Source organism: Haemaphysalis longicornis, unplaced genomic scaffold (assembly GCF_048455015.1).
Source record: "Haemaphysalis longicornis isolate Haplotype H1 unplaced genomic scaffold, Haemaphysalis longicornis Haplotype H1 scaffold_5, whole genome shotgun sequence".
Classification (NCBI taxonomy): Eukaryota; Metazoa; Arthropoda; class Arachnida; order Ixodida; family Ixodidae; genus Haemaphysalis; species Haemaphysalis longicornis.
Genome location: NW_027526385.1, coordinates 1,850,048 through 1,952,090, shown reverse-complemented (window position 1 = coordinate 1,952,090; position 102,043 = coordinate 1,850,048). Strand labels below are relative to the sequence as shown.

Genomic DNA, 102,043 nt, shown 5'->3' with positions numbered 1-102,043 from the left:
AGTCCAGGGCACCATTGGAGCAACCCGCCGTCTTCGCTCGTTCGATCAGCTGCAGCTGTCTGCTGGGTCAAGAGCTTGCGAGTGCTCTCTCCCACTGCTCTCGGGAGGGGTTTGGGATGTGGTCGATGTGGGGGTTAATTTGACATTCCCATACCATGTGGTACAGCGTGGCAGGGACGCCGCAGTGTCTGCACAGGGGATCGTAGAGAGTGGGGTGTATAGCGTGCAACCTCGTAGGGTGGGGGTACGTGTTCGTCTGGAGTTGACGAAGAGCAGTCGGTTGGGGCCTGGTTACTTGCTCAGAAACTGGAAGGCATCGCATTCGGCCAAGCCGGTAAAGCGGTGTGATGTCCTTGTACGTGAGGAGGGGAAATAACTGTCCTTTTCTCTTCTTCTAACTGTGCTTGGCTGACCAAATCTCGAGCGAAGGCGTGCGCCGCCTGGTTTCCGCAGAGAGAAAATAGTGGGCTAGGATCCAGATTATTCTTATGTTTCTCCGAGGTGGGTGTTGAAGGATGATGCCAAGATCAATCGTGGAAATTCTTCCTGCCGCATAATTTCTGTATGCCGACTGGCAGTCCGCGATGATGTTGGATGCTCGGGTTCGGGCGATTGCGAGGGCGATTGCCGTCTCTTCTGCGTGCAGCGTCGTTGCCTTCCGTAATGTTAAGCTAGTGGGGAGGGAGTGGGGTGTGGCGGTTACCGCATTTTTTTACTTTATGCCGGACATAGTCCGCGGCGTCAGTGTATACAACTTCCTCGGATTTTCCGTACTGACATTGAAGAGCTTCTGCACTAGCCGCTCCAACCAATATTGGTTGGAGCATAATTAAACCTCAGTTAAGATAGAAATTTAGTCTTGGAATTCTGCAGCGCAGCTCGGTGTAGGTCACTTCGCATTGCCGAGAACCACCAAAATGAACATTCCACCCGAAATTAAATGTTGATACTCTTGAAAGGATAGGAGTGCGTCTGAACGAGTAGCGTCTCAATTCCAATGACGTCGTAATCTCGAAGATGCAAAAAGAGTCAGATTAGGTATGCCGAATTGAATGGGAGCTATAACAGCGAGATTAGCTAAATGATCCGCTAGCTCGTTCCCCCTGATGTCCGTATGGCCAGGGACCCAAGCCAAACGTACCTCCTTCACGTGCCTTGGAACAAAGAACAGTAATGTGCGGCACAAGGGAGAGTCGGAAGAGGAAGTTAATGCCGATATAACTGACATCGAATCGGATAGTATGATGATGACTTCTGATACATGGTGCGGTACTTTACATAGAGCGAGAGCTACGGCTAAAAATTCTGCCGTAAAAGTAGGTGTGTAGCTCGGGATTCGTAGCGAATAACTCCAATCAAGAGATTGTGAAAAAATACCTATTCCAGCTTTCTCCTCTCCCTTTTGAGATGCATCAGTGTAAATCACAGAAGAAGCAGGATACTCGGATAGATACTCATTTAAAAGGGCGGTTAATAGATAGAGTGGGAGAAGTTCTGCAGCCGAAGGGACTTTTATTTCAATAAAACCTGCAGTGGGCTGGAGTCTGTTACGACCCCCCCCCCCCCCCTCGACGTGGCCCCCCGTCGCATCTTCTCTGCGGCCCTACTAAGCGCTAGCCCCTTTGCGGAGCCCGTGACTTTCGATCGCAATCAAGACCTGGCTGGATGGCCCATGCTTGATCAGTCTTGTTGGTTGACTCGATGGCTGTTTGGAGTTCCGCCAGGTATTCTTCGAAACTTGCGCCGTCTGGGTCGGAGGCACAATCCCGCATGACGTGCCACAGGTTGGCCGGCCCTTTCTTACACACGCTGCATTGAGCAGTGGGGTATTCGTCCGGACACATGTGGTGTAGCGCTGCCAGTGACGTGACCGACGCCGTCTGTAGCCTACTGAGATACGTTGCCTCTTCGCGACCCAGCGCCCGGTGGGGCGGCGGATACGCTCTTCTCATCAGCCGCATGTTCTTGAGTGCTTCGCCGCTTTAGTCTCCACCCACCATGCCCACTCGGGACGACTCCCCACACTGCATGGGGGCGCGGTGTGTTATTGCGCGCGCCTCCCTGTGGGCCGTCTCGTTGTGGTTCGGTGTGTACGGTGAGCATTCGCCCGCGTGCGCCGGGATCCGTTTCATTTCTACTCTTCTTTCTTCTGGACACCCATTTTCTCGATGGTATTGGCTGCCTGTTGCGGACGGCCTCTTGCGAGTCGCTCAGGATCGTGTCGCAAGTGGCTTCGGACATCGCCAGGGCTATGGCGATCTCTTCTGCCTCGGTGGCGTTCTCGCACTTTGCGCTCGCTAACTTGGCCACCCATCCCGTTCTTGCGTTCATGGTTACCGTCGCGTACCTGCCTTGGTCATAGTCTGCCACATCGACGTACCGTGTTCGCGGGTCGCTACTGTACTGCTCGATTATGTATTTTGCCCTAGTGGGTCTTCATTCTTGATTGCGTTCTGGCTGCATGTTCTACGGAGTGGGACTCACCCACACGTTCTCCCGCACCTTTTCGTCTAGGTCTTGGAGTTGTCTCCCCGTAATCTGGTAGCCGTAGCCCAGGGTATCGAGGATGACTCCACCCGTCTTGGTCGCTGCCAGTCGTTCTCGTTGTGGTTCTAGTTGGACCTCGATGCGCTCATCCACCGTGTTGTGGACGCCCAGTTGCAGCAGTCGTTCGGTGTTCGTCGATCCGTTCAGACCTAGTGCCCGTTTATACACTCTTCGGATCATAATGTCTATCTTGGCCTTGTCGGTCTGCGTCCACTTGTGGTACGCCGCCGTGTATACGCCACGTGGCTGATCGCGAAAGACTGCACCTGTCTCGCGAGCCCCTCTTAGCGCATGCCCGTCTTTTTGGTCGATACGCGCTGGAGCAGCCGCAGGGTACTTGCCGTTTTGGTCGCCAGTTTCTCCATCAGGTTCTCCTTGTTACCGTTGCCGTTGATCAGCATGCCCAGCACACTGATCTCCGGCAGCTCGGGGATTCGCTGGCCTCTTTGTGATCAGCTCCAGGCGATCGCACTCCCTTGGGGGCAGCGGCTGCCGACCCACCTTGCGAGGCGAGTATACCAGGAGCTCTGACTTGGACGGCGAATACTGCAGACCCGTTCCGTCCAAGAGGTCTTCGATGGCAGAGATCGCCTTCTGCAGCCTTCTCTCGATAACTGCGTCTGAGCCGCCGGCCGTCCATAGGGTGACGTCGTCTGCATAAATGGTGTGTTGAACGCCTTCGACGCTCGACACCGCTTCGGCGACTCGGATCATGACAATATTAAAGAGCAGCGGTGAGATCACCGACCCTTGAGGCGTGCCCACTCTGCCTATACGTCTCGCTCTGGTAAATCGATCTCTCCCGCGTGCAGCTAGATTTTGCGGCCCGACAGGAAGTCCTTGATGTATTTGTAACTCCGCTCTCCCATGTTGAGCATTGACACTTGAGCCGAAGGGAAGGGGTTTTGAAAGAAAAACTTAGCTTCTCGCTCAATTGTAGATACTGGGATAACTCCATATAACTTAACCGAAATGCAATCAAGGCATGTTTGAACGAATTGCACTTATTTGGGGCAAATATGTTTCGGCCACAGAGAAGTAAAAAATAAACTCTGATCACAAATAAATACAGGCTTAGCAGCTCCAGAAAGGGCTTCGTACATGCGGAGGTAAGTTTGAACTTAAGTAGAATGCAAACTTGGGCTAGTTGGTACATTTAAACTGTATTGTGTGAAGACGTGATTTTTTCATAGACATGAGGAACAATCAGTAAAGAATTATGTCGCATTCTATTGTATCTGCTGGTAACAGGTATTGCAGAAAAAAACTTTTATGTATATTGTATAACCTGGGATTTTCATTATTGGAAATGTGCGATTTTTTGTATTTTTCCTAATTTACTTATTTTTCCCCTCTGTATTGCTGGATCTTATTGCTAAGCACGCACATTGATTTGAACATGTCCTCTGCTGTGAACTCCTCTGTTGTGAACTCCAGAGGGTCAGGAGCCCTCGTCAGGCACTCAATGCCTTTAGCTCCTGCCCATTCAGCAGGAATTGTAACAACATCTGCTGAAAAATGAAGTCTTCTTCTTAAAAAATTACGAATACGAAAAAGCTACGCGTAACCATGTGGATGTGGATCTGCTGAGTTCGCAGCGCGACATAGACTCATTCATCACGCACATATCACACGTGGACAATCAACAACTGAATTGAGCAAGAAAACCAACGGGGTACGCGAGGAGAGCGAGTATTACTTAGTTACCTTATGCTCTTCTTGCTTTTATAGCTAGCAGCGGAATGTCCCCTGAGAGAGTCGGTGGACTTGTCGTAAAAACCAAATATTGAAGCGATAATTTTAGAATTATGCATTTTAATGTGAGCATACAGCGTGTGTATTTGCAAAAACCTTTTTAATCATGATTTGGAGTGGAAAAAGAGTTGTAGTTATTATGTTCAATAATTCATAGAATTTGTTACTTCAGTGAATGTTAGTATCAAACCAGCAGCAGTTACTAAGTGCACGATCTACACTAGTAACGGTTCAACACTTAGTGGTAGGACCTATACTCGGTGACAACTTAAAGGGACCCCGAAAAGCTTTGTGAAGGTGGCAATCAAATGCATTCAGGTGGTAGAACACATAACGGAGGATTTTTGAGCCAAGTGTGAGCCCCATACTTTGTACAGATAATTTGTAAACAATTTTTCAAGATCGCCTTTTTCAGCCGATGAGCGCGACGCCGCAGCGAGCCGACCGCGGGTGACGCAACGGCGACCGCGGGTGACGCAACGGCGATCGCTGCTGACGCAACGGCGAAGGCCCCCCCTGATTCGCCCAATCGCCAGCATGGTCGGCCGCCGGCGGCGTCACTGCCATTGGCTTCCGGCTGCTCTTCCTCCTTCCTGCGCGATCCCGAGGCAAAGGCGGCAAAGGCGGGTCCGCAGTGATTGACGCGAGCCTAGGCGCAGGAATGTAGCTAGCTGCTTTGAAGGAGGCAGAGAGGGAGGAGGAGTCGATCGGCAAGTGGGGAGAGGTGCATTTAATTGCTTCTGGCGCAGCTAATACTGAATGTAGACCAATAATTCCAACGGCATTGCATCGCTATATTGGTGCTACGTGAGAATACAGGCCTTTTGTAACTTTTACGGAAGGCTTTTCTGGGTCCCTTTAAGAACGGCACCGGAAGTTGCCGCTGCGCCTCATCACCGTAGCCGGATGTTTCTCCGCGCGGCGCAAGTAGGGCGTTACTGGGAATATCTTGAACATGGCGTGAACCGTTCCCGTGATTTTTTGGACTTCATATGCTTATAAACGACTCCAGTGACGACAAACAAACTGCGTGAGACAAGGCAGAGGGTATCACGCATTCATAGCAAACACCTTTCAAAACGCGCGCGCACTGACGTCACGGGTCCGGCGCTTTGGCGGAGTGATACACTACATGAGGTGGTGCCGTTCTTGAGTTGTAACCGAGTATACCTACCGTTCTGGGGGGTAGTAAAGTTCGTAAGGAGTTAGTAAATACAGCCGTTACTACCTTTTTACGAGCTTTTTTGTTAAGAGTGAGGTATGCAGGTAGGTTTATGCGGGCCACTATGCTCGACACTGTCATAAGCTTTAGCTGCATCTAAGGTTACTAATGCCGACACCATTTTTCCTCTTTGTGCTAAGCGAATTCTCTCCTCCAAGTCCACGTGAGCGTTCCAAATAGAACATCCCCGCCTGAAGCCGATCTGAGCAGGACTAAGTACTTGCCTGTCCTGCATGAAAGAAGCTACCCGCTTAAAAACTATTCGCTTTATTAATTTTATCATGTTAGAAGTGAGAGCAATCGGCCTTACGTTGTCTAAATCGAAACCCTGACCTGGCTTTTTTTGGAGCAAAATTATCTTGGACGCTTTCCAGTTTTGTGGAATCCAAAAGAACTTTAGGGATGAATTTATTACATTCAATAGAACCGGAATTCCTCTGCCAAAAATTTAATATCCCCAACTGTCAAGCCGTCAAGCCCCGGTGCCGCAGATCGTATGACGGACCAGATCAAAAGATGAGACTGGCGCAAAATCACCAGTTTCTGTATAGGATTGCTTAGGCGATAGTTACTCATTCGGTTGTGTTTTAAGAGGTATTACAAAAGTCGAAAGGGGCAACTGATTCTAATAAATAACGATTATAAATGTTCTCTCAGCTTTCTCGCAATTTTCAAACATAGTTTAAACCGATTATGGATTGGATTGGGAAAACTTCGTTGTGGCCTGCGAATAAAGTCCTATAGGGACCGGGCGGCCGTTGTACGGCACCACCGTCGTTTCAGCGAACAGCGCCGCCCGTGGCGAACCGCTCGTCAGTGGAATGCCGGTGGCGGTCAGCGCAGCGTAGTTGTTTGTGCATGACTTTCTGTCGTTTTTCTGCGGTGCGGCTTGCAAAGCGAACGTAACCCCACGTGCATTTTTCAGATCGGTAAATCTTGAGTGTGGATGTGACGTTTACATGGTATGCCATGTGTGTTATTTACGCCCATACTCAGTATTTGCAGATAGCAGACGACGCTCAATGCGCCAAGCTCGAAGTGAAAGTTCGTTGCTTCATGCAATTTTTTCATGTCGGTATGCAGTTTTGCGAATCGAGGAGTATATTCCCGCTAAATGCTCCCACAAAGCCGGTGTGTGCAACCGATCTAGGAATGCTGCGGCGAAGGCCTTTGGCAGTTGATGACGAAACGGCGCCGACGTCGTGCACAAGCGAAAGACAGTGTCTTCGAAGATTTACCTCAAAACAGAAATTGTGATGGATGACGCTTCCGTATCTTCATTACCTACGGCTGAAACGTGTTTAATTTCACAGAAATGCTCTTACTACAGTCATCGGGAATCCTTGATAGTATAAATACCGCATGATAGTACGCATGATAGTAAAATGTTATTGCTTGTCGTGGAGGATTGCTTTACAAGAATTGCAATGGTTTCTGGCTAGTTGGTACATGGTTTTTCAAAAACCAATTCTTGCGTGACTGAAGGACGCAAGATAGGAGGGTGCCCGAAACCTGTACTCAGCTTCACAACTGAATGCTGCGGTCGGTTTACAAGCTGCCACCTACGCTTGAAAAATCGTGCACACCTCCGTTTAACGACGATGATGGTTTATCGCAAAGCTCTATCGTATGGGTTTCCTTGGTTGCCTTCTGGATTTAAACTTTGACTAGTTAAGCGTCGAATTTGACCAGCACGCAGTTTGGTCTTTTGGTCGCAGCGTCTTTGACTTTGACCATTTCCCATTCGATTTCGCACGAAGAAAGCTTTGTGTTCAACCATCATAATCATTAGATGATTTTGCTATTTAATTTTGAACTTCCATGCCCCTCTCCAAATCTAAACTTTTTCCAGTGGGTCGGAAATGTGTCTGTGGTGGAGTACTCGGGCTGATGCACCCATATTTGAGGCAACTAATCGCGCGTTTTTGGTGTCTTCACCAGGCATTAAACGATTTTTTAGGTACTCTGTAAAGAATAATTAAGCATTAAAAAACACCGGCTGACGTTAACACTGCCACATTTTTTAACTATCGGTGCCAGCCTTTATGCTACGCAGGGGGTAAAACGGGAAGGGGAGGAGGGATGGTTTTTAGCTTGAGCTGTTGAGTTGGGGAATAACTTTGGCTCTTAATAAAATGACCACCAGAAACGTGGGTTTTCAACTTCGGCTTTCAGGCTCCCATGCTGTCACAGTGTCGCTCACCAAAACCGAAGGTACAAAGCTTACGATTACAGAAAGTGTAAACTATCGCAACATTTATGCGGCTACACGGTAATCCATCTCGTATGCAGGTGCCTTTCTATTTAAAGCACACGTATCGAGGTATCCCAGCGCTAAGGCTGGCGTGGAAACCGTAGTCACTGAAACCAGTGAAGATAATTTAAAGTGGTAGAAATGAGTTCTAATATTGCTAATAGTTTGATTCCTACTCAGATCGCGCGGAGCCAGGCGCAGAGCGCTGCAAAAGCGCTCGTGTCAATGTAGCCCTTCCCCAACCTTACAAGCATCCAATAAGTTTGCGTAGCCGTGAGTGCATTTAAGAAGAAAATAATACTAATAATAGTAGTTTTATTCGTAGTCAGAACGGGTGGAGCCAAGCGCAGATCGCTGCAGAAAGTGCTTATGCCATTGCAGCCGATACCCAACTTTAGACGCGTCCGACAAGTTTACGTAATCATTACTGAATCTAAGAACCCAACACATCTGTTTAGACTTCATTTAATCTCACATGTCTGCTCACAACGCCACCAAAACATACAAAGCACCGAAGCAAACATGACAAAAACAACGGGAGGCTGTGTAGTCCAATGCACCGGCTCATTCCACTGACGAGGGGAGCGCCGAGTGGTGGCGCCACCCGTCCAGCTGCCCGGTCCCTATAGGTCTTCATGACTTGGCCGGAGTCGTCACCGCAGATGTAGCCACCCGGCTAGGTTCCCCCGCTCCCCGTCACCGGGGTCCCCTTGCCTGCCAGCGCCGCGATGACTCGCTGGACAGCCTGGAGTTGTAGACTTTGATCTTCAGTTCGCACAAGGCAGGCGGCGTCCTTGTGTCTGCGATTCGTCCGGGTATGCGAGACAATCCCAGACGATGTGCTCAAGTCTTGCTGGGGCTTTGTGGCACACCCGACAGGTGGCATCTGGGTATGTCTCCGGGTGCATCTTGTGCTTCAGGTAGGGGCTCGTGACCGTCTTCGTTTGAAGTTGCCTATAGACGACTGCCTGCTCCCTACCCAACCCTTTGCAGGGCGGCGGGAGCGTGCGTCTGGCAAGTCGATAGGCCTGAGTTGTATGTAGTCATCCCATCTCGCGTGCTGCGCCACAAATACTACATGAACAGCACCAGACCATATGGGGAATGGGCCAAGGAGCAAATCGAGCTGGTAGCGAAATATACCCAGAAAATTGCGACCACACTACAGACACCCTTTGTGGACGCAAGGCTTGCCCACTTCTGGGAAGCTCGACACAGCCTCACCAGACGCTGGAAGAAACAACGACACAACAGGAAACTTCGCAGACGCATCCATGAGCTCAACAAGCAAGCTGCTGAATACGCGACCCAGCTGTGCAAAGAGAACTGGCTGAGCGTGTGTGACGGACTACAGGGCACCCTGTCTACCAGGAAGACGTGGTCTCTCCTCCGTCACCTGATCGACCCTCTCAGCAGCAAAAGCGCCACTAATCGAAGCCTCATACGCACCCTCAACAACTATACTGGCGGTGTCGATGAACTCATCAACGACCTGAAGGCCAAGTACCTGAAAACTGAGAAGGGAGACATCGCACCTCAGGACTATGCAGGACCTACCAACGAAGCAATAGACAAACCATTCACCGACACCGAGTTGGTCGCGGCAATCTCCGAGAGCAATAAGGCCAGCGCGCCAGGACCCGATACCATTACCTACAAGTTACTCAACAACCTCGGGGACAAGGCCCGCAGAGAGCTGCTCCAGTACACTAACCAAGTCTGGGAGACTGGCAAACTCCCACCGGAATGGAAAGAGGCAGAAGTCCGCTTCATACCCAAGCCTGGGAAGACACCTCACATTGACAACATGCGACCGATATCCCTCACGTCCTGCGTGGGGAAGATCATGGAACGTATGGTACTCAAGAGGTTGCAGCGACATCTGGATGCCACCGACCAGATGCCGGAGACAATGTATGGCTTCAGGCAACACCTAGGCACCCAAGATGTTCTCATACAACTTAACGAGCTAGTAATCAAGCGGGCAACGAAACAGGCGCCCCGAGCGATACTAGCGCTCGATCTCAAAGGTGCCTTTGACAACGTCACGCATGATAGTGTCCTCCGCAACCTACGCAACACGGGTTGCGGAGTGAGAGCGTACAACTATATCCGAGACTTTCTTAGCAACCGAACGGCCATGATCAGAATAGGAGAGAAGACATCCCAACCGATCTTACTGGGGGATAGAGGAACACCGCAAGGTTCAGTTCTCTCCCCACTCCTGTTCAACATTGCTCTCCTGCCGTTGCCCAAGCTTCTCGAGTCCATTGATGGCCTGGGACATGCATTGTATGCCGACGACATCACCCTCTGGACTGCGAGAGCAGGATCGGATGGATGGATCGAAGACACGCTCCAAAAAGCAGCTGAGACGGTTAACAGCTATGTGAAGGCCTGTGGCCTTTGCTGTTCGCCTCAAAAGTCGGAGCTGACCATTGTTAGACCACGTACATCAGGGAAACGATCAGAAACCATTGGAATCACTCTAGAAGGGATCCGCATCCTTCCGGTACCTCAACTCAGGATCCTAGGCCTCTTGATCCAGGCAGACGGCAAGGCAACGGCTATGATCAGAAAAATCAAGCTCGCGTCAGACCAGATCTTGAGCATGATCAGGCGAGTGGCCAACAGGCGGAGGGGTCTGAAAGAATCAGACACATTGCGCCTCGTTCAGGCCTTTGTTACCTCAAGAATTATCTACGCAGCGCCGTATATGCAACTCCTGAAAAATGATGTAATACAACTTGACACAATAATCAGGAAAGCCACAAAGCAGGCCCTGGGTATTCCCACAAACTCGTCCACAACAAAATTACTACAAATGGCAGTCCACAACACAGTAGCCGAGCTTATAGAAGCCCACCTGTCCAATCAAAGGGTCCGCCTTAGCCATACCAAGGCGGGCAGAAGCGTCCTCCGCAAGATCGGATGGCAGCAATCCCACTATACCTGTCATGGCCAATTACCCGAAGAGTGGACTGAGAAGATGGAAAGCAAACCATTACCGCGCAACATGAACCCCACAAGGCACGCCGGACGGCGCGACGCCCGGGCCAGAGCCCTCTCCAGGACCCTGGAGGAAGACGACACGGTCCTCTACACAGACGCCTCCCTGCCCAAACACTCCACAAGGGCAACGGTCGCGGTCACCGGGTTGGACAAGCTGGTCACCTGCGCATCGATCAACACTCCATCTTCAGAGGAAGCAGAAGAAGTGGCGATAGCCCTCGCACTCCTGCAACCTAACGTCACCAAGATCGTTACGGACTCACAAGCTGCGTACAAGAACTACAGATCTGGCTGGGTGTCCCTTGCGGCTCTAAAACTCCTCGAAAAAGCTAGGCCTCCTAAACAAAAGATCGAATTAGTTTGGGTCCCGGCCCACTCCTCTGTTGAGGGCAACGAATATGCTCATCAACAGGCCCGAGCGCTGAACTCCCGGGCCACCGAGGAGGAGGGTTCGAAGGGGATGGCAACCCATCACCAGCTACACAGATATAGTCAAATATTACAGGGACGGTAGGAAGACATTCCCACACCCCCACCACTCAAGCAATATACAGGCAAATACAGGCAGGCTCCTTTCCTCACCCCTGCCTCCAGAATAAAATGTACCCTGAAATCTACAAGAACAGATGCCCTCACTGCAATCTACTAGGCACTCTCCAGCACGTCATAGGAGAGTGCAATTTCTCCAAAGACCGCCCCCCACCTATACCCATAAGTAATTCGCCTACTATCCTCACCGTTGACGAGCGATGGGAGATCTTGCTATCCAGCCCCGCCCTGGAAGACCAGCTCCGACTGATCCACAGGGGCCAGGCGGCCCTGGAAGCATATGGAACCCGTGAAGAGGGAGCCACCCCATCGGGCGCTTAACGCGCTCTGTCTGACAATAAAAGTTGTTTCCTCCTCCTCCTCTCCGACACTTTGCTCGGCGCGGTTTAGTGAGTTCGCGCGCACGAGCGTGTGCGCTTTCATTGTGGTTCTCAGCACGTTCAGACACCGCCCCTGCATGTGCCGGAAACCACTTGATTGTGCAGCCGGGATCTTTGATGGCCAGCGCGATCGCCACCTCCTCTGCTTCCTCGGGTCTGCCGCTCGGAATGCTGGCCGTCGCTCGGAGGTTACCCTCGGCGTCGACCACGGCCACCACGAAGCCCCGCTCGTTGTAGTATTCTCCTGCATCGACGTAGCGGGCTCCAGCGTCTCCGGCGTGTATACCTCCGCCAGCGCCTTGGCCCGTGCTCGCCGCCTGCCCTCGTTGTACTCCGGGTGCATGCTACGGGGGACTGCATCCACCTGGATTTTGTCCCTGGTGTCGCCAAGTAGCTGCGTCTTGGTGCCCTGTTGTTCGTGGTAGTTGTAGCCCAGCTTGTTCAGGAATGGGAATCACTAAGCTCACATGCCGAATTGCTTCGGTGTCTGCGCGCTTGTGTCGCGCGGTGGTGTAGCCCGAGCTAGCACATCAGGATGGCTAGGTTCCGCTGTATCTCCCTTCGAAAGACGCTCCTCTTCGTTTTCTTTCTGCCGACGCACGGCAGGGCTACAGCGGAGGCGTCCGCAGTTCCTGCCCGGCCGTAGCCGACGCTGTGTATTCGGGGCGCAACCCCGGGGAAGGTAACGGCTGGCAGAATCTCTGGTTTCACTCTTTGTAGAGCCACGTGTGTGAATTCAAGTGACGTCGCATGGGCGTCATTTTGGGTGTCGTTTAAAGCGTTGCTTTCCAATCATCTTCACAGCGTGGATTGGAGCCATTTTTTTTAGTACGCGCTATGAATCCCGCCAGCGCGAGACGTAAACGGGTGTCCCGATCTTTTTTTATCAAGCTTTACGTTCTAGCGCGAGGTGTAAACGACTTTCCCGATGTTTTAGTACCTTGACTACATGATACGACGATAACGACAGGAGACGCCAACAACCCCAGCCCCTAAAAAGACGGACTCCCACTGCTTTGTCCGAGGCTTTCACAGCGGCTATTCGTGTTTGTATAGGCCAATAGTGCACGCAGCTGCAAGAAGATAACGGAACTGGAGAAAAGGCTTAAATCTTGCGAAATAAACTGTGCCACCACACTGAAGTGTAATCTGTTTCATCTCACTCACTGTATGCACATAACCGAGTATTAAAATCAAATTGGCGCAGCTTGAATTAATGGCGCAAGGCTGGAGAAACAGCAGAACTGGCGGCCCCTCTCCCTTCGTCGGATAACCCGGCTGTTGCAACATTTATTTCCGAAGTCGCCGCCGCTGAAAGTTCTCCTTGACTGGTGGGCCCGGATCGTCTTGCCCTCAGGCTTTCGCACCTCTCACAAGGTGGACCACGTTACCACGCTCTAGAACCCGCGGCAACAGGATTCGCGAACTCGGCGTCTCTGCGCACTTCAGGCGCGAGCGTGCTCGAACTGCACGGGGAACAGCACGCCATAGACCCCGCCACAAACGCTGGGCAGAGTATCCTCGAAGGTCGAGCTGGCCGACTTTGGGTGCTCCTCACGAGGCGCACACGTGCGCTCACAATTTTTTAACACGAAAGCGTTGTATTCCCGGTTACACCGAGATTTCGATGTCGTCATATCCGTCACGGAAATGATGTCAGGACAACGAACACAGGAGAAACGCCAGAAAAAGTTTCATTGACGCGGATGGTGCTGCCTTCTAGGAGAGGTGAGGCGTAGTGCATCATGGCGCTAACCAGCGCCGACAGTTGGCGTAAGCTGCGTCGTAGCGACGCTAACGGGCGAATGGAGCGAACGTAGACTGATTTGATGCGAAGAGAAACGCCAGCGGGAAGCGGAACGCGTTCACGGTTCAAGCTACAAATTCTTCCTCTGGCGTTCCACAAGTTGGGCTCGCCGCAAAGCAACCGTCGGCCGTACACGCCACAGAGCAGGACCGAAGTGGCCTTTTCCTGGAGCGACCAGCTAGCTTGCACGTCGCTCGCCAAGCCCACCGACAAGACAGCCGCCATCCCGCAAATCATGCTCCAGATTTCGCTGCAAATTTCACTTTCGTGCCTTACCGATTCCTATGACAGAGTAATCAACCAGTTTTTTTTTCTAATTTTTGCCTTTTTAATCACACTAAATTTTTTTACACCTTTTTGGGCCTAAAAGGGTGTAAAAATCTTATCCCATGGCTAACACCCTTAAAAGGTGTTTTGGCAAAAAAAGGGTGTATGGATGAAAAAAGGGTGTTGAGCTCAACACCCTAAAAAAAGGGTATTGAGCATCCTCTGGCATGCGCGTGGCAACGTGAATCGGCGGAGCGCGTAGCATTCAACACAAACAGTCAATACGCAACAGTAGCATTCACAAAAACAGCCCATACGAAGTTATAGCTGGAACACAAATAAATTCAGCAAGAAAACCAACGGGATGCAAGCGGCAGAGGGAGTGCGTACTTACTTGTGCTGTTCTTGCTTTTATATCCAGAAGAGGAAAGCCCACCGATCGAGTCGGTGGGCTTGCCGCAAAAAAACAGATATTTTGGCGCTAATTTTGGAAGTATGAATTTTACTATGAGAGTATACAAATCAACACGCGGATTTCAAAAACTTTTTAATCTCGAGGTAGTTTTTGTGTTCCATAACTTATAGAATTTTATTAAATACCAAGCAAATCTTCCCCGCCACCTCAACATCCTTCAAAAAGGGTGTTTATTATTTCAACACCCTTTTTCCCAGAAGGGTGTAAAGCTACAAATTGGGGTGTTCGAAACTAAGAAAAAGGGCGTGAAGAAAAAGGGTGTAAGAAAAGACCGCCAACTAAGAAAAAAGGTGAAGAGACCTCCAACTGTGGAGGCATTTTGTACCTGTTTACACGGGTGGACTATTTTCTACAATCGGGGGGTGTTTTGTACCTCACGGTTTTTAAAACAATATGAATTGGCATAATTTATTACCAGTGAAGCTCTTTAAGCTTGAGCTAGTTTCGGTGGCGTTAGCAAAAAAAATACAAAGAAAAAGAACTGCGGCGCCTGTAAAATGTGCACCACCGCAGATAGGGTATTATAACAGTGAAGTCGGCTTCGAGCTTGTGTGAGCACAAGGGGCATATGCGTATGCGCACCTCTAACTATGCCATTTCAAAAGTACTAGTCTTTTTTTTGGATTCTAAAAGGCAAAAAATTTGGCCCAGCCTGGAATAGTGATTCAAGGCTGGAGAAACAGCATAGCTGGGGGCCCACCTAGCTTGTTTCCCCCTTGGATCCCGTGGCATGGGGGGGCGATACACTGGAACAGCCTTGTAAAATCCTGTTAAAGTTGGTCTCACCCCTCAGCGGTCACCCTAGCTTAGCAAGAATATTGCAAAGCTTAGCAAACAACAAAACTTAGCAACACCGGAAGAAACTAGGTCGACCCCCAGCTCCACTGTTCTTTTTTTTGCAACTGAATACCTCTTTCACACCGTTTCAACAACCTACGGAAAGCCAAGCGTGTTGCAGTCCGTAAACACCCTTTTAGCCACATGACTATAGTCTTTTTTTAATTTTGAAGGTTCAAATGAGTGTTTCACGTGCCAAAGCTAAACTTGGGGCATGAGGTGCACCGCATATGGAAACGAGCGATCTTTGCATACGAGCAATTACTTTTTTTTTGCGCTTGAAAATTTCTTGCGAGTAGAGGAGTACATGAGGGGATGTCTTCTTCTTTACAGTGCTATTTTGCATCCAAGCATGGCCTTATTCAATGAACAGCTGAACACCTTTTCCACACCCTTTCAACACCCTAAGAAAAACCAAGGCTGTTGAAGTTGATCAACACCCTTTTTTTCAAACAAACGGTGTAGAGCTAGGAAAAGGGCGTTGAGATTCAAGAAAAAGGGTGTAAAGGCCTCCCAACACCCCTTTTCCACTTATGCTACACCCTTTTTGGCTAAAAGGGTGTAAAAAGTTTCTCCTCACGTGGTGCAGGCCCACGCGCAAGCCTGGCCGACGCCGGGCGCTCCTCACGAAACGCACGCTCACGTGCGCTCAGAATTCTCATATTTTTTCTGGCAACGCTGAGCGGCGCAACAAAAAGATCAAACATCTCTGCTGTTGAAAGTGAAGCTCTGTCATTAGATATATAACGTTAAAGTGAAATATTATTCGTGATTTTTATTAGTAATTAACAGGAGGAAACATACAGTTAAACTCCCGTCTAACGGTGTCATCAGGAACCACAACTTATTTCGTTAAACCAGGAACTTCGTAAAATCGGGAATGTCTATTTACTAGCAGTTGATTCCATAAATTCGATGTCTAAGAGGAGGCTCATTCCAGCAGCTACCAAGACATCGTAATTGCGGCGGCCGCGGTGCTTGAATTACATATATAATTACAATCAAACGCGATGGAAACGAATTCATTTTCTGGCAAACAAAGCCTGTTATTTTCGCCTGCGTGCACTTCGTATAGCACTGGGCATACAGACGTTTCGTAGCACACAAGCGCGTTCAACGCGTCATCGGCTCCTACGTGAGCCCCACTAAAGCGCCTGAGTAAGTCAATATCGTCCATCACCTGGCACCGGGTCGTCAGCGTCCTTTGACTAACCGGAAGCCGGAAACTAACTGTACAGGTCCTTGAAAATCTCCATCGTGACGGCGTCTGCGTCCGCGCTCAGATAGCCACGCGTATAAGCTCAGATCCGGCGAAGCTGTTCGCAGGAACTGGGCGGGATTTCTTGCATTGCTCGTGTTGAGGGCTTGCGGAACTCCAAAAACCTCGTTATTTTGAAAGCACCTCTGAATTTTTAAGAAGAGCAAAGTAAAGGCTCCAGATTAATGTATTGGCAAGAAGCAATTAAAGTGTCTCGTATTTGTGTGCTATGCGGCGGGTCTGTCGAGGGGGAAGGGTGAGTGCGGTCAACGTGCTTATCTGGGCACATCCGCAGTGCAATACCCCAGCTAATAAACTGGCCACTATTAAACGCTGCAATACGAGGAATGTTTTTTTTTCAGAATCTCGAGGCTCTGCATGCGCTTCGTAGAGAATGGCAGTTCATGCTGAACACCAGCTTCTGTCAGTTCGTGAAATCATCGTCATCCTCGTGCGTCATGCGGTATGTGGCGAGTCGAGGAGAACACAGGTAACAGTCCATGCGACATTCAGAACCGTCCGTGCACGACATAAATCTCGAGGTGAATCAGAATCACGGATAACGTAACCAGAAGTGCCTGCAACCACCACGGCTCATCACATCGAGGCCTGCATCTCCCGTGCTCGAGCTGCATCAGCGGTAAGTAAAGCAGAAGTGGCATTTAGCCGTTTGCAATCTTGCTTAGCCTCTGAATGCCCTTGAAAATAGGAGGACAACGCGAGAAGATCGCAGTTCTTGGCGAGACGCTTGGTTTCACTGCGCCAGGGCACCTACTGATGATGATCGATAGTGGTAACCACTTTGTAGCGGGGTGATGACGTGTCATCTTCCGAAAAAAAAAAAAAGCTCCAATTCATGCTGTGAAAATAGTTGGAAAGCCAAGCTTTAAACGACACCCACAACTGCCCATACGACGTCAATTGAATCCACACACGTGGCTCTACAAAGAGTCAAACCAGAGATTCTGCCAGCCGTTACCTGGGATTCGCGGGGGCGGCGTCCCGAACAGAGCAGCGTCGGCCACGGCCGGGCTCGAGCGGCGGACGCGGCCGCTCTAGCCCGCCCGTGCGTCGGCAGAAAGAAAACGGGAAGGAGCATCTTTCAAAGGGTGAGACAGCAGAACCTATAGCCATCCTGATGTGCTAGCTTAGGGCTACATCACCGCGCGACAAAAGCGCAGTCACCGAAACAATTCGTCAAGTGAGCTTAGTGATTCCCATTTGTGCGCCTAAGGACTCGGATAGATTTGTGCCCTAAGTTGTGCCGCTTGTGAGCGCTACGGGGAGCGGAGCAACACACATACGCAGCTGCGGCAATAACTCCGCGTGTGCCCCGAACATTCTGCGCATGCTTCTACGAATTTTGCTTCAAATATTCAAGATAATCTTGCCTCAAAAAATTAGTTCATAATTTATTACGACTGTATTGTCTGTATGAGCCCAGGCGCCCATGGTTAATGCTAACGATAACGGACTACTTATGGACACGCGGAAGCCGACACTTCCACGAGCGTGCTATGTTCCATTTTGCCGCCAAAAAAGCGAAGCCACGCCTAAAGTCCCTTCATCAGCTTTGGGGACTTTAGCCACGCCAAGCGCTGTGAATGCGTGCCCGAGCTCTCATTCTGCACATGAGCAGGGCGCTTGCTTTATGTTGTATTCCCGGCCCACGGCCGCTGGATGGATTATTCTATATAGCGGCCGTGCCTGTAAGTGCCCTGTGTCTTGTCTTACGAATGGCGTGATTGACGAGCTGACCGTTATTAGTGCGACCCTTGCCAACACCGCGCAAGTGACGACTCAGGCGAGCAGCACGTACGGTCATCACCTTTTATCAGCCTACACATCTCTACACACGGCAGCTTGCTATCTCCCGCTCTCGTTTGTATACCGGCAAAATTTACGGGATCGGAACAAGCGGTACCTTCCATTTGGCGCTTCGTGACTGATATACACGAACCTACGGGTTTTGAATCTTGGTCAAAACAAGGCTGAACCGCATGGACCGTTCCTTCACGCGATTCGCGTGCATCGGCGCTGCGCGTGCGTTTTTTCAACACCCGCGTCGACGATTCCGCGCCCGCGGCAGCATCTGCGTTGAATGGGGAGGCGCGCGCCTCATGGCGGCGGTTTCGAAGCGCTCGTGACAGCCGGCTCCACCGGGGATGTTTAAATGGTTTAGGCTTACCACCCCGGCAGATATTGAATGAGCACTTTCACTAGCGGCGCGGATGATGTTTTATAGCACCGTTTTTGCCCACATTTTTGCCCACATGGCAGTTCCTCGGGAAAGTCCGGAATATCCAGCAAGCCCGAATTTTTGGAGTCCGAGGTTTTTGAAATACTTGTTATTTTGGCAACCGACAGGGAAGTAAGAAACGTAGAATACAAGACCCAGTTTGGACTCTGCATCAGAACAAATAATTCTGCCTGAGCATGCAGCTCAGCTTCGTCCAGAACAAATAATTCTGCCTGAGCATGCAGCTCAGCTTCGTCCCCTTGCTTCAATGCCATATTATACAAACCTGCTGCAAGCACAGTTGAGCGGTACGTCTCTCTCTCCCCCTTCTTTATATGCAATGCTTCACTTTCACGCAATTAAGCAACTCGTTCAAGCGAAGCAGGTGGAACACCAGCATTGGCAGACCTTTCCTGCCAATCTGTTACCGTCGGAGTACGTAAGAGGCAGCCAAGTCTCTGTTTGATCACAATGAGTGTAGAGCTTAGAAAGGGTGGCAAGTTGGTTTGGTCGTGGGAAGAGAAGAGTGCGAAATATTGGTTTTCATGGTTCCGAAATGAACAGCTAGGCCCCTGGCACACTGGGATGGTCGATGCTCACGCGATAACCTTCAAACAGCGCTTGACTGTACCTCACAGCTGGATAAAAAACAGTGTGCAAAAATCCCTGCTGGCCTACCCCCACCCCAATCTTTTGGTTGAGTGTACTTCGCCCCCTCCCCCTACCCCCACCAAAAAAATTCCTGGCTATGCCACTGGCTGGCACTAGCAGAGGACGCCAAAAGCGCTGCTGTACGCAGGTGTAGAGTGAAATCAAAAGTTACAGGAACCTCCTCCAGCAGTTACGGATTGTCACTAGGCGTTTGCACGCTGTACAGGGCTGGGCTTTGAGGTCTGTGCTGTTCTGTGGTGGGTGCATTTGCCAGACGAGACGGAGGCAGGCCGGTGCAACAGCACAGCGTGTATACTCTGTGGTATCAAAAATAGAGCAGGACTGTACAGGCGGCCGCTGGGGGCTACTCCGGGGTGGACATGACTGCGGCGACCAGACGCACAAGGGCCGGCAGCTGGGCCAGGTCTTCGTGGTGCCTGCAGCAGAGTGCACAGAGACAGAGACGGCGGCAAGGCTCCGCAAAGCCAGTACGCTGCTGCTGCTGCTGATGGAACTGCAAGTGAAGCTCCACTCAAGTGAGTAAGACTGTTTAGCAAAAAAGAAAAAAACAAAAGCTGAGATAACTGTAATGAATCTGGCTGTTAAGCAAAAATTTAATGGCTAATGTCACCAAATACATAGCAATGAAGTTTTGCAGTCTGTCCTTGAAGCTATGCAAGTTATTTGAATCTTGGATACAATCTTTGCTAAATCCCAGCATTAGATGCGGTAGCAGTTTTGGGGCAAGCATTCTGTCTAAGAATGTCCACCCAAAAGTGCAGTGTGTGGGGGCCTAGCTTTGGTGTCTGCTGAACCTTGAGGTGATAAAACCCCCGGTAGCTGCAAATTATTTCATTAAATTTGGAACTTGATTAAATCGAGAAAGCTTGAAGCCTATGGGCAACGGTGGAGGGAATCCAAATTTGCCACTAATTTGTAAAGTTGGGTTTCTTAAAGCCAAGGTTCAGTTGTATCCGAACACAGTGGAGAACACACGAGGTAAAGTTGCGCTGTCAACGTGAAAGCGTGGGCAAAGCAGCGGTGTTCTCAGCGCATGTTTTAGACGACCAAAGCTGTGCAGATGCAAAAACCCTTTTTGCAGGTTAGGGCATGTCGTACTGGTTTGCCTAGGTGAAAGCTATCAGCAGTGCAGTTAATAAAATGCAGGAAGAGTGGGATTTCAATTAATTGGCCAGACAGAAGTCTCTTGACAAAAAAGCTTGGCTGCTGAAAAATATTCTAACCACTGCAACAGCTTGAATACCGTATTTACTCGCGTAATCCTCGCACCCCTAATGTGAGCCACCAAAATTTGAATTTTGTGGTTCCTCGCATAATCCTTGCACCCCCAACTTTGCAGCGGCGAAAGTTGCCTGCTCGCGAAACCCGCATGGTGCACGTGCTCTCCAATGCGCGCCCTCCCCCGCTACCTCTCCGTTCGGCGGAGAGCGCTGTGTATCCAAGGCCATCCAGGCGCCCCAACAACCTGCATGGCCATCTTCCTCCATGTGCATGGCTACTCCCTAACAGGCGCCCTAACACACGCTACTCACACTGTCCTTGAGCCGGTTTCGCGCATGTTTTGCGCGCGCGCAACTAGACGGTGTTCGCGCAGCCCGCTGTCGTGTCGTGTCGCCGTCGTGGTCCCGCCGTTGAGCGGCAGCAGCCAGTGAGTCACTCGCGTCAGTGGTGGATAGCTCGCTGCCGTTTTGAGAACTTTTTGATCTAATTGTTTTGTGCTTGGTGCCGCTTCACCATGGGGAGGAACGCCAGCTACACTGCCGCTTTCAAATTGAAAGTGAAAAAGTACGCGATCGAACGCGGCAACCATGCCGCAGGCGAGCACTTCGGCGTCACCGACTTCAACGTGCGTTACTGGAGCAGGACACGTACGTACGACGACGAGATAGGGCGCGCGCCAGAAAGCAAAGGCGGCAATTTCATGATCGCTGATCGACGGGAGACTGTTTACGTTGTAAATAATAAAATAAAAAGAAATAGCTGCTGTTGGAAACAATGAGCTTACCTATACAAAAAACGACCGCTACATTTAGCGGGACTGGCATAAGGCAAATTGACAACACTGTGCACCAGATTTTTTTTTCCCCCGTATAATTCTCGCACCCCTAACTTTGCATTGACTTTTCCGAAAAAAAAGTGCGAGGATTATGCGAGTAAATACGGTAATACTAAGTATTTCAACCATGACTTTCAACCTGCAAAACCAACAAACAAACAGGCATACAATGTGCACAGGGAAAACCCTCGCAAACAAAAGAGCAAGAGTGTCTGGAAAAATGTAGACACGTTGGAACTCATTTTGAACCCATGCACAGGTGCATTATGGCCATAGCGAGGAGCACGCACAGTTTTAGCCGTGGTTCCAGACAAGTAGAGGCTGCCTCAAAACAAGACCCCCTTGTGCGTGCATGCACACAAAGAGAGAGGGAGAGGGAGGCCCGTACGAAGAGTGCACGTGTGTACACATGCAAGCTGAGTGCTGCCAACGGTTCCCGCAAACCCTGCAGCTTCCCAGAGCCAGCGAAGGAACACGGGGGCAGCAGTGGCTCACCTCTTGAGCTCTTCTTCCCTGGGAGGGGTGAGTATGGCTGAAGCGGCCCTGCATGTACAGAGCACACATGTGGGAGCGTGCCTTCCCAACGTCACAGTCCAAGCACACACACACGCACACGGGGCCCTGGGCGCCGTGGCAGCGTTGCAAGCTGAGCGCAGAGACGTCCCCCGCAGGGGCGCAGCACCCACCCTGAGCGCTTGATGATGGCGGTGAGCTCGTGCACGCGGCGTTCCAGCACGGCCTGTGGCACCAGGGCGGCCCCAGTGCCGCTGCCCTGCCCGGGGGGCGGCTGGCTGCTGCACAGCTGGCCCGTCTTGGCCAGGCACAGCAGGGCACGCGCCACCAGGTCCTGGGACCGCACCGCCAGCTGGGGGAAGGAGGGGCACCGGGCCGCTCACTCTCACTGAGGGCTGCACAACGCTCATCCGCCCAAAGCGGCTGTCATCACAAACCACGCGGCATCAGTGCACACAGACCGTTGGACATCCGAAGAGTGAGCATGAAAGCACAGGCACCAAACCGCTCTTACGCACTGTAATTCTCTCGCGCTAGCTTTCTCGCCAACTCAGGGGTGCACTGAAGCGAACTGGTCAAACTTCCACCATGGTGGGACTGTGTGGTCAGCTCGAGCTGGCACCCATTTCACCATTCATTTCACTCCCAGAAGGAATCAGCAGGCACCCTTTGTAGCTGCCCCGAAAATGGCACCCTGCTGATTGGCAATGTGGGTTGATGCTGCCGAAATCTTCACAAATTTTACTTTCGGCCAGTTCCTGTTAACACTTGACCCTGCCAGCTCAGGGGCTATTTGTATCGGACGAGTGTGCCTGCAAGCAGGGTGTCAAACCGGAACCGGAATTGAACCAAAAACCGGAACCGAACCCGAACTTTTGCCCAAAACTGGAAACGAACCAAACCCACATTTTTCCCACCTTTTTGGAACTGAACCCAAACTGGAATGAATCGAAGGAACCATTCCTAACTGGTTTCAGTGCTTCAAAGCTGTAATTTCTAGTTTTTTATTCTGATGCTCTTTACCACTGGCCTGACAGCACCACCAATTATTATGCATAGTCTGTAGTTCCACAACCCATCAGTTTCTCTTACTATTATCATTGCCCTCAATTTATTGTAAAATTGTACATATATACTATCAGTTTGCATTATATACTGCCATATCCCCCAGTTTTCTTTTGCATTCGAAATAGTTAAGTTAAATGCATATTCTGAGGCAACATATCATGGCTTATTCTTCATGGTTCCTACGTACGTGGTGTTTAATATTGTGTAAAGTTTTCAGTCTGTTCGTAAATTTAATGCACCTGTGCCCCCTTGTGAAGGTTCTCAGGTACATCATCAACAATAAATCCATGTCTTCCACTTATTCTCATTCGAATAGGCAATTATATACAAACAGCAGCGAGACACAAACACTGGAAGTCCTCTACATCACCGGGACTTCTTGCACAGGGACACTGCATCCCTTGTTCACTGCTCTAAGAGAGTGACTTCAAAAATCTTGAAATTGCTCAACCTTAAAATTAAAGGGTGCATGGATTAGGACGATTAATGCGGATCAGCCGGTATCTGTGGTCGATTAGCGAGATGATTGGGATTGTGAATTAGTGGGATTGGTGTATTCAATAATTTCGATTAGACGAATTAGCGGGCCGGTTTTAAGGTGGATTAGTGGGTCACACAGACCTGGATATTTTTGGGGTCCTTCGCATTTGCAAATTTCGCAGCGCTCCCCCTCTTGAGCAATCCGGAAATTTTGGTGCGCAAAAATAATGACCATCGCCTGAATGCCATAGAATATTTTTTCGTTCCGCAGGCATTGCACTGTCCTGTCGATTCTAACATAAGGTTGACATGTGGCATTGAAGTTAATAAATATTTGCCTAATGTACATTTTCAAAACACGTGTACAGTGAAAACCCTGCTAATTTGGCCCCCGGGTGATTTCAGATAACGAACGAGCATAGGGTGCCTGGTCGACTTCTTTAATTTGCTTGAAATTTATTTATATAATTCCCTGATTATTCTAATGCTCAGATTCGCCACAATTTTCCCTGGGAAAAATTTTCTCTTACAGTAAAAAAAATTGAAACTCCACACGGTGAACCTCCATCGCTACCTGCCAATGTGCCTCAGTCAACTTTAGCGACGTCTGTCTGCGAAAATATTCATGAGGGGCAATTCGTATATTTATGCTGCATTCAAGCCTGGCGTAAACTTCTCCAAAAGAGTTTTGTTACTGACAAGAATATAAATTTTTCACAGTAAAATGTCAAATTCGACTCGGAGCCCAATTTTAAAGTGAATGTTTCGTGCCCCACTGCTGCCACTGTACGCCAATACGTCGTGCAAGAAAGCCAACTTTTGCCCTCTTTTTAAAAGTTTTGCCGTCTTTTACCGAATCTGTACACAATGAATTGGATGCAGATTGGTTGATATGGTGCCAAAGTGGAAATTAAAAATTCCATTTTTATTGTTTCATTCTCAGTTATTGTATCCGTGGAGGGATCATTGCCTTTTATAAAGAAAAACATACACAATTTATACAAATCTGAGGGAAGCCAATATCCCTACAGTACGTCGTGGAGAGCCGGGCAAATGGGGCTCCTCTTTCGCACTGTACGCACTCCAGAAACAAAATGATGCAACGTGTTTGTGACGATAATGAAATAGCATGTAAAGGCCTACATCTGTGGAGAATTTCAGAATAACCGAAGCTGCTGTGTTTTTTTTTTATATTAGCGTCTGAACTTTGTGTTTTTCAAACTGTTCTTAAAACTTTCACGCCTGTTGCATCTTACCCGAGTTTTATGCTTACAACATCCAGTGTGTTTGTTTACAAAGGTGAGCAGCACAAGCGAATGAAATTCGTAGGTTGTGACTTAAGCACTTTTTCTACAATTGAGGCTCAGAAATTAGAAAAAGGTTGGGCTCTTGGATGAATTTGACATTTCATTGCAAAAAATATATATTTTTTCCAGCAACAAACATTTTCGGGGAAGTGTGCACCAGGCGTAAATTGAGCACAAAGTTTACGAATTGCCTGTTATGAATATTTTCGTAGATTAACAGTGCAAAATTTGTCCGAGGAGCATGGGCAGCTTGTCGCATTCCAAATTTTTTTGTTGTAAGACACAATTTCTCATTCGGAAATATCGAATGAAATCGGAAAATCTGAATATCGGAAAATCTGAACATAACATCGGAAAATCTGAACATAACAATAACCAGGGAATGCAAATTGAAGAGGTCGAACAGCCACACCTTGTTCGACCCCCCCCCCATCCCGATAATTCGGAATTTCGGGTGATTCGGACGGGCCGTCTGGTCCCGTCCAAATTCTGCGTTGTTCTACAGCTGAAAACTCATTAATTTGGACAGATTCGGCCGCAATTCGGTTAGTATGGACTGCCCATCGAGTTCAGGTGAGGAAAGAGCAGGGCATCCTTCCGCGGCCGCGTTCAGCTAATTTGGATTCGCAGCAGAAATCAAAGGCGCATCTAAAAAACTTTGAGATCGGAACGGGATATGAACGAGCTTGTGTACATCTCAGAGGCACACACAAAAAAACACATGGCACTGGCTGACAACCAAGTGAAAGGCAGAGTGCCCATCGCTGTGGCCATCATATAGCCGACAAACCAGGCAGCCATTACACTGTCTTTTTTTCTTCTGTCTATTGTGTCGAACACTTTTGTGGTGTCAGCAAATGACAGTGACTTAATTTCAAAAAAAAAAAAAATAAATAAAAAGATAAAGGTTTGATGACATTGAGAGCATTATTTAGGTGTTAAGACCGTACTTGCAATAATTATGACGCTCGGTTAATTCGGACAATCTCTTCGGTCCCGTGAAATCCGAAGTAACGGGGTTTCACTGCATATACGAGGTCACTCTGTAGGAAGTGAGAAAACTGAAAGAAAAAGATCTCCAGAAATTCAGATTTTGCTACTAATGCATAGCATTCTTATGCCACTTGGGTGGACTGCGAGTTCTTTGCAGCCAAATATGGCTATTGGCAGAGAAAAACATTGGAATATTTTATTTGTTAAGTTTCCTTTTGTTTCTTGCCACCAATGATGTAAACATATATACCAGTATAGTGATCATAATCATCATCATCATTTCTACATGCCTACAAACAGCCAATGACCTAAGCGGTGGTGCAGAGGATGGAAAAGAAAAAAAAAACTAGATTTAAAGCAAACACAAAGAATTAAAATATGTAGCCTGAAACGAGGAAAAATAAATAAAGGAGAAAGATACAAAAATGCGCTCAGTACCTTTGAGCCAAAGGAAACACGTCACACAACGTTTACACTTATCTCCAACGTGCCTTCCAATGAACAATAAGAAAGAAGCCCCAGTATGCCGCTTTGGGCTAGACGGCTGCCAGACGCTGAAGGCTGAATAGTGCGCATTTCTTGACAAGGACGAAGCAGAGAGAGGTACGCCACATAGGTGCTTGTGTTGCGTACTTCTCTGCTTCTTGCAAAACGCGTAGTGCATGCAGCACAAACAAAGAACACCACACAGGGCTTTGTGGTATCTGCTCTCTCCTCTGTCCATGTTGTATGCGATGTGAATTCTTCAATATTGCCGCACCGATTGCCCAAGTGTCTGCACTCTTGAATTCTATTCCTCTGCTTCATCCTTGTCAGAAAATGAGTGCTTCTCAGTCCCCAGAAATCTGCCTGGTCTGCCGTCCGAGACCTTCAGCAGGGGGCTTTTGGTGATGAAAGCTGTGGGCAAACAGCTCACTGGTTGGCTGCAGCGCCTTCTCAGAATACTGGCCCTCCATGCTCCTGAAACATTGTTCTAAAAAATAAGTGGTTGTTACGATAGCTTTTCCTGACACTATCATTTTCTTGCACTTTTAAAACTGTAAATAGTACTGTGCACGCCTCTGACCACCTGCTCACCGCAGAGTGCAGACGATTAGAGTTAAAAGCAGCGTGCAAGCAGACGATGCTAGTTATTCACTTTCAAAGTCATAGAAAAAGATATTTCGGCATGAAAAAGTATGCGAATAAATAACTTTACAGTAAACAATTATTAGAAGAACAAACTCTTAAGAATGCTTCAATGGCAAACGCGCTGAGTGCACTGCGCTTTTCCGGTGTGCTGTTTCTTGCAAATTTTCTGCACTGCGGCGTAACACCACTGTGCCGCACAACTGGCCCAGATAGATGGCAGACTGGCCGCATCCCTGGGGGCTAGCTACACCATGCGGCGCGATGCCCCCCACCCACCTTGGAGAGGCTGGTGATGACGATGCAGAGGAGGCGGGTGCGGCGCTCGCTGAGCGGGGCGCCCGCGTGGTGGCCGCTGCTGAGCAGCTCGAAGGCCTGGCACTCGAGCACCTCGAAGAAGGCGCCCACGGCCTGCGGGGAGCACAGGGGGCTCTCGCTGGGCGACGCGTACTCCCCCACCGCCCACACCTGCACAGGAGGAGGCCGCTGCTGGACTGGGCTGGGAGCGCTCCAGGGAAAGGCAAGAAGGCCCGCTCCCAGGGCAACCGCACAACAAGCACTCACTGCACGGTGCACGTGCAGCTAGCTCCTGTAGCGTAGCACTACAACAAAGTGAAAAGGCCATAAAGACAAAATTTTGGTCCATTAACAAGACTGCCTTGTCCCAATAACAATGATACCAATTATATATCACGGACTTCAAACAAATACCCCATTTTACTCACATAATCCTCGCCTCTTTTTTCCGGAAAAATCAGTGTGAGTCAGAGGGTGCAATAATTATGCAGGGAAGAAAATTTTGAGGAGTAAAAACAAGCTTAAATGAGATTTGAATCGGCATTATACATAATTAAGCCATTTCCAAGCAGGACTTACCGTCGTAATAAAAGTACAGGGTCGACATAGGCACGAAGCACAAAACTTTATTCATTGCGGCAAGCCACCGCCCACCTTCACCATCCCGCATTTGGGAGTTGGGCACCCAAATGGGAACCGTCCTAGTCCAAGTCAGTGCGGCTAACATCGCTGGCCGTTGCCTCGTCGTCACCTCCAGATTCCACGTCACCTTCAGAGGCCCTGTCTTCATCCCACACCGAGTGGTCTTCAGTCGCATCCAGGGCAATCAATGCACCCATCTTCCTGAAGCTCTTGACGATGACGTGTGTGGCAATCATTCCCCACGATTCCGATAGCCAGCTGCACAGCATCTCCACCGACGGTCTCCTTATCTCACCGGCCGGCGCCAGAGCGTGCTTGCAATCCACTCTGCGTACACCCTTCGAACGTTGTCTTTGCATCCAAGGCTGGAACATGCAAGTTAGGCCACCTGCAATGGCAGCCAGCTTAGCGCACAGCTCCTTTAACTTTGCGCTTCTTGTTGATCGCCTTCAGTTCCTCGTGCGGCCATCTCCAGTAGCGCATGCTGAACTTGTAGACACCGAAGGGCCTACTTGCAGCGCAGTTGGCACACTCTATAGCATATTCGATAGCTTTCAGCTTGAAAGTGGCTGAATAATGCCTCCCCATGGCGAAGTGGCACCGAAACCAGCACAGAACAAGGCGACGAAAAACTTCTCGAAATGGCGGAAAGCGAGCTCTCGACCTCCAATGAAGGGACGACCAGACGCTGCACGAACATCACCTAGTAGAGTGCACCCGAAACTGGCCCAATGACAGTGTGAGCGGCATTTGAGAGATGGCACTAGGCTGCCATGTGCCTGGTGCGCCTGGATACACCATGCGGTCTGCCAAATGGAGTGGTGCCAGCGTATGCATCATGCGGGTTTTGTGAGCCAACAACTCTTGCCATTGCAATTTTGGGGGTGCAAGGATAATGTGAGGAAACAAAAAAATCCAAGTTTTGGCAGCTCACATTAGGGGCGCGAGCATTACACGAGTAAATACGGTAGTGGAGATACAGCCAAACCTTGATGGAACGAAGTCGATAAAATTCGTAATTTACTTCGTTACATTGAAATTTTGCTACACTGAAATTCGCAGTTAAAAATGAAGTGTTAACCGTGTGAAGTGGTTCCTGCAAATGAAAACTGGGCGTGCGTACACGGCTGGTGCACTGTTTGTGGCGGAGCTTAATCACCTGCGTGGGCATCAGTGTGAACCGCATGGGGCATTTTCTGCACGCAAAAACGCACCTTGCAAGCCACAGGCCCACTGACACAGCCGCGGAGACCACCCGCACGGTGCGAGTAGCTCCAGCAACTGCTTCTAACCGCTTGCTGAAATGCAACACGAGGGGCAAACGAAGTTGTTCATGCAGGAAAAATGCTGATAATGTGGGCAAAATTTGCACTCTAAAATATCCTACGCATTGTTTAAAGGAGCCATGAAAGACAGAATACAAGTTTGTTTTATTTGAAAGATTTCGCGTTTTATAGTGCCCCCAGCGCTTGTCGGACAGCAAATGACGCCGTATTCAGTGAGAAACTGCTCAATTTAGGTTAAAATTTTGATTCCCCCGCCAAATCGTGGGTTTCGTAAAGTCAGCAATGACGTCAGAAGCGCATGTATTCAACCGAACTTCCACTGCGTCATTCGGGTTTGTGGCCTCGCTGTCTGTCAGCCCTCCCAGATGGCGCTGCTATAGTCATCCATGAACCGTTGTCTGCCGTTGCTTTGTTTTTGAGTGTATTTGCGCCTGGCTTGTCTTTCTTACTGTAACAAGGGATCATCTCGTGAAGCCTGGGGTATCCTCGACAAACAGGGTCACGTAAGACAACGCCGCTTACGCCAATCGGCCAGTGACCTGTAAAACAACTTCAAAGCGGCGGTGCGCTATGAAGCTAAAACAAGCACAGTGCGCCCAGTACCAACAGCAGCGCGCATCGGTACTTCTATGCTTACGTGCGTTTTCGTAACTTTCACTGTTTACCACACCATTATTACTGCTGTAAAATGAATATGCGTTACACTTAAGCGCAAATAGTTCGTTCCAAAAGCCTTAGGTCGTGCCTAATTTGCTTTGCTTTTTCCGTCCTAAGCCAATCGCACAGCTAAGCTCATGTGACATCATAGGTTCTGTTGCGGGAAATGAGCTAGTGGGTCGCATGGCCATTCCATTTTTCCTAGTTATGTAGCTTATTTGAGCGAAGTGTGGATTAACAGTGGTGTCAGCATGATTCTATCGAGGCAATCTTTCGAATGAACCGAGCTTGTGTTTTTTCCTCATGGCTCCTTTAACCATTTGAGGGTCATGGCTGTACACATACGGCATTGCTTGTATCTTTAAAAAGTGTGCCTTTTTAGCCAACTTCTCTTGCTTGGCATGCGCTGCAACACTTCGGAAACACGTCAAATTTTTTTCTTGCGCCGATGGCTCTTTTTTAAATTTTTTTATGATTTACTTCAGCGGCTCGCCGGCTGTCACTTGCGCATCCGCTAACGAGGGAGCGCGCTGGGTATCGCCCACCGGGCGCCTCTCGCTTCTTGCGCCTGCCACAGACCAAGGGCGCCTGCGAAACTGATGAGGCTCTTTTCTCCTTTTTTTGTATTTTATGAGTGGTGCGCCGTCTATCGCTCGCAGCGGCTGGTTTCAGTATCATCCTCCGGGCGCTTCCCGCTTTTTGCGCGTGCGAAACTGATGTCTATCTGATTTTGATTCACTCAAAAGGTGCCGGCTGGTTACTCTCTTGTTTTTATTTAGAATTTTTCTTGTGTTACTCATGAATAAACCACATGTATGTAACAACAAAAACGATTTTTTTTGTCACTTTATGGTCACCCTAAAAAAATTACGATAATTTTTTCTCCAAATAGATTCACCCGAAGAATTTAAATCAGCAATAAAAAAAATCGACCCCGGGGGGGTCGCATTTGGTGAAAAAATTCGACCCCCAAAGGGTTAAAAGACACCCATCAAATATCCCCCCCAATGCTAAGCCTAACCGTCTCTGGTGGGGCCAGCCGGCATCCCTGAGCGCTTTGAAGCTCCCGCCATAGGGTACGTGCCTCCCCAATGGTGAAAGTTGTCAGCATCCTCCCACTGCAGCGTGTGGCGCAAGCCGCTTTCTAACCAAGGCAGAAGCCGCCGCCAGTGTGCAATTGCGGGTGTGGGCATGAAAAAAATGCGCGCGCAAGGCTTATAAAGAGCCACAACTGCTTTGCCGAGCACTTACTGGAACGATGGAACCCATCAAGCATGAGCGAACTCAAACGAAGAGCAAAGCGGTGGTGGCACCATACCCAGCTTGTAGGCAAGGAGCTCGCTAGCAGACTCCTTGGCTTGCTGCATCTGTGGAACTGGCCAGCCCGAGTTGCCGTTTGCGTTTTATGGAGACCCCGTTTTGGTGCTTGCATCTACCAAAATCTACTTCTACAACCAAAATTTCATGCCTAGTTGCTTATTAAACTTCGTCACATTGAAATTTTGGCAAACAGGACTTCGCTACACAGAGGGTGAAAATAGATGGTGTGCATATACTTGAAGTTAAAAAAAATTACGTGGTTCGTTACATCGGGGGTTTTGTTACATTGAAGTTCGTTACATTGACGTTTGACTGTATAAAAGAAGACAGATGAAGGTGTGGTGACCCACCAACCACTTCCTGATGACTTTTCAAATGACATCACAGAATTTTGTTTGTGTGATCGGCGGCCTCCAACCTAATTGCACCGCCAAGAAACATGACTGGGCGATTGCACTGGGACCACTGGTTCCGTATGATCGCATCACTTGACTGGGAATGTGCAGTTAAAGAAGCCATGAAGAGAAAATGCCATTCCGTTTAATTTGAAAGAACTAGGATTCAGTATCTCACTCAGCTCCATTACAGCCACGAAAGATGTTTTTTAACGAAAAAAAATGCAAGAAGTATTTAAAAACTTTCAAATTTTGCGCCACAGTGACGTGTTATGAGCAAGAATGACGTCATACGGGCCAACAATAAAACATAATTTTTAGTGCATTAACTGCACGTTAGCATTCAAGTGATGTGGTCAAATGAAGCTAGAGACCCCATTACAGACGTCCAGTCATGTGTCGTCGCGACATGTGAGTTAGGTGGCCACCAATTGCACAAACAAGGTTCCGCGACATCATAGAAAAATTGCGGGAAATTGGCTAGGGGGCCGCGACTGCTTCACACGTTTTCTTTAATATCCGTCATTTGTTCGAAGATTGCGATGATATTGGTATCATTGTTATCGGGACTAAGTAGTCTTTCTAATAAACCCAACTTGTATTTTGTCTTCATGGCTCCTTTAAAGACTGATAAAAATGCTTCTAGTGGTGGCCGGTGGTACGTCACTCGTGCCCGTATCACATCACTGGGGCGCAAAATGTCAAAGTTTTCAACATCTCTGGCAGTTTTACGGCTAGAAAATGTCTTTGGTGGCTGGAGTGGTGCTGAGTGGATTACCAAAGACTAGTTCCTTTAAACTGAACAAAGATGCATTTTGTTTACATGGCCCCTTTAATGCGAGACATCGTCTGCTTCCTCTCACCTATAGCCTGTTTGCCATCGCTGCAGATAAGCAGGTTAAAGCCGAAGAGATTACAAGGGCGACTGATGCCTCGCTGAAAATGCTACCAGTTACAACGCACCCTCTGCGCCGTGCAAAGGAACAGCCAGCTGTGGGGGTGAGGCACAGGGGCAACTTCCCTTGTCCTTCCCGAGTTGTACGCGAGTGTAGCTGTCAAGCTGTCGGGAGCAGCCCCTCACTAGACCACTCTGTCCACTCAAAGGGTGATGGCAACAGTGGGAGGCACACAGTACCAGAGAAGGAGAACAGAGCAGGCCTGCAGAGAGCACCAAACCTGAGAAATGCTCATGAGAAAACAAATGCAGGAACTGAACGCAACAAAAATTAGGCCAGCCTACTGGCCAGTGAACAATAAGTACGAAAAAAAAAAACCTTACCTTAAAATTAATCATTAAGGGAATTCTCCAAGGAGGAGCAAGATGCTGCAGAGGGGAAATTTTGGCATCCCCACAAAGTGCAGCTAGTGGCAACAGAGGAAAGCCAATCGAAATAAAATACAGCTGTACTTCAGATGGATGTCAAAATCAGCTAACTCAGTTGGTAGGGCAAATGCCCTAGTTAGGTGGTGGTCACGGGTTCAAATCCTGGCCCACGACAAATTTTTCTTCGACTGTGAAGTTCCTGAAAGAGCTGTACAGCTTCTCCTTCTGGCCGTTTGGCTGTACTTCAGGTGGACATCACAATTTTACCTTCGCACTCTTACTGAACTTGTGCAAAGCAGGACTGATGAGCTCAGGGTTATGCGTGAGCTGGCAACTTTAATTTAGGCTGCACACCTCGTCTACCGTTTGCGCATGATCTTCTCAGCCTACGGGTCTCCACCGGCAGAGCAGTTTTCAGGGCTCACCAGGTTGGCGAAGAAGTCGGGCGCCACGTCGTAGGAGCTGGTGTGGCTGAGGAACTCCACCAGCTCGGACGTCAGCAGGAAGGGGACGTCGGGGAACCTGCCAAACAGCTGCGGCAGCACTCCGGCCAGCACCCTGCAGGAAGCACACTGCTTGGCACAATGCCGTCGGCCAAGCAAACACTCACTCTGCTAGAGTGCATTTGTGAAGCAAACCCAGTGCAAGATGCATGAACTCATCGAGTGCTTCTTGAACCTCCCACTTAGGGAATGTTTACAGGGCATTGATACCCGCACTCAATGATAGATTTTTGGTTACGGCCATGTTTTAAAATTTTAATTTGTTTTCATTAGAATTCATTTTATGGTTTCTAAATTTGACATAAAGAAGAAACTTTCACAGTAAATGTCCCCAATGCACAATGAAGAATTTTAGATACAAGTTCTGCGAAGAGCATTTCATGCCTAACGCATATGTACAAAAAGAGTTGACGTGTAAACAAGCCTCCTAGGTGGACAAATTATCTTCGCATGTGCCACGGTGTCAACACCTTCTAGCCAAAAAAGCTGCATCTCAATGTGTAGGAGCATGAAACGAGTGCTAACACAAAATTTTCGTGCTCTAAATGAAATATTCTTTTTGCTGCTATGGGTGCCTACCAGCCTAGTAATCACAGAATGGCGCATTTAAATGCTTGTTCGCACCGTACATAATGACCACAGTGCAGGAAAGAGCGAGCGTGCGTGTCCACACCGGTTGCCGTCTCAGGCACCCGGACAGCACCGCATCACAGTTTTGCGGTTTTGCGCACCATCAGTCGCAAAGCTGTGACACGGTGCACAAGGCGGAGCAGTGGATGCCAGCAGCCCCAAGCACCGTGGCTACATCGTGGGAGCCCTGACATCGGCAGTTTGGGGTGAGGTGTCTACGCATCATGCTGATACCCATGTCGAAAGGGTATCTCTTCTCAGCTTTATCATGTGTGCAAAGATTAGCATTGATTTACGGCAAAATATGCTATATTGAACGGTCATGGTTGAAACTTCCATGGAGGCATCCCTACACATAAAGGAAGCTTTTTAGATAGTTAACTCAGCTTAAAAATTTTGTGAAGCTAACTAGGTTCATTGTTTTTCCTATGGGCTCTATTGAAAAAAAAAAGGGGGGGGAACATTAGGCTTAAAAAATACCCAATTTTAATATCATCTGATAAGGCAACTGGTGACTCGGGGACCCCATCAGTGCACAGCAGGCTTGCTCATCCAGTGAGTGACGACCGGGGCAGCTTGGGGGCAACCACACCATCAGGCTGCCAAAAGGGAAGCACGAGAGTGGCTGGGGCACCCGCCAAGGAGACGAGAGGCGCTCCACAGGTGCCCTGGTCTCGCCCTTTAGCTGCATGTCACCGGTGCATTGCGGGAAAGCCTGTTGTCGCTAGCAGGGCAAAGTGTGACGCATATTAGCAATGTTGTGAAATAAGTAGCTCTGCCTCTCTCGTGCCCAATTACAGTGAAAGCTCATCAACTCAACCCACGCTAATTCAGAAAATCGGTTAATTCCACCTGCGCGGTCGGTCCCTACAATTATATACAGGAGTCTATGGAGCGGAACTCTCGTTGATTCGGCAAAATTTTAGTGCGCATCGGTTAGTTCAACCCAGCGTCACAGCCTGTGAGCTCACCCAGTCAATGCCTAAAGATGAAAAAATAAAACAAATAAAAAAAAAACATTACAAGAGCAACGCTACTGTGCAGCTTGGGGGGGGGGGGGGGGGGGAGAGAGAGAGAGAGAGAGAGAGAGAGAGAGAGAGAGAGAGAGAGAGAGAGAGAGAGAGAGAGAGAGAGAGAGAGAGAGAGAGAGAGAGAGAGAGAGAGAGAGAGAGAGAGAGAGAGAGAGAGAGAGAGACGGTCATCAGCACCATTCAAAACGAGTAGATGTATAGGCTAGGTGGCACAAGCTGCTGTCCGATACAAAGGGTTAGGCCACTACCAGCCATCCATCCATCCACGAGGAAAGCGAGGTTGCTGGCGGCTGCAGCTGTCAAAGCCTGTGTGCTTTGTTGCCTTTAACACCTTTGTGCGGTCGTGTCGCAGACATCCCCATCTTCAGCAAGTCTCGTTTTGACGTGTATCGTCGCTTTTGCACGTTCCTTGCATGCTTCGCCAGGCAAGCACATGTGCCACGGGGCATCTGGCAGCTATTAGAGCTACTGCCGCCGCTCAAGTTTGCCTGAAAAAACAAGACGAAGATTACAAACTTCCTTGGCAAATAAAGGTACATCATGCTGGGGAAAATTTTGCCTTCTTGTTGTTCATTCGATATTTTGGCCATCGGATAATTCGACAATTTTTCGCGATCCCACCAGTGTGGAATTCAAGAACCTTTACTGTAACATCATCATGAGTTCATTCCATTCAGGACATCATCAGTCAGGACATCACCTGCACCTCATCCCTTTCTCTACATAATTTGGTGCCGTGAAACCCGAGACAAGGGACCCCCCAGAAGTGAGCCACACCGAGCAGATTTCGCTTCTCTTTGACCGCTGGCGAACATAAATGAAGCTGCAGATTAAGGGAGCATCGGAGCAGCCTAAGAAGAAGGTGGAAGAAGCCCATCCTTAGCACATATCTGGCCAACACAGCACAAGATGTCCCTGAGTGGAGACAGTATTGACGTGAAGACGATGCCATCTTCTGCCTTCTGAGCCAGGTCGCCAGCTCTTACAAGATATTTGCGATACTCGACTCGAGGCCTCCTTGAAAGGCAGCGCATGCATCGCCCAACTAGATAACACATCAATCATTGGCAAAGTTGAAGACCTCCTCCCAATCACACAACCAACAATTAGTGAGTTGACTGGGCTAGTTAATGAGTTGACAAAACATGGTGACGCACTAAGCAAGATTAACCAAGAAGTGGAAGATACCGTAGACATTGATAATTTGGAGGCCAAGGTTGAAGATTCATTCAACTTCGATGCCCTAGCTTGTGTGGCAAAACCCTAAGCTGAAGTTAAAATGTTTGAAACAAAGAGCTCGAGAGCTCTTCCCTGACTTGCTGGTGATGATAGTGGCGGCAATATAATGCCACCGGAGGCCAATTATCTTGTGTGTTCTCCTGAAGAGATTAAGCGCGAAGTGACCACTGCGCATAAATTCTTGACACGAAGGGCAACTATTTCTACCACAATTGGACCAGTGCAGACAAAGGAAACCACCAAAAACGTAGCCATCAATGGCCTGACACCAAATATAGCCAAGGAAATGTCTTATTGTAGTCATGATGTTTTATTGTCATTGCGATGTCATTCAATGATGTCTTATTGAGGTGTTGCAACAGTGCTTCAAGTGACCAATCGTGGCGAGCGCAAAAGTATGGATACCGAGATGTTTGGCTCTGAATTACTCTGCTGAAGACAAAAAGATACATTTGTCACGATCTGACGTACTTCACCTTACAGTGTTCAAACATAAGCCGCAAAAGAGAACAGTGCATGCGAAGGAAAGCAGAAACTGCAAAGAAAAACCGTTGCAGAACAGAGGTCCTCGAAGATGGCCAGCTCATGATTCACCACAGATGAAAAAGAATCCCCAGTGGCAGCTGGAGGGTGGGAAATGCATGGACACCTTCACCTTTTTACAGGAAGGAGTGCAGTGCACCCGACTCAAGGCACAGAGCTGGGAGAGCACCGAGCTTCAGAAACTGATCCGCGTCCTTTGAGAAGCGCTGCAACACGAATGCGCCCCACGTGCATCCCGCAGCTACAAAGAAAAAAAGATGATGGCAAGGAATGCCTGCAGCCAAGACAGGAAAAAGGAATCCAACTAGTACTCTCAAAAGACTGTATCGAGGGGTCGCAGCAGCTTGGCTCATGGGTCCACCAAAGCCAGGACATCGTTACTGAGGGTGTGTGAATGCCGAATAGTAACGCTTGAATTGAATATCAGATTGAATTCGGAAAAAAAGCCAAATATCAAATTGAATACCGAATTCAAATTTTTTTTACAGGCCTCAATTTTTCATAGGTTTTTGTGCAAAAGCAGAAGCTACTTTGCATGTTTGGGAGACAAGAAGTTCTTTTTTAACCCAGAGAGTGCAGTTTTCAACTCGCATCGGTGGTACTCCAGGAATCCAAAGCAGGCACGATACGCACTTGGAACGACAACAACAAAAAAATTGCGCTGGAGTTGCTGTTCTGCAATTATAGGCAACGATCATACAGCGAGCACTTTGCAGGCATGAAAAACAGGACGCAAAAACACGGCACAATGGACCACGATGAGGCACTTCTTCGGAAGCACACGGGCAGCGCAAGGTGTGCATGTACATAGCAGAAGGAAAGCTCGCACAACAGTCGCCGTGGAAAAGCCTGCACCATCTACTGTGGTCTAGAAATTAAGTAAACACGCAGTAACCATACGTCAACTGCATTAAAAACAGCCAGAACCGCTTTTGGTTTTAAATTAACAGATGTGCTGTCAAAACAGCAGCGCTCTTTATTGAAAGCAGCCCTAACATGTAAACATGTGATCGCAGAATTGAAAATGACGGCCAGAGTCGACGACGACGGCTCGAAAAAAGATCTTACCGACACTACCACAGATTACTGCGTGCAGCGAGATAAAATTTACGGCCTCTGCAAGGCGCACTTGTCTAAAGCGGGATTTGGATGAAACTTGCTGAGAAGACAGTGTAGCACCAGTGCATTAGCATGCGCATACGTCTCTCGCTTTTACAGGGGTGAGACAGCTGAATCAGATTTGGGAGCAGTTTTTGGAGCAGCGAAATATCGATTTTGGAGCAGAAGAACCTTGATTTGGAGCAGAAGAACAACATTTATTGCGTCACCTTAGGAGCCTAAAAAATAAAATTTTTTGGCAACTCACGGGTGAAAAGTGCACTTTTTAATCGGTTTTGAACGTACATAACACTGAAACAGCCCTTCAATAAAGTTTTTTCTACCAGAGTATCACAAGGTACGAACTGCACTACCTTTTTACTAGCCATTTTTGAATTCTGAGGCTCTATGCATAGATAGCGTGGAGTTCCATTGATAATATCGAATTGAAAACTAAGCAATCATAAGGCATTTTTGTTATCATGTGAATGCCGAAATTGTTATTTTTGTAATCCCAGACTCGTCTGTACGCACAAGTGTATGCCACGGCCAAATCTGCGCAAAGCAAGGTCACACTCGTCACACCCCACCAGCCCTCCCATTTTAATCCCCAAGGTGCACGTTCACTACGATCGTAATCTGAGTAACGTTGGTATGTTTATCCACCTCCCTTCTTTTGGCAATAAATTTCACTTCAGATAAATGAACCATTATTACTAAACTAAGAAAAGTGATCAGGCCACTGCCTCAATGATCACTTGAGGGAGCATGCCAACAATGTAAGGACGTCATCAAGTACCACCTTGGCAACTCATTGCGCTTCCTGCGGCTGCGCCCCCCTCTTCAATGACTGCGTGATTCTCGCGCGGTATCCTGGACGAAGAGAGCAGGAAATCTTTGAAGCGTTCAAGATCAAAAAGAAAGGAGGTGCTTGTATTAGTGAGGCATCAGTTTCCCTTCTGGAAAAGGAAATGCTGTTCCTATCTTGAACTTTAGACTTTGTATCGGCACGTGGCGGTTCATGTTTACGAGATATCGTGTTTTTTCCCGATGTGATATCTCCTAGGTCATTATCGGTCCTTCTGTTGTTTTCCTTTTTCTATATATATATATATGTTTTCTGCTGCAATAAAGCGCTCAGTTGTTCGTCAGCGCCTGTGTTTAGTCTTACCTTTCTTCGTCCCGTCGTTTGCGCTGTTTTTCTTAGTTTAACAATGTACCAACTGGGCCATCAGCATACCCTTCTGGCATTATTACTAGCATGCAATAATAGCCCGTCCCACTACCGAACACTGCTTGAACATTTCGCGGCGATGTAGCCTGCGCCGCCACTTCCGCAGCGTCGATCGTCCCATTTCCGTAGCCCGCAAGTCCGCTGGGAAAGACAGCAATAACTCTGCGTTTTACTATAACACCGCAATGAGTCCGAAATTTCACTTCAAGCATGTACCGGCCTCACACTCAAGGCCGAAACACGGCGAATTCGCGGGCACCATGTTGTTTTTGATGAGCTCCCATCTTTTGAGTTGCGCCCCTTCCAGCAACCGATCAAACGACTAAATGTAAACCCAGCCACCCCCTTAACTAAAACCAAGGTAGAAATCGGCGAAGAGCGCTCTGCCTGAACCACAAGGAACTGTTTCGCCCAGCAGCCATGTTTTCATATCTTCACCACACCAAGGTGGCGGTGCCCAGTAATGTCGTTCCGGAGATATGGCGCTCCGAAAATTGCCGTTTTTTCATCAACTTGCACAAGCAGTTTGACGCCTCAGTACACATAAGCATTTTTTCTACAGGACTTTGCAATGGTCTTTGATAAGAAAATTTTAAAAACGCACAGAATATAACATGTGCAACCCGACATTGTGACTTTTGAAAAAACTACCTCGAGGACAATTTTATGCAGATTTGTTATGGAATGATCAGTCAATTAAACCTTTAAAAACAGCATCACCTTGGGGGTGCTGGAAGATTATGCCGTCAGTAAGCATTTTTCCGCACTGGAACTGACGGGAACGTTAAAATCGTTGGCTCTCAGACTGTTTTAAAGCAGTTTGGCGCAATTTTTGCCATTTTCAAGCTTTTGGAGCAGCCTGGTGCAGGAAAACAAATTTGTATCAAATCTGTGCAATATGCGCAGCTGTCTCACCCCTGCTTTTACAAAGCCAGGAGACATTTGGAAACTCCACTCGACTAATCAAAAGATCGAATGGTAGACATCTGATTCGCAAATCGAATTATTCGTGGAGGTACTATTCGATTCGTATTCGAATATTCAAGTATTTGCACACCCCTAATTGTTACCATCAATAGAGGTGAAAGCCGCCAAGTGTTGAACGCTTCTGGCTGACGTGGACTACTCTCATGGACTGCACAATGTATTGGCCACAGACCATGCTCATTCATTGTAGCATGGGGGAGATGTTGTGAAATAAGTAGGTCTGCCTACTTCATGCCCCAATGACATCATCATGAGTTCGCTCCATTAATTACATCATTGGGAGGGGTCCCGTGGCTCGTCCCTTTCTCAACAAGCGGTGGTTGATCGTAAGCTCTCAAAGTCCAGCTGGAGCTAACTTGGTAGGGAGGATGTATTTTGCACTCTCTTAGTGGGCATTCCTCCTTTTTAACAAGGAATGACTTCATATTCACTGAAACAAGTGTCCATTTGTGTTTTTGACCTTTAAAGTACTCCGAAAATAATTGAAGTTTGCGAATACACTAGTGTCGCATGATTCAAAGTTGAATTGAATATTGGATTATTCCCTCTGATATCTGACAGTTTTGAATACTCAACACCCATGACGTGCACACACAACCGTTTCCATCCACTGCACTGTGGCTTTGTCACTGGAGCTGCTCTCTCATCCCACCGTCACTTCAGCGCCCTTGCAGCCAGTGTGCTGTGATGAAAATCCCAGTGTCACATTGCACGGCAGCCCTCACCTTCTCTGCTATTCATTTGGGGGCCAAGTTGCAACTGAGACTGAAGCTGCTTGAAGCTCCAGTTGAGCACTCCAAGCAGGGCTACGCAGTTCCCGTTAGTGTGCCACCTTCAAGAACCTTATTCAACTTACACAAACATAACAGTGTGGAAAAACATTAAAAAAAAAAGAAGAAAAACCAGACCATCAGGGCCCTGTGACTAGCAGCTCTGAGCATCGAGGTCTTGAAGGGTGCTCACTTGCGCAGCCGGTCGCAGTAGCCCCGTGCCCCGAAGCAGACCGAGAGCCTCTCCATGACGGCGGGGAGCAGTCGGGCTGCAAGCTCGCAGTCGCCGTACTGCACAAAGGTCTTCAGGAAGCACCTGCAGGCAAGAGGGCCGCGGGGAGCTCCTGGCAGCACCGACCCACACTGATCCTATTCAATTATGGGGCTTAATGTGCTCAAGCTCAAGCTACGCCTGGGCTACCAAGTGCACTGAAGTGGAGGGCTCTGGATTATCTTCGACTTCCTGGGGACTTTTAAAGTGCCAGCTGAACTTAGTACCCCTAGATTTTGAATGAAATTTCTGGCAGTATGCAACGTGTAATGCCGACCCTTCCACAATCCCTCTGCAAGGACTTTCCGGTCTTACAGGACTGTGTGTGGCCAAGATCAGCCATTTCTCTGCCTCACCTTAGAAAAAAACACCCCTTCCGAGGCAGCAGTGTTCACAACTCAATTCAGGTCACAGCTGAAGTTTTACCATTCAAAGTGTTAAATTTTCTCAAATATCCGCAAATTACTTATCATGAAGGAGTAAAAGTTGGCTCCACCATATGACACATGCATATGCATACATCATGACTGTATATTGTAATGCACATATTTATTGAGAATCAATATCCTCCCCTTCAGCAGTTGTAAAGCCTTAAACTATCAATAATTATGTAGACTTACTCATAATTATGAGCACATTAATGGTGTCACTAATGGCTATCATCACCAATTATAATTGCACTTGGTTTTCAACGCACAATAACCTGATATTACCTCGGGCGACAACTAATTACAGTGTGTTTAATACTTTTTTTTCTGGCATAAAAGTGTGGTATTTTAATGTATTGTAATGCCTTGCAGGATTAAAAGCACAAATTTCGTTCGCATATTACAAAATGCATTATTCAATTAATCACTGTGTGAATGACCTACTATCTTTGCCATCATCATGCTTTTTATTTGTAAGTACTCTAGCATTAACTTCTTGCTTTATTGTTCCATCTACCACCCCATTTCGAAAAGCTGATTGATTGATTGTGCGGTTTAACGCGCCGACGCAACGCAGGCGATGAGGCGCGCCGTAGTGGAGGGCTCCGGATTAATTTTGACCACCTGGGGATCTTTATCGTGCGCCGAAATCTCGTACACACGGGTGTTTTCGCTTTCGCCTCCATCAGAAAAGCGGCCGCCGCGGCCGGGAATCGAACCCGCGACCTCGTGCTCAGCAGCGCAACGCCTTAAGGGGTATTCACACGAGAGAGAAATCCGCCGTTTCGCTCCTAGGAGTGCGCGCCACGTGACCCCTACGTCACGGTTTCTCTCCGGCGCTTCTGCTCACCGGAGATCGGAGCTTCTGCTCGCGAGCTACAAACCCTCCGACGCTCCGCGACGGAGGCGGCGGGATTTCGTCTGCTCGTCGGGCAGCTGGCCGCGACTGAAGTTCTAGAGCGGTTGCAGGCACTTTATTTTTATCACTTCTTAATACATTGGACGCGAAAATGCGTGGCGCACATGACAGGCGCACTGAGGGAGCCGCGTATACCACCAGCACGGGCGCTTGGCGAGTGGCGGCCGCGGCTGCGAAGTGGCGCAGGCCGGCGCCGGTAGCTCGAGCGACAGCTTGTTATTGCTCCCCAAGGCGCAAACAAAGCTGCGTATACGAGAAATGGGGTAATGATGTGATGGAAAGTTGCTTTAAAAATCGTCACCTGAGCCACTTGCCAGAGCGGCGATCGAATATTCGCCGCAGTGTTAAGCCTAACATCAGTATGCGGGCCTGTAGGTGGGCCGGCCGGCTGCTACTACGTCGCGTGCCGTTCTCTCCGCGCGGCAGCACCTGCATCGCGTCGACGACCAATTTTTGGTCGGTTGACAAGATCAGTACGTATGCGCTTAACAGAAATTGCCGCCGTCGCGGAATCGGCGGTGCTACGGCAGCTATGCTTTCGAGATAGGCGGCTGCAAACAGTGATGTCCGCCCGAAAGTCGCATCCTCCGTGTGAGCGAAGGAGCTAGCCGAGCGGAGGTCCGCCTGCGGTGACGTCACGACCTCCCTCGGATTTCTCCGCTGAAACGCTCCGTCGTGTGAATACCCCTTTAGCCACTGAGCCACCGCGGCGGGTCATTTCAAAAAGCTACTGGTATATTCTGTACACTGCTATGTTAAAGTAATAGCCCCTACAGTGTATCAGTATGGTGAGCGTATTCTTTGCATTTATGCTGCACCTGCTACTTCTGAAATTGAGATCTCCTCATTGTGCATCTGATTAGTATGTATCTTCATTATGCATCTTTCTATGCTTACGTAGCAAATTCTATTTAACTCAGTTTAGTGTTGTCTTCACTGCCCCTGTGCGCCTTTTGGTTGGCTTCCCCACGCATTGCTGGTGCTGTGTACAAAAAGCCGGAGTGCGTACCGTATTTACACGATTGTAAGACGACCCTTTTTTTCAAATTTGACAATCCGATGTTGGGGGGTCGTCTTAGAATCGAAATCGAACCATGTACCGCTTGCAACGACAAGAGAGACAAAAAATCAGGGGTGCTTCGAGGTGTGAACGGCTTTGCACGCTCATTTCATACATTCTGGCGTCAATAAAAATGATGCACCTTTTGTAAGTTGGACCTAGAGCGACTAAACTCCCACTATCGTGTTCGGAAGTGTACTAAGCAACGTGATATGATAGTGGCTACGTTTGCACTGTGCATTGAATAAAGGGATTCGCTAATACTCATTTTGTTTATTAGAGACCCCGACGATAAAGCCGGTCGTGTTAGAGACGAACAAAATGCTTCGTGAAAGCGAGTAACGCGCTCACGGAAATTGCGAGCGGCTGCTTCCGTCAGCCGCCATGTTGTTTTAATCACGATCGCGCGTGGCTGCTGCCGATTGCTTCGATTGTCATCTCGAATAGTTTCCCGCTCAACCCAAAGCGCATAGTTTTCCGCGTGCTTATACAAAAGCTTTTCTTTTTTTAGCATCTACTGCGCGCATTACGAGTGCCTTTATGACGAGCGCACGGCTCTTGAGGGAGCACCGATAATCGATGGAAGAGCCGCCGTAGGGGGGTATTGGTAGTTGACGGAAGAGCTTCTCTTTGTGATACAATTTTCTAAGCGGGCGCGTCATTTCGTCAGGAAGCCGCGAACTTACGCCAAGCGGGCGTGTGAGGAGAGCCTCCCTGGCTACTGTGTGCGGGTGGGTCCTCTCCGCATGGGCGGCCGTACCACGCGATGCCGTGGTGCGGTCGTTCGCGAAGTGTGGACTCGCACTTGACGACGACGTGCTGTGGGACTGCAGCAGCAATGACGGCAGCAGCACCAGCGAGGACGACTCCAGCGACGATGAGTAATCCTCCGCAACCACGTGAATAAATTTCCCTTGTGCAAAATGCGCACGTTTTTTTTTTTTTTTTTTGAGATGCGATTTTGGGGGGGTCGTCTTACATTCGAGTCGTCTTACAATCGTGTAAATACGGTAACCCTTTTGCAAAAAAAGTGTTCACCAGCCTTGGTGCGTGGCAGCTGAATGTAACACTAACACCATTTGTGTGCACAATTCATGGATGAAAGCGGGGGCTCATTAGCCAAAAATAGCCGCTGTCCTTGCAACAGATTCACACAAAGCAGCTCTCCTTCCAGAGTCTGCAAGGATTGGAAGGGACAGGCCATTATCACGACTTCACAACTCAGGAGATGACCCACAACTGACCTGGTCAAGGAGTTAGGTCTAATCCCACCTACAATTCAACTACTAACTTGCATGCAAGGAGGAGATGACGCCCCAATTACCTGAGCGAGAGCCCAATCCTGTGTACACATCGCATGAGCACAGATAACCTGTCACCCTATTCTACATTCTCATGAATCTCGCTCGAAGATGAATCAACCCTGAATGTTTCTTCCCATTTTATTTTTAGATTCTATAATGCATCAAATTCTTTGCCTGAAAAATCGAAAAAAAGGAAGGAAAATGAGAAGCGCAGAGTGGACACCGTTCAAATCGATGCTGTCAACACCACCAACAGAGCCACCCGCACGGAAGAATGTCTAGCTGCCCCACACTTGCCAGGCCCACCAGACTCACTCGAGCAGGTCCGGGGCATGCTCCGAACATCGCACCACTCGCTGGTCTGTGGACAGGTCAGCTATCAGGCCGTGGAACTTGGACAGCCTGCATGAGGGGCACAGTCTCAGTCAATTGGGCCACTCACTGCTTTTGCAGAGAAAACAGCAAAAAAAGGCAGAGAAAAAAAGACCTTGATACGCAAGCTGACAAACAGCTGAACGCTGTTTATAATCCCACATCCCCGTTGAATGCCATAAAAATAGTGCTCGAAAGCGGTGGTGTCTTTGGTGGCATAGGCTTACAGTTCCTCTGCTTTGTCTACGAGCACAGCTGTCTGACAAACAGAAAAAGGCATGGATGGAGATAGAAGACAGCTCATCCCATTTCAGGAAAGTTGTGAATGCAATGATTGTGGATACACATGGCACATCCTTTTCCCGTCTCTTGCACAGTGATGCAAATTGTGCCCTTGTTGCAAATACAGTTAAGTCAGACTTGTAGTGCCTTTCTGGAGCCCACATAAGCTACCGGGTCTTCATGGCACATTTCTGTGCAGTAAAATTTTACTCTGCGAACTGCGGCTTTCGAATACATTATTAGAAATATGAGACACACTTTGTTGCATTGACTCAAGTTTTCAAGCTGGCATACCCATGGTACAATCATGGCGAGCCCCATGTCTCGCTGCCTAGTGAATGCCTTTCTGTTCTGTGTGACACTTCTTTCGCGCCTGGGCGTCATTGACACAGAGTGGACGCTTCAAGCCATCCTGCTGGCACGGTTTTTTTTTTTTACGTTGTGTTTTTGCCATGCGACATATATGAAAGGAGGTTTAAAGATAGGAAGAAAGAAGAAAAAACACGTTTACATGCTCCTTCTGCATAGGCGGCCAGAACAATGTTGGAACGCCAGCTCTAAGCACACAGCATGATACGAAATTCTCGCTGACAGGCGTCATCTAAGGTTTTTCAAGAAACCGGAAGTGGGGGCCCTCCTCTCCCTCGAAGCAGCATCAGGAGTGGGGAGGACTGTCTGTGGGCATCCGACCCAATGGACAAGACCACAGCAGCAGCAGAGGAAGTGGGAGAGGAGGAAAAGGAAGCTGGGCTGCGTATGAATGAGCTTGGCAGTGACACGTGCACCCAGTCGACCACAGCGCATGCTGCCTATGACTCTGCCAAGTGCCACGGTGCAATCACACCACCCGCTGCTCCCCACTATGTCGTGCCAAAAAGGCCCCCGAGTTACCCACTGGTTCCCCAAGGCGGTCACTCATCTTGCGACACACAGATGCAAAACAAGTCAGTCTCGTAGGCCATGCCCTGAACACACTCCCTCGTATGTTGCCCTTGAGTTTCTTGTGGGCTTCCTCTGCGTTTCTCGCCACATGCTCCGTACACTGCACACTGAGCCCTCTGTACGCTGAGTGCCCATTGTAGTGAGCATGGTAAAGAGAGCGGGACAAGAGGGAGAGGCTCAGAGGTAGGTTCACCACTCCACTGATAACCGCTCACTCATGGGACAGGCCAGTGCATTCCTGCACGTGGGTAATCAAAGGGGTGCCTCCAAGGCACCCCTTTCCAAGCTTCACTACAAAGCACAGAGCATACGATCTGGCTAAACAGGGAAGTCGACTCGGCCCAACCGCTACTCCACAAACGCGGAGTAGCCCAGCACACAGTTTCACGCTAATACATACTAGAGAAACACCCGTTGTTGCAACCGCACGTCATCATGGGTGCCACCACTGCAGCCAGCAACATTCCTGGCTGGAACCAAATTCAACCAGAAAGGGTAGCGTTCTCTCTTGTTCGTCTTGCACGATGCTTCCAAATAATTCCTGACAAATAAATCTCTGGGAGCTTCATTTTTTCTATTACCCCAATGAAACAAACTATCATTTTTTACAGCCACAGGCATCTTTTTGAGCTTGTTGGCAAGCCATGGCTAGGACAAGTGAAGTGTTCCTACCCGGTACACCATACCATGCTCGCTGAAGCCCCACATGCCTAGACACTACTGCCAGATTTCCTTCTGGTGCAAAAGGTGTTGCATCGACAATTGAGTGTCCTTAAAGGACGCTCCCTGGGCAAACCAGGGCTCCGTTTGTGTTTACACTTTCCACAAAGGTCGCATTTTGTGGTCTATTTTGTTTAGCACCAAGAACAAGGGTGGCACTTACCCGCTTATTCACATAATAAATAAAAACAATGCTCGCCTATGGGTAAATGGCGGCCAATTTGGACATTCATGCCCAACTTGAAACCACGGAGTCATTTGCTGTATGCTGAACAAATCGCACAATGGTGGAGCCAAATGCAGCGGAAGTAAAAACCTCTCTTTGTCACTAGTTTACGATGATAAACAGTTTCATCACACCTGACAGCTATCACGATAAAATATTTCCACAGTGCATCGTTGCCAATAACCATAAACGTTGGATATCTATTCATCTGCTTTCAGATCGTCTCTCGTCTGCTGTGCTAGAAAACCTAGCTTTCCGAAATCAGGCTTACGATTATTTATGCTGGCTGGTTTGTTCTAGCTTTGCTTTTATTATTCTGTGTGTGCATGTGTGTGTGTTCGGGCCATCCAGCAGATCTTCACTGCGCTTAAAAGGCACGGGCTCCAAAAAGGAGCTAGCGCTCAGTAGGGCTGCGAAAGGAGATGCGACCTTAGGCCGCGTTGAGGCGGAGCCGTGAATCGGCTTCCGCCTACTGCAGGATCTTCGTCAATAAAGCCTTTTCCAATCCAATGTGCGTGTTCGTGGCCCTCCATGACGGGACCATCCGCTGCAGACAAACAGGCTGCCTTCTCGTCTGCAGAGAACGATCCCATAGGAGCATGCAAGAGGCACAGACACACACAGACGTACACATTAATAACAGCAGAACAAGGACAGACTACAAAGGAAGAGTCGCGAGTGTGATTTCACAAAACTGGGTAACCTGGTACAGCAGACGACAGATGACCCTAAAGCACATATGAAAAAAACGTCTATTGGTATTGGCATACTTGCCAACCTAGCGAGTTCAAAATTCATAAACCCCACATACCACGGAGGCAGCACACTTCAATTTTTTCTAGTTTAGAAGGATTTACGTACCGTGTATCAAGCACTCTACCGTTTTCCCAACCATGAGTGAAAACTGTCGTTCTTTAAGAGTAATGAGCAGCAACTCCACTGACTGTGATCGTTGACGCTCAGTGGGATGGGATGTTGTGTTCATTTAAAAACAGCACACAGAGGCATTCTGCACGAATCACACTGAAGCCGCTATCACTGGGCAGAAAACCTGTCAGGCTTGGCTGGTTGTCTGCGGCTCGCGTGTATTCCTGGTGCTTCTCCGAAGCAATGTGGACCTTGATGGCAGACTTGCCACCATGCGAAAGGTTCGCATCACAGGCACACGTGGTGCAAATGCCAAACTTCTCTCCTTTCTTCGAAGGCATGAAGCATGTAAATTCTGATGCGTACAATTTCAAAAACACTTGGTAGTGCTGTCGCAGCTTCGAGCCTGCCATTGCATTGTGAAGCAACTACTACGGCTGTACCACAGGTCGAACTGCATCGGACACGACAAAGAGTGACGCGAACACAGAAGTGCTAACGGTGCAACGTGCTATAAACAGGCTTGCCGAGGTGGCGAGTTCATGATATGGATGCATAGCCCGCCACGAGAAGACAGCAGAAGTTGCAACTTCTGTAGATGGTGACAACAAGAGTACGCATTGCACTCTCGTGGTGGCACGAGGTACCACAGTGTCGTTTTAAAAGATGTTCCCTTTTTTTTTTTTTTTTTTTTTCAAAAATCATGACATTTCTTGTAAATCATGACATTTCAGGCGAGGTTCATAAAATTGTAAGACGGGTTGAAATTCACACATTTTAAGGAAAATTTGGAAAAGCTGGCAGGCATGGGTACTGGTAAAGATGGACCGTGGGAGCATTTTATTATGATTTGTATGAACTCTTTGTGATCCACATCAACTATCGACAAAAGGGGTTTCCTTGTCTTCTGTCGCCTCATTTGGCTACTTCTTACCATGAACCGCCATCGCACGTTTTGTCTGGCATACGGCAGGTGGCGCCACAGTTCCAAGTTGGGCATGCAGTCCATATTGGCCATCATTTTCCCACAGGCGAAAATCGTTACTTATTTTCTGAGTAAGCAGGTAAGTGGCGTCCTTGTTCTTGGTGTTAAACCAAACAGACCATCAAATGCGACCTTAGCGTTAAGCTTAAGTGCGAACAAAGCTGCTGTTTGTCCAGGAAGATTATTTTTTAAAAGCACTCCTTTACCAATGCAACAGCGGGTATTTGAGCGTGAAACTGTGCAGCCTACCCTTGGAAGGTGTCCCCGATGCCGCTGACGTCCCGCAGCACAAACTTGAGCATGGGGCCCTGCTGCAGCTCTGCGGCCGCCAGGGCGGCTGAAGACGACGAGCGCCTCCTGAGGCGCGCCCCCTCCGGCACGCCCACAGAGGCCTCCCACTCGAGCACCAGGGCAGCGGCCAGCGCAGGCAGGTCCACCAGGCTGTGGAACACCTGCAAGGGGGCAGGCAGCCACGTGAACCACTTCCACCCCCCTTTTTGTGTTAACTTTGGGGAGAGCGTTTGCACGGAGAGACAGAGGGGAAATATTAAAGAGGGGCATGCCATATTCATGTGCACAGTGTTTTACCATATTACTGGACACTTTACAACGGTGTGGCACGAGTGCTTTCTGGCTGTGCTGGGCTGATAAACTCCCTTGCACACGAAGAAAAAACATATTCGAGGTATCCTGTGCCCTACATGCAACTGACACCTAAGGCCAGCCACCAGCTTTGAATTCAGTTCAGTAGTCTGAGACAACAGACAACACGGACTGTGGGCACCTTGGTGTAATTCACCCCTTTTGAGATATCAAGGCACCTAATTAGCCAGTTAACACATGCTCGGCAAGGGTACAGCTGCAATAAGCTAAGCATTCAAGAATAAAAAGAAGCACGCCGTAAGTAGATGCCCACCTCAACTGCCGTCTTGGCAGACATGAAGGCTGGCACGATGGTTTTGAACTGGCTCTTGAACTGCTGTGGGTTCCAGGCAAAGATCTGCAGGGACGGGAAGCAAGAAGAAACACCACCAGTGCAGCCAGCTTTGGAGGGACAGCTCCCACATCGAGGGAATGCCAGCAGAGCACAGCACACTGGTTGCATGACGACGCAGGAGGAACTGAATGCCACATGAAAGGTTCGAGCAAATGCTCCAAGCAGTCAAATGATGATCCAAGCACGGTCACATTCACTTATTCTGACTGAAAGCTGAATATACCACTCCCGTTTACATGCAAAGCATCTGGCCTCTTGCATCACAGGCATCTCGCATAAAAAGCTAAGCAGGAAAAAGTCGAGCCGAGAAAAGTTGTGCTCCATTTCGCGTTTGAAGAGTGGCATATACGCCACCTATGTCAATGTCAGCTAGTCAATGTTGAGAAAAACGAAACAAACAAAAGCGTTTGCTGGCTCAAAGCACTGCCAATTATACAGTGCCCATTTACAACTCACTTTGCATTTACATTTACCCATTTACATTTTCACTCATCTGTGACCTCAAGGAGAAAGACATGCTGTCAGCAGTGAAGTTGCAAAGTACTACAAGACACAGCTGAGTCAGGCAGCAAGCGAACCAATGAAAAGCACGGGCTTTTTCTGAAATGAAAAATTCTACGCAGTGCACGAGCTCCCCAGTGAACTCCCGTTGTAGCCAGTACCCCCTACATTTTTTTTTTACCATCCCAGAGTTATTTCCTGTGCTGTATAAAGAGTCATCCCATAAAACTGAGAAAAAAATACTATTGATGGTAATCAATTGGGGTAGATTGCAGCAGACAAAACTTGTAAAACCGACCAGCATGCATTGGCTCCAAGGGCCGCTGCTCACCGCAAGAGTTCATCATGAGAAATTTTCTTCACAAAACGGGCACTCCCTACCAGCCCTGGGTGACACACCTCTCTACTCAGGTGCAAGTGAAGAACGGCAGTAGGTCATGAAGGGTATCACTTGGCCCAAGCAGCAGACTTGTGATGCCATTGCACGCATGCACTTTCAGAGGATACTATGCTCAATGGCTGACACCGCATGCTTGATCTCACCAACCTCGCTTGTTGTCACTGCAGTAGTTTATAAGCAGATTTTAAGCAGATCCAAGAAATGAAGGAAACAACTTGTGTCACATCTAGAGCACTCACAGTAATGCACCTATGATCGTGCTGCACGGAGAAACAGCCGGCTGCATTGATGAAACGCCGGGCCAACTTCTCCAGTTGTTCTCACATTGCACCCGAGTGTGGTAAATATTTTGTGCAGATGAAAGCCAATCCCACAGTGCCCATCCAGCTCAAGTAGACCCCTCCCCTTTTTATCTGAGCCCACCACCACCACCACAAAAAACTGTGGTTGATTCCTCTGTCACAGGAATCGGTAAAGAACGAAAGTGAAATGTGCAGTGAAATCTGCAGCTGAGCATGATTTGCAGGTCGGCGGCTGTCTTGTGGGTGTGCTTGGTGAGCGACGTCCTGTTGGCAGGTCACTTCGGCAAAGGTGTACTGGCGTCATTTCCGCGATGGATATGACGTCAGTAAAATCTTGGTTTATCCCGGCATAAAACACGTTCGTGTTAAAATATGAAACCCGAAAATGACGTCTGTGAAATCTTGGTGAATACCGGCATAAAACACTTTCGTGTTAAAATATAAAACCCGAAAACCCGAAACTTGAAAAGCCTCAGTATAAACTACTCTTTAGTACTAAAGGTTGCTCCTCCGCAAGAAGACCCTGTGTGCAGAGGTGCACCCTTTACAGGCCGCTTGCTTTGCTGTAATGGCATCATTTCTGTGACAGATACGACGTCAGCAAAATCTTGGTGTATCCGGTAATAAAACACTTTCGTGTTAAAAAAAAAAGACCAGGAGCAACCAGATCAGAAACAGGTTTTTTTATACCTAATTTCAGAGGAACAAAGGGCTCAGTAGACACACAAGTGAAGTACGTCCAGGGAAACATGCTTGGCCAGGAACAACTTTGGCAACTTTAGCATTGGGAGCCCAGTTTAAAGCCTTGAGTACCTTGAGCAGGGCGGGGAAGTACTTCTCTGTGGCCCCGGCCTCGCACAGGGCCGCCAGGTTGCGCACGGTGAAGTGGACCACGTGCAGCGCGCTGGGGCCGCTCATCCACGCGCGGGACACGGGCCCCCGGAAGAACTGGCCCAGGGAGTCGCCCGTCTTATGCAGCACCACCGACCCTGAGGGATGGGGGGGAAATACAGCTTAGTTAGGAGGAGTGCAGGTTTGGGCGAGTTGGGAGTCCCTGGTGAACGCTCGATTGCGCAAATAGGCAGCATCAACAGAAGAGAACACGGCACACAAAGCGCAACTTTGAGCGCAGTTGAAAGTTTCGGTTTGTGTACTGTGTTCTCTTCTGGTGTCGCCGTCTTTTTGCGCAATCGAGCGTTCACTAGGGAAGAGGAAAACAGCCAGGGCAGGATGACACAATGCACTGATGCCCAGAGGAACTTGGCAGGACGGACTCAACCAACTGAATGCAGCCTGACTGGTCAGGAGGGCCACATCTGAGACGCTCACAAGAGTAACTGTCACGAACGTGTGCAGCAACTGGAGGGGAAAAATGGGCCCCCTTTAATTTCTTCCCTGCAACAAAATGCAATAAGAAAGAATATTCTGCACTGTGCACTTTCTAACTGCATTCCATTTTCCACAACTGTGCTGCTGCTATATACCATAAAATACCGAGCAAGCGCCCCCTCTCGACGTGGGGATAATTCGGGACACTGAAATTCGAAATAGTGCAAAAAGACAAGACAAGGAAACGACGACACAAAGCGCCTTGTGTCGTCGTCGTTTCCTTGTCCCGTCTTTTTGCGCTGTTTCGAATTTCAGTATACACCACCAAGTAGCCCAAACCACCGTTCCAACGCAGATAATTCGGGGAATTTCAGAGAGGGGTACTTGTTTGGAACTGCCCCATAGTAATTCAAAATAGCGGCGCGAAAAAATTAACCCCCCCCAACTACCCCATCTTACCCCCCCCCCCCCCCCCCAAAAAAAATAAATAAATAAAAAATATTGCAGTGCATTAGAGAGAAACATTTTTAGTAACGAAAAGAAGGCTTCAAAGCCCTTCTTGGCACAATCAGAGTTAGCAATTAGCGTGGGGTTCTTGCCAACCATTTTGTTGGTCCTGTTAGCCAGAGAACCCATTGTAACTATCGTCTGGTCCATTTTTGAGATTTGAACAAAGTGTACGTGTGGTGTGTTTGGAGGGTGTTCATGGCAAAGCAAAAGGCTTTTTCTGCCTCCGAGAATTCTTCCGGTGTCTTCTGGCTTTTGTTAGTGACACAATGCATTGTGGTGCCAAACTGCTGTTTTTATGGCTTGACGTACTGGCTCGACGCACAAAAATTTCCGAGTTGCACGTTGTGTGCTATTTTAACAGCTTCTTCAAATAAAAGCCTGCGACTCACAGCAGGCCCTGTGCTTCTTTCTCCTTGTTGTGCCAGAGCGCCTGGCCCAAAGGCGTTGCACGAGGCGACGCGCCGACAGCGAGGCTGAGTCACGCCTCTCCCTTTCGTCGCTGCGGCGCGGCCGAATCCCGCATCTCAGAATGCTGCGGCGCGGCCGACTCCTGCATCTCGAAACGCTGCGGCGCGGCCGAATCCCTCAGCGGAGAACGACCCAAACAAGGGCATGTCGCTACGCCCAGGGGCGAGGTCACGGAGACGGCGGCGGCATCGCTCTCCCTTTCCCCATTGGCGGCGCAGCTGACTCACCGCTTCGCTACCATTCGTCGGAATTCAAACTTCAGGCAGCGAGAGCCCTGATTGGAGCTATTTGAACTTCTCGGGGCCCCAACGAACTTCCCGGGCTATAAAAGAAGCCCGGAGGCTCTCATCGTCGGCATTCCTCGGCAGCTTCTCTCCGGCACCAGTCTCTTCGGAGGCACCGAGTGAAAGGGGTGCTGTCGCCTTTGTGCGAGTTATGTAACGTTTGCTTACCCTGTACATACTGTATATAAATGTTACTTCAAGTTTTCGTCGGCTCGAGAACTTCTTCGCTCGGCTCTGCGCCGCGTCGATAGCGGACGGAGCAAGGCAACATCGCTACACCGGTGACTGCGCTCGGGTGGCCAGTCGCAACAGCGGAGACAGCGTCGGGATGGCTGATTCCCAACCTCGGTGACGAGCTGGATGCGAGTCACAACCTTGGCGACCGCCCTGGGATCGTCAGTCCCAACATCCTTCACGAAACTCAAAAACGTGTAATCCACCTCTTCACTGAACCCCGGCAATCCATTGCTCAACTTTCGCCAAAACTTGGCATTGCCAAAGTTTTGCTTCAGCAAACTCTCATACTTGTTTTTGTCCCTCTCACATACCCTCTTTGATCGTAACTCAAGTGGCGAGATATAGCGCGAAGGCATTGTTCCCTCCGACTGGTGCATTGCTCGAGTAATTCCTGTACTTAAAAAAGGAAATAACACTTTTTTGTCTAACTACAGACCAATATCCCTAACTAGCACTTGTAAACTTCTAGAGCACATAATTTCTAACCATATGATTACTTTTCTAGACGAGCGCAACGTACTATCACCATTCCAGCACGGTTTTCGTAAAGGTCTATCCACTACAACCCAATTAGTTTCCCGTATACATTCTCTATCCTCAGTCCTAGATAAATCCAGTCAAACTGACATTATCTTCCTTGACTTCAGCAAGGCATTTGATAAAATACCCCTGTCCAATTTAATTCACAAACTTAACTTGCTTGGTTTTCCCTCAACCATTGTTAAATGGGTAACATCGTATCTATCTTCTCGCACACAGTTTGTTGATATAAACGGTACCTACTCCAATCCTCTTCCTGTTAACTCCGGAGTTCCCCAGGGTAGCGTCCTGGGACCACTACTGTTTTTAATCTACATCAATGATATTATATCCTGTGCAAAACATGGTGTTGAAATGCGGCTGTTTGCCGACGATTGCCTTCTGTTTCGTTCAGTCAAATCCACAGATGACCAAGTGTTATTGAACCAAAGTATTGATGCAGTTAATACCTGGTGTGAGTGCTGGGACATGCACATAAACCCCGAGAAAACTGTATCTATGCGCATTACTAACAAAAAACGACCACTAATTTACTCGTACAGTATAAAAGGAACTCCCATTTTACTTGCACAAAGTTCTAAATATCTTGGCGTCACAATCACCAACAATTTAACTTGGTCCTGCCACATTGAAATGATCTGCTCATCCGCCCGTAGAAAATTAGGGTTACTAAGGCACACCCTCAAAAGCTCTCCCCCTAGAACTAAACTCCTCGCATTTAACACAATAGTCCGGCCTTGTTTAGAGTACGTGTCTGAAGTCTGGGATCCGCACACTAAAAAAGATATTAACAACCTTGATAGAGTCCAAAGATTAGCTGTTCAATTTATTTACAATCGCTTCCACCAGTCTGACTCCCCGACAGAACTAATAATTAATAACAAAATTACAACTTTAGAATCCTGAAGGAAACTAGCGAGACTTAAATTTCTTTTTCAACTATCCAGAAAAACAGCATCGTGGACCTTTCGCACGTCCTCACTCCGTTATCTTCACGTCCTACTAGAGGATACCATCCTTACAAATTCACACCTATCTTTGCACGCACTAGCAACTTCAAGTACTTTTTTTTTCCTCGCACAATAACAGACTGGAACGAACTGCCGCACCATGTTTTTGAGTCTGGAAATGTACTAAAATCTCTGGAAAATTACACTGAAGTATGATTTATGTTACTTGTGAATATTTTGTAAACCTGTCTGTTTTTTCCCTTTTTTCCGTTTTTTTTTGTTCTTTTTTTCTCTACACCTGTATGACTGTGTAATTGGTCATATCATTATCGTTGTACCACCTCCCACTCCTGCTTGGGCTATTTTTATGGCCTGCAGTATTTTATAAATAAATAAATAAATAAATGTTTTTTCCGGAGTGGCAATGCCACTCTACGACTTCAAATTTCTTTTTATGTGCGTACAAAACGGCGAGCGTGTGCGGAATTTATGGCACGCCGTGTGTTCTTGTATTGGATTTTGGATTAGACTAAAGAGGAAGTCAGGAGCATTCCTGAGGAGTTTCAGTTTTCCTGTTTCGAACCATCAAAGTGGTTGGAGGAGGGGGGGCACTTGTTCAGTAGTACGCGAAAACTCTAAATACTTATACTATAAGAGGAGTGCGCTTGCACAGGTGGGGGCATTTGATCGGTATTTTATGGTAAGTGTGTTGTCCCAGTTGTAGGCTAGGCAAGAGGATAATAAAAAACCCAGAAGCAATGCATGCACGGGACAGGCAAAATGGAGCAGAGGAAAAAAGAGGGAGCCGTACTGACTGAGCTGCACATCATTGGGGGATGGATTTACTGGCGACAGTGCACTCGTGGTAGCGCTCACTGCACAAGCTAGGCGTGCAAGGTGGCTGAAAAAGGTGGGCTGAGCATGAGCTTCCGCCCTGCGTGCCACTGCCTTCCCTCACACTTCTGCTGTCCTCTACAGAGCAGACTTCTTGCCCTGCTGTGGATTTGCTCCCTTGGCCTCCACGTGACGAGGGAATCCCACTGCAGCATCGTGGTTGCCTGCGGACCTTTCCTTCCATCTTTTCAACCCTGGTTGCAGCTGTTTTATTTCCAGACTGTGCCATGGGTGCCTCAATTGGTGCTCCTGATTGGCTGCCCTAACTGCATGCAGCAAACACTGTGCTAGTAAAAAAAAAAAACAAGGACTAAGAAAGATGCCACAAGATGCCCATTATATGCACATGGGACTATGCATCTTTCCTGGTCCTGGCCTTGTTTTCGTTACTAAAATGTACTCAAGTAATAAGCCCAAACTGCTTCCCTTAACTGCACACAGTGGTTAGCCCAGGGCAGAACCCATTCCGATGTTTCCTGGTGCAAGGAACACACAGCCTACACGCAGCACTTCCCTCCATCGCATACACATGTGGCTACAACTTCTGCCTACACTGGCTGCGAAGATATTCGGGAGGCCATTCTAAATACTCAGACTGCAAACACTGCTCCCACAAAGAAATGCCTGGCCACAGAGGTTCTCGCTTCACAGTGCAGCAGGAATGTTACGCAGAGAGCTGCACTTACAGTTATACCCAACAACGTTTACACGGATGCAAAGAAAAAACTCCCCAGGCACTTAAGCCAGCTGTTTGAAGGTGAAAGTCTAGCAATTGTGAAAAGCCTTGTTCCCGCTGAATCGTGTTTGCGTCTATTTCTTTGCTTTCGGTCCCTCGTCCTTGGGCATGGATTACTCTGGCCGGCAGGTCGGCCTTCCCACAGGCCTCCACACGTGCCCATACACCTGTCACAGCACACCCATCAGGCTAATTTTCCATTCCACTCTGACACAGTGCCAGGTTGGCCGTGTAATTAGCACACCTGGCTGCTGCTTTGGTGACCCGAGTTGAAATCCCACATGAACCCGAGTTATCCTAGCAGTGGCCATTTGGGTGTCATCCTTGCTGACGCCAATTACGACTATGATCTCGTTTTCGTGTTTGATGAGACACGTAAAGTTTTCGTCTTAATAGGGATGTGCATCCTGATTCTGTCTGCCTTGTCACGATTCCCTCAAGAGCAGTGCAAGCTCCCACGCCAAGACTTGCACAGGAGGCAAGAGAGAGCGGGGGGGGCGTCCCCTTGCCCCTCCACCCTTTACCGTGGTGGAGGAAGAACTGGAGCAGGGCGGCGCCCAGGGCCACCCTGCCGAGGTGGCCGGTGGCCATGCGCTGCAGCACCAGCATCACCTCGGGCACCTGGCTGGCGTCCAGGCAGCACATCAGGTCCAGGGCACGCACGCACTCCACCACGCACTGCACGCACGAGGGGACGCACCACAGGCGTGTCTACTACATTCTAAGGGCGCACAAGGGCCACAGAGGTCCCCCACGCAAGGAGAGGAACGGACAGGCCGAGAGGCCCAGCCATGCTACGGGCAGGTCAGCACGATACTCCCACACCCCCAGTAGTTGCAAGTGTGTTCAAGTGGAAATTTGAGCGCGAAAATTTGACAAAGACACAGAAAGACCAGACGGGACTAGCGCTCACTTACAACTGCGTTTATTTTGCCAAAAGCATCGAAGTATAAGAGTCGATGGAGCCCCTTATCATGTTGTTAAAAGATCCAAAAACACTTGCTCTTTGCCACGCAAACATACCGAAGTGTCGCTAACACACTTGTCACCCATTTTCCTGATATGATAAGCCTCCATTAATTCTCGCGCTGGCTTATCATGGCTTCTGCCTACAATCTTAATCTCCTGAAATAGTGGGGTGCATTTGCTGTCACTACACTCACTACAGTGGGTAGGCAAGTGTGCCCCCTTTGCGTTTGTTAGTGAAAGATAATGTTCCCTTGCACGGTCATTTACGCATCTTCCCGTCTGATCGATGTACTCTTTGCCGCATGTCAGAGGAATGCGGTAGACCACTTCAACTGCGCAGGCCACGTAATGATTAGCATGCCGCTTTTGGCAAGCCTGTTTCTTGTCACCTAAGGCGCAAGTTCGTGGGCATAGCTGCGCAAGCTTTTTTTTCCTCGGCCCGAGGCAACAAGCTTTTTTTTCTTGCGCCCGAGGCGACAAGAAACAAGTTGACTGAAACCATTTCAACCCTTCCTCCGTCCATCCCCTCGTGTGGGCAGCCTTTTTTTGGCCCACATCGCTTGGATGTGTGCCATGCTCGGATGCATGTGCCCATGTACACAACAGCTTTCCCGTGAGCATCAGCCATGGCACGTGTCACAGGCAGCAATAGCAGCACACACAGCTCGAGCTATGAGCAGATGCCGCCTGAGAGGAAGAACCAGCGAGTATTCAAAAAGAAAAAAAAGAGCACAGCCCTTAGTATTGCGCCAATGATACCCACACCGTATTGAAGTGCTCCAGATTAATTTCAACCACACCCGGGGATCTTCAACGTGCACCAAAATCTTCACACACAGGCGCTTCAGTTTCCGCCTCCATCAGAAAAGCGGCCACCGTGGCCAGGATCGAACCCACAATGTCCTCGAGCAGCACAACGCCTCAGCCACTGGGCCCCCGCTGTGGATGTTAGCATCCTTCTGTGCAATGTGGCTGCTTTATAAAGGGACCATACGGACAAAACACAAGCTTGGTTCATTCCAAAGATTGCCTCGTTAGAATAACACTGGCACCACTTTTAACGCACACTTCGCTCAAGTAAGCCACACAATTAGGAAAAAAAGGGAATGGCCATGCAACCCACTAGCTCATTTCCCACAACAGAATTTATGATGTCATATGTTCCCAGCTGTGCGACTAGCTGGGACTGGCAAAAGTAAACACAAATTAGGCATGGCTTATAAGCTTGCTGAATGAGCTGTGTGCAATTAAATGGAATGCGTATTCATTTTACACCAGTAAGAATATTGGGGTAAACAATGAAAGTTACAAAAATACATGTAAGCACAGAAGTACTGGGGCGGTATTCTCGTAACTGTCCCTTTTGAAAACGTCCCTTTTGCGTCCCTTTCATCGTGACGTACTTCCGGTTAAGTCGTGGACGTTGGCAGCATAGAGCAAGATTGGCAGGAGGTTTGCCGCACTTGCGTTACATCACTTCCGGTTGTTTGCGTTTAGCCAATCAGGGCTTGCCAAAAGGGACACTTTTGAAAGGGACGCAAAAGGGACAAAACTCGAGAATACCGCCCTTGATGCGCACTGCTGTTGGTACTGGGCGCACTATGTTTTAGCTGAACAGCACTCCGCTGCTTTGAAGTTGTCTTGGACGACACTGGCCGATTCGTGTGTTACATGACCCTGTTTGTCCAGGATACCCCATGTTTCACAAAACGATTACTTTCTGCCGTAACAAAAACAAGCCAGGTGCAAATACAGCAGTGCCGGGAAGGCTGACGGCAAGCAAGGCTGCAGAGCCAAATGACGCAGTCAAAGTTCGTTTCAACACGCGCACTTATGACTTCATGGCAGACGTCATGAAAACACACACTTTGGCAGTAGAATCAAAATTTTACCTTAAATGAACGAACTTCTCAGTGCATATGGCATCATTTGCTGCCAGAAAAACACTGGGGGCACTATAAAACACGAAATCTATCGAATAAAACAAGCTTGTATTTTGTCTGCATGGCCATTTCACCCTGCTCCTCCCAGGATGAGTGGAAATGACGAGCAGTTCATGTCGTGAGCACACCCTCCCTGCCAGAGTGGAATGCACATCAGAGACGGATGGGCACACAAAGGCGCAGAGGAGGTCACTTCCAGGTCCCCAAGTAAGGCTCCCGACATGAGAATCAAGCGAGCCAATCCCCAGCCCCGCCAGCTGGCCAGAGTGAAGCAGCAGCATCGGAGGAAGGGCCACTCACGTGCTGCTGCAGCTCAGCGTCCTCCGCATGCACGGGCTCTAGAAGGGGGAAGGAGGGGGAGGGGGAGAAGGAGGGAGAGAGAGAGTTAGGGAGGGACAGAGACCCTGGGCACACAATGGGCTGGTCACACAAACGAATGCACTGAAAGCATTAGTGTGCCTCTGGGAACTTTTGTGGAAAAATACCACCTCCTACTGATGTGAAACACCCCTGGGACACAGACAAGGTGAGCACAAGCACAACTTCTCAGCTTGGGAAACGAGCCGAAACCGAGTCCTCGACTTCTACGCGCAGTGGGTAAGTGCATTGCTAGGCCACACGCAATGGGCACGTGTATTGTGCATACCTGTCCAAGGGGCAAATGCTTATTCCAAGGCTGGGTCAAAAAGAACAAAGCAAAACAAAGTGGCCAGGAAAACACCAAGAGTGCCGGGCTGTGCGGGAACAAGGGAGCAAGTGCATCACGTGCTATCACTACGGTCCCTAGGAATTCGGCTGGCCTGCCACTTGAAGATGCCATCAGCTGTGTCCTTACAATTTTGTAAATATAAGTATGTGCTGGCCTGACGTCTCCATTGGCTGCAAATGCAGGCACGTGCCAGCCTAACATTTCTACCGGATGCAACATGTCTGTGACTGAAGAGGGAAGCACCAAAATGACAAAAAAATGGAAATATAACCCGCACAACTGCCAGTGCAGTACAGGGAAGGGGGTTGGTGAGTAGTATAGGGCGGCAGGACATCAGGCCTAACATAGCAACTGGGGCCAAACATCCTTAGCCAGCACTCGCAACCTGACACCATACCTAAACATCAGACGACAGCTTGGCAGTCTCAGTAGCCGCTATCACCAATGTGCGTGGATTTCGCTCTGCAACAATGCCATATTTGTAAGTGTTGAATAGTTTAACTATTCAACACTTGCAAATGGTATAGTTGTTGTGCTTTCATCTGTATATTGCTTTGTGAGTTTGTTATTTTGACCCGCCGCGGTGGCTCAGTGGCTAAGGCGTTGCGCTGCTGAGCACGAGGTCGCGGGTTCGATTCCCGGCCGCGGCGGCCGCTTTTCTGATGGAGGCGAAAAGCAAAAACGCCCGTGTGTACGAGATTTCGGCGCACGTTAAAGATCCCCAGATGGTCAAAATTAATCCGGAGCCTTCCACTACGGCGCGCCTCATCGCCTGCATTGCGTCGGCGCGTTAAACCCCACAATCAATCAATCAGTTTGTTATTTCTTCACTGTCAATGAATATTTAATTTGCCTTTTTTTTTGCACAAGAAGGGTCGTTCTGTGTGAACTCCTAGCTAGCGGCGCTTCCCCCTTTTGTTTCAAATGTTATTTTCTTTTTCTGATCTGTGTACTATTTGTATTCTTCCTTTTATTCACAGAGAGTCTGCTTTTGCCTTAAAGGCTTTGCATTTACATTGTAACAGGGACAAGACGAGGAAGCGGACCATTGCACATTGCGCTGTGCTTGCCCATCTCAGAAGAAGGTGACGTATACAGTGTGACGTAGCTGTGTTTGTGCCAAGATGGCTGACGCCCATTAAATCACCGCCTCATCCATCATGGTTAGTCTTCTCGTTCTGCCGGCACACAACAATATTTTGCCTCTTTGAATGCCTCCTTTTGATGTATTTTTTTCTTGTCATCACCCTGTACAAAATGAAACCCCCCCCTCCCTTCTGTAATGCCCGCTGGACATAGAAGGCACGTAAATAAATAATTAAATGGAGGCACATGCAATCCAAAAAGAGTCACCTGCTACGAGTCATCGCTCTAGTCTGAAATGGGTAAGTGAAGCCCTTTCAGTGAGGGTGTGGTAATGGGTCAACTGCACCCCTTCTGACTGATCCAAGTCAGGTTTGTAGCAGTTGAATGAGCATACACTAACGGCAAAAGTCCCCCCCCCCCCCAAATTGCAGCAACCCCAAGCTGGAGTGGGAACACGCTTGTGCCTGGAAGGAAGAGGGCGGGCGGGGGCCACTCACTGCGGCGTGCCTGGTCCAGCAGGCAGAGGCAGTACTTGCGGCAGGCGGACACCAGGCTGTCGTCCGAGTAGCCCAGCGCCACCGCCTGGCCCAGCCACACGCCCAGCACCGAGAAGGCCGCCCCGTTCAGCCACTGGTCACCCGTGTGGAACTTGGCTGCACTCGGGGGAAGCACAGGGGGGAGGGAGGGAGGCCAGGGGAGAGGGCCACGCATTGCTGTTTAGTCTAACTGCGAGCTCAGTTTTTACACAATGTCAAATCATAGAGATTCATACTACTGGTATATATACTAGAGAGAAATGTGGCGCTGCAATCGCATGCCGCCATGGGTGTCACCATTGCATCTAGCAACGTTCCTGTCCTACTTGGCTCGGCTAGCCCTTTGGCTCTTCTCGCTACCAAAGCCGAAATCCACAAAAGAGGGTAACTTTTTTTTTGTCTTGGTCACCTTGCGTGAAGCTTCTGAGTGATTCATGACAAATAGATCTCCCGGAGCCCTACTGTCCTGCTGATGAAACAACTTTCTCCTTGATTTGATTGATTGATTGTAGGGTTTAACGCGCCGACGCTACGCAGGCGATGAGGCGCGCCGTAGTGAAGGGCTCCGGATTAATTTTGGCCACGTGGGCATCTTTAACGTGCGCCGAAATCTCCCACACACGGGCGTTTTGGCTTTTTGCCTCCATCAGAAAAGCGGCCGCCGTGGCCATGAATTGAGCCCGCGACCTCATGCTCAGCAGTGCAACGCCTTAGCCACTGAGCCACTGCCGCGGGTACTTTTTTTTTCTTCTTCAACAGTGACACTGCCTGTACATTTGACGCACTATTGTGCTGACTTGTGTCACAGACCCTCACCTCTCTTTTTTCCCCCATGTGATGAATTGTATGCATGTATTTGTGGATATCCCCCTGCTGTAATGCTTTATCGGCACTGCAGGTAATCTGAATAAATAAACAAACTTACAATTACACTGCCTTTTGGCAGCCCTAGGCAACTTTTGAGCTATTGGTGAGCCATGCCAAATAACGGTGGAACCCTTCTCTGCGGTACGTGGCAGCACCCTCACTGAAGCTCGGCTCGCCTAGACACTGATGCCACACTTCCCTCTGGTGCATACCAATCAGTATGGAACTGCCCGTGCCAAGTGCAGCCAGCACCGACCTGCGGTGAGCACCGTGAAGGTCTCCTGCGAGACAACCCCGTCCAGCTCCGAGACGGGCTGGGCGGACTCTGAGCGGCGGAAGCGGCTGCTGGTGCCGGTGGCTGCCGACGGAGGGGGCCCCGTGACGGAGGACACGCCCACCAGCCGGGGGGAGGAGAAGAGCGAGCAGTCCAGCAGCCAGCCGGGCAGCTGCTTCAGGACACGCTCCGCGTCCCCTGCGAGGACAAGGGGCCACTGTGCGCACCTCCTCACAAGCTTGCTTGTTCAAAGTTTGTGCAAAAATTCCAACAAGAGATTACTTTCACCAGAATGAAGGTCTGGCTTGTCTTCATCACTCCTTCAAGTTAATCCCAGCTCAGGTCAAGCAGAGTAAGACCGTTTAAACACAAGAAAAATGTCTCCAAAGTACTTCCCATCTGCTTATACTGGCTGAACAACACTACAAGAAACGGCTAGCACAACACAAAAAAAAGTGGCTACAAAATAAAACACAACTGGAATGGTTAAAGGTACACTAAACGCTGAATTAAATTCTGTTTTAACTGAAAGATCATATGTTTCGTAGCTCTCTTGACTTCTGTTCGACAAGCAACGATGCAACTTTTGCTGGGAAATAAGCAAACAAAGCCGGCATTTTTCTCACCCACTCCCCTTTTATTTTTTCGCGATGTAGCCATTACATCACAAAGTAGGAGCGAGGCACTGATGCGGTCTAGAGTGTAAACGGTTGGCGCCAGGCGCTCTCCCGCCAGCAACGGCATCTTTTAAGCCTTCAAGCCATGGCCAACCCTGACAATTTTTCTATGGCCATGGAGGCTGGCCTGGGTTGTTATGATTCATCCCTGAAGGAAGTAGAAGTGCCCTTAAGTGCTTGAACGGCTGGTGTCCCCACCTACACCGGCCACACAGACCCCATCGAGCCAACCACGAGAAAAGTCCCCTCCGAAGCGACAGGCGCCCTTTCAAATATCATGCAAGCGCAACTGCATGGCTAGCCCCATTCAGGCAGGCGCCTTCACCCCACCTCGTCTGGCAATCACAACCATCTCATATTTTCTTTTGCATGAACCTAGCCCCGTGGCCTACCCATAACAACAAGGGTAGAGTGAAGCACACTATACAGACTATCAACAGCGGCTCGCGGCGAATGGAAGAGCACAAGATCGGATTGGTCGGCTAACCATCTACAGTAAGTACCCTGTACCTTTCACAGGCGATTAGGCTCAAACTGATAGCAACATCCATGTGTGTAGAATGGGAGAATAACGTCCAGCAGTGAATCGTGTTTTTTTCACCGCTTCCTGATGGGGATATTGCTTACAGAAGCTTGGGTTTTCGCTGTTAGGTCATTGACTGTGCTAATTGCGCATCAATGCTTTTCCAAAATGAAACTGAAAGCATGCATGATGGCGGACTGAAGAGAAGCAGCCTGCCTTGAAATGCGTAAAAGCTGCAGTCTGTGTTTTTAAAATAAGATGAGTTCACAGAAAGTTTTGATTTACACTTATTTCACCTGCTCAACAACTTGGGAACTGTTTATTTCAGGAAAACATCTACAGATGCTCCTCCAGTGAGCTCTCGCCAGTTACAACTTTTGCGATGTCACAAACCGCAGTACCCAAATGCGTGCGGGGCATCTACATGTTTTCATGTTTCTGGCATTTTCTGCCTTGTTAAAAAACTGCTAGTTGTGAGAATGGTGTGTTAAGATCCTCAGCACCATAATCCATCAATACAGGGCAACTTGTTTCCACCCTTTACTGTCCCTTTAAAGGGGCCATGCAGACAAAACACAAGTTTGGTTCATTAGAAAGATTGCCTCACTAGAATCATGCTGACACCACTTTTAACATAAACTTTCTCAAATAAGCTAGACAGTTGGGAAAAAAGGGAATGGCCATGCGACCCACTAGCTCATTTACCACAACAGAACCATGTGATGGCATATGCAGCAGCTCTGTGATTGGCTGAGGCCGATAAAAGCAAACACAAGTTAGCAGGGCTTGCAAGTTTGCCAAATGAGCTATTTGGGCTTAAATTAAGGGTACATTATTTTTTCTATAGCAGTAAGAGTGGTGGGGTAAACATTGGAATTCATGAAAGTGCTTGTAAACATAGAAGTATCGATGTGTACTGCTGTTGGTACTGTGCGCACTTGTTTTAGCTGCACAGCACTCTGGTGCTTTGGGGTTATCTCAGACGATACTGGCCGATTCGTGTAAGTGATGGTGTCTTAGGTAACATCACGTTTCACAAAACAATTATTTTCTACCTTAAAGAAAACAAGCCATGTAAAATTAGTCAAATCAAAGCAAAGGCAGAAAATGGCCCTTCGTGGCATGGTGGCGCCATCTAGGTTGACTAACGGTAAACGAGGCTCTCCAATTGGTTGGAGAGCGGGTCTTGTGATGCCATTGCAAACGTCGTGAAAACACAAGATTTTGCGGGGGAATCAAAATTTTAACTCGAAGTGATAATTTCTCAGTGAATAAAGCATCGCTTGCTACCGGACAAGCGCTGGGGGCACCATAAAATACAAAATCTTTTGAATAAAACAAACTTGTATTTTGTCTGCATGGCCCCTTTAAGCATTGACAGTTTCCTTGCACATACCGTATTTTCCGGTGTATAAGTCGCGGTTTTTTTCTGAAATTTTCGTTGGTGCATCTTATCCACCGGTGCGACTTATGTATGGAATAAATCTGGTTCGCGACAGCCACGCGTGGTCAGCGCACGTTGAGACACAGCTCTATGGTGTAAATCAATCCCAAGTCCACCGGTACGCCAGTTCTCACAGCCCATATGTCGCTTCCGGATATTGCACCAAAGAATTTGCAGCTTTTTCTAGTCAAAAAGAATGATAATGGCCTGTGACAACCACGTGTCACTTTAGGCCATGCACAGTAACTACAGTTCAGAATAAATTCAAAGTAACCTCAAACTGGGTTGCAAAAACAAAATGCAGCTCATGAATTATTACAGACAGTTACTCTGAAGGAGGTAAACGTGCTGCTAATTTTTAAAATGACAGCTTGGAGATAAGTTTTGATTTTCGTGCCGCTTCCCGTCGCGTCACTTCCATCCGCCATGACACCTTTATTGCGCTGATTTACGACAGCACACAAGAGACGCACGACGTTTGGAGAGGTGGCCAAATGGGTCTCCGACTCTTGGGACTCCATTTCTACAAAAACAGTTGTAGCCGAGTTGATAAAGGCCGGAGTAATCCGGTCCGCGAGTGGTAACGATGTTGGCGAAGAAGACATCAGAAAGCCGGAGGACGACAGTGATGCACCGGTGGAACTCCCACTGAAGATACTGAATTATTTGTTAGCGAGTCTGAGGAAAAAGAGTTCAATGGTTTTGCCTAAACGCCGTCCGTAAGTACATGCCATCTGTGTGTATCCATAAACCATTTTTGAGAAGCTAGTTATATCCAGACTTTGGATGTTATATGCCCATGTCTAGCCCTGCTTACAGGGGGATACGTTAATAGGCAGCCGCCGCCGCAACCATGTACCTTCACTGCACTTTCTAACGATCTTATTCACTATGAGTTTACCTAATTAACAAGTGCGTCTTATATACCGGTGCGTCTTATACAACGGTGCGACTTATATATGGTTTTTTTTTTCAGAAAACTCATTTTGAGGGGGGGTGCGACTTATACAAAGGTGCGACTTATAGACCGGAAAATACGGTACATAGACAAAATTTCTCTCCTCCATGAATCCACAATGATGTATCGATCATGAGAGGCAAACTGACTGTCGTAGGCCCACTGAGAAAAAAGGGCAGTCTCTTTTAGGCAATGTTCATGCAGCGTTCTGGCCGAAGGGCGAGGCGTGCTGCAGCCACTGTGCTGCAGAGGCTCTTTCTCTCCCGTGCCTTGCACGGCACGGAGGTGTGCACTGCAGCCGACTGGCCCCCGTGCACTGCGGGAGGGGGCACTCACCCCGGGAGAGCAGGTGCGGCTGGGCCTCGGCCACCCGCGTCAGGTACAGCAGGATCTCGCGCTTGACGGGGGCCCCCACCCCCGTGTCCTCCAGGGCACTGCATGGTGATATGACCGTGGTGATAACACTGCCCCACAAAACTGGCCCAACAATGCAGTGCAGTGTGAAGAGGAGATGGTGGAAGGCAGTGTGTGGCAGACTTCTTTCACACACCGCGTAGCCTTGTGTGCCATACTGGCTGTACCAGGCTGATCACGCGGGCTGGGAGGAGAGAGCGTCCACACACGAGGCAGGAGAGGAGACCACACACTTCCCTCGCGCTACATCAGCTGGTACTGGGGCACACGCCATTTCCCTTCCACAATCTTGTGTGTGAACACTTCCAGCCGTTAGGTGTTTCAGGTTAAAGACAAACAGTATGGTTTTCCACATTCTTGAACTCCCAGTGCAACAAACAAGGACGCTGGCAAGACAAGGCACACTGCAGTGCCTGCGCTGGAAATTCAAGAATATGGGAAACCACCTGGCCTAAGCACCAACGTGGATGGTTTACTGTGTTGTGCCCGTTCAGTGCTAACACAAGGAGAGTCATGATTCACATCAAATGTGACTGGCAGCAGAAGTGAAAGCATCAGCAAGTGCATGACTAGAATTGAGAATGCTCGCCAATATGAGATGCAGGTTAGAGCAGTGCAGGATCACTCAGACCAGGAGAGCAAAGCACCGCTTCGGCAGCCCTGCCCCAGTGGCATGCAGCCCACCTGAGAAGCTTCTCCAGCAGGCCCCGGAAGTGGGGGCTGTCTGTGCCCTGCAAAGGAGGAGGACCCAGCTCACCACCACGTCCACAAATGCTGCCACAAGAGAAGGCTCCCTCCCAACAGTGCCTGCAATGCAGTCGCCTGCACAATAGTGTGCCCATCTCCTGAGAGGCTGACGTACAGACGCACCTGTACAGCACACAATGGCCTCCCACCTCAACAGTGGCCCAATCCAGGCTTCCCACAGTTTCAGGCAGCGCATCTATCGTGGCAACTGCAAAAAGCAACGTTAACACCAAGCAGGCAATAATGCGGCCAAGCCTTGAAATGCTCAACGCGATGGGAAATTAGTTTTAACCCCACGGGGACCAACACTACAGAATAGTACACAAGTCCAGCACCGAGTTTTTAAGTGCAATGCACTTCTTAAGCGACCCTGAACCTGCGTCCACCGGCGATGTCCGCATAGCATACCCACGTGGGGGATTGGCCAGGAATCTCCTCGTCTACCTTGGCAACGGGGGGAGATGGGCGCGCGCTGCCTGGCCGCTGACATGGCACATACCCACGTGGGGGATTGGCCAGGAATCTCCTCGTCTACCTTGGCAACGGGGGGAGATGGGCGCGCGCTGCCTGGCCGCTGACATGGCACATACCCACGTGGGAGATTGGCCAGGAATCGGGCGTGAGAAGGGCTAATGCACCCGCTTAAAGGAGTACTGACACGAAATTTCAAAGCTGAGATCCGCTCTAGCAATCAAGTACAACAACAACACAAATAGGTGTCTGTGAATAAATGCATCTTTCTTTCTTTGTAGTTGTGTGTGTGTGTGTGATCTCTCTTTCGCGAACATTACCGAACCGCGCAAATTCAACTCCTGCATTCGCACTTTCACATTCTTCCCCTCGGGAAAATGCGGGGAAATTTTTGTTTCCCCCCGGTTACAAGTAAAACTGACAAATCAGTGTTAACTTCGCTGTTGAAGGAACTCATGAGGATACAGACTGTAATGGAATGCTTGCCCCAAAATATGCACTGTTCGCACAGGTGGGATTTATAAGGACCTTGCAAGCCATCCTCACACGAGAAGGGCAAGATGCAATAAGGGAACTTCTTTTTTTCCCAAAAGGCACGAGGAAAGGGTGCTGGGAGGATTACAGCAGGCTCAAGGTAACGCCCGCAACTTGCTGGAGGGCCTCAAATGCCTACAGAATACATTATTGGTGCCAACGTAGTATCACGCACAAATGAAACCTGACTGTAAAAATATAATTCAGAATACACAAAGTTTAAAAAGGTGGATAGGTTGTATTCACTGGCATGGCAAGCATGCTGGCAACCATGTGTGCGTGCCCCCATGCCGGAGCCTGCACGTCCACGTTGCTAAGGCGACGAAGTGTGCACAGGCCATGCGCAGAGCTTGTGCAGGCAGCAGTAGCAGCAGCATTGTGTCCCATCGAGCTCAAATGCACTATGTCAACGCCAACTACTGTTTCGCATTGTGTGCTACAGCCTACCTGTCGCAAGACACGAGTGAAGTCACCAGCACAGATCAGCTCATTGCCAGCTGCCATGGTATCAGCCATAAATTGCTAAACTCTTGGCGAGTGCCTTCTCCTTTGGTTGCTTGCTGGTAGATGTCACTAGTCCCCCATCTAACAATGCACGCACTGCCACACTACTGTCGTATCTCAATCAGCATTTGCGTGAACACTCGCTCTTTTTGGAAGCATTATTTGGCTTTTGTACAAAACGAATCTGCCGTGGGCAAGCTGTGGGCACACCTGTGTTGATATCCGTGGTCACAGGCAACTGCGCTGCATTAGGTTCTTTTAAGGACGGTCACAGGAGTACCCGGGAGCTGCGTGTCACGAATTTAATCTAAGAGCGAGCTGTGTTCCAGAACTCTCTCGCGATAGCCGAGTGCAGCCAGTTTATGTGCATTTCTTGCGATGTCGCTGCAGGTGCCACAAGACATTGGCGGTTGGCCACGCAACATTTTGTGTGTCGTGCCGCTTTCTTTCACAAGCTCTGCTCCATTCCCCAGTGGTGATGCGGAGTTCCCAAGTGAAAGTAGAGCAACACCACGCAATGTCACTACGATCGTTCCAATCTGTTGACGCAATAGCTGACCACTGGGTGGTAACGGCACAGAAGGTGGACACCACGGCCTGTTTTTTGTCCTGCGAGATGAGCAGACAAAGTGAGCACCGTCATGGCAGTTTTCAGTGTTGCTGCCAAGAGAAGTTGTGTGAATACCACCTATATAGGGGGGCCACGAGAGCATTTTATCATTTTTACTCCGCCACACAACGACGCTGGAGAAATAACTGAGGCAGGACCCCGCAAACCACGTCATGTCAGCAGCCCTTTCTTTTCAACACACACACTCCACGATGACAATGAGAGCACATACGGCCGACCATAAGAGCAGATGAAGAAGAGGCTGCATGACTTCATCGTCTCCTTGCAAAAGACACTACTTCAATAGAACGAAAGTGTGCACAAATGTGGCGAGCTTCCCACTTCCCTGTTTATAATGCCCGATGTGTGCCTGGCCACGCAAGCTAAGGAACCTGAAACAGTGAAACAGGGGCCCAGCCTGCCCCTCCAACCCATCAGCAGCAGCAGCAGCAGCAGCAGCAATGTGAGAACACACCTGGGCGAGCAGAGCCGGCAGGAAGAGCGCCAGCTGCTGGGGGGGCAGGGGCAGCAGCATCTCCTCCAGGCCGTACTGGGGGCACAGGGCCTCCAGCACGGACAGGGCCAGGTGGCGCCGGCCGGGGGGCGCCCGCTCGTCCAGCACCGCCACCAGCAGGCTGCTCACGGCCGCCTCCTGCTGGGGGATCCTGGAAACCCAGGGGGGGGAGGGCCACTTGCAGTGCCCACTGGCTCGCATTTGCCATTCGGCACATTTAACAGCCAGCAAGCTGTACTCGCAACTAACGAAATATTTTTGCGAGTGTGTACATCTAGGAACACTCGGACATAATGAAGGGCAAGTATTCCCAGACACAATAACTCATGGCATTCCTACGGCCATTCCATGTTTTCACATTAAATGATGCTGCACACCGCGCCACACCAGACGATGCTCTTCAGATCATAGCTACAACTAGCAGCACGACAGCGAGGGTGGCAATTCAGTCAGATAAAAAAAAAAAAAAAAAAGTTGTGGGGCACTTAAGATTTTTTGTATGATGTCAATATGCATTACAGCCACTTTTTGATGAGTTGCAATAGCATATGTGTGGGTGGGTGTATTGATGCCGCTGTGATGGGAGTCTCGGTGAATTGGGCATGGGCCTCTGGTGCCTGCTGCACTGGTTAAACCCCCGAGTGGGTATGCCAGCATCGGGGGTCGGTTATATTAGTGTCACAGCCAAACAGGGAGCTGTGAATGGGCCGTGAGCTTCCTGCACGAGATTCTGTTCCCCTGTGGGTACTTCCTGCACACACCCAGTGCCACCCACTGACTTGCTTGGGACACTGCTTCTGTTCTTGTGAGCAACCGCTTAAAGAGCTCCTCAGTAGCCTAATGGGTAGAACCATCGGCTTTAGAATGAACGGCTTGGGTTCAAGTCCAAGAAGTGCAAATATTTTTTGCAAGGCCCGTTATTTTTTCTTTTACTACAAATTGCTCTCTTATTTAGTTCAATTCTGCATATTCTTTTGCTAAACAAGGGTGACTTGGTATCCTGTATGTTGGCTTAGGGGTGGGGCACAGCACACCAACATGTTTAGTTAGCGTTCTGCATCACACCAGAAGTGCCTGGCTTGTACCTGTCTCAGAACGGAATATCGCACCTCTTACAGCAGCTGACATCGTCACTGACCAATCCCCTTCAAAATACTGTGTGAATTGTGGCCGCAGCTAAATGAAAATTGGGGTCCGTACAGATGTGATCCACTGACGGTTGCTGTCATCGTCACAGGCCAATCACACTGAGAGGGTATGTTGGACAGTGTTGCCACCACTGGGCGTCAGATATCCACTAAAAAGCCACAAGAAATCCACCAGATACCGCTAGATTCTAAAACATATCCGCTAAATTTTTCGCTAGGACCTATTTTATTAGAAACACAGTGCAATTTCGTATGATAAATACTTTTATCATTCTTAGAATCTCCTCAAAACTGCGAGAGCTGAAATAACATATAAAAGAGTATTCCAAGGAGTCTAACTAGAACACTTGAAGCTTCAGTGCGGCGGTGGTCGTCATTTGTCAACCTCATCACAGATGAGGCTAAAAGTTATATATGTTCACACTGATGAAAAAAACTCACAGGTCAACAAAAAACACATCGAGGTCTTCGTCGCCACTGTCGTCGTCTGATATCATCTCTACAGGAACTTGTTCAGGTACTTGTTCAGAGACCAGAAAGGGTGCTTGGTTGCACATACGTTGCAGATGTCCCGAAGGCACTAAGAACTGCCGCGGGAAGTTCGTAATCAAAAAAACGTTTCTGGTGTCACTTCAGCCCCGCTCGTACGACGAAGATGGTGTTTCTAGTTTCAGGCTTCATCTTGTTCCGCAGCTTGGAGTTTAGTATTTTAAGCTGACTAACCGTCCTCTCTACTTCGGCATTTGAATACGGCAGCACGAGCATCGACATGGCAAATCTGGCCAGCTCGGCGAACAGGTTTTGGCCGCAGGCGTCCTTACAGGAGTGAACTTCACACCAGAACGACTGAGTGGATGATATTTGCCTCCATTCAGGAGGGTGATTTTGCTCCACTGGTTTTAAATTTTTTCTATTGTCTCAGGGGGCACTGCCATTGCTTCCAGCAGAGGAATCAATGGCTCCTTCACGATGCACAAAGCGTTTTCGATCGATAAGGGTGATGTTTCCTGGAGAACTGTGATCTTGTAGGGAAGTCGCTGTCTGATTTGATCTACTAGCATGGTAATAAACCTTATGCAGCTTTCTCGCATCACAGCTTCATCTGCGACAGAGAACCCGTCGGTGTTCTGAGCTTTCACGTTGTTAACGTACGTCTCAAACACGTAGCCCAGATATGGCTTGGGGTTGAAGTGGTCCTCAAGTCTGCACGTCAGAACGTCAATCTGCTCTGTCGGAATTATGACTTTTTTTTAACCAAGCTTGAAAGCAACGTCATAAGGTCTTTCTTGCAGGGCGATTTTGAATCGGTGCACTGCGTGAGGTATCCACCAGAAATCCGCTATGTAAGAAAATGGCCCGCCAAAAAATCCACTAGCCGCTAGACTAATTTTTTCCCCGTCAGAACAAAGTGAAATCCGCCAGATTTAGCGGAAAATCCGCTAAATTGGCACCACTGATGTTGGACTTGGTAAAAGAACAACAAACACGGCCAGAGAAACCACTGCAGCTATGTCCCAAGGTAATGCCAGCCATGCTGCTTGTTGCAAACTACGAGGAAAAGGAGGCGACTGAAAACGTGAGACGAAGATGTGGGGTCACGCTGACCACCACCGGCTTGTGAACATTCCAAGATTTTTTCATTCTCTTTCTCTCAATGCTTAATGCTTGTTTCTAAAATAAACCGGGTCACATTATAACCTTTACAGGCAGCCTCCTGGTCAATACCCCGCGTGGGTATGTGCCACAATCCGGGTTTACCAATCAACCAACCAGCCGCGGCTTGTGGGTTGCACAGATGGATGGGTTTTGTTGCTGAACCAGCCGCGAGCTCTAAACTGCTGCTGTCATCGTGACTGGCCAATCCACCTGTCTGGCTGTGTGGTGAGGCCGTCGCAGCAAATGAGGAGCGCACTCACACGAACCGATGCACGGCACCTTCGGATTTCAAGTAAATTGGCACACCAACCATCATTCAAACGATGCGGCAACGATGACGCATTTAGTTTTTTTTTTTTGCTAAGGTGACCTGACACCATCGAAGCTGGTGACACCAAAAAGGCCTACTTCAGTGGAACCTCTTAAAAACTGAATCAACGCAACACGCGCAAATTAACGGGAGGCGCGTAGTAATTACGCCGAACCATGCAAGTGTCAGCGCGCCTCAACTGGACTCACAGCTCGGGATCGCAGTCCAGCACAGCGGCGTGCAGCTGCTGAAGAACATCCTTGGTGAGCTGCTTGGGAAGGTTGTCGAGCAGCTCGTTGAGGTTCAACTTCTTGTGGCTTCGCACGGAGATCAGGTCGTCGGCAAAGCTCGCTGCCATCTCCACCCTGCTCGCATGCTTTCCCAGTCAGCTGATCCCACTCACGGACAGATGCGGAGGCTATGGTCCCTAGACGGAGACTATCGAAGAGACGCTGGCTACCATAAAGTTTCTACCTAGGGACATCGTCTGGCATCGTTAAAATTCTCTCTCTTTCTCCCCTGCATGATTGCATTAACCAAGCCTTATTATTTCTCATTTTTTACCAGAAGCCGAACTAATCAATTTCACTTGCTAGCAGAGTTAAAACAAACTATATTATAGCTTTTAACTGTTGGCTTTTTGCATAGAGTTTTGTGAATCATGTACAGTGTGTTGCGACGATAACTGGAACACTTTAAAAATTTTTCCTGAGCGATCCGCCGCTCTGTTCACGCTCAAACTTCACACAAAGGTCGCATTTTGTGGTCTATTTTGTTTGACACCGGGAACAACAACGGTAGTTACCTGTTTATTCTGAAAATAAATGAAAACGATTTTCGCCTATGGGAAAATGGCGGCGATTTGGACGTGCGAGCCGGGTTTTCTGATCGTCTGTTAGCTCATTTCTAGGTGCATTTTCTGATCGCCTGCTGCACCATTTGGCTCCGTACGTGAATCCCAAACATGCGTTTCACTCAGGTGGTTCCGTCGTTCCAACATCAACTTGCGCTGGCTCGCACGTCCAAACAGGGGGGTAAAGCGAGCTCCGAGACCGTACGAATCGTGGGCGCTGACATGATACAATTTTCATGGTTGCCAGATCAATTGTATTCAGTCTTCTAAAAAGTTGTTCCGTAATTATTTGACTAAAACAAAAAACTGAAGCAAAATAGTTACAAATAATCGCTTCAGTAATTAAAACTAGCCTTATAAAAAACTTCTAGTGTAACTAATCTCTTATTAGCGGAGAAAGAGTAAGTGTGTAGTTCAGTTTTGGTTTCGATTTTCTTTAAGTGTGCTAGGAAGTGGCGAGGCCCTTGCGCCTGACTGCGTAGTGTGTGTGCAGTCTTCAGCTCAGATCTGCATGCGTGCAAAACGTGTACAACTGGTACAACTTGGATGCACGCGCTGAGCAAGTGCCTCCCCGGGCGCTTGCGAGGCTGTCATTCTTTCTTCACGTTAAGCACCCTATCTATCGACGCCGGAACAGCGATTCTGATCTGACCTTGACTACCGCAAGTTCACTACAGGCTACGGAGTGGCAGCCGGCGATCGTTCCCGTTGGAAGAGAAATAAAAGGAGCTTTTATAATCGTTCAGTTCCAGTTGTTTTATTCATGGAACTTCTTACAGCTCTTCGTGCTTCGAACTTTCGCGCAAACGTTCGTGAAGGTAGAACGAAAAAATAGGTAACAAAATGCGGTTTCTTTTTTAATCAGTCAATGTTCTCTCCTCACGCGCTCTGTGCGGTAAATTAATGCCCATTCAAGACTGCGCATTCAGCCCCGCAAACTTTCCCTTTGAAGTGGTGGAAAGCAGCTAGAACTTGAGGAATACAGACAGAAAAGAAAACGGGACACGCCGCGGACTGTATTTCGCATACTCCCTTGGCATGCATTCTTCCACTCCATTGGCCTGCGATCGACCGCGCTCTTTCGTTCCTGTGCTTCAAAGCGCCGCGACTCACCGGCAATATCAGCGTTGGCCCATGCGATGTCTTTTTCGTGTGTCCATAAAGGTTTTACATTGAGCTAAAGCCACAGTCAGTTCACTACACTTCGTTTGAAAAGCATTGAGCGACTCGCAAAAGTCACAGAATGGCAGATAAAGCGGCACAGCGCAAAATGCACGGAGATCATACGGAGATTCATTTCTGTGCACCCAGTACGGATCAGCTGACTCCTTGGCGTCCTCGCGCATGCGATCAGTCGCATTCGAGCTTGCGCGCAAGTGTTGCGTGAGCGTTGCCACATCTTGCTCAAATAGTATCAGTACATACAAGTCGCACGTACGCTAAACCAAAAACACGTCGGTTACCTACCCACAGGAGATAAACTACGCAATGCTGTTGACGCCGCCTACACAAAATCCGCCTGGCCGGCCTGGCCATAGACCTGTGCGCCGGTCAGAAATCGCCGGCGGCGGCGCGCCGGTGTTCGCACCCCCGGCGGCGGCGTGTAAACGGCGCGGGGGTCCCCGGATCGGCGGCGGCGCGGCGCGGAATAGCGGGTGGTGGTGGTGGGGGTGGAGGAGGATGAGAGAGAGAGAGAGAGAGAGAGAGAGAGAGAGAGAGAGAGAGAGAGAGAGAGAGAGAGAGAGAGAGAGAGAGAGAGAGAGAGAGAGAGAGAGAGAGAGAGAGAGGAATTTGGGGGAAAAGAAAATATGCAAAAACCGTGGGCGATCCGGACATGTGTAGGACAATTCGGCGCAGCACGTCTCGGTGCGGACATTTCGGTGCACGGGATGTCCCGGACATTTCTTAAAACATTTTAGCTTTAATACTTTAGTTTCGTCAGATGGTATAATTTTACGTTCGAGAGGATTAGCGCCTAAAACCGAATTTCGAAATTAAATGTTAAAAATTAACGTTGTTAATTTACTTCCCTTCTACCTTTTTTTATTTCAGCATTTATGTTAACAACTCTAATATTTTAATTCAAGTGTTACCGAAAGGCTTTGATTTCACTTCACCCACCGCTGCAAGACGCTGCTGCTTTTAGTCCCTTCCTATCTTCCCCCCCCCCCCCCCCCCCCTTCCCCGTCCGCCAAACCACCGCGAAAAAAAAAAAGAAAGGAAACGAGCTAGTTTAACACCCATTTTAATAATTAATAATTTTCTCTATCTATTTATTCTTGCAGTCAGTGCTGGTTCTACTCAAAAACTAGCCATTGATCGCACTTACGGTGGAGTGGCTAAACGGGTGGGGGTGGGGAGGGCTAAGTGGCTAAGTGCTTATACCAGCCCCCTTGGTAGAGAGAGGGGGGTGTCACTTGTGCTTCTTCAAAGTGTAAACTGGGCATCGAAAACGTGAATACGACTGTCGCGGCTCTCGCAAAACCAGCCTATTCAAAATTTTCCCCCTCTTACAATGGAAGAAAAGGAGGAATGTCTGCCATAATATATGCGCGACTTGAAGAGGTAAATGCAGGTGGGGCGACTGAAAGAAAAGACAGCGATTCCTGGAGAGGGGCGCCTTCCGTGTGGCCGCGACGCGCGGAAGAATGCAGCCAACGAGCTTGTTCCTCGATGGGGGCGACAGGCGCCAATGATCCTGGTCATTGTGTCCTCAGTGGCTTTTCGGGTGGCTTTTTGTTGTGCACTACACAGGCCGTGTGAGCTCACGCCGAATGTATCGCTTTTTCTTGCATCAATGCGGTGACTCTTTGGAGAAGGTGATGGCCGCTTTGCCTGTAAGATTTCCACGGGAAATTGGACATAACATTACTGAAAAAGAAATCTGGGGAGGTTAAAACTTACAGACAGACGGAAGGGGAGGGGGGGGGGGGCTGGGAGAATTAAAAGGAAATGAAAGTAAGCATGTAAAGGTAAAACGGAGGATGGTTTGACGGAACAGAATTGAAGGTATTAGTACGCACAACCTTTACGCGCTTGATCAGCATTGATGAGATATAGAACCTGCAGCTGTTTTCAAAAGGCCCATTTTTCCTCCGCGACAATATCCTAAACTCGTTAGTAAAAAAAAAAAAAAAAGCTGGCGAGAACAGTGTCTCCAAATTCATTTAAACACGACAGCGCAGAAATAACGCGTAGCGCAGCGCAGAAATAAACTCTTCATAAGATTGTCTGCATGTTTAGGGGCAACCGAATGTTTGTAAAGTTTTGAATTGTGAGAGTGTGCATTTTATTTAGATAAAAATTACATAAAGAATGCGTTAGCCATCGTAAACATCGGCTAAATTGTCTTTGCTAATTTAGCATGCCCCAAAAAAGAGCGAATATAAATAATGTCTTGTCGTAAATAAAGAAAAACATGTGCAAAAGAATTCAATCAGCTGGCTGCAAAACAGGTGTTCCCTGAACTAGGTATTAAAAAAATACAAAAATGTTCAGTTTCTAAAAATACCTGGCAAAAAATCGCGAACACGGCATCAATATTAAAAGGCAATCGCTGCCCTAGATTGTTGCCCAAAACCTTAGTTAAGCGAAAATAAAAATATAACGGCTTTTTCAAACAAGCAAGCACCGGATAATGCGGTCGTCGAAATGTTCGCGCAAGGAAATGCCGTGCACCGAAACGTCCGTACACCGATATGTCCGTACGGCGTACACCCATCCATTCATCCATCCATCCATCCATCCATCCATCCATCAAACCGTCCGTCTGTCGACCTAATTTGGTTGGTTAGGTTTTAGCCTCCAGTGGCGTTAATTTCTGCCCCTATAGGAATATTAAAGCATTCCATTTCTTCCTCAACCCTTTGGCTAAAACGCAAAGGGATAAAATCAAAACCGTAAAAAATTTCAAATCTAACTTGAAGGGAAACACGTCGACTGGAGTATGGGACCATTTTTTCCGTTTCCGGGGTTCACCCATCAGAGCCACGGTGGCTGCTTTTCAGATTGAGTGGAAATGCGAAAACCCCATTGTGCTGAGATTTTGGCGCATGGTAAAAATCCACAGGGGATCAAAATTAATCCGGAGCACCCTATTAAAGCGCTCCTCTAGCCCATGGGGTTTTTTTTTACTCACAGGTGTCAAAAAACACATGGGCTATGCGGCACTTCGGATTAATTTTGACCCAGTGCGGACGACCAGCTTCGGTTGGTGGAAATGGCCGTCGCAGCTGGCACCACGAATGGGGTCCTGGAATGAGGACATGAGGACACTACTCCGCAATTTTTGTGCTGACGAAATTTATTCTCTCTCTGTCACGCTCTCTCTCTCATAGCTCATGTGTAGCTTCGGTGCGCTAAACCCCACAATCAATCACGTTCACGTCACGCAGCACGCGTCGTTTACGTTTCAAAATCATAGCTTTTGTGAACCTTGCGAAGCGTGGACATTGCTCGTCGAAGAACTCACAATGAAGGCAAGAGGAGTAAGAATGCATTGAACCCTCTGAATTTCTGTAGATTTTCTTATGGTACCTTTCACCATTACTCCTGAATTCTTTTTCTCCAAATCTTCTTGTTAACTGACCTCCAGCGAGAAAGGGCAGCATGACGTACGCTCCTCTTCCCTCTGGGACGCTATTTTATCACAGTGCTCAAATACGACATTGGTTATCTGAAGTTGTGCGGGTATTAGAATTTCCTTCCAGTTTTGTGTTTCACATTCGTTTAAGTAATGCATTGCTGACGTTAATGAGTTGTGAATGCTTTTGCCAGGCTCTGGAGATCCTAGCTGCGCTTTCATTGACCCTTCCTGCGTACCTGGACAGTTCATTTATTGACCCACTTCCCGTGCACTCTTCCCGTAATGACGCTGCCCATTCAAGCTTGCGCGCTACTGCGGCGGTTTCTTGTGCACTGTTCCCGTGCTGATTATGGGGTTTCCTTCTTCGATGTTAGCGGCTTGTCCCCTTGAGAGAATCGACGAGTGGTGGGAGGAGCTGGCGCACTGATTTTGGAGACTTGTGTACTTCGGTCATTCTCTTTCATCCGCATTTATTCTTGTCAGTCGCTGTGCGACCGCATCTTTTGTGTTAGTGTTTTATTTTCCTTGCAGTGTATACTTTTATACACCAAGGGACCGGCCTTTATCAAGAAGGAAGGTGGTCAAACACTTTTGGTCATGTTTGTACAGAAGAACGAATATGGCTTGAGGGGCTGAAGTTTGCGTTCGCTCATGTCCTCCGTCCTACTTCCCTTTGGAGAAGAAAGAAAGAGGGCTATTGACACAGAGAGAGTCGGGTGGGCCTATTTAACCATGGGTGCCTGGTCATTTTAGAGTTTCTGAGAAAGCGGATAAAACAAGAAAGATGTCGCGCTTGCGTGGCAGAGGGAGAAGCTGGGGTGCGTCAAGAGGATTCCGAGTCAAGCGCGTCGAGACGGTAGGCAATCACGCATTTATCCTTTGTTAACAAGGTCGCGGGACGCATGCAAGAGGATTGGTATGGGTGGGACGGGCCGGGGAGAAAAGGTATTCAGAGAAAGAGGAGAAGGAAGGGGACTAGAAGTCTCCCACACGAGCAGCAGAATGACTGATTCCAGGCTGAAAGTACAAATCATCCGTTTATGCATGGTGGATCGCGATTATTTCCCGACGAACAGCACCGCTGAGAGAGGCATTTCTTGCAGAGGGAGAAACGACACCTTCCAGCGAAGCGACGTATTTTCCTTTCATACTCCTTCGTTCTTCAGAAGAGTCGCATAATAGGCGGGGCGCGGGGCCGGCGGCGCGCCGAAAATTTTGCCCGGCGGCGGCGGCGGCGTGCTCATTCCCGCGACTTCGGCGGCGGCGCAGACGGCGCGACCAAAACAGGCGGTGGCGGCGGCGTGGCGCGGCGGCGCACAGGTCTACCTGGCCAGCGGTCCGCCATGTTACAATTTCTCCCGGCATGCTTCGCTAGCCGGACGCGGAAACGCCACAGTAGCACGTTGCCAGATTACAACCCATCGCTTTCGTCGTTTTTAGTAAGCAAAAGCTCAGCTGGCAACCTTCAAATCGTTGTATCATGTCTGCCACCATGTGTCGTACGGTTCCAATGCATTGGCTCAGCGGCGCGCTTTCCCTCTAGAGTATATTATCTCTATGCGTCCAAATCAGCGGCCATTTTCCCATAGGCGAAAATCGTTTTTATTTATTTTCAGAATAAACAGGTAAGTACCGTTGTTGTTCCCGGTGTCAAACAAAATAGACCACAAAATGCGACCTTTGTGTGAAGTTTGAGCGCGAACAGAGCGGCGGATCGCTCAGGAAAAATTTTTAAAGTGTTCCAGTTATCGTCGCAACACCCTGTATGTAACATTTTGAGTGCAAATATCATCATCATCATCATCATTTATTGTTTATATCACGTGGTGCGGTATGTTTCCCCTTCCCTCTCCACGGCCGCTGTGGCGGCTGTGAACCGGCGCGTAAATTTTCCGTGCCAATTTTTGGAGACAAGATTCTATAGGATGCGCCTCTCCGATGTCCTGGCCGTCGTGTTCGGCCTGTCAGTGTTCAGCGAAGTGGCCTATTACGTCTACGTGCGCGCTACGCGTAAGAGGAAACGCTCCCTGAGCAAGAAAGCGCAAGACCTCGGCAATCAGGTGGGCTACGTAGTTAAACGTAGCGAGTGATAGCAACCTGCCGATCATATTCAAAACGTGCACGTGAAGTATCAGGACGTTCGGCCCTTAACCATTTGCGCATTTTCAAGACTGCGTATGTCTTCCTCTCATTGAATGTCACGTGGTAGCGCGTGGCATTGCCTACCTTACTACAGAGCATTGCAGCGACGCCATGAAGAACTTTAGCGCATGCGCAGTGCTTGCGGGGCGAAAGTGAACGTGCGCGGGTGATGAGAGGTAACCTGTTTATCATGTTTTCTATCACAATAGTAGAACTGAAATTTTGCTTGCGACTACAATTTAACTCCTAGTATAGAATTTTTAAGCTCCTGAATTTTTGCAACATGATTAAACCAAAACTGAATGGGGTGATTGTTGTAAACATTTCCTTAACTTGGATCGTGTCGCAAATGCGGCGTGCCAGTGCAAAGCTTTGGTAGAGTTCTGGAATGCTGAGTATGCGATGTCATGCGTTCTCCTGTGTTCATGCCTGAAAAGAGAATGCACATTTTGATGAAATTAATGTCGCTCGCTGAGTCATTGTCATTACCTGATAACCTGCACTTGCTAGGTAATTTTCTCTTGCCTAAAGCTACCCAAGTTGGAGATTGAGTGAAACAGTGCTTTCTGCATACAGTCATGGAGCTGCTGAGCTGAAACATGGCAACATATCTGTCCCAGGTAATTTTTTTCCCCGACCGGGGCGTGGCGTGCCCCAAGGCAATGCACGACAACTCGGACACGTGTGGCAATCCCAGCTGCAGCTTCCTTCATGGCCCCACGTCGCTCCGCACACTTGTTCACACACTCACATCGGCGGACCGCACGCTCGACGTGTGCGTCTACATGATCACCTGCGACACCCTGGGTGACGCCATCCTGAACAGCCACCGCCACGGCCGGGCCATCCGCATCATCACCGAGGCCGAGGGCGTCGACACGCCGGGCTCCCAGATTGGCAGGCTGCGCGAGGCTGGTATGGGAGCACATCCCTCTCTTTGTTTCTCACCATCCTTTGCTGTTCAAGCGTCCCTTGCTGTTCCAAGTATAAGTGCTTTTCACTCCAGCCATGCAGGATGTCACTTTGCAAATCTTCCACTTCGTGAAACATAGCACGGGTCATGTCTGCATTCCTTTTTTTCATCACCTCTGTTCATACCCAGTGGGCAAGTCCAGTGGTGCCTCACAGAGCAATGCCACATGTCTCTTCAGCTTGGCATGCACTGGTGTATGACATTACATTCGTAGGCAGTATACCAAGCCAGTCATGGTGGAAGCAAGCATTTTAAAGGTCGGGGCATTTCAAGACATTCTGGAGCAGCAGGATTGGCACTACAGCTAGATTGTACTGGTTTGTGTTGGGAGCACAGGACACAAAAAGCTTGCACATGAAAGGGACCTTGCAGCACTTTCGATGAACGCTTTCACTCTTTCCTTTGCGTCTAAAAGCACTGCGAAAGCAGCACAGGTGGCACTGCGTGATTTGCTCGTCGCACCAGATACGCCTTCTGTTTTTGCTTTTCTTTTGTGGCTTTATTTTTGAAGTTGCTATCGAAAAGCGTTCATTGCTGCAACTGAAGGAAAACTGGCCAGCAGCCGCTAGATGGCCTTATTGGCGTAATTCCATCGGTTGAAGAGCATCAAGACCGGGAAAGAGAGAAAAACCTTTTGAGCAAGTTTCCAAGTTATCTGGTGGGCATAGAGCAGTAATTTTTGGCTGAGGTACCTTGTGACCCCTAATCTAAGTACTGGGGGTGTTGAGTGGCTACGTTCTGCAAGCATTTAAGATTTCAAAAAAAGTTGAAAAAAGTGTTGCAGGGTCCCTTGAAGGTAGATATAAGACAGCTCATTGCTTTCACCTCTTCCGTATGCTTTTGTCTTTGGCCACATCTTTTTTTCTTTTTGTGCTGTTTTGTAAGCGTGGTCACTGGCCAGCGTAGCCAGTGCCCAAAGCAGAGTGGCAGGGAGTTGCCAATAGCCAACTGGTGCATTGTTCGAGTGTGAAAGGTAACCATGAGCCCAAAATAGGGCCTTTCCTCACTAACTGCTCATACAGGGAGCGTGGCCGTTGTTGTCTATTTATTTACATAATACTGCAGGCCCAGTGAAGGGCCCAAGCAGGAGGGACATAATTACAAAGCTCGTAATATGGACAACAGAAGATCGAGAACGCGAAGATCAAGGACATAACTCAAATAATGAATAAGAAAGAAATTTCACACTTTAACAATACAGGTCAAGATACAATATGGTCAATTGAGTCAATGCTATTTACAAATGATGCTGGTAATTGATTCCATTCGGTTACAGTGCGTGGGAAAAAGGAGAATTTGAAAATGTTAGTTCTAGCATTGAAGGGCGTTAGGGAGTCGGCATGCCGGTGTCGTGTTCTGCGAGCGGTGAGTGGTTGGATATATTGTTCTGGTCTGATTGACAATTTATTATTCTTGAGAAGGTAAAGAAATTTTAATCTTTGGATTTTGCGTCTGAATTCTAAGGTTGGGATGTTATGGTCTCTCATGAGTTGGGTTGGTGAATCGCTCGAGCGGTATTTAGAGTAAACGAACCGAACCGCTTTACGCTACATCGCGTCTTGTGACCTGAAGGTACAGGGTGCGCAAAACCACTTGTACGGGTACCATAACTGGGGCCCCTTGCCCCCCTTCCCCCCGTGCAGGCATTCCCGTGCGGGTGAACAACCAGTCGTCCTTCCTGATGCACCACAAGTTTGCCCTGGTGGACCGGGAAGTGCTGATCAGCGGATCCTTCAACTGGACCCGCCAGGCTGTCACAGGTGCGCTCTGCTGGTCGAGGGGTCCCCCCTCTCGGGGACGACACTCTGCCGTGGGGAGCTGCAGCCGAGTCGCTGACTTTCCCAAGCACAAAAGTACTCATCTGTGTCAGGTTTTGACTACAGGGGCAACCATCAACCTTGCTGCACATATTACATCTATTCGTAGTGTGTCCGTTTTCTATGTCCACTTCGCTCAAGTTTTTAGGAGGAGGCACTAGTCACCCCCCCCCCCCTTTTTTTTTCATCTTTGATTTCTAGATATTGTATTTAAAGTTCTTCTCTTGGTTTTTATTTGATTCGTCTTGGCCAAGAGGGTGTGCTGTCACCCCAGCTACATATTGGAGACTAGTCAGTGGTGTCGGCAGTGTGTCAAAAGTTTGTTGGCCATGCCAGAAGTTGATAGGCCACAAAAAAATTCAAACACAACCTACCACTCTAGTGAAACTGAAATTTATTACGCCAGAAAGCCCTTGCAAACCCCTCCCTTTCTTACTGGCAAAAACTATTTTGGTCACGCTCGAACGTTATGCCTTCGCTGTGAATTCCTTGTGGGCAGAAACTTTTGGCCTGGCCTAGAAAAATCTTGACAATAACTGTACCGTACTTACCCAATTCTAATGCGCACTTTTTTTCCGCAAAAATAGGCCGAAAAATTGCATGCACGTTAGAATCGGATACAAAACCGAAACTGCCGAAACCGGAAATTTTGTCCCACCCATCGCCATTTCAAAACAGCGCCAAAGCTTTATCAACAATTTTTCGGATGCAGGAAGCATAGGTGCCTTTTGTATCAGCGTTCACACAAATCATCAAATCGTTCCACTTGCGCGCTTGATAACAGTAATGGCAGCAGCGGCTCTTACACATTCAAAACAAGTGGTCGGCTGAAGCGGGCACCTCTGGAGCAGCTCGCAGGGTGGGCCACGATCCCATCAGCCATGGTTTAACGTTCGTTCAGAAGTGTGGCATCGCGAACGCGCTTGACGTTACCGAAGACGGGATGTTGTGGTCAGCGGAGAGCGATGAGGAGTGAGATTACTTTGGGAAATAAATCGCCGGTTTCTCTTACATTCTTTTTTCTTGCTCACAATGTTCCGTGCGCGTTACAATCGGAGGTGCAAGTTTTTTCGTTTTTTTTTTGCCAGGAAAATCGGGGGCGCGTTAGAATCGGGTAAGTAGGGTACGTGTCCTCCCTTTGTACTGCTGCATGTGTGGCGCCGAGAAGTGGCGACAGGTGGACTGCTAAGGCCGATGCGGGCCGTTGGGACAGGAGGGACGAGATGGGCACGTCTGGGGGCAGAGAAGGCATTCAGCTGACAAAGAGGCTGGGAGTCTGAGGTGACACTGGCAGGCAGCTGCTGCTGATGATGATGATGACATTCACTGCTGCCTGTCTCTGGTCTGTCCTGCGCAGGCAACCACGAAAACCTGCTGATAACGGCTGAGCCAGACTTGGTGGACCTGTATGTGCAAGAGTTTGCTCGCCTGTGGGAGCTCTTCAAGCCACGCCCATTCCAAGCCCCGGACGGCGCAGTCCGCCAAAGCACCGAGTCCTGGTGACCCCCCACCATCTTAGGGGGGGGGGTCTGTGCAAGCACATTCTCAGTGTATATAGCACTGTTCCAGTTTGTACATAGCACTCATCGCATCGATATGGGCAGGGGTGCTGTTACACCAGCACCTGCCTGCTACCGTGTCACGTAAGAAAGTAGTAGCAGCATAGAAAGTTGGGCGAGTTGATAGCTGTCCATCTTGGTAAGGGATAGTGCACACAAAGCATTTCTTCCTCTGTCTTTCAAATGTTTGCACCATTCCCTACCAAAGTAGAGTATTAGTCTTGAGCAAGGGTGCACAAGGGCACTTTGGAGGCTGCCAGGGCAGTGGGAATGGGTGGAGGGGAGGTGTGTGTGTGGGTAGTTGAAGCAATTCCCTTGTGTGCATAAACATTGCCTATGCACAGTTCTCCTTCCTTTTTTGTGTAAGTTATACCACATTAGCAGTTCTCCTTGTTTACTGAAAAATGCATAATGCTACGTGTTGTGCAGAAATGCTTGACGATTGTGGGTGCTTTGCAGCAAAGCCAGCTCCCCCTTGTGATTTGCTGCTGGCATGGAGAGACTAGGTGCCGTAGTCAGTCCTCACTGTACAACAAGGACTCTGTATTGCCCACACATGAAGAGTGTTGCGACAAGCCATTGCAGGCCTTGTGATTGGGTGTCCAATGGCCCATATTTGTGCACAAAGCGTGGGGCACTCAGTGGTCCTGAGGCCTTCACTCATGACTGCCGTGTCGCCACATGAGTTGTTGGAAGGTGGAGGAACCAATGTAGACCTTGAAATGCTTAACGAGCACCATTTCTACATGAGCTTAACCTTGCGTTTCATTTTGCAGTAGCCTTGAATTGAAGGCCACTCACATGAGTATCCATGTCTGTGCTTGGAAACAAAGGAGGGGGCACTTAAAACTGCATACATTCAACAGCCTATGCCAGTCACAGAAATAAAGGGTGCCTTTTGTCTCCGAATAGTTGCTACAGTGCCCACTGACAAGTCAGGCACCACCACACACCGTTGCATAAGGCAAAGAAATGGCATGCAATAGATCTGGGACCAGAGGGAAGAGGACCTGTGCTTTAGGCTGAGGACGCGTGCAGGCCAACAGTGTGCTTTTGTTGAGATCATCCAGGACTTGGAGTTGGAACGTTACAGTGCATAATGAAAAAATGTGGTTGATGCCTCTTTCATAGGAATTGGTAAAACACGAAAGTGAAATGTGCCTTCACAATGAAATGTGCCTTCACAGGAGCATTTAAATGTTCATTGGGCATCCATATGAACTTGCACATCGCTATTTATATTACGTCAGTATGGCACCGTTAGCTGCATCAACGTTAGACACTGGATTGTACGTGCCGGAACATTGCGTAAATCCGACTGAAACCACAGCCCCTTGAAAACCGTGCGGCCGAAACGGAACCGACACCGAAAGCAGAAGGTAGCGGGGGGTGCCTCGATTCCCCCGCGTCCCACGCACACGAAGACGCTGGCATTGAGGCACCAACTGTCCGCGCTCATTAGTGTCGTGATGAACTACTTTGCTTCACTTCTAGACGACAGCATTTCCTAGACGGCATCTGAATGAAGGAAATAGTGGGAAAGATATAAGGCGTGTTCGTAGACCTACTTGCGCTTGAATTCGTAGCGCAGTGGGCAGAGCGCTGTGTACCTCCCGTTGCAGCGAGAGAGTTCGTGGCTCGAATCCTGGCGCTGCCCCATCAATGGAACTATTTCTGGCGACGTCACTTCCGTGACAGATATGACGCCAATCAGATCTTCGTGTACCCGGGCATAAAACATTTTTGTGTTAAAAATGCCAACGCGTGCTGTGCTTGCTGCAGTGGCTAAGGCATTGCATTGCTGAGCCCAAGGACGCCAGTTCAATCCCAGCCACAGTGGCAGCCGTTTTTGTGATGGAGGTAAAAAACAAAACTGTCCTTGTGTCAAGATTTTGGTGCACATTAACGATCCTCTACGTAGCAATGAGCAGTTCGTCCCTCTTTTCCTGATAGCGGTGCGCCAAGAATGTACATCACATAGATTAGTGCAGAAGCCCCCACCCACACGCGCATGTCACCTTACAATGTGACCCCAACAGAATCGATGCAGTTTCCACCTGAAGGGGTGGCCGTGGAGTTGGGAGCATCCACTTTTGTGTTGCCCGGCATATTGCAGCTGTGCAGGCCTAGAAGTAAACAAGTTTGATTGCTGGTTCATAGAAAAGGTCCTAGAAGTAAACAAGTTTGATCACTGGGTCTCATAGAAAAGGTTGGTGCGTCATTCAGTGCACTGGAGAGATCTCACCGTTTTGTTCTCTTAGTCCCCTTGCTGTTTACTGTTGGCTGTTACATTGTTATGGGAAGCAGAAGTGGACACAGGCTCCAGGGGACCCACACCAATGACAAAGCGTTGGGTGGCACGGCCTCAGCTCGAGCTGTCATGGCTGCACTGTGAATAGATTCCGCCCCTTTGTAAATAGATCGCTTCATCACTAACCATCGCTCGTCTTGCTAGTCCTGCCGCCACATAACAATACGTGCAGACCAGTGGCCGTGTTCTGGCTGTTGTGTTGGGAGAAGCTTGTATGCAGCACAACAAATATAAAAGGGAAACCACCGGGCAGGCACTGATTGTGAACTCAAATTTTATTGGGACAACCCTTAACATATAGTATTGTGCAGGCACATACAATAAAAATATCAAAAAACGAACAGTGCGGGAGCATTCAGCACGTGTTGGTCTCCAATCATTTCAAAGGTACGGTGTCTTTTCATCTTAAGTTTTCCAGAAGTTTCCAATACAGCTCTGTCACTTCTGCTGTTTACATTTCTAATGTTCCTATTGTGTTAGTTAAATGGCCGCAGTGCTTGTATTGCACGTTTTTCACTCCTCATTCCCACGCACGGTGTGCTTGCTTTTAGGTTTTTATTTTCCTTGTGTGGGTGTATGTTCGCACACATGACTTGTAATCATGAAACCTCTTGGTGCATATTCTCACTGCATAATTATGTTCATGTAATCATCGCAAAAGCTTCATCTGCGCACTTTAGGGGGTGAATGCTTAGATGCAATGTGTGTACTACTGGCTGAACAAATGGTGATGGCCACCAGGGTCGTCAAGATGCGTAACTGCGGAAATATGGTAGCTGCCAGCTCATCAGGGTTTTATGAGTGAGCGTCAGTTTTAAGGGCACCCCAACTTACCTGGTAACGACAGCAGGGAAGCAAGATACGCAGTAGCACTGTCTCAAGCCTGTCAGTTTTATGCAACTGTCATTGCACAACACCCACCCACTCATTGGGAGATGTGGAAAGCGCTAGTTTGGTGTACTGGGTTGCTAAATATGTTGCTGGAATAGGCTTTCGGTGTGGCATTTTACTAGTCCATAAATTTCGCAGGGATGCACTTCACGATTGTTCTAAAGGTCGCATTGAGCCTCTTTGCCTTTTGCTGCAATTGAGACTGCTGTCGACACAGCCAGAGCTCAAATCTGTGGCTTCATGCACTGCAATGGAATATTGTAACCACCAAAGCGTATGCTCTGTGGACTTCCCAGTTTTTGGGCAGCAGTTTCTTGGTATTGTGGGGGTGACAGACCTGTCAACCAGTGCAGTTTCCCCTAGCCTGTTGGTGACTAAATGTACTGTTGTTCATGGAAAGCATTTTCTATGAAATTTATTTGAGCGCTTATGAAATGTCTTGGGAGTGTTTCAGTTTTGTTCCCCAGGTGGCCTCAATCCATCTGCAGCTCTCCCCTAAGGCACACCTCATAGCCCAGGTGTAATGATTCAGTGTGTTTGTTGGCTCTCAGTGCATCCTAGTTACAGTCCTGTCACACTTTGTATTACATCATTGTCATTTTTTCGGTTGTTCCCTCCTGAGAATTCACTGTGGTATGCGGTCGCTGTTTGTCACTCCATCATCTTACTCATGTCAATACATTTGGTTTCACTACAGTGCATGCAGTTGCCTGGCTTGTGTAGTCGTACAAATTTTTGTAAGAAATTGCAGAAGAGGCTTAAATTTCTTTGTTGTTGTTTTTTTTTTTGCGTGTAAAAAATCGTGGTTGATCCCTTTTTCATAGGAATCGGCAAAGCACGAAAGTGAAAGGGGCCTTCACAGGAGCAGTTGAATGTTAAAAGAATTTCCTTCTTGTGCGAAGGGTTCCCGAGCCTGACCCCGCCAGACGAAGTGACACCGACGCGCAAGAAACAAAAAACAGGGGAGGGTGCCTCAATTCACGTGCGGCCCCCTTACACGAAGGCGCCGGCATCGAGGCGCCAACTGTCGGCGCTCATTGCGTCATGATGCGCTACTTTGCTGCGCCTCTTGTAGCAACGCCACCTAGAGAAGGTTGCTTCTAGACGGCGCGCACTGTCTGAATGAGTCATAGGAAAGGACATAAGGCCCGTTCGTAGCCATGCTCGCGTCTCGGTTTGTAGCGCAGTGGGAAGAGCGCCACGTACCTCCTGTCGCGGCCAGAGAGTCGTGGGATCGAAACCGGGCGCTGCCGCATCAGTTGCATTTTTCTTGGCGACGTCACTTCCGTGACGGATATCACGTCACCAAAATCTTTGTGTAGCCGGGCATAAAACACTGTCGTGTTAAAAATTCTTCATTTTTCAAGTCGCATATATTACACAGTACCTTTTGTGTTGCAATTAAATTAGGTATAGCCCTTCTCGCTTGCTTTTTGTAATATTTATTTTCGTAAACTATTCTAAGCTTGTTGTCAGGAATTGTTAGGTATTATTTTTTAACTTATTGTTCTCGCTTTGGGAACAGCACCAGATTGTTCTGTCATTTGCATGCGTGTAACTTCTAGGCTCGTAATGTTTCCTTCCTCGCAAATAAATGAACTGTCAAAATGCAGCAGCCCTGTTGTTTGTTATTGCCTTCTCATCCGCGTTGGTTACGCTCCACAAGCACAGCCCCTTGCTATCTCGCCAGTTGACTGGCTGCCTCCTTGTTGAAAGAAAGGGGGGGGGGGGAAGCTGTGTTATCTCCAACTGCCAGGAGTCCGATCCTAGTGAGTATGCTCAGCTGTGTGTGAGCCTCAAAACTCCAAAGAAGCCTTCTCAACTGCAGGTGTGCAGTGCAGGACAGTCCACTTACAACTGCACGCTGAGCAAAGTAGCAGCTCTGAGGCTTAGATGTGTGCAAACATCAGATTTTGAACTCTGAACTGAATACCAATAAGGAAAAACAATAAAATAGAGTAAAATATTTTTCAATGCAGCTATGCTTTAAGTGTGGGGCTCATGAAAATCCTACCAAAAAAAGAAAAAGTTTCGCTCATGTGGCCAGGGCTTCTCACACCTCTGTTTCATAAACAACAAAAAACAGTACAAAGAATTAAGACAAGGTACCAAAGCAGTGAAACGACAAAAATAAAACATGGCTAATTGCTAATGTTGCATATGCGAAACTTTTGCAATTTGCAGGGCTTTTCACTGAACATATTGCCGATCATGTTTTTGCACAAAAACAAACGAAGGCAACTCGCACAAGTTAGACGAGTGTAGTGGACCAATTTTGCTGCCTTCCAGCTTTCCAGCATGCCTGGCAATAATGCTCTCAGATAAGCCCACAAAACACAAACCTCAACCCTTCGATGAACACAGAATGAGTTTGTGTGACTGCAGTGCGACCCCCTCCAACAAATGTTCCCGGATCTAAGGCATGCCTGGCATGCAAAAGTGCAGGAAGCAGCACCAAAACGTTCCATGTTTACATTCCACAGACAGAGTGAGAGTGCCCTCTCAGAGGGGCTGTACTCTCTCCAGCCACTGGAAAAAGGTGCTTGCCTGCTGGCATTGGTATGACCACATGCCTTGTGAACAGGCAGCAATTCTTGGCTGCTTACTCGTGCTACGGTTGACAGAAATACTTCCTTTGGGTTTCAAGATTCTGCGGTCAATCACTGTTCCAAACATTCTCTGCGGTTAGCATACACTTGTTTCGAGCACAGTTTACACCTGTTAGGCACCGTGCAAGATGGTGATGATGATGATCAGTGGTTCCCCCTTTGAAACAAGGTTAGTCTTCCTATGCTTGCTCATGGACAAGCGCCCTTGGAAAGTAAAGAAAGCATGTTAATCCATCTAAGCAGACCAATTTTTAGCACGTCTTAATGCTGATGACTGCATCCTGATTCAAGTATTTTATTTAGTTATCCCGTGAGAACCCCATTCTTAACAAATCTCCTCCTAGTTTCTGCACACAGTGAAACTTGGTCAATGGAGATCAACTCCAAGAAGCCGTCATTTCATTCCTTACCAACATCCGAAGATAACTGCTTGAACATACAGCTCTTCACTGCACGGTGTCTATGATTAATGGTACTTGCATGTCCCCTTTAATTACAGTTTGGTACAAATGGAGCAGGTTCATTTTTTTGAAGCTCGAAAGTTAAACTGCTCAAGAGTTCAGACTCGCCTCATTGAGGATTTTCAGCTGCAAAGCTATGCGCTTGATGTCAGTTGCATCATGTTTAACCTGTTTAACCCTTTGAAGGTCAAATTTTTTTGCCAAATACAATCCCCAAGGTCAATTTTTTTATTGCTGATTTAAATTTTTTGGACAAATCTATTTCGATAAAAAATTGCAACTTTTTTATGGTGACCATAAAGTGACAAAAAAATTGTGTTGTTACCTAGACATGGTACATTCATGAGAAACACAAGTGCGGGCGCAAGAAGCGGATGAAGGAAACTGAAAGTAGCTGCTGCGTGCCCACGCGTGACCGGATGTGCAAGTGATAGCCCATGGACTGCTGTAGTAAAGCATAAAGAAAAGAAGAGCCAGCTGCAGAAGAAAGTTCATGTATTTTCACAGTGTGGCAGCACATGCCAAGCGAGAGAATTGATCAAAAAAGGCGCACTTTTTAAGCACACAAGCGATGACATACATGTATGTCACTGACCCTAAAAGGGCTAAGATGAAGTCACATTCCCTTTATGTACCAATTTTCTGCACATTCCTACCATACCTATATGGGACTGCAGCGTTTATACAGGAATAAAAATCTTTCGACTTGTATTTAGGCACCATACATTTTTAGATGAGCGGTTGAAACCATACTATATTTTCGGAGGTTCACTCCAACAGTGGAGATTCTCAAAGCACCAGCTGTTAGCACCACACTGCTGGCCTATTTTCCTCTCCATCGTTACAGAAAGCAATAGCTCTCGCGGCTGTCTGTCACTGTCAATGTGAGGGGTTGGCTGGAAGCCAGGCATAAGCCAACATGGCTGTTGATTGATTGTAGGGTTTAACGCGCCGACGCAACGCAGGCGATGAGGCGCGCCGTAGTGGAGGGCTCCGGATTAATTTTTACCACCTGGGGATCTTTATCGTGTGCCGAAACCTCGTACACACGGGCTTTTTGCTTTTCGCCTCCATCAGAAAAGCGGCCGCCGCGGCCGGGAATCGAACCCGCGACCTCGTGCTCAGCAGCGCAACGCCTTAGCCACTGAGCCACCGCGGCGGGTCCAACATGGCTGTTGTCTCCATCCTCATTGATGCAGTGACAGCCAGCAGCACTGCATGATGGTTAATGGCAGAAAGCCAACTTGGTAGGAGAAGGCACTTTTTGTAGGAAAAAATATCCGCTGTGCCCCATAAAGCAGGGGTGATGCCTAGCGACACTGTCTAGACAGTGCAGCTAGGTGCCACCTACATCATTGTCTGTGCACATGCAACTGCCACGTTCATTGTGTGGCACCACGGAACTGTGCTCACAAAGCAGTCGCCTCGAGATCATTGCATGGACGCTGCAAGGCTACAGGAGAGTTTGCCACGGGCAGTACTGAAGTGGTGCATGTGCTGAATCCCCATTTAAAGTGACCACGATTTAAAGTACCTCACACTGAATTCACCAGGCAGCACTTTGGTCATTTTGTCCGCATTGTGCTAAGATGAAGTGGTGAATATTGCAACTTTCTTGCGCATCTAGTGTGAAAAGTGTTCCCACAGCAGCACACTAACATGCCCCTTGAATTTAACCCACACTCTGGAAAAACTTCTAGGATGCTGCTTCTTGGGTGCATTTGAGCGTTAAACTGTGGCAGAGTTTTTGCTGTCAATGCGGGTCCCACTCAGTTGCAACTCAATTTTATTTGGCTGCCAGTTTAACACCGTGCTCACAAGACGTGGAAACACACGTGTTGGTGAAACGCCCTTGGCACCACCAACACCACTACTGAGGCCTCTGTGTGGCTACAATCTTGCACCAGGCAGAATGGTAACTCGCTGACTAGAAGGAAGCCACACTCGTGGTCTGTGTGTGTGAATCACAATGGCTTTATGGTGAGCAAAATGTGGCAGGGGGGGTGGGGAGTGGCGCCATGAGGGGGGAAGGCTCTATTTACACGGGGAGGGGGAGAGTGGGAGACACCGCACTGTGTCAGGGTATCTGCTGCTGGCTCGGTGCTGCACTCTCATCGGCTGCTGGGCCTCCTTTCTGGAACATCTGGGGAAGAGAGCAGGGGTGCCCCATTGGGCAAAGGAGTTCAAACAATTCCACCCAGTGCCAGCTTCAAAAGACAATGAGGAAAGTGGCACAAGGCAATTTCTTGCGAGATAGGAAAATACGATGTCACACGGTCTGCACACCTGCTGCTGTCAGGCCATCTGGTGGCTGACTGTGCAAACTCAGTTGGGCTGGTGCTGCAAGGGTGCCAGCAACCATGAAAGACTCACAGCCTGTTCCCTACCAGCTTGGGTCTAAACAGCTTGTCTGTTCCGTGCAACTATTAAGCACTGGGTAAGGATCAAGTGCTATTTGTGCTTCTAAATAAAACAAAAACTGTCTTTGGGCTTTAGCAAAACAAAATTAAGAAACAGAACAAGTTATGGCAATCTATAAATGTAAAGTGGCCAATGGCAGTGCCGTGAGACCTTTTTTTTTTTTTCTCCAGTGGAGAAGTTTCGGCCTCTGGAGGGGAAATATGGTCAATCAACAGCCTGCACTGCTTATGTTTGTCACAGCAAAACCATAGGCAAACTTGTGCTATAGCCAGAATATGTGTCAAGAAAAGCCTCTTTGTCAACAAAAATGCCCAGCAAACTTTCCAGCAAGCCAATCAACACTAGGCTCAAGCAACAATCAACACTGAGTTGAACCTGATTCTATTACAGATAAAGTCTGGCACTGAACTGGCAGACCAGTACACAAAAGTCCTGGCTACGATTTTCAAAGAAACAGCCATGCACATAAAAAGAAATGAGAGGCAACACCATTGATTTTCATTCTGCTATGTATAGTGAGAGCAACAACCCCCATCTATAGCTCCATCAGGCGGTATTAACTTCAATGGCTCTTCACAACAGTTGTGGCACAACACTCCTGATTGCTATGCAAAGGAGGACTTTTTTTGTATTGAGATAATCTGTGCCCCAGCAATTTCCCAGTTGAAATTTTGCATGCCAAAGCTGCACCTCCCCTGTGAGGCACACCATGGGGAAGGCTACGGAATAACTGGAGCCATTTAGACTTTTGAATAAACTGTGAAATCTCGTACACACAGCCCTCTTTCTTGTTCTGTGCCTCTGTAAAGTTCACACAAGGAATGTCGGACATAGACTGAATTCTGAAAACAAAAGCTAATGAAGACCCAGCCCTTTCATCGAATATGCTCCTTGTTATAGTGATCAGGCCTTACTTTAGTGGAGGGTTAGGGCTGCACACCAAGCTTTCCCTCTACCTCCCCAAATTCTATCTTTTCTTTTCTGAGAGCCCCAGGAGCAAAAATTGTTACAGCTGACAACACGTTCCCTCCGTGCTTTCCGGCGTGGCAATGAGATTGCAGGCGGGTTTCAGTGAATCCTCACAGTGCTTTCACAGTGGCATCAGGTGACACTGTGCATCCACAAAACTGTCCTTTCACACCATGGAGGAGTGAGTGCTGCAAAAGAAATCCGTAAAAAGCAATATAAAGGACACCTATGAACTTCTTATGATCTGTGAATGCAAAAGCAATTAGTAAAGGCTAATTGAATGCCTCTGAGTGCCCCTCCAAGTTTTGCGCTGTGCGTAATGTTTTCAAGTTTTGCGGCGGGGTGTGTGCAGTGCACTGGTGTGGCCAGCCACCTTTCGTTACTTCCAAGGTTGTGGCAACCAGCAATGTAGATGCTTCAGCCTTCATAGAGGCATGATGCATATTGCTGTGCAAAGCGGCCTTCGCTGAGTGTGCCACAGTATAACACATTAGAAAAATGGCAGGTTTAGGAGCCGTTTTGCTGCAACAGACGCCGAACACAGGGTTTTTTGCTCAACGGGCCATTTAATGCTTTTGCAAGCTTTAGCTATTACATCTCTGTGGGTATGTGCCAAGGTAATGGAATGCTTAGGAGTGGTTTTGCTGCTAGTCATAGTGAAATCTGATGCTGGACACTGCCTTTTTTTTTTGCTTAATGGGCTACACAGAGCTCCTGCAGTTAAACTGCATCAACATCAAGACAGTAGATGCACTCACAACAGATGGCATCTCAGCGCTTCGAGGTCCTTGCGAGTTCCCTCAGCGCAAGAAAAGAAAGAAAGCCATCTAACGGCAGTGCCCTCTACGTCGCTTGTAGTGCACAGCATTGGGTGTGAGGGTAACTTTTAAAGCAGAGCTTTCTATGCCTCGCTGATGGCGTGGGTCCTCCTCTAAAAACACACTGCAGGGAAGCCAACTTTGCATAATGGGTTTCAAATAACGATGATGATGACAAGTGAAGGGACATCAAGGGCCCCAAAAGAAACACTTCCTGTGCTTTGTACCGAAGAACGTGGGTCCCTCTCATTATGAAGCCAATGTCTATCAAATTGTGTCATTCTGACATACTAGAAGCTTCATGTTTTAACCATCTTTCTCTCAACCCTTTCAGCCCTGGTGTCCTCGATTGAGGACATCAACAAAAATTCTCCTAGCACATGGAGAACAAAAGCAAAGCAGCTAGTTTTCTGGGAAATAGTTCTTGAAGGATGCCTCTTGCGAGATATAATCAGTGTTTGTTTTGTTCTAAAGCTGAACACCATATAGACAAAGGCACTACAGTGAAGACCAGGGTGACGTCAGGATGACCCCAAGGATCAAAGTCCCAGTTTGATGACTTGGCTGTAAATAAGAAAGCACTTGCACTACCAGCTTTATTTTTTGTACGTGGGCTCAGTGCTTTCTAAAATTTGGGAAAACAAGCAAAAAAGTTTTTCTGCTGCACTTTAAAATTTTAATTGATGGCCGGTAAATCGCTAATTATTTGCACCACAAGCTCAATTTTTTGTTTGTAAGCTCATAGAGTCCAAACATTAAGGAAAACACACAGAAAACATTTTTTGCTTGAGATAAAAAATCCAGGGCTGAAAGGGTTAATTATGGTGCACCTAAGCAGTCACTTCAAGAGTTCAGCGCTTGGTGAGACAAGACAAAGCACAACTGGACGTTATCAACGCACCCCTCGGAGCAGCTGCTGGCCGAAGAAGTTTGAGGCGGCGGCCGTGATGGAGCGCCGCTTGCCCAGGCGGCAGCGCACGTAGCCGTACAGGTTGGCCCCGTTCAGGGACAGGGCAATCAGCGTCACCATCTGCACAGCACGGGGGACACCACGCAAGCTGTGAAGGGGTCTTTGTGTGTCTGGGCTTTCATGATATCTTGGATTAGGGACAACGTTTATACAGGAAGAGAGCTGTTATGGAAGGTGCAACTCGGGCAGAAATCGGATCTCCACTACGATCAGGAGAAATGCAGGCTGTTATTTTTATTCCTTCCACAACATGCAGTCAAATCACCTTGCGAGGCGCACAGAAAAATTTGAGCACTAGTAATGCTCACTTCCACGTAGCTGATAACAGCAAAAAAAAAAAAAAAAAAAAAAAAAAAAAAAAAAAAAAAAAAAAAAAAGTTCCGAAACTTGCCTCATCCTCGCAGGCATTTCAGGTAAGTGGCTGCTTTGGTCATGCTACCACCAAGAGCCACTTCAGTTTTCTATATGCTAATAACATCCACAAGGCATTTTCCATGGGAAGTTGTGTAGAGTGAAAGTAATTACGCTGAGTTCTCTACTTGTGTTTTAACTATTTCCTCCAGAAGGATTTCTGTGTGGAGTGAGAGAAGCACTTTCTTGGGGTAACGGGGCCAGGTGGGTGGAGCAAAAGAGGTGAAAAGGTAGGGCAAAGAGCAGCTCTTCAGATGTTCACTGTTCACACAAGGTGCCCCGTTCTCACACTGCTTGAAACGACTTTGCGGTGGCGCACACACACACACACACACAAGAAGGAAAGGTTGGCCAAGAGAATGTGCGAGATTGCAGTAAAGTGAAATGCGGGAGCCGCCCCTTCACGCACCAGCCACTGGAAGTTCCAGCTGAAGAGGGAGATGAAGAAGAACAGGGTCCACAGCACGGGGGCCCCGATCAGCCCCATCCAGAAGAGGCTCGCCTCCGAGGCGTCACCCACTTTCTCACCCGCCTGCAACGGGGTAGAGCAGGGGGGAAGAACAGGGCACCTTCAATAACGAGGGCCCTGCCTCCATGAACTTTGCAACAAGCATGTGTGCGCCCTTGTGCCTGTGCAGGAACGGACTTCTTGAGCACTGCTCACTTCAAAAGCGTTCCTTTTGTGCAGCCGTAATGGAAGCAGCACAGTGGCCGTTTTTGACATCCCTTTAACGTCAGTAGTTCTACAACACTCGAAACGGGTGCTTTTGTAATGGAAAAAGCTAAACAAATCCGCCCCAGGTGTGATGTCCCTTGAAACATCCGCTATGGTGAGCACACTGCACCCATCTGGTTACAGCTTGCAGGATGCAAACACAGGGTGATGTTGATGAATAAAGGCTCAATGATGCAGCATCGACATACATTACAATGCACCAAGAGCAGTGATGAAAGTGAGAGAACAACTGCATTGTGTCACAAAGCAGTGATAAATGTATAAACCAAGATTCACTGGAAACGTACACCAACCTGCACTCTTGAACAATGTAAAGTTTTTATAGCAGCTAACTCGTATATTAAAAGCCTGTGTGGTTTTGTCCTGATGTCTTCAGAGGCGACCGCTACCTTTCTTGCAGTTTAAATGATCATAGTGAGTTCAATAAGCTGTTGTGTAAAAACACGGAAAAACACCGGACTCGTGAGACACACCGTATTGGAGCCCTCTGGTTTCATTCTGATCATGCGGCATCCATTACCAGGTACTAAACCTGTAAACGCAAAGGATTGTTGCCTTTTGGCACTACCTAAAATCATCATCATGACCAGCCTATCTACGCCCACTGCAGGGCAAAGGCCTCTCCCATTATTCTCCAATTACCTCGGTCCTGTGACCAAGTATCCTACCTAAAATACTAGGGCTCAAACTTGTGAACCATAGTTCACTGCAACTGCACTGCTTAGCCCCAATGTCACCAAAATGGACCTAAATGTTTTCCTTTCTGGTCATCGAAAACTCTTACTACCAAAAGGCAGTACGGATCCAAGCTACGTGGAGAGCTCGGAATCCACACAAATGCCCCTCTGGCCTTAAAAGCACCCCCAGAGGACCCAGAAGGAGCGGCGGACCTTGCGGCTCTCGAAGACCCAGTGGCTGCGTCCGGCGTCGTCGACGTAGTTCCACCAGCGCAGGCCCACCAGGAGGCGCCCCGTGACGTTCTTGACGGTCCAGAAGTCCATGCACAGCAGCAGCAGGATGCACACAAAGCTGGACACAAAGCTGTCCGTGAAGAAGCGGCACAGCAGGTAGGCCAGCAGCGCTGTCGTCCGGAACGCCAGGTGGAAGAAGGACGCCAGCGGGTGCCTGCATGGCATGCATGGCACAGGGCAGGCCGAGTATGGGGCAAAAAATGCACATTCTGGGTGTTTGACATGCCAACGCTACATTTGGGCCTGTGAGGCACGCAGTGATGTAAAGCTATTGATGTTACTCTGCCCCACTCATCCACTGTGTGTCCTTGTTCAGAAAATAAGTTGTAGAACTTTGCTGCATACATTTCTAACCAGAACTGCTAGGTGAATGCCACTGGTGCTTTTTCTGAGCATCCAAGCAATGTTTAAATATTACGAGTAGCTGAGCTGTTCTGTCTGTCTGTTCAATCTTTCCAAAACACTGTTGGAGAGATTTCAGATGCAGTGCTGTAACTAAATTCTTGCTAATATGAAGCGTCTAATCGCGGTTAACATGACCATGAGGGACTAAAACTGCAACGAGCTTAGTGTACTTCAAAACAAACAAAATGCATCTCCTCACCCTTAACATACCCTCATCATTGGCTGTCAGACACTGAACTTACACTGACATTCTACTTGACAGGTGCACATTACGGAAAATACCGAGTCTATCATTGTTTGTTTACAAAAAACATTGCATGACCTATGTTAAGAGGCATTGACTTGACTTTAATACACTAAATTTTCAGTTTTATACTGTAGTTTTGCTTTTGTAGACAATGTTTCCTGGTGATAAGTAGGTACCCCTTAAAGTCAGTACATGGTGCTGCATAGAAATAATTATTTTTTGTTCATTTTGATTTTAGTAAATTTAACGAGCCACCGAGACCCAAAATCGCAGGGAAGACCCGGGGAAACCACACAGGTCGAATATGCAAAGGGCATCTATATCAGAATCAAAATTATCAGACTGAGCTGTTCGCATGTCGATCTAGGGCAATATCGCAACTACCACGAGAGAAGTACAGCCACGAACTGGTGAGATATTTAGCGCAAGCATGGCCCTCACGCTCACCTGACGGGCCTCTTGGCGGCTCCCGCTTCGACTTCCCCAAAGTCGATGGTGGCCGCATCTTCCGTTCCTTCCATCAGGGCCTGCGATGAGAACACGAGACGCCGGAATGCACGATTTCAAGCCACCTCGGTCAGTATAACGAGACAAACCACTCTTTCATGCCGCGAAACATAACGCACATACCCAGCTGACGTTACGCACAACATTGAGGCTCGAAAGGCAGTGACACCGCTGGTATTCTGGCGCTAGCTACTGTGGCAACAGGAAGCTTACGACGTAAGCAACGTAAGCAGACCCCGGCGAAGCTCCAGTCAACAGCTGTGACACACCGCAACCCGTGAATCATCTCGCATGCCGCTAAAAGCGCGTTCACAAATTACCACCTTCGAACGATGTGGATTTTAACTTGGAACGCTAAACTCCCAAAGCAGTTTCTTTTTTTAGTGAGGCACAAGCAGCAGTCTGCCCACGTATTTGAAGGGAAACGGTACACGGCACACGTGAGGGCCCGGCGAACCGTTGGAGTAGGTGCTTCTGCTGTGACTTACGCTGGAGGAGTTGCTCATTTCGCCGCTTAATGTAGCCATGCTGACAGCCCCTTATTTCCTCACATATCAGTTGGCGGAGATAAGAGGGTTTCCGAAGGTCACACAACGCGCTGAACACCGTAAAGCACGAATCCTCGGCCGCCTGCCGCCTGCCCACAAAATACGGCCAAGGTATGGTTGGGGTGGGCACTGTAGCTATGCTCTAGCCAAGGCGCCAAGGTAAGTACAGCTACTATATTCTAGGCACTATGCAGCTACAGTGGCTAGAATCCTATTCTAGCCACTGTAGTACAGCTGCGGCCAATACGAAACACTTGACAGGTAGTAGTATAGTGCCTGGAATATATTCTAGGCACTGTAGTAGTAGTCTAGCTGTAGGGCTGTAGCACAGAACAGGGAGGATTTTAGAGAAGCAAAGGTCTAGCTTTGCCTGTAGTGCCAGAAAAAGCGTAGTGGCGGCGTCGTGAACTACCCAGTACGCCCGCTTGATGGCGCTGTAAACACGGCTTTGTAAACATGGCGGATGCTTTTTGCACAGGCCGCTTGAGCTCCTTAATAACATGGCTGCCCTCGCACGGCGGCCGCCGGCTCGCTGCTCCACGGCCGGACTCGACTCTCCTCCTCCCGCGCGCGAAAGGGGCGTCGAGTCCGGCCGTGGCTGCTCCTGCTGGCTCCTGGCTGGCACGCTGGTCGCGTGTTTACTTGC

At 48.5% G+C, this 102,043-nt stretch overlaps 3 protein-coding genes across 6 annotated transcripts; 1 reads left to right on the top strand and 2 right to left on the bottom strand.

Annotated features, from left to right (window-relative positions):
• Positions 1-19,547: 19,547 nt before the first annotated feature.
• On the bottom strand, positions 19,548-74,655 carry LOC144137778 (AP-5 complex subunit zeta-1-like). Of its 4 annotated transcripts, none has more exons than XM_077669751.1 (18): positions 74,403-74,642; positions 71,041-71,230; positions 68,384-68,430; positions 67,622-67,719; positions 63,666-63,881; positions 62,504-62,659; positions 60,512-60,549; positions 57,824-57,977; positions 52,165-52,340; positions 50,068-50,151; positions 49,401-49,603; positions 45,073-45,159; positions 40,969-41,091; positions 33,166-33,298; positions 27,099-27,305; positions 22,017-22,195; positions 21,826-21,873; positions 19,548-19,690 (listed from the first exon to the last, which is right to left on the bottom strand). In XM_077669751.1, the coding sequence occupies exons 1-18, from the start codon at positions 74,549-74,551 to the stop codon at positions 19,618-19,620; spliced, it is 2,361 nt and encodes a 786-aa protein (XP_077525877.1). In that variant the 5' UTR covers positions 74,552-74,642; the 3' UTR covers positions 19,548-19,617. The 4 variants fall into 4 exon arrangements, with proteins under 4 accessions (XP_077525877.1, XP_077525878.1, XP_077525879.1 ...); XM_077669752.1 differs by having other exon boundaries at positions 27,099-27,287; positions 74,403-74,631; XM_077669753.1 differs by lacking the exon at positions 21,826-21,873 and having other exon boundaries at positions 74,403-74,650.
• Positions 74,656-81,472: 6,817 nt separating this feature from the next.
• On the top strand, positions 81,473-92,262 carry LOC144137776 (uncharacterized). Its single transcript, XM_077669748.1, has 4 exons — positions 81,473-81,691; positions 82,394-82,688; positions 84,390-84,506; positions 85,921-92,262. Exons 1-4 carry the CDS (start codon positions 81,557-81,559, stop codon positions 86,064-86,066), a joined length of 693 nt encoding a protein of 230 aa, XP_077525874.1. The 5' UTR covers positions 81,473-81,556; the 3' UTR covers positions 86,067-92,262.
• A 1,901-nt stretch (positions 92,263-94,163) lies between these two features.
• On the bottom strand, positions 94,164-101,642 carry LOC144137777 (Golgi apparatus membrane protein TVP23 homolog B-like). Its single transcript, XM_077669750.1, has 6 exons — positions 101,338-101,642; positions 100,790-100,869; positions 99,610-99,844; positions 98,393-98,515; positions 97,504-97,632; positions 94,164-94,537 (listed from the first exon to the last, which is right to left on the bottom strand). The coding sequence occupies exons 1-6, from the start codon at positions 101,374-101,376 to the stop codon at positions 94,472-94,474; spliced, it is 672 nt and encodes a 223-aa protein (XP_077525876.1). The 5' UTR covers positions 101,377-101,642; the 3' UTR covers positions 94,164-94,471.
• Positions 101,643-102,043: the final 401 nt, after the last annotated feature.

Coding starts and splice junctions, on each gene's coding strand:
- LOC144137778 (XM_077669751.1), bottom strand. CDS start 74,551: ATGGCAGCGAGCTTTGCCGACGACCTGATCTCCGTGCGAAGCCACAAG. Junction 71,231..74,402: donor CTGGACTGCGATCCCGAGCT/GTGAGTCCAGTT, acceptor CTGGGTTTCCAG/GATCCCCCAGCAGGAGGCGG. Junction 22,196..27,098: donor TCATCACCAGCCTCTCCAAG/GTGGGTGGGGGG, acceptor TCCTTCCCCCAG/CTGGCGGTGCGGTCCCAGGA.
- LOC144137776 (XM_077669748.1), top strand. CDS start 81,557: ATGCGCCTCTCCGATGTCCTGGCCGTCGTGTTCGGCCTGTCAGTGTTC. Junction 82,689..84,389: donor TGGCAGGCTGCGCGAGGCTG/GTATGGGAGCAC, acceptor CCCCCCGTGCAG/GCATTCCCGTGCGGGTGAAC. Junction 84,507..85,920: donor GACCCGCCAGGCTGTCACAG/GTGCGCTCTGCT, acceptor TGTCCTGCGCAG/GCAACCACGAAAACCTGCTG.
- LOC144137777 (XM_077669750.1), bottom strand. CDS start 101,376: ATGGCTACATTAAGCGGCGAAATGAGCAACTCCTCCAGC. Junction 100,870..101,337: donor AAATGAGCAACTCCTCCAGC/GTAAGTCACAGC, acceptor TTCTCATCGCAG/GCCCTGATGGAAGGAACGGA. Junction 98,516..99,609: donor GGGTCTTCGAGAGCCGCAAG/GTCCGCCGCTCC, acceptor ACCCCGTTGCAG/GCGGGTGAGAAAGTGGGTGA.